Source organism: Eleginops maclovinus, chromosome 10 (assembly GCF_036324505.1).
Source record: "Eleginops maclovinus isolate JMC-PN-2008 ecotype Puerto Natales chromosome 10, JC_Emac_rtc_rv5, whole genome shotgun sequence".
In the NCBI taxonomy this organism is placed as follows: domain Eukaryota; kingdom Metazoa; phylum Chordata; class Actinopteri; order Perciformes; family Eleginopidae; genus Eleginops; species Eleginops maclovinus.
In genome coordinates this window covers 1,401,719-1,543,793 of record NC_086358.1, presented here as the reverse complement: position 1 = coordinate 1,543,793, position 142,075 = coordinate 1,401,719, and the positions used below count along the sequence as shown (strand labels likewise).

Genomic DNA, 142,075 nt, shown 5'->3' with positions numbered 1-142,075 from the left:
CAGCTGACTCCCTGAACATACTGAAGGACCAGGTTATTCCATCCATGGATCTCTTCTTCCCTGATGGAGCGGGCATGTTCCAAGAGGACAATGCCAGGATCCATCTGGGCTCAGATTGTGAGAGAGTGGTTCAGGGAGCATGAGACCTCATTTCACACAGGGATCGGCCCCCACAGAGTCCAGACCTGAACCCATTGAGAGTCTTTGGGATGTGCTGGAGGAGACTTTGATCAGTGGTCTGAATCTCCCGTCATCAATACAAGATCAAAAAATAATGCAAGACAGAAATAAATGTGGAGACGTTTCAGAAGCTCGGGGAAACGATGCCACAGAGAATGCGTGCCGTGATCAAAGCTATTTTTTTTGGGTGGGGCAGTGTATTTCAAAACGTTGATATAAAGGCTGTATTTTCCTGGCAATCAATGCCCAAACCATTAGAAGTGAAGCCATTACATGCCTATGTGTTCACAGAACTGGAGTTACTCTACAAATATACTATATACTGTACGGTATACACACACACACACACACACACACACACACACACACACACACACACACACACACACACACACACACACACACACACACACACACACACACACACACACACACACACACACACACACACACACACACACACACACACACACACACACACACACACACACACACACACACACACACACACACACACACACACACACACACACACACACACACACACACACACACACACACACACACACACACACACACACACACACACACACACACACACACACACACACACACACACACACACACACACACACACACACACACACACACACACACACACACTTGACAGTAAAGTATGATTTGAAGCAGTCGATGGAGGGGTCGATCTGATAGGGAGGGGGGGGCGGGGGGAGGCTGGTCCACTTTCTTGGGGCTGCGATAGAAAAGGTACGGTGGCTCCTGGAGCGTGGGGACGAGCAGGAGCCCCAGGTTAGCCGACCTGGGTTTACGTCTGTACTCCCTGTGCATGTATGAGTGTGTGTGTTGAGTCGGGGCTCCTGGAATACATTTTTGGGTAGCTTTTCAAGGTGTTCACATGTCTGTCTGGAGGTGGACGAACTACAACAGTGTAGAAAGCGCACAAGATGCAGATTTTGAAATCTAAAGGCGTGCAGTCGGACATCAGGAAGAAGGAATAGTTTAAAGACCATGCAGAGAGAGGCGAGGAGAGCGAGTAGAGGACTCCGGCCGGGAAGATAGCTGAAGGAAAAGCTGATTGTTAAGCTTCACAAAGTATTACAACATCCTGAACCACAAAGTCACGACCTCGGCATTAATAAAGCATCTGCTAAAATATGTCGGATCTGTCCACGGAGAATCTCAAGTGACTCTGAAGAAGCTATTATGATGAGCAGGCAGTGTATTAATCATAGGCTAGCATTAGCTTGTGGGGACACCAGTGACCTTGTGTAAGGGTGATGGATGTGACATTAAGGCAGTTGTGGGGGAGGCTGAAGCTCTCATTTTGAAGCAGCATTCGTCAAGTGTTGCTGACAGAACAGGAAACTTTGTCTCGAGGTCCAGAAGTCGTGCAGGAAATGCTAAGCTAAGTGATTATGAAACGTTCTTTCAGCTGCTGGCATTGGTAAAAAAGAAAAGCAATTTAGACTTACTCTGTTAAACTTATAATGAGTTACTCTGATTTTTGGCTGAATGCTGACAAATGAAGAGCCTCTATTTTTAACTATTTATATCCCCAAGTGAAGCGAAGTTGCTCTGCGGAGCCCGGCTGTCAGAATATCTCCACATAAAGTACATGGTGATTAGCCGCAGTACAGTATGTTCTCATTCAGAGACAAGTTGTATGTGACAGAAGCACCTCGGGGTTATTCACACATCTGACTTTGAATAACTCAATACTTCATACTGCATCGCCTCAAACGACCTCACAGACCTCAAGGTTTTCCAGATTCAGACCCTGAGTTTATCTAATGTGAGAATGCACTGACACCATGATTGGCAGTCAGATGGACTTTACCCTGCCAGCTCCCTCCTATAAAGCCTGGATTGAGGGGGGGGGGGTAGAGCTGCTCATTGATAAGAGACGTCACAGTTAGCTTGTAGGGATATGGATGATGTTTCTAACAAGACAGAAGTTTGGCTAATGGATTACATACTACTCTTAGACGCTTCTGGATTTTCCTGCTACACAGATCACTCTTTAATAATACTACTTATTCTTCCCCTAACAGCTTCTATTGTTGGCATGTGTCTGAATCTTGGACATGTCTCAGAGTATTTGCACACAGATTTAAAGTCTCTATGGAGAGTTACCTTTGCTAATAATAAACACACCTTTAATTTATGATCAAGACCAAGATTTAGGATCTGTTTATGCTGGATTTGAAGGGATATACTATCCTGCACACCAGCAGGGGGAGAGGAGCATTCGGTGCATCTGGAGTCAACTTCTTCTCCTAAAGTACAGGAATAATTCCTCTGAATTTGTGCCGCATGAGTTCCTGTAAGAACACGGACAGACAGAGTGAAGAATAAGAAGAAGAAGGGCAGCCTGATTTGTCCGACGCCAAACCCTCTCATCTTTGGTGTAATTGATTTCGAGGGGATTGCAGATGTTTTATCGTGCTGTGGAAATGTATCATTTATAAGTGAAGGGTACGAGTCTCTTCAGGCTGCGGTTCTGAAAGCAGAGACACTGACGGACCGCTGCCTTCTTCTCTTCTCGGCTAATTAATCATCTCCAATGCATCCTTCCAACATTTCTACTGTTTGAAACCCCTACGTTGGTTTTTCAGAGGAATAAAGCAGTATAACGCAAACTGCAAAAGAGGTATCGTCCCTTTACAACGGTGTCCAACACCGATAGCACTTCCATTCAGAGAGACGTCCTGCAGCTTCACGCAAATATAGAAACTCTAATGTTCCAAAACTCATGAAGAGACATCTGCAGTGCTCCGGCAGAGCTGTGTGCATCTCTCTTTAGTGTCCCCTGGTCTCCAGATGTGTGCGTCTCTCTTTAGTGTCCCCTGGTCTCCAGCTGTGTGCGTCTCTCTTTAGTGTCCCCTGGTCTCCAGATGTGTGCGTCTCTCTTTAGTGTCCCCTGGTCTCCAGCTATGTGCGTCTCTCTTAAGTGTCCCCTGGTCTCCAGATGTGTGCATCTCTCTTTAGTGTCCCCTGGTCTCCAGCTGTGTGCGTCTCTCTTTAGTGTCCCCTGGTCTCCAGCTGTGTGTGTCTCTCTTTAGTGTCCCCTGGTCTCCAGCTGTGTGCGTCTCTCTTTAGAGTCCCCTGGTCTCCAGCTGTGTGTGTCTCTCTTTAGTGTCCCCTGGTCTCCAGCTGTGTGCGTCTCTCTTTAGAGTCCCCTGGTCTCCGTTGTGTTGGAGCTTCTTGCAGCGTTTGGTTTCTGCAGCTTTCAGTAAACTGCTCATGTTTCCTCTGCTGAATGTCCTCTAGATGCTGCAGGTGTTGAAGAGCTGCTGCAGATGTTGCTTCATGAGTTCTGGAACATTTCTCCTGATGCTTTGGGTCGTTGTAGCACATCTCAGTCTCTGTACTTTGCAGCATGGATCACTCGGGGACAAAGCCTTCATTCTTCCATATCATTATTTATTTTCTTCCAGAACAATAGACCGCATTTTTGTATTGAGAGCAGCAGATTTCTGATGAAAAGCATCTATTTCTGAGAATCTCGGAGTGGAAATGTTCTGCTGGCTCTCCAACACCATTATTCACGGTCTCTATTGACTGCAGGGTACCTCACGTTTCAACATTGCCAGTGTTATGAATTATAGCTAAATGAATGAAGGGCTCATTATCTGTTTCTCTCTTGTCTGAAAGCATACCTCATATTCTCTGAAATCCAATAACACACACACACACACACACACACACACACACACACACACACACACACACACACACACACACACACACACACACACACACACACACACACACACACACACACACACACACACACACACACACACACACACACACACACACACACACACACACACACACACACACACACACACACACACACACACACACACACACACACACACACACACACACACACACACACACACACACACACACACACACACACACACACACACACACGCACACACAGGCAAAACTCCAGTTCTGAAGCTCTATCTACTGACCGGGAGATAAAAACTCTTTCTGAAAAATGCAGGAAAGACGTTCATTCATCATGACTCCTTTGGAGGAGGATGGCCACACTTTCTGTTGGATAAGAGGAAATCAGAAAGAGTCTCCCTAACTAACAACAGCAACACTTAAACCCCAGCAGATCTCCTTTCTAGCTTTCTTCTCTGTTTTAGTGACACATACGGATGCCTAATTCAGAAACTCCAGTACATTCCGTGTTACACTGAGCAGGTCTACTGTTGAATATCTTTGTATGATATCTGAGTACTCCATTAACACCGTTACTTGTGGTTATATCATCATCCAGAAGACTTCAAGAGGTGCAGCTGGTGTGAAAACAGGCGTGAATTTCTGACCCGTGGAGGTGAAGACCTTTTCCACTGCCGTTCATTTTAACAGGAGTGACTCATCTCTTCCTCAAGAGAATAAAAAGTGAAGTTCAAAAAGTCGAGGCACCTGGAAGTCATTCTGTGAAAAGTGTGAATCAAAACTGGCATCACTAGAAGTATAACATCAGTCATTTGTTCCAATGCTAAATCATAAGGTCATGGTTCTGTTATTTATTAAGTCTGAATGAGCGAAACAGGGCAAGCAGCCGTAGTATAAGCAGGTTATTTAGGGACAAAAAGGCTTTAAAGGAGTAGTTTGACATTTTGTAAAATATCAATATCCACTTTCTGGCAGAGATTTGGTTTGAAACCTTTCCTATTTGTAGTACTTTAAGCTAGGCATAGCTAAAACACTGGAAACAGCAGAACATCTCAACATCTTTAAGGTGTAAAACGAAACTAAAAAACGAAACATGAAATAAAAAGGAACGTTCGTCTGTCTGTAAATAAGAAACGGTTTGCTCACATTTGTTTTACCGACTTAAGGTAACGACGTTTAGGATCAATGCAGGTTTAACAGAGTCGTTTAAGGTCGTTGTTAATGTCATTTTTACAGCTTCAGAAAAAACAAATGCTACTTTTTAAGGCAAAGTCAATGGTCCTGTGCCTAAAATATGACAAAATGAACTTTAAAGATACCTGATTCTTATGTTTAGAGAAGGAAGAGGACATAACGGTGACACAGTTTAAGTCCCTGGCGGTCTCTGGCTGTACTATCCCCGTCATCAGTCATTCCTCACAATGACTTGTAATTTAAATGAACCTTAAATCCACTTATTCTTCAGTTCATCTTCATTTAGAGGATGTCTAACTTGAGCTGTTTTCTCTGCCTGTCCCGAGTAACTGCTTAATTTATGTCTCCGTAAATGTTTGTTGGTGTCTGTAATTTCTGCATCTGCTCGTACCAATTAACGTAATGAGATTTTCCAGCGAGCGCTGCGACGTCTCTTTAAAGCATCTTCTCCAAACAGATCCGTCTCAGAGCTGCCAGCTGAAGACGGGACCTTCAAACTGTAGTGACAGTGATTGCATTAAAAAAACAGATCTGGTTTTATGGGTTTTTAACAGCCGGGGCTACAACTTCTACACAGCCTCGCACGTACAGATCCATCATTGACACAAGGAACAACCTTCACCTGATTCTTGTCAATCAGAAATTTGAAAAAAAGTTTGATGTTTTAGTAAAAAAGAGATCATTTAAAGTCAGAGTTGTAAATTCAAAGAAGTCGAAATTTGGAAAAAAGTCAGAATTTCAAGGAAAAAGTGATTTTTTTTCCAGTGGGATAGTGCGGTGATCTTAGGGTCAGGGGAGCACTGGTTCGACCCCCACTGCAATCAGCATGTCGTTGTGTCCCCGGGCAAGACACTTCACCCCACATTGCTGCTGTAGCGTTATGTGTAAGTCACTTTGGGTAAAAGCATCTAACAGCATATCACTCCCATCCTCCAACAGCTCCACTGGTTGCCAGTCAAGTCACGCATCCCCTACACGATCCTCCTGCTCACCTACAAATCTCTCCATGGACTCTCACCACAACACCTCACAGATCTCCTCCACCCTTACACTCAGTCACGTTCCCTGCGGTCCTCTGACAAGGACCTGCTGACCACTCCCCGCACCAGATTGCAAACTTTTGGGGACAGGGCCTTCTCTGCCAACGCTCCCACACTCTGGAACAGTCTACCACTCCACGTCCGCTCTGCCCAATCCCTGCCCATGTTCAAAAAGCCCCTCAAAACATTTCTCTACACCAGAGGTCTTCAACAGGGGGGTCGCGACCCCCAGGGGGTCCGCGGAGGTACTGCAGGGGGGTCGCGAAATCTTTGGTTGATTAGACAATTTTTTATATATATATATATTTTTTTTTTTTACAAACCGTTTTTTCCCACAAATTGCAATGTCTTTAAATGCACAACACAAATCCAAAATATTATAGCGAACGGAAAAAATGGAGGCAGATGTGCCAATCACGAGGCCGTGTGACACACGCTGGGTCATAGACATAATATTATGTCTATGCGCTGGCTCTGTTAGGTTCCCCGTGATTGGACGAGAGCCTATTCAGGCCCCAGTTTACTGAAGACCCAGACACAGGGATGCACGCAGCGACATTATTGAGAAGACCATACATATAAAATGGATCGTTTTGTAACTCGAGCGAAAAAATCAACAAGCACAAGCGAGATACCATCCACCAGTGAACATGCAAGTGACGAGGCAGAACCTGCTGCGCCTGCAGATGTTGCAGCTAATAAGGGTAAGCGCAAAAGGGAGAAGACACGAAAATATTCAGATCATTATCTGAAGTTCGGGTTTACCTTTAAGGAGACAGATGGCATTGAGTTTCCAATGTGTGTCATTTGCTCTACTGTTCTTTCAAATGAATCTATGAAGCCATCAAAGCTGCAGCGTCACTTGGAGACAACACACAGCCACTTAAAAGACAAACCTGTTGAATACTTCCAAGCTAGCCTCAAATCCCTCCAAGGTCAACAGACATTGATCAGAAAATCAGCCAAAGTTGGGGAGCTAGCTTTGAAATGCTCTTATCAAATTGCTCTTCGGATTGCCCAGAAGAAACAGCCATACACACTTGCAGAGGATTTAATATTGCCTTCAGCAACCGATATGTGTAAAACCATGTATGGAAATGATATTGACATTAATAAACTGAAAACCATTCCAGTGTCGGACACAACCATAGCTCGCCGTATAGACGAGATGGCATCTGATGTGAGGATGCAACTGATAGAGAAGCTGAGGTTGGCAGATGCATTTGCGTTACAATTAGACGAGTCAACAGATGTGTCGAAGGACGCCCAGCTTCTTGCGTTTGTGCGCTTTGTCGATGATAAGGAAATGCAGGAGGAATTTTTGTTTTGTAAGTGCCTCCCTCAACTTACAACTAGTTCTGAAATCTTCAAAGTGATCGATGTTTTTTTCAGAGAGAATGACATTCCGTGGACAAAATGTATTGCGCTGTGCACTGACGGTGCAAGAGCCATGGCTGGTTTAAAAAGTGGACTAATCGCGCTTGTAAGGGATGTGTCTCCGCAAGTGATTTGGACGCACTGCATGCTACACAGGGAGTCACTTGTTGCCAAAGATATGAGCGCTGAATTGGCAGATGTCATGGACTCGGTAGTGAAAGTAGTCAACCTAGTCAAGAAGAGCGCATTGCAAACACGTCTCTTCTCGAATCTCTGTGCTGCTGAGGGAGAAGAACACACTGCGCTACTCTACCATTCCGAGGTTCGGTGGCTTTCACGTGGAACAGTGTTGTCACGTGTGCTGGAATTGCGCAAGTCTATTCGGGAGTTTTTACTTCTCCAAAAGCACACAGAGCTGGCTGCACTTTTCAGTGACAATGTTTGGGTCACCAAACTTGCCTATCTTGCTGATGTTTTCGCTGAGCTGAACAAACTGAACAGTTCAATGCAAGGCCGCAATACCCATGCCATTCAACTGTATGACAAAAATGGAAGGCTTTCTAAAAAAAATCAAAAGGTGGAGGGAGCGCATCGGGGAGGAAATATTTTCCATGTTTCCATCAGTGGATGAGCTGGGAGATTCTGCTGTGCTCTCGCCCCCCATTACACGCGCAATTCTTGCGCATTTGGAGGCGCTCGAGGGACAATTTGGGCACTACTTTTCTGAGGCTGACTCCTGGCGCAGGGACAAGACATGGATACTGTTTCCATTCACAGACAACGCAGCAGACGGCACACACCTGACAGTGACGGAGGAGGATCAGCTAATCGAACTATCCACTGACAGTACGTTCAGACACATATATGACACAAAACCACTCACCCAGTTCTGGATCTCTTGCCAGAAAGACTTTCCGCAATTGGCAGGAAAAGCCATGATGAGCCTTTTGCCCTTTGCCACAACCTATCTTTGCGAAAGTGGATTTTCCTCACTGACTTACTTGAAAAACAAATACAGGTCAAGGCTGCAGCCTGAGGCTGATATGACCCTCTGCCTGACAACCTCCATCCGTCCAAGGCTGGATCAGCTGTGTGCTGCTCATCAGGGTCAGACATCTCACTGATGTGAGAGTACGTGTGCCATCCACAGATGGTTTGAGGATTCATTGTCCCATCTACATGCATGTTTAGTGTTAAAATCTCATAGCTCAGTGTTTGTTTATAAATGACAGTGGCACAGCCACTCTGCACCTTGCACTTGTTTAAAGTTCAAACTTTTATTGTGATTTATTTTAATAGCCCTGTGTTGTGTGCAAGATATATGTTCATAAATGGCAGTGGTACGGCCACACTGTACCTTGCACTTGTTTAAAATAAAAACATGAATATATTAACCTGTGTATTATTTGAATAGCTTAGTATTGAATGTACAATAACAGTATCTATGTTTACACACTGCACTAGGCCCCGTTTAATATAAAACACAATTGTATGCCATATTAATAGTAGGGGGTCCCTGCTCCAACTCTCCATCAGTTTGGGGGTCCCTGGCCTGAAAAACGTTGAAGACCCCTGCTCTACACCAAGTCCTTTGATCCCTCACCCCCACTCCCCTTTTCTCCTCCCTATCTGTAAAGCCACCTTGGGTACCATGAAAGGAGCTGTATGAGTTTAAGGTATTATTATTATTAACATGTAAAATCAAAATCATGTCAAAGCAGACTTTCTGACTTCAGCAAATGTTGTATGATTGTCCGAAATATCCAAACGTTGATCCTCTGCTCGACTCTACACTTCCTGAGGGTTCAAAACCAAGTTCATTTGGAGGTAGAGAATAACTCTGCAGCACTTCATGCTCACACATGCTGCAGGACTTCTTGTGCATATTGACCCTCTTAAAATATCTGATACTGTACAAATAAATAAAACATAAACAACTTTAGGGAGAGGATTTTTAAGCAGCTGCTGCATGCAGAGTAGACCTGAGTGGAATTTTGAAATAGAGGAGGAGCGCTTAAAGGGATTCTCTCATCACCTTCACACATGCATTTTGTAGTATCTTCCCCAGTGGGAGTTTCACCTTGGGAGCAAAATGGAGCTTTAATACTATCTCTAAAGTAGACAATATGTTCATAAAGTGATTTGTGTCACATTCATGGCCACTGTCTGTGTTTCATATAACACGCTTCCCTCCCCGAGGACCCGCATTTCACCCTGACAGGTTCTTTCTCATTTGCAGCTCGGCGAGGCGTTGCCGGAGCCCGGGGCAGACAATGGAGTGTTTCCAGGAGTGATTCAGGTGGACAACACACGGGATGAGTGACAGACACTCGGCATGTGTGCCTCCGGTCATGCAGGTCCTCGCTGTTTGAAGCAATGAACGCCTGTCAGCTGCAGAAGTGTGTGCTCGTCTCTGGAAAATGTCCTCAACACATCTCAGCAGCAGATTCATGCTTTGTGCAGGAGTGTAGGCACCTGTCCTGAGTGACTGGACCATTCAAATATAAAAAAGGCTGATAACACGTTCTTTATTATTCTATGGAGCAACCCAAAGGTAAATTAAAGTTCCAACGCATCGACGCCTATGGCTCTATGCTTGGACTACACCAATCTTCAAACTCAGCCCTCATTCTGATCTCAACAACACATCGAGGCCGGACGTTAAAGCTGACCCTGCTTTCCCAAAACTAACTCACGAGGAAAATGTTTACTGAGTTAAAGTATTAGTCTGAGAACAGAGCGGCTTACAGAGAAGAGTAACATCTGATCCACTCGGAATTATGAAAAGACTAAAGAGTGAACAACAGTTCGAAATATGAAAAAAGAATCTCACATTTGTAAAAGTTGACATTTAGAAAAAAATCCAGAAATAAAAAAAGATCTTTTAGGACAAAATTGTCTGAAATTCAAAGAAGTCGAAATGTGGAGAAAAAACCTCCGGAGTTCGAAGAGAAAACCAAAAGAAAAAGAATTGGGAAAAAGTGTGAATTTTAAAAGAAGAGGTCAGGGCCCCAGGAAGACGAAGAAGGAGAAGATAGTGGGACATCAGTCAGAAGAAAAGGTGTCCTCAAGATGTGCTCAGTCTTTTCTGGATTTTACAATACATATTTTATAGCACCCCCCCCCCCCATTTCTTTCATGCATTGGGATGTTGCTGGATGCACTAACCTGCAGGTCACTTCTGAATGCAGATCCTGGGTATCGGTCGTGTCTAAACCCTGCAGGACAGTAAAGCATCTTTAAGTTCTACAGAGTTTGGCTCATTTGAAGCTAATGCACCGGTTTGAAGTCGATTTAAATAAAAGCGTCAACTAAATGAGATATAATGTGTGCTTTCATGACATCAAATTTGACCAGGGAGGAAAACTCAGGGGGCCAATGGCTCCTTCCATGAAGTAAACTATGGTAAGCTTCAGGACTGCATCTTGCACGGTTGTGAAGAGATGACAGAATGGTGAATTCTCATCTCTGGATTTCACTATTCATATTTTATGCCTGTATTTTCATGCATGGATTTTTGTGAATGCATTAACCTGCAGGTCACTTCTGAATGCAGATCCTGGGTGTCTGTAGGGTTTGTGGTCTCACCTCGGTGGACTCCATGCACTCGGGGGGTTACTGATCGCTGACCACGTTCCTCCAAGGACAAACACGAGGGATCTGTTTACAGCAGCAGATAGAAACCACAGAGCAGAACACGGCCAGCGCTGCACGATGACTTACAGCGCCATCGCACCGGGGGAAAGAGATGTAGATTTACTGCAGACATGAATAATAGGAAGCGACTGCCAGCAAGATACATCTGGAGAACATGACACGAGATCACAGCTTCTATTAATAATCGGTTACTTTCAATACCGCTGCAGAATGTAAGGAAAGACTGAGGTACACGACTGAGGACGAGCCAGGGTTTTATTACGGATAAATCCAGGTTTAAGGCACTTTGCTGCATTTTGTAGTCATGCATAAGCTGTTACAGTTTCCTGAAGACACAGCAGCTCCGTTGAGAGAAGTGGATTTAGACTTTAATGAAAGAAACTACCTTTGAAATCCTTTCTTTTAACAGGAGTGTGGCAACTGAAGGATTCCACACCGTTCCTGCTGTTCATTTCCATTATTCATATGAAAGGATGTTGTGATTAATGTCCTGGTTACCATTCACAGCAAGCTGGTTTTATTTTCAGTGTGTGTCATCTTAGCTAAATGTGCTCCTTGAGGCACCTACTGAAGGGGAGGAGGTTTAAAGCGCTTTACCAGGAGTAACATTTCTCTCTGTGGACAGACGCTGTCCCCACGCTGCAGTCAGGAAACTTCACAGAGTCAGAAGAAGAGTTCACAGTGAAAATTCAGCTTTAAAGAGTCCTCTCCTGCTGATGTTCAGGTGTATATCAGTATGTAGTGTCTCTACTTTAAAGAGTCCTCTCCTGCTGATGTTCAGGTGTATATCAGTATGTAGTGTCTCTACTTTAAAGAGTCCTCTCCTGCTGATGTTCAGGTGTATATCAGTATGTAGTGTCTCTACTTTAAAGAGTCCTCTCCTGCTGATGTTCAGGTGTATATCAGTATGTAGCTGTCTCTACTTTAAAGAGTCCTCTCCTGCTGATGTTCAGGTGTATATCAGTATGTAGTGTCTCTACTTTAAAGAGTCCTCTCCTGCTGATGTTCAGGTGTATATCAGTATGTAGAGTCTCTACTTTAAAGAGTCCTCTCCTGCTGATGTTCAGGTGTATATCAGTATGTAGTGTCTCTACTTTAAAGAGTCCTCTCCTGCTGATGTTCAGGTGTATATCAGTATGTAGAGTCTCTACTTTAAAGAGTCCTCTCCTGCTGATGTTCAGGTGTATATCAGTATGTAGTGTCTCTACTTTAAAGAGTCCTCTCCTGCTGATGTTCAGGTGTATATCAGTATGTAGTGTCTCTACTTTAAAGAGTCCTCTCCTGCTGATGTTCAGGTGTATATCAGTATGTAGTGTCTCTACTTTAAAGAGTCCTCTCCTGCTGATGTTCAGGTGTACATGCACTAAACCTGTAAAAACGGTTCTGTATTCATACTGAAAATCAAGATTCAAGTCGATCTCTACTTTAAAGCCTTCTCTTGCTGGTGAGGTTTCTAGCCTCCTGAGCTCCCTTAAGGACCCTCGTTTACCATTTACAGGTGTAGCCCATCAAACCCCCCCCATTTAGGGCTTCTTTATTCTACTAATTAAAGAACCTTCCGTGAGTGAATACTTTGATGATTTTAAAGGCCTTGCAATCGTCTGCGCTGTATTTAAGACGGCAGGCTAATTCCCAGGCAGCAGGCGGCTGAATTTAAAGTGTGTGTGTGTGTGGTGTGTGTGTGTGTGTGGTGTGTGTGCTTGGGATGCATGCTGCCTGTTTATTGATCCCTGCATCCACTCCTAATTGACTCTACATTAGGAAATCATGGACACACACTTCAATCACTCTCAGAGATAAGCCAAGGCCTGTTGCTGCTCCACTGCCCAGATTATCAATCCTGTGGAAGGAGTCATTATTTTGGGATGGGAGTGGAGCTGAGCGTTAAAGGAGCTCCACTAACAATCCCTCCACCCTATCCCTCATCCTGGGCCACTGAATGTCAGAATTGTGAGTCCAAGCTCCTTTTTCGGCGCTCTAACTCCCTAACAAGGCTGACATTATAAATGGGGACATTTTAATTGTCCTCTCTGCAAGTGTCTCTCGATGTGCACTTCAGGAACTCGTAAATGTCAGCTTCAATCAGGAGTGTTTATGAACTGCCTGGAGTTTTCTGCTCTAACGTTGGCGCGTCATTTTTCCATGTCTCTCCCACTGTTTCATTTTGCCTCCCATTTCATCTCGCCTCATTTCCACTGTCTCCGCTTTACTCCGACATTACGCCCCATGACAAGGACGTAAAACAGAAACCCAGTAGCATGTGTTTTGATCATTGGATCCAAACAGTGGGTTGGGAAAAGTCATGTTGAGATTTTCCAGTCCCCCCCCACACACTGCCCATTTCAATCACACACTCCTTGTACTGTTTGTGTTTCTCTAGAAGAATCAAAGCGCACATTCCTCCTCAAAAAGACGTCTATTCTCAGAATTCCTCTCTCCGAGCACACCTGCATCCAGTGGAAAAACCCGCTGAGGAATTTGACTCTTGATCCGATTACAGAACGTCTGAATTTATAGACGTGCCCATTACTCTTTTAGGAACGCTAATAAATATCCTTTTATCTCTTCAGCTCGATTTACCGTCCAGAGCGAAGACTTCAAGGATGGATGCTATCGACCTATAAAACCAAGCTGCTAAGAAGGCTGATTAAGGAGATAAAACTATGTGAATTATTTCTTAACGAGGACTTTAATGAGTGTATTTAATACATAATTAGACGGTAAACATCTGTTTGGTGCTGAAAACAGCTGTATGTTGGGTTGGTGAAGGCAGTGAGACCAAAACAAGAGGCTAAGCGGCGCTGCAGTCATGATAATTACACAATATGTGGGATATTCAACTCTTTGTTAGAGGCCAAGAAAACCATGTTTTTCAATAAGCTCCTTCTATGCACCATAGGGTCATCTTTGAACACATTTGCACCAAATTTGAAGCAATTTCCTCGAGGCGTTTGGGAGATTTCGCATTTATAAGAATTGGACAAATGGACTAAAAATGACTATGGCCGTGTATTGAAAATGCAAATACGTCCCGCCCACGTGACACGTCCCAACCTATCGTCCCCCATATACAGTCCAAGCTGAATCCCCTCCGCAGCACCTCTGTGTCTCTGTGCAGGATGTCTGCAGGAGGGACTGAGAGTCGTTATATATAATATAATGTCTCTGTTCTAGAGGTGAACTCTGACAAGGGTTTCAGAAACAATGCTGGATGTGGTTTGGAACATAATGTGGGGTTTAATCACGGCAGCGTTTAGATAAGTTTCTCCGTTAGAAACTTCTCTCTTCAGACAGAGAGGTCATGACGCTCCAAAGGGGCGTGGCCAGCTTCAGCTTCAAAGAGGCGTGGCCAGCTTCAGCTCCAAAGGGGCGTGGCCAGCTTCAGCTCCAAAGGGGCGTGGCCAGCTTCAGCTCAGCTCAGATTTAAAGCGAGAGTCACAGAATCAGCACTTTCCAAAACGGGCCTGAAACAGAGGGATAGCGGACATGCTAAAATCCATGATCTGTTTGGTATTTTGAGTGGACATTTGTGCCAAATTTGAAGACATTTCCTCGAGGTGTTCATGAGATGTTGCATTGATTGGAATTAGACGCATGGACGCACAACTCAACCAAAATGACTGAGCGAGGCTGATAACGGCGTGGAAGAGTTTTACAAAAGTACTTTGGTTGTTGCTTGTAATAAGTAACTGGACCAAACATCTGATAGCAGTGAGAGCTTTCATAATAAACAGAAATGGTGAGTGCAGCTTTCAGTTGTAAACTTTGCCACCTTTATAACTTTTCTCTGCAGACTTTCTCCATTTAAATCACAGCCCTGGCTGAGGAGAGTCACACATGTCTAATGATCTCAGGCTCAGAATATCTCACAGCAGGAGGTTAATTGATATGCAAATGAGATCTGAAGACACCTGCAGCTCGACGCAGGGTTCCTGAACAAACCCTCTGATTCCTGATCAGTTTGCAGTACATATTAGCACCATGAATCAGTCCAGATTCCACTCAACATGGAAATGAAGCCATACATATTTAACGAGCCGTCCTGATTCTGCAGGAAAGTTGAACGTATTCCAGATCTGTCACCAGAGGTCGGGAAGTTTCTCAAAGCTGTGACAACTATTGCAAAGGAGGACAATATATATAAACCACCATGTGCAGTCACTATGTCATCTGACCCAGATAGTAGCTGTGATTCTGAGGCCTGTAAATACATATTTAGCATTAAGTTTGGTTCCTAATTCTATCTTTAGAGCAGCGTTTTACACGTCATAATTAATTACCTGCACCTGACTGTTTTATTTGATTTATTTATTATTATTATTATTATTATTATTATTATTATTTTAATTCATTTATTTTTTATATTTTAATTCATTTATTTTATTTTATTTATTTTATTTTATTTTATTTTATTTATTTATCCCAAATTGAGATTTTTTTTTCTGTCTCTTTGGCTGCATGTAAACAGGCGTTACACAAGTAAAAAAATAATAATAAAAAATGTAATAAATACAATAAAAGATAACCATAAAAGGTATAAACACATAACAGTAGAAAACATATTTAGAAATAGAGTATCTAAAGAATGCACAATAAAAAAAAATACAGAATAAATTTGAATTATTTGAAAACATTTAATGAATAAAATAGAAATACATTAAAACAATTACATATTTGAATATACAATCGACCCACCTATAACAGAAACATGTACACAAAGGATCCTTCATACCCTTCCAAAATGTGCAAAGCAGCTGCACATTGAAACTTAAATCCCATCCTATATTATAGCAGAAACCAGGGGCAGTATTTAGGATTCAGCGACAAGTTGTGTTATGATTTGGTGCAGTTTTAAGCTACTTGTGCTAAATGCTAATTGTCGTACAGCTTTAGAGGCATAAATAATCGTTTGTAAACCACACATGCATTTCCTTTATTATATACTTTATTTCTGTCTCCTTCAACGAGGAAATAATCAAGTGAAGTTGAACTACTAATAAGGGAAAGAACATAACAAAAGGTGCCCATGTCATGCTAACCTTTAGCGAGCTGTAATCAGAAACTATTGTCAGTTCTCTGCAAATCTCCTCAAAAGTCCGGATAAAAGCACCTCTGATAGTTCAGACTCCCTGCGAACAACAGGGCTGTAATTACATGTTCTGTGCATGTTCCTTTTTGTTCCCTTTTGAAGAGGAAGCGAGCGCAGAGCAATGATTCACTTTCATTAACCAAAACACAGAAAGGGGACAAAGGGAGGGATGTAAAGTGCATCTGAACGTTTCTCCAACAGAGTGTTTGAGTGATGGGAGGAAGCTCAGAAAGTGTTCATTTAAACTCCCTCTCCTCTCAGCAGCGGCTCTCTGCTCACACAGCCCGGCCTTTACCCTGCCTGCTCTCCCTGGCTAACAAGGAGGCAATCTCAGACGTGTAAAAAGCCTGCAGAGGAATGAAGAGGAGATATGATAACGGGGTCTCTAAGTAAAAGAGACACTTCTCCGAAAGCAGCCTGAGAGTGTAATTGTGTCCACTTTTCCTCCCATCTCTCCCCCGTGAGAGCACTCCTTCGCCTCCAATTTATTATTTTACACAGTCCATGTTAATGCACCTCTGTCATCTGAAACAGGATGGGTGGTGGGATCAGCAGCTGTCACTCACTCACATGCTCTTGTCTGGCTTGAAATTCTGCCGCCGTTTGATGAAAAACTTGTGTGCTGCGGCTCCGAAGTATAAGGAGCTCAGAAGGTGGAAATTTAAGGAGATAAAGAATGGATTTAAAGGAGGGGAAACTTAAATTAGGATGGCTCCGTCTGCAGAGCCTGGGAAATAGAGGGTCCACAGTTCAAGTGCAAGAAGCGAATATTGAGGTAGTGTTCGTAGTTTTTAGTAGAAGTACTTTTCTTTGCAGCTCAACAACTCCACATGTTCCTCTCCACGCCTCTACCTTCTTTCCCTTCCCCCTCTCTTTCCACCTGATATTCTGCACCAACACCTGGACTCCTGAGGACGCAGTAACCGGCCGCCCTTCAGAGGACCTGATCATCCATCACGCAGGATTTCTGAACACACAGTCTCCATCCATCACAGCGAGCTCCAGCTCTCTGCTCAGGAACACTGAGTTCGGAGCGTCAGGGAGTAATTGTTACACGGCGCCCTTCATTAATCTCTGACCGCGTGAAATATTAACGTATGACTTCATATAAAATGTACTTTCTCTCAGGCTGTTACACCTGAAGGAGGGGAGTCTTCTGAAGGACATTGAATGCTAATTTCACACTTGCAGGAGGACACATTTTACCCTAGTCCTGTAATTAGTGAACGCAATATAAAGCAAGTTGTGTAGTTACTCATCCGCACAGACCTGGAGTAGTCCCTGTAATCACTCTGCTGCTGCTGCTGGTGATGATGTGTCCGCACTGATTGAGTTATCGATGAGACAGGAAGCTGTTGATGAACGTGACGACAGACAGAGGAGCAGAGAGATTACTGACAGGCTGCTGGAGGGAGATAAAGACAGAGGGCTGCTGGGTAATGAGGTTAATGAGAGACGTCCAATCAGTGAAGAGAGTCAGGAGACTTTGTAAAAACAGAAAGACAGGCTGATTATTGGCTTCTTTAAGCATGCATGCAGACACCCAGCGGAGGAAGTGGTAGTCAGATATTTTACTTAAGTTAAAGTATCAATACTACAGAAAAAAAACCTTAAAATTAAAAGTATGGCATTTTTAAAAAAGGTGCATTTGATGACATTTATCCCCCTTCAATTTTAATTGGAAGTTTTTTGGGTTTATTATTATTTGAATTTGTTTTATTATTATTATTATTATTATTATTATTATTATTATTATTATATTTATTATTATTATATTTATTATTATTATTATTATTATATTATTATTATTATTATTATTATTATTATTATATTATATTATATTTATTATTATTATATTTATTATTATTATTATTATTATTATATTTATTATTATTATATTTATTATTATTATTATTATTATTATATTTATTATTATTATATTTATTATTATTATTATTATAATATTTATTATTATTATATTTATTATTATTATTATTATTATTATTATTATATTTTTTGTATTATTATTATATTTTTTTCAGTTTTTACAAAAAAATGTCTCAATATATCCTTCAAGTAAAATATATTTAAACTACTAAAAGTTAGAATAAATACTTATTGTCAGAACTCTGAAGAAAACTTCAGAATCATATATTGTTGATAAAGAAATCCAAATAATGTAAAAATGAAAATACTTTTAAAAAAGCGCAGAAATTCAGAAAAAAACAAAATGAATGGATTTGATATCTAATGATGTGTCTTATATAAAGGTAACAAATATGCAACAAAAACCACCTTTTCCTTTTATACACACTGTGGATTTCCTCCCTGCGTCTCTCTTTGAACTCCTAAACACTGACCTCCTGCTGGTTATGATGCATGTGATCACACAGACACTAATCAGCAGTAGATCAGTCCGGTCTGTCTCTGCATCAAAGCCCTGCAGCTCATTTACCCTCCGCTTCCTCACAGTGAGCCGGCACAGTTACACTTATTAGACTCTAAAAGCCAGGATAGTTACACGGAGCCTCCGGTGCACGCTGCTCTGTTTCATCCACTGATCACATACACTTCAGAGATGTAAAACACACTGTCTGATTTGAAACGCGAGGCCCGGATGCAGACGGATGTGTCGTTATTATCTGGGTTTTTCTGCACAAATTGATGGAAAAAGAGGAGACTTTTGACATTTGAGAGGCTGCAGAGTCTTTCAACATTAATTGGATGTGAATTTTTTCTAAGAGCGTCTCAACGCTGAGAGAAAAACAGCACACAACTTATTATATTCAACATGTTGACATAAGTCAGTAACATGCTGTGCTTCGACTCGTGCAGAAGAAGTGTGAAAGTGTGGTTTAATCTCATGTAAAGTATTTAAATGCTGGGTGCTTCATCACTAGTTGCTTCCTCCACTTATTGTTGAAAAGAAATACATTTAGGAATACACACGGCCATGTTGCAGGACACACACTGAGAGGTCAGGGCATGAAGACGTCTGTTTCAGGGAATGTTTTCATTTATTTTGCTTGAATAAAAAGCCACATGAGCCAGAAATAGCCAGTCAAGTTTAGAGGGAATTTTGTAGATTATTTGTGGAATTCTAAACTTGTTTCACTCTCTACTTAAGCATTCAACCAACCCTCACTGCAGCAGGTCTACAGGATGAACCGTCATGTCCTCAATGACGAGACCTGCCAGAAAACAACTAAATAACATTATTTTTTCTTCGTTTCTGAGAGATAATAGATCTATTTTCTCATACATGTGCATAGATTTACTCCAGTGAGAGGAATTCCTCGCAGCAATATATTGGAATAACTCATCCCTGCTGTTCACCTAAAATAAATCCATTTTTCTGCAGAAATCCACATTTTTCATGTCTTCCATGCAGCTTGTATAACCCCCCCCCCCCCATCTCAGGAAACTGTGTCAATATCACATTCAATAATTCAAAATGTTTATGGGCTGCAGGGAAATGCAAACAGACTCTCAGCAGCTGCTAACACCTCCAGTAATCCTGGATTACCCTCCGTCAGCGAGGCTCTCACCTGATCAACCCTTTGAGTCGGCCCTGAGAAAAGAAAGAAGGGAAATCTTGTTTAATATCTTTAAAGGTTAACGTGTCACTTAATCCGATTTATTCAGGTAAATACACCATAGTATTTGTATCACATTATGAATTATGAATTGGTCCTAACAGAAGATATTCCAATAAATCTGCAGGAAAGGCAGGTTCACTTTCTAAATCTTTAACGGGAGAAAATAAATCTTACTTTCTGTAAGTTGTTGAACTATGACCTCAAAAAAATGCATATTTTCCCCTGGTGTAATAAAGCGAATATGTCTTCTAGTTTTTTCTGTACTCCAAAGATTATCAAGCAGTTAATGCAGATATAGAAGCACAAATGTTCCAAAACACACAAAGAAACATCTGCAGCAGCTCTTCAACACCTGCAGCATCTAGAGAACATTCAGCAGAGGAGACATGAGCAGTTTACTGAAAGCTGCAGAAACCAAACGCTGCAAGAAGCTCCAACACAACGGAGACCAGGGGACACTAAAGAGAGACGCACACAATGGAGACCAGGGGACACTAAAGAGAGACGCACACAGCTGGAGACCAGGGGACACTAAAGAGAGACGCACACAGCTGGAGACCAGGGGACACTAAAGAGAGACACACACAACGGAGACCAGGGGACACTAAAGAGAGACACACACAGCTGGAGACCAGGGGACACTAAAGAGAGACGCACACAACGGAGACCAGGGGACACTAAAGAGAGACGCACACAGCTGGAGACCAGGGGACACTAAAGAGAGACGCACACAACGGAGACCAGGGGACACTAAAGAGAGACGCACACAGCTGGAGACCAGGGGACACTAAAGAGAGACGCACACAGCTGGAGACCAGGGGACACTAAAGAGAGACACACACAGCTGGAGACCAGGGGACACTAAAGAGAGACACACACAGCTGGAGACCAGGGGACACTAAAGAGAGACGCACACAGCTGGAGACCAGGGGACACTAAAGAGAGAAGCACACAGCTGGAGACCAGGGGACACTAAAGAGAGACGCACACAGCTGGAGACCAGGGGACACTAAAGAGAGACGCACACAGCTGGAGACCAGGGGACACTAAAGAGAGACGCACACAGCTGGAGACCAGGGGACACTAAAGAGAGAAGCACACAGCTGGAGACCAGGGGACACTAAAGAGAGACGCACACAGCTGGAGACCAGGGGACACTAAAGAGAGACGCACACAGCTGGAGACACTAAAGAGAGACGCACACAGCTGGAGACCAGGGGACACTAAAGAGAGAAGCACACAGCTGGAGACCAGGGGACACTAAAGAGAGACGCACACAGCTGGAGACACTAAAGAGAGACGCACACAGCTGGAGACCAGGGGACACTAAAGAGAGAAGCACACAGCTGGAGACCAGGGGACACTAAAGAGAGACGCACACAGCTGGGACCGTAGCGCTGGGGGACCTTCAGGATCATAAAGCTGGTCTCTGTCTCTGTTGTCGTTGTTCTCCTGAAATGTTTTCTGGTCTTATTCCAACAACGTGATCACATGACTCCTTCTGATGTCACTGCTGGAAGCTAGCTCGCTAGCGTAGCTAACCTTCAGATAGACTGACAAACTCTTCCAGTTCTGAGACAGACTCCCTCTGCCCACAGAGATATCCAGCTATAGATGACTGGCAGGTAAAAGTAGTGGTATTAAACCGAGAACACAAAGTCAATCTGAGCAGGACAAAGGATGCTCGTTGTCCTGCAGATCTTCCTGTAATTGCTCCGGTGGTTCTTTGTGGAACGCTCTGACAAACTGAGCGGTGATTCATGCAAAGCCACAAGGTCTGATCAGTTAATATGTGGCACAGAGGAGAAGAGTCGTAATAAGAAGGAGAAAGAGCTGATGAAATGAGGTTTGTGGAGAGGAAATGAGAGCAGCACCTGCAGGGACGCAGGAAGGACGGAGGGGGGGTGAGCAGCAAAACTGAGGACAAGCAGAGATAGATCTGATCGTGAAGACGGAGGCACTACAGACATTTCCCACCGAGGCTTTCATTCATCAAACCCCACGATTCAATTAGGATCCAAGTTAAAACTATTCACTACAAACAGACGACTAAGGGATGTAATCAGATGACAAACTCCACTAATCAAAAATCTATGGAAGGATAACAACTTTCTAGAAAAATACAGCACGAGGTGCTAAGGTCACTTCCTGTCTAAATTAAGCCCCGCCCACTTTCCGGTGTAACTCCTGCATCAGAGCGAAGCAGAAAATATTAGTGTCTTCAGGTCTTAAAGCTGCTGAGTCAGATATTGCACCTCCAACAACAAATAGATCCAGAGCTCCGGTTCCTTTACTTCCTCTCCAGAAAAAAGGAGAGTAAAGAAAGGATCAGAAATCTCAGTCTCAGTGTCAGCCTGCTGCCTGCCACTCGTCCCCCGGCAGACCCACCGGACATCCATCCCCTATTTATTCTCCGTAAGCTGTCTCTGCCGTCTGACCAGACATCTGACCCCACCTCCATATCTCTGGACTCAGTAAACCCTTTCTGACCAACAGAGATATCGTTTCCTGGCATCACTTTAACATTTTAAGGGGAGAATCTGCATTTTGGTTTGAGGGCGCACGCTGTTACCCGCTTTAGACAGAACCCTGGTAATCACTTTTTATTTAGCTTTTTAATCCAATTATTCAACTCCTTAGTTTTGGGCTTTTCGTATTTTATTGAACATTTTTACATAAACTTCTTATGTTTATTTAAATATTTCTATTTGATTTATTGCACATTTTACCTTAACTTCCTATTTCAATATTTTATTCTATTTTGTTTAATTTGAGGTTTTTATTTATTCATCAATTAATTAATGGCTTTTATTTTTTCTGGTTTTAATGTTTTCCAAAACGCGCCTGAAACACCTGAAACAAAAGAGCCTATTGTTGCTGGAAGGTTATTTTACTCATCAGATGTAAATGAGTCAAGATGGTAGTGTGTGTAAGGGTTACCTGTGTGTGCGTGTGTGTGTGTACTGACTGGTTCTTCTGTGCAATGTCAATAAAGTTGAATGTAATCTAACGTAAAGTAAAAAGCCTCTGAGAGAAAGCTGTCAGAGATGATGAGTCCATCTTTACTGAGCAGCACTCCTCCCTTTCCTTTCATACTGCCTCTTCAGCTTCACCTGCACTAACGCCTGCACTCGCACCTGTAATCACACCTGTAATCACACCTGCACTCGCACCTGTAATCACACCTGTAATCACACCTGTAATCACACCTGCACTCGCACCTGCACTCGCACCTGTAATCACACCTGTAATCACACCTGTAATCACACCTGTAATCACACCTGCACTCGCACCTGCACTCGCACCTGTAATCACACCTGCACTCGCACCTGCACTCGCACCTGTAATCACACCTGTAATCACATGTGAGGAGGAGACGTTATTTCCTCTGGAGATTGGAGGAACGCTTTGTTGGCTGAATGGCGGCTGCTTGTTGGATTCTGACTGACGGCTGGATTATAAAACACTTGCACGCTTAAAGAGACCACACACACACACACACACACACACACACACACGCACACACACACAGGCTGTGATCAGCAGGTGTACTGATGAGGAGAAAATGCACCCCTGACATACGTGGCGTTAAACACTCGGAGGCTTTCTACCTTGTTTGGATCCTGAGTGGACGGATCATATTCTTCTTTTATCAAATCAAAAGTTTCAAAGTGAACTGAAGTTTAAAAAGTCTCTAGTTTTTTTGTTCCTTTGTTCAATTAGGAGTGTCTCTGCATCACTTGTTAGGCTCATTTATCAAATACAAGAGACTAGAAGTGAGAAATACTGAAGCTGTCCTCCGTAAAACGAGCCTGAGTTTGAAGAAGCGTGTTAAGATAAGAGAGCGTGAGGAACATCGTGTCTGTAGGTGTTGAACTATAACGTATTTACGTGACTTTCCTTTAAATACAAAGCTGGTAGTGTGCAGACTGTGAAGAGGATTACCCGTTCCATGACCTCTGTAATGCTGCAGAGATGCATATAGATGAGTCTGCATGAACGGGAGGAGGCCATATGTACGGTCTCTCTTATAGTGAGTATAGGATGCTGTAGGAACGGAGGTCAGGGAGAGGACACACTTCATACCTTCAAAACATCTGACAGAGAGGGAGAAGATATGTCAGAGAAAGAAAAGGAGAGAGGAATACATTTTTAATGAATGGGAAGACACACACTGAGAAGACGCGTCAATGCAGGTGCAAGCATCTCCTGATGAGAGACAGCGGGGACAAACCTGGCAGCTCCTGCATGAGAGGAGAGGAAACACAGCCCCGTCCAGAGAGAGAGTTTCTGCCTCTACTGCACGACCACAGCTTGAATTAATGGATGTAAAGAGGCTCTATGAGGCGTTTTCACCCTCTCCTGAAGTGTGTTATAGAGGTTTTAGTGCAAGTAAATGGTCTGCAAAGGCTAGAATCCATGCGTTTCCTCCAGAGTTTCAAACATGAGTGCCAGATATTTATGGATGTCCTCTCTCTCAGATATGTAGGTGTACCCAAGACAAGTTAGTAGTGGAGAAAGTGGAGGGATACTGTATATTTGAAAATGCAAAAGAGCTCATTTAGTCATTCATTAATCAAACCCCTGAACGATTCATTTAAAACACTCTCGAAATGATAGCTACTACATTATAATCCTGTCAATTTAATAATGACACATTGAACAGGAGCCATATTTAAGTCACTTGAACATCTTAAATTCACAAAAATGTAAATCAGATCAGCTTCACGGGAGCACTTTATCCAAGCATCCATTAGAATACAGACAGAGGAGTCAAAATACCATCCAAAGAAATGTGTGATCTGGCAGCACGTCAACCTCTTGATATGTACGTCAGGGTGCACACACACTTACACACACACGGTAATTATGCTCAAATTTAGTCAATTAATCCATCCTCTTGAAGTGATCCGCTATTACTTGGAGAGGTCAGAGAGGTCTTGTTTTGTTGTAATATTCATATAACTGCATGTTCGTTCATCCCCAGCTGGGATTATGCTATTTATTCTTTGATGTGTTAAGAGCGTCCGGCCTTTTATCGACCTCTCACAGCTTCAGCGTCACGGATGGACGATGAAACGAGCTGCTTTCTCTTGTGAGGAGGAAATGAATCGGCAGAGACCAGAGAGACCCGGGTTCAAGAGCCCAATTTCCCCCCACTGAGAGGCCAAGCTGAAGGCAAGTGAAGTCTGCTTTCTACTGCAGAAAACTGGAAATAAATGAGCAGAGATGACTAAGAAGGAGATATAAACCCAATTATTTCAAAGTAATACTTACAGAGATGGTTTTGGCTAGGAGAGAACAGTATTTAAAGAACCAAAAAGCACAAGTAAATCCTCTCATACAGCAAAAACATACAGAACTGCAGGTAATGCAAATCACACAGGCCTTAATTTAAAGATCCTACGTTGCAAAATTCCTCGTACAGCTGCAAAAGGAAAGGGTGCCAAAAGAAGACATTTTTCAAGCTGAAAGAAGTCCTTTTACAACTCATTTCTGCACATTCTTATGACTACAAAAGTCTGGAAAGGTTAAAAAGTGTATGTTTACAAAAACACAGGCCCAACGTTTGCAGAAAAACAACTTTTAGGGCTTTGAATTCAAGAATCGCACTCCGTTTCCCTTTTTTGGGAATGGAAAATGTCTGCAGCTGCAGCACAACAAAAAAAGATGTGGTCACATTTTTTTTGTAAACTATTTTTATATTTTTATTTTATCTCGGTAAAAAAAGTCTCAAAGCTGCCGGGTGTTAAAGTCTGATGCCACCAGGTGTAGGTGGCAGAGTTAAGTCAAGTGTTAAATGGGATAAATCTGGAGTTATGTTCCTGAAACTGTTCGGGCTGCACCACAAGGTGTGTGTCAGAGTTTAATTTCCACCTACCTACCTATCAGAATGTGAAATAGTAAAAGTAAAGTCTGACTCATGATGTAATGATGTCCACAGGTGCAAATATAAAAACACATGCAGGGGAAGAAACATCTGCAGCAGCTCTTCAACACCTGCAGCATCTAGAGGACATTCAGCAGAGGAAACATGAGCAGTTTACTGAAAGCTGCAGAAACCAAACGCTGCAAGAAGCTCCAACACAACGGAGACCAGGGGACACTAAAGAGAGACGCACACAGCTGGAGACCAGGGGACACTAAAGAGAGACGCACACAGCTGGAGACCAGGGGACACTAAAGAGAGACGCACACAGCTGGAGACCAGGGGACACTAAAGAGAGACGCACACAGCTGGAGACCAGGGGACACTAAAGAGAGACGCACACAGCTGGAGACCAGGGGACACTAAAGAGAGAAGCACACAGCTGGAGACCAGGGGACACTAAAGAGAGACGCACACAGCTGGAGACCAGGGGACACTAAAGAGAGACGCACACAGCTGGAGACCAGGGGACACTAAAGAGAGACGCACACAGCTGGAGACCAGGGGACACTAAAGAGAGACGCACACAGCTGGAGACCAGGGGACACTAAAGAGAGACGCACACAGCTGGAGACCAGGGGACACTAAAGAGAGAAGCACACAGCTGGAGACCAGGGGACACTAAAGAGAGACGCACACAGCTGGAGACCAGGGGACACTAAAGAGAGACGCACACAGCTGGAGACCAGGGGACACTAAAGAGAGACGCACACAGCTGGAGACCAGGGGACACTAAAGAGAGACGCACACAGCTGGAGACCAGAGGACACTAAAGAGAGACGCACACAGCTGGAGACCAGGGGACACTAAAGAGAGACGCACACAGCTGGAGACCAGGGGACACTAAAGAGAGACGCACACAGCTGGAGACCAGGGGACACTAAAGAGAGACACACACAGCTGGAGACCAGGGGACACTAAAGAGAGACGCACACAGCTGGAGACCAGGGGACACTAAAGAGAGACGCACACAGCTGGAGACCAGGGGACACTAAAGAGAGACGCACACAGCTGGAGACCAGGGGACACTAAAGGGAGACACACACAGCTGGAGACCAGGGGACACTAAAGAGAGACGCACACAGCTGGAGACCAGGGGACACTAAAGAGAGACGCACACAGCTGGAGACCAGGGGACACTAAAGAGAGACGCACACAGCTGGAGACCAGGGGACACTAAAGAGAGACGCACACAGCTGGAGACCAGGGGACACTAAAGAGAGACGCACACAGCTGGAGACCAGGGGACACTAAAGAGAGAAGCACACAGCTGGAGACCAGGGGACACTAAAGAGAGACGCACACAGCTGGAGACCAGGGGACACTAAAGAGAGACGCACACAGCTGGAGACCAGGGGACACTAAAGAGAGACGCACACAGCTGGAGACCAGGGGAGACTAAAGAGAGACGCACACAGCTGGAGACCAGGGGACACTAAAGAGAGACGCACACAGCTGAAGACCAGGGGACACTAAAGAGAGACGCACACAGCTGGAGACCAGGGGACACTAAAGAGAGACACACACAGCTGGAGACCAGGGGACACTAAAGAGAGACGCACACAGCTGGAGACCAGGGGACACTAAAGAGAGACGCACACAGCTGGAGACCAGGGGACACTAAAGAGAGACGCACACAGCTGGAGACCAGGGGACACTAAAGAGAGACGCACACAGCTGGAGACCAGGGGACACTAAAGAGAGACGCACACAGCTGGAGACCAGGGGACACTAAAGAGAGACGCACACAGCTGGAGACCAGGGGACACTAAAGAGAGACGCACACAGCTGGAGACCAGGGGACACTAAAGAGAGACGCACACAGCTGGAGACCAGGGGACACTAAAGAGAGACGCACACAGCTGGAGACCAGGGGACACTAAAGAGAGACGCACACAGCTGGAGACCAGGGGACACTAAAGAGAGACGCACACAGCTGGAGACCAGGGGACACTAAAGAGAGACGCACACAGCTGGAGACCAGGGGACACTAAAGAGAGACGCACACAGCTGGAGACCAGGGGACACTAAAGAGAGACGCACACAGCTGGAGACCAGGGGACACTAAAGAGAGACGCACACAGCTGGAGACCAGGGTACACTAAAGACAGACAGCAGATTTGTGGGCAGATTGTTCCTGTGAATATTGCATCAAAGAAGAATTGTCCCTTTTATTTTTAGGCAACTTTTAATGATTCATTTTTTATCACTCATACTTTAGAGGCTCTTTTGTTTTCGTTCCCTGACGCCCTGCCGTTCATCTTCACGCTGGTTTCCTCAGCGTAGTTTTTAATGCACTGTTCAGCAGAGAGGAAAGCCGCCGTTAATACAGAGCTTGTGTTCAACTTCACAGGCCATTTTAAGCAATCCAGTTTAGCTTTATCCACAGAAACAAACACAATCCTGAGATAAAGAGTATTTAAGGTACTGAGAAAGATACACAGGTTAGGAAACACTTCAGAGGATCAACGACAGGAAAAAGACGAACATGCTAACACAACACTGAGGCTCCTCAGGAGAGAAATGACCAAGGAAAGGAGCTTCAGTGCTTCCTTTAAAGTAGAAGTACTCAGAGTGTAGGAATACTCTGTCACAGTCAAAGTAGAAGTACTCAGGTCTTGTACTTGAGTAAAGTAGAAGTACTCAGGTCTTGTACTTGAGTAAAGTAGAAGTACTCAGGTCTTGTACTTGAGTAAAGTAGAAGTACTCAGGTCTTGTACTTGAGTAAAGTAGAAGTACTCAGGTCTTGTACTTGAGTAAAGTAGAAGTACTCAGGTCTTGTACTTGAGTAAAGTAGAAGTACTCAGGTCTTGTACTTGAGTAAAGTAGAAGTACTCAGGTCTTGTACTTGAGTAAAGTAGAAGTACCAGAGTGTAGGAATACTCTGTCTGTCTCTTCTGCTCTGCAATCATTTCGGCCCATACTGTCAACCTAAATGCATCATTTTAAACTGCATCAACATGATCCTATTTCTGACAGCAGGAACTTTAAAAAGGAAATCAAGGTAAACTCTTCCGGCAATTCAAGTCAGACAGACTAAATTCAGATCTGATCAATCTTCCTGCAAAACCTCAAATAGCTCACAGCGAGAACGTCACTCACCTTCACTTCCTACGCCACGTCTTCTTCTTGCATCCATTTGATTTTCATTACTGCCACCTTTCAGAGTTCTTCAAACTCCAGCTTGCATATCATCTCATTCGTATGTTTTTTTGGAGAAAGCTAAGCAAACATTTCCTGCCTGGCTCACTTTCCCCATAGTCCAGAACATCCATTGCTTCCCTGATGGGTATTTCCAAAATCCAGTCGGATATTTCCCAAGCATTTAGGCATAGATATTTCACCTTTTTCCTCCATTTCTTCTCTGTTTTTACTGAATTCAGCTCTATCTCCTTCAAGCACATGTGTTCTAAATCTATGATGGCCACCATGGTCTTTGACCCGAGTCACATGTTTGCACAGACCAATGGAAAAAAACCCGGGACAGGTAGATTCAATTAAAGCTGCAGAAGAAATATCCAGCATGGGTGCTAGACCTCAGACAAAGTGAATTATATTTAAAATAAATCACACTTCATGACACCGCCAAACATAGTGCAACCATAGTGTTCACACTTTTGGGAAAAATTGAAACCCACTTTGAGGTAGAATGACTGCGGAGACTAAAACAAACTGAAGACGCTGTGAAATGAACACAATTAAAACAGGACTTTATTCAAACGCATTTCAACGTCCATTAAACACACTTTATGTTCCATTAAAACGTCCCCACTCTGCTGCATAGTGAACTCCGTCTGCAGCTTTGGATCAAACTCCCCATCACGCACCGTTGTGAGCACTCGTTTCCTGCACTTTGGGAGCAGGTTTGCCAACAATGTGCAGAACTCGCTCCCCTTTATTCTGAGTGGGCACATTTTCAAAACAAAGTTTACAGAACATCCTGAGGCAGCAGAAAGTTTGTGCAAAAAGTGATTAAAGCAAAATGCAAACCTCTGCAATAAGAAGAACACCTCACACGGTGGGAGGCTCTGGGACCAGTATCAAAGTTGCCAACAGGGACAGAAAATGTTTGTCCCTTTACACTTCCTCAATGATGCCCCTCAAAGAACACAAATTCATCCAAAAATGTTTAATAAAAGTGTCAAATCTGACTGACAAATATAGACATATAAAGAACACACTCACAGGCACACGTCATGTTTGTTTGATCATGAAAGAGAGGCTAACCTGGGGCAATTTATCTTTCCTGCCACGGTGCGAGGGACTGAATCTGACTCGATGTGGGAAGATCACATCCCTCTGAGGCAGATCGGGCTGTGTTTCAAGGTTTCAAGGTTTTATTGGTCATATGCACAGCAGATACAACGTATATGTTGGCAATGAAAATCTTATATCCCATGCTCCTCCAACAACTCAACATACATGGTGCAAATAAGATAAATAAAATAGTGCAAAAAGAGAGAAGAATATTTACAATAACAACAATAAAGATTTGAGGAGGTGAAATATATACATATTGGTACAGATTGGTCTTTGATCGATGAACTTGCCATGAGTGGAGGCCCGAGGATCACCTTCATAAACCCAACAGCAGGCAGAGAGCTGAATCTGTGCAGAAAAAAGATCTCCAAACCACCACTGCATCACTGGGGGAGAAAGCAAGGGCCTCGAGATAAAAGGCGGAGCTAAAGGAGGCTAATGTTGGGCTATAAAGGAACTACAGCACGGTCACATGACTTCACGTCTCCACCGCTAAGCTAAAGGAGGCTAATGTTGGGCTATAAAGGAACTACAGCACGGTCACATGACTTCACGTCTCCACCGCTAAGCTAAAGGTGGCTAATGTTGCGCATGAGGACGTTGACTAGTCTCATTTAGGTCTCTTGTTAGCAACCAAAAACACATTCAGAAAACCATTGACTTTCAAACCAGGTGAAAAGTGCTGAAATGCTGTCAAATTCAAGGGTTTTATGACTCATTCCTGCTTCAGAATGAACTGCTTGAGTTTTGGGTTGTTTATAAACTCTGTATGCATTTTTGCAATTTGTCTTCGTTTTCCAGGGTAGAAGCAAATTGCCTCAGCTACAAAATCAAATATTTTATACGACCGGCAGCTTAAATGCTTTCCATGCAGGAGAGGAAACTATCATTTAACCTCCTGCTGATGTAGAGCAAATCATCACCTCGACTCCCGTTAAATAAAGCCTTTGTGTAGCAGCAGGCTGTGAGCTCAATGATCCTCCAGAGAGCTCTCTGACAGCGAGGTCAGTCAGGGTGAGTCTTTAGATCGATAGAGGAGCACCAGAGCAGCTCTGTTTAAACCCTCCCTGAAAGTAAAGACTGCAGAGAGGACACAAAAACAAAAGACTCCACACCCAATACAACAGATTACAGCACATTCACACACTCACAAAGTGTCATTGTACTGGAGTTTCAGTGCTGATGGTAAATCTAGTTGATTGAAGCAATAAATTCCTCAGTGAGTTTTCATAGTGATGTGACAGTGATGCAGTTGGTGGGAATAAAGTAAAAAAAGGACTTCGCTTTGATTTGTATTCTCCAATTTTGGATAAGGGGGTACTTGAGGTAAATGGTAACAGAGTCCTGCAGTGATGACGCATTGTTGTAGGATGACCTTGAAGGCAGCATCTCCCTCATCCAATGGGGTTTTTTCTATAAAGGAACTACGGCACGGTCACATGACTTCACCTCACCACCGCTAAGCTAAAGGCGGCTAATGTTGGGCTATAAAGGAACTACAGCACGGTCACATGACTTCACGTCACCACCGCTAAGCTAAAGGAGGCTAATGTTGGGCTATAAAGGAACTACAGCACGGTCACATGACCTCCCCTCACCACCGGTAAGCTAAAGGCATAGAGAGCCTAAATCTTTTGTAAACCTCAACACATTTTTGAAGGTTGAGTCTGATATTAAGCAGTGTTTAATTAAACCACAGTGTTGTGCAGGGTTTGATACCCTCAGCACATCTTTACTTCATCAATGACAGAAAATATAATTGTTTAAAGGTTCTGTCTGTTGAAGTTGAAAGGGAATCTGGCAGTCGCTTCCTCTGAGCATTCAGGGAAACTGGCAGAAGACAAGACTCGCTGCCTCTTTATGTCGTATAATTTCGTCATTATGATGCATTTGTTGCACGATAAACACTCTGGTTTATGACTTGCTGCAGCTGGCACAGTAAATAATTACTTGTAAAACTCTTCATCATTGTGTGAGTGGATGAAAGTCCTCTCTTAATGTCTGACTTTGGAAAATGTACCTTTAGTGCTAAAAGAAGGACGAATTATTTTATAAAATATGGTCAAATTCAGAGTTTGGGAAAAATAACTAGATGTTGAGTACGTGTAAAGTTCCTGCTTAGCAGCTTTATAACAAACTGTTAATACCAATGAACAATTTCACATTTTATTTATGTATTATTGATATTACAAATATGATTTGTTTTCTATTGTATCTATTATATTACTTATATCTATTTATTTATCTTTCCTTTATTTGCTTTTTTCTTATTTTTGTTTCATTGATTTATATTTATTTAACTATAAAAATGTTTGTTTACTGCATTACGGTGAATAATTATTTTATTCTATTGTTAATAATAATAATAATAATAATAATAATAATAATAATAATAATAATAATAATAATAATAATAGAATAAAATAATAATAGAATAATTATTTTATTATATTATTAATATTATTATTAATATTAATATTAATAATAAAATAAAATAATTATTCTATTATTATATTAATAATAATAGAATAATTATTTTATTTTATTATTATTATTATTATTATTATTATTATTATTATTATTATTATTAATAATAAAATAGAATAAAAATAATTATTCTATTTTATTATTAATAATAATAATATTAATAATAATATTAATATTATTATTAATATTATTATTAATAATAATAATAATAATAAAATAAAATAATTATTCTATTATTATTAATATAATAATAGAATAATTATTTTATTTTATTATTTTAGTCCATTTTCTCTACAGTTGGATTTTCAAAATAAAATACATGTTTTTTCGGTTACATGAAAGACATTTAATAGATAAAGAAATCCCACTGAGTAATAATCATTGCAGGGTTTTTCGGACAATGAACACTCATTTGATGCATGAAATCAAGACACATAATTATGTCAAACACGTAAAGCATGGAGGCTTTACCATAACCCTTAGAGGTTATTTTCCCAATGCAACGGTCATCCCCGCTGCGGATAAATTACATATCAGGCTGAATAATTAGCACATCATCCTCCGTCGTCTCCCTGCAGAACACTGTGCGTGATTATTACAGCTGCAGTCATTTGGAATAGTAATCACTGACACCCATCCAGGTGAGCTGAGTGTATTAAAGGTGACAGTTAATTGACGTTTAAGGACGAGTTGTTCGAGACACGTCTGTCAATCATCTTCCTGTTTATTGTAATGAGAGAAACACTGACAGAGTTCATGTTCTGTCAGGTGGAGCTTCATTAACGGACTCAGTGAGGATGCAAAATGCCGATAGTTTTCCCTTTATGAAAATGCTTGTGTAGTAATAGAAAAGCTGTTGCTCCTTTTTCCTATATTCTATTGCTTTTAAACTGTGTGTTTGATATCATATCATACGGTATTTTTTCTCACCCAACCTATTATTACTTTATGATTCATTTTAATCACATATTATTATTATTATTATTATTATTATTATTATTATTATATTATTATTTGTATTTTTATTATTTGTATTATTAATAATAATATTAATAATAATATTAATAATAATAATAATAATAATAATAATAATAATAATAATAATAATAATAATAATAATAGTAACATTTGATTTATATCAGTATTATTTGATGTATTTATTTTAATGACATATTATTATTATTTGTTTTATTTTTATTATTTTTATTATTATTATTATTATTATTATTATCTGTATTAATAAAAATAACATTTGATTTATATCGGTATTATTTGATGTATTTATTTTAATGACATATTATTATTATTATTATTATTATTATTATTATTTGTATTAATATTAATAATAATAACATTTGATTTATATCGGTATTACTTGATGTATTTATTTTAATTATAAATATTCACACAACAAATGGTGGGCTGCTTTACTATCAGTTTCATGGAGTTAAAAATCCCTTTTAAAATGAAATATTTCAAACCCAATCAAGCTTCAAAAACTTGGTTTAATTTCTCAGTTTTAACACTTTTTGTGTGCAAATCTAACATGGTTTGAAAGCAGGTGGATGGAAAAGCTTTATTCTGCGAAAAATAATTCATGTGTTTGAAGATGCACCAAGGCAGCTAGACATAAGAAGGAAGCACCAGCAGACACATCTTTATATAATGTGCACACCAGCTCTGTAAACAGTGCTGTATAATGTCCCCTCCCCATGCATGGGTGCAGCACTATGCATGACCTGCACATCTCGCCCTGCACAGCCTGCTCTCCTCCAGCGGCTCGGCGTCTGAACATCTGTACGTTATTCTCTGCAGACCGTTTATCTCCGACATCCATCTGTCTTCATTATCTCGTAGAAAAACACCTGCCTGATACCTGCAGCGATTATCACCTGTTCACACATTTCACACTAAACACATCACGCTAAACCATCCGTGTTACCGTCTGAAAGCTGTCTGCAGAGAGGAAGACATTACTCTGAAGTGATGACAGCTGAAAAATATTTTCAGTTCAGCTCTATATGAGCATACTCCCACCAACAATATTCCCCAAGGTCTTTTTAATCTAATTATTCATATATTTAATATATTATTTATTGAATTATTATTATTATTATTATTATTATTATTATTATTATTTTATATTTATTTTATTATTAATATTATTTTTGTTGTTTTATATTTATTTTATTATTAATTATTATTATTATTATTTTATATTTATTTTATTATTAATTATTATTATTATTATTATTATTATTATTTTATATTTATTTTATTATTAATTATTATTATTATTATTATTATTGTATTTTATTATTATTATTATTAGGGGTAGGAAAATAAATACAAATAAGTATAAGAAGGATAAAAACTATTCATCCAAATGAAGTGTTTGAGACCTGGGATTTTTGTGCACTTTTCTCTACCATCTTAATTATTTACAAGGTAGAAAATCTGAGGTCAGGTTTTAGTTTGTATTTTAGTTTTGGGATTTGGTAAACGTGATGATAGATCTCTGATACAGAACGCCCTGTCAGCTGAATGATAGATGACAGACTCTCGAGGTTTTACCGTCCAAACTTTCCTGTTGATTTGCAGTTATTCTCTCTGAGTTCTTTCTGAAGTCCTGCAGACACAGCCACAAAGTTTAAATGAGAAATATTCTGGGTCATGTAGCGGCTTCTGAGAAGTATCTAAAGGAGGACGAGTTAGTATTACATATTTCCAAATCCACTATTTACTGATGTATTCATGTTGTGGAGTTAAAATCTCTTCAGCTTGTGTTAACCACAGACCTTATCTCAGCCTCACAACCAAAGACACATTCAGAAAACCATTGACTTCCAAACCTAGGGACAGAAAGGGATCAAATGCTGATTTAGTTCCTGGTTTTTGACTGATTCCTGCACAGCTCTTTATGAGGAAAACCTTATTGAGGTGAGGAGGACCATATTTAAAACTAACACAAAAACACATTCAGAACACCATTGACCTCCAAACCAGGGGACAGGAAGTGAAACAATGCAGACTCATTACTGGTTTTCATTCCTACACGATCAACGTTCAAGTCTGACACTTATGAGCATAGATGCTAAGCTTAGCCTAGCCTAATTTAGGCTGTCTTAGCTTAGCATAAAGCCTGTTAGCAGGGGGAACATGTAGCCCACAGTTATAAATACCTGTCTGTGTTTTAAACTGTAACTGGCTCTTTAAATAAAGGACGCTTGAGAGCTCAGTGTGCGTTTATTAAACACAGTCTACTGTGAGAGTTTGTAAGAACAAAAAGGGGCTCCTGTGGATTCAAGAGATTACATCTCCTGCAGGAAAATGTGTCAGAAGAAGCAAAGCCACACACAGAAAGCAAATAAACTCAGGGAATAAAACCTGAAGTTTGACAGAAGTGAAAAAATGATTGACATCACGCTGACATTTCAGACGATTGCCGTCACACAGAGGCACAAAAAAAGCAAGAGGGCGATAATCAGAGCATCAGGGTTCATATCGGTGACGTACAGGGAGAACTGGAGCTAAATATAGTGAATGAGAGGCTGATTAGCTGCAGAGCGATGGTATTTTGAAATGACTATCAAGAGGACAAACCATCAAGATCCATGAGTTGTTTGCTTGTTTGACCTCATTAAAATCACATTAAATCCTTCCAAATACACTCCCACGTTTCTGCAGCTTGCAATGATTTAAAGTTTGAGCAATGCTTCGTAGCTTTAATGTGCATTGGCCTTTAACTGTATAATTAACTGATTGCAAGTGGTTACAATCAAAGTATGCAAGGTGATAAACGGTGAGTTTTCATTCAGCGCAAAGACGATAAAGTGAGGAAGCAAACCAAAACGAGAAAGCCTCAAACCATACAGATCTGCATTCTTTCTACATCATTTTCACATGCTTTAAAGTCCATTACACATTTGAATTGGCCAATACTGTCCGTCTAAACATTACTTGAGTCACTTCCCAAAAGTAAGTTAGTTAAAGAATTTAAATTACTCCAAATATTCCATCGTTTGTTTGGTTTATAAAAATAGTAATATAGAGTGTAATGCCATCGCTTTGACCCATGATCGCTTTCTTTAATTGGACATGACTCACACAAACATAAAAGGTGCTCTTATTGTGAAAATCTTTCCTTGTTTTCTGTGCAAAACATTACAATATTTCCCTCTGAGATGTAGTGGAGCAGAAAGTAGCGTACAGTACAGATACCACAAATTAAGCGTAGGTACTTAAGTAAATGGACTTAATTACCTTCCACCTGTAGATGAGCTTAATTGCTTAAACAATCAGGGTGAAACTTTGCAGAAAAATAACAATTGAGTGAGTTTTCGAACCATAAAACTGAAGCAGTACAAAAACCCTTCCTGTTCCTGATGGATCTGAGGGGCCTCCTTCACCCTGAACTAGGTTTGTTGAGTCAAATTCTTCATATGTTTTCTGTGCAAAGATCTTAACTTTAGTGTAAAATATCCCCACAAGATGTAGTTGGGCAAAAAGTGCCGTGAAAATAAGTGAAATACCTCAAATTAAAAACCACACTTGAGCAAAATGACTGTGTTTACATCCAACCTCTTGATGAAACATTCAGGGTCAGACGTTGCAGAAAAATAACAATTCAGTGACTTTTTAAACCATCACACTGCATCAGAACAGCTGAAGGTTCGTCGCCACGCTGAACGACTTTCAATCCCAGCGAGCTTCGAGCTGTAGACTCAGAAAAGAAATCAGTTGTAATGTATTCCTGTCTCTCCGTCTGAACCACAGCGCCTGAAGAGGAACGATAAAACTCAACTCCTCAGCTCAACCTGAATCCTTTTTTTGGGGGGTATTCTGAGCCCCAGTGTGTGTGTGTGTGTGTGTGTGTGTGGAGCTGAAGGCTGTCGTGTTCATGGCATTGATTTTATGGCCAGGGCATGAATACTGGAGGGGAGGAGGGGGGGCTTTGGAAATGCTTCACTTGTTCTCAGAAGTGGAGAGAAAACCAGCAGAATTTCTGCCTCACAATGTGTGATAAAAAGTGGAGAAAGAGACACAGATTGACTCAGAGAGTTGCATGACTCTAAGCATCAAATGTAATGTGTTATCTTTATTAATGCAGACTTTAAGTGGCTGGTAATGCACCGAAAATAGCTTTTGTGAGGCAGCCACTGCTAGCAGTTGAGCGTGCATGCACCATAGCAGAGTTTCAAACACAAAATGACTCCAAATGGTGCTAGAATAGTGCACATTTCCAAATGCAAGGATGGCAAAATGCATTATGAGTTCCTGGATGGTGATCTCATAACTGTCAAAAAAAAGTTAAGAGTGCATTGATGGAGACTAACATCAAAGACGGCCATCTTGGCTACGTAGCGGAAGTTGCTTCGGTGAACACAGCTCTATAATAGAATACGTTAAAGCAGGGCTGATTAAGATGTGTAAAGAATGCTAGCAATACAACTGATATTTGATCTCTCTTGTGCAAACTTATACTGCATGACTGGTAATGCACTGAAGAGAAGTGTTATGATGCAGGCATCGCTAGCATGCTAATGTAGAAAATAGATCCAAAGTTTGCAAAAACTGTCAAAACCCATGGTGCATAAGTGCAAAGTATGGCAGCTTTTTCTCCCGTCTAAACGCTGTGAGGTTCCTCTGCTGTTCAATTATCACCTGAGGCATATAAACAATACTGCTCAAAGCGCCTCAGACTTTAGATGCTCTATAAATAAAGATTTTTATCCAAAAGAATAAAGAAATTGTCGGATTTGAGGTGAACGAATCGGAGGAAAGGTTGAGATTGATTTACAATAAAGTCAGGAAACAGAATGAGTGTTTACAGAGCGGAGCATCGATCTCATCGGTCATGCAATCAGATAGAGAAAAGTGTTCACAAATAACCTCCTGATTTTACTTACACACACACACACACACACACACACACTTTTCTGAATGTTGGAGGATAGTCTGTTTACGTGCACGCTTAGAATAAATATCTCTATGGAAACTGAGCAAAAGCCAGAAAGAAAGAGGCACACGTGCATTTTCTGACACTGAGATTCTGTAAATCTGAAGTTATGCAACATTCATTTTCACACAGTGATTTAAAAATACACAGAAGAGAAGAGAGTTCATTTTTGCTGCAGCTTTTTCATGAATACAATAATAACCCTTTCTCTCTCTGCACGGGGACTTTTATTCTTGTCTTATTCCAATTGTATTTGTAAAGTCTCCTGGCTTTTTAAATGTGTTCTTTTACTGTATTTTTTTTATTGCTTAGTTTGGTAACTAATAATAATAATAGTTTTTATAATAAAATATAAAATAATACAAATAATAATAAATATAATAATAATAATAAATATAATAACAACAATAATAATAATAACAATAATAATAAATGTAATAATAAATATAATAATAATAACAATAATAAATAATAATAATTATAATTATAATAACAATTATAATAATAATAATGAAGCTGAATTTTAAAGCACTTTTCACACACAGGGTGCAGCTCAAATTGTTTTAACTTTCTAGCACAGAACCCAAATTAAAACTATTTTTTTTTATTCAGGTCAAATGTAAAACCTTTTTTGCACAAATGATAATTAAGATACCTTTTTGTTTAAAGAGTAAAAAAAGGCAAGATAACAGAACGTCGTCGTCCCTCGCTCTGTAGGTTACTTGCTGGATGTTCCACCTCTTGCGTCAGACGTCTCGAGCTTTAGTCAGAGTTTTTAACCTTGTCTTTACAACAAAGCCACCGCTGCTGTGAGAAGAAACCCTTTGCCTCCTCGCTTCGTATTCACAAAGACACAAAGGATTGTCGAACCTCAGATTGAAGAGGAACAATGCGGTTTTTGTCCTGGTCGTGGAACGACGGACCAGCTTTTCACTCTCGCAAGGATCCTGGAGGGGGCCTGGGAGTACGCTCATCCGGTCTACATGTGCTTTGTGGATTTGGAGAAGGCGTATGACCGGGTTCCCAGGGAGATACTGTGGGAGGTGCTGCGGGAGTATGGGGTGAGGGGGTCTCTACTCAGGGCCATCCAATCTCTGTACTCTCAAAGCGAGAGCTGTGTCCGGGTCCTCTGTAGCACGTCGGACCGATTTCCGGTGAGGGTTGGCCTCCGCCAGGGCTGCGCTTTGTCACCAATCCTGTTTGTGATATTCAGGGGCAGGATTTCGAGGCGTAGTCGTGGGGGAGGGGGTCTGCAGTTCGGCGGGCTAAGGATTGCACCACTGCTTTTTGCAGATGATGTGGTCCTAATGGCTTCATCGGTCTGTGACCTTCAGCACTCACTGGATCAGTTCACGGCCGAGTGTGAAGCGGCTGGGATGAGGATCAGCACCTCCAAATCTGAGGCCATGGTTCTCAGCAGGAAACCGATGGATTGTCCACTCCAGGTAGGGAATGAGGCCTTACCCCAAGTGAAGGAGTTCAAGTATCGGGGTCTTGTTCTCGAGTGAGGGAACAATGGAGCGTGAGATGGGCCGGAGAATCGGAGCAGCGGGAAGCGGTACTGCAGTCGCTTTACCGCACCGTTGTGAGGAAAAGAGAGCTGAGCCAGAAGGCAAAGCTCTCTGTCTACCGGGCCATCTTCGTTCCTACCCTCACCTATGGTCATGAAGGATGGGTCAGGACCGAAAGAACGAGATCGCGGATACAAGCGGCCGAAATGGGATTTCTCCGCAGGGTGGCTGGCATCTCCCTTAGGGATAAGGTGAGAAGTTCAGTCATCCGGGAGGGACTCGGAGTAGAACCGCTGCTCCTTCGCGTTGAAAGGAGCCAGTTGAGGTGGTTCTGGCACCTAGTGAGGATGCCACCTGGGCGCCTCCCTAGGGAGGTGTTCCAGGCACGTCCAGCTGGGAAGAGACCGAGGGGTAGACCTAGGACCAGGTGGAGGGGTTATATCTCTTCGCTGGCCTGGGAGCGCCTTGGAATCCCCCAGTCAGAGCTGGTTGATGTGGCCAGGGAAAGAGAAGTTTGGGGCTCTCTGCTGGAGCTGTTACCTCCGAGACCCTGACGGATAAGTGGGAGAAGATGGACGGACGGACGGACGGACAAAGTATTTTATTCTAATTTAACAGGAAAGTATTTATCTTCTTTCTGGCCAAACTTTTCTGCTGCTAAAAGTTATATATGGTTCCCCCGGCCCCTGATTCCCATGCTTAGTGGTGTGAAGTACTACGGTGGACGCAGGGTGCGATTTGTAGGGGGGGATGGTGAGGATTTCCCCCCCTCTGGTTTTCCTATCCCTACCTCTGCTAAATTATTTTTATCTCCGGTGGGGACAAGGATTTCCCCCCCTTGATAGCGATGAATGCAACTTAACTGCTAGCCTACTTAAACTCTTGAAATCTAACGATCTTCAGTGTCTTTACATCAGAGTAGGCTATTCAGCAGCCTTCTGGCAGACGGTGCATATTTCTGAACGTCATCGAACATTTTTGTGCGGGAACTTCGCAGGAAAAACAGCGCTGAACCAAACATGAAACGCGTTCAGAGCAGCATATCATCTTACTTTACAGGACCCATTTGCAGAATTGTGGATAGAAGAGGGCCGAAATGCTGCAGACAATGCCCCGATAGGAAAAACGAAAAAGCCACCACAAATTTGTCACCAGAGCCGACTGTTTACTTTGTCTAGTTTTCCAGACCTGTCCCTGAGTGTTGACAGCACGTTGTGCTATTTAGTGAATTATTTTGAGTGTTTGATTTAAGTTAATTGGAGGGTCTTTTCATGGAGAGCATTGATGCTGTTCTATGGTGCTTTCTGCCTGTTAGTGCGTACGCATGTTTTTGTGACGTTGAATAGAAATCCATGTATGGGTTATTAAAAGTTTTGCCATGTTGTGATGGGGACTAATCCACGGACCCGAAAAAAGGGCCTGTCTACTTTTTGCGTTTTTTTCTCCCTAGTTATGCAAGTTAAAAGTCCAATGTTCTTGTCTATGAATAAATTAAAAAAAACATCCCCCCCCTCTGTTTTTTTGTCAAATCGCACCCTGGGTGGACGTACATTCAAACCTCTCTCTCTACATGTGTAAAACAAACACAGATATTCTCTCCCCTTTAGCTGCAGTGACACTAACTCTCTTTTTGTCCCATATTGTCTTTATATTTATATTAAGACCTCGGGATAAGCAGTATTTTTATCCCGCCCACTTCCTGTTCTGCAGGGTTTGCATGCGTCTCGCTTTTATCCTGAAATAATCTCTTCAGCATTAAAGGCACGGCCTGCAGCAGCTTCACAACCACACGGGGGAACGGGGGTTGAAATGTGGCACCCTCACCAAAAAAGTTAGTGAAGGAAGTGAAACTGAAATACTTTTACACACAGGCTGGAGACTGTCAGAGAGTGAAGACAGGAGTTTGGAGCTCAGGGTTACCATATTATCCATCACTAGGGAAATCATTTGTCTTGTAGAAAGGGAAACTGCTGCATCAAGACCAGACGTCCCAATAAAATATGCACACAAATGATCAAAGGAAAAAGGAAAGCAGCAGGAACTCACCTCAGAGCAAACCAGGAAGGCAGAAGGAATACGGGAGGGATGTCCATGAGGGGACGTCAGGATTAAAGTCAGAAACCAGTGGCGACAAACTGAGAATGAACACATGGAAAACACCAGTTTAAATACATACACTAAACACGACAAAGCTAGAGTATTCAAGGAGAGTCAAGTTTATTTATAAAGCTCCTTTCAACACAAGGCAATTCAAAGTGCTTTACAAAAATAAAAGACATTAAGAAACACATTATAAAATGGCATTTCAAACAGTCATTAAAAAGCAAAGAAATAAAATACATGAGTAAAAGTTTCAGTGCAATGTAAGATAAGAATAGTTTAATTAAAAAGCAGCGGCAAAAAGAAATGTTTTCAGCCTGGATTTAAAAGTAGTGAGTAGCAGCGGACCTGCAGGATTCTGGGGGTTTCTTCCAGATATTTGGAGCATAATAACTGAACAATTCAGTCAAAAACACCTGATGGATTTGACACAGGTGGATCAAATCAGGGCAGGGCAAACACTCACAAAAAGGCACAAGACAGGAAGTGACATCAGACATCACACAAGGTGAGTGTTCTTTCAAAATAAAGCAGGAAACAGAGTTATTGAAAGGTCATGTTTTTTCCACAATAAAAGCTTAGGCTCATCAACACTGTTGTTCTATCACTGATGTCTTTTATTTTGAAATGGAATAACATAACTCTGTCTTATCTGATTTAGTATATTATTTTAAAAATCCTGATTGTTTTTATTTTATTTATTTTTTTAGATCTTGTTTTTGGACAAATGTTTTCTCGTCTTGAAGTGTAAAATAAAGTCAAATTAAATGATATTAAACAGGATGAAATTAAATTAAATCAAACAGAAATAAATAATAGAAAACAAGACATTAAAAGTGAAACACAAAACAAAGGGGGAGAGAGGTGACGACCTGTAGCAAATGGTTGCAGGTTGGCTGTCAACCCAAGCCTCTGCAGCAAGGCCTGTAAGACACATATGATGTTTAAGCATAAACTACAGTATGTATCCCATAATAATCCCAACGTCAGATGCTCGTGTCTTCATACATCCACTTTTATTCTGTGCAAGGAATATTACTCAGACTGCATCCATCCCCCACACTGTACCATCCATCCTTAGAAGTGTGTGTGTGTGTGTGTGTGTGTGTGTGTGTGTGTGTGTGTGTGTGTGTGTGTGTGTGTGTGTGTATCACTCCCAGTTTGACTCCCACCTAACGGGCTGCAGCCATAAATAAACGATCATTTAATTGGGCTGAAATTGCGGGGGAAAGGCGAAGGGGGACCGTTAACACTGTGACACCCACTGTCATCTGTTTCTGTTATGTCAGTTACCCCCCCCCCCCCCACACACGCACGCACGCACACACACACACACACACACACACACACACACACACACACACACACACACACACACACACACACACACACACACACACACACACACACACACACACACACACACACACACACACACACACACACACACACACACACACACAGATCTGAATCCTCAGAGCAAAGAAACGAGACGCTGTCAGGCTGCAAAGGCACTGTGACAAACACAATACAGTATTCACACAACTGTCAGTATTATGGGATGTGCAGAGGCCAGTTCTTGTACTTGAGTAAAAGTAGAAGTACTCAGGTCTTGTACTTGAGTAAAAGTAGAAGTACTCAGATCTTGTACTTGAGTAAAGTACAAGTACTCAGATCTTGTTCTTGAGTAAAGTAGAAGTACTCAGATCTTGTACTTGAGTAAAGTAGAAGTACTCAGGTCTTGTACTTGAGTAAAAGTAGAAGTACTCAGATCTTGTACTTGAGTAAAAGTAGAAGTACTCAGATCTTGTACTTGAGTAAAGTAGAAGTACTCAGGTCTTGTACTTGAGTAAAGTAGAAGTACTCAGGTCTTGTACTTGAGTAAAGTAGAAGTACTCAGGTCTTGTTCTTGAGTAAAGTAGAAGTACTCAGGTCTTGTACTTGAGTAAAGTAGAAGTACTCAGATCTTGTACTTGAGTAAAGTATAAGTACTCAGGTCTTGTACTTGAGTAAAGTAGAAGTACTCAGATCTTGAACTTGAGTAAAGTAGAAGTACTCAGATCTTGTTCTTGAGTAAAGTAGAAGTACTCAGGTCTTGTACTTGAGTAAAGTAGAAGTACTCAGATCTTGTACTTGAGTAAAGTAGAAGTACTCAGGTCTTGTACTTGAGTAAAGTATAAGTACTCAGGTCTTGTACTTGAGTAAAGTAGAAGTACTCAGATCTTGTACTTGAGTAAAGTAGAAGTACTCAGGTCTTGTACTTGAGTAAAGTAGAAGTACCAGAGTGTAGGAATACTCTGTCACAGTGAAAGTATTCTAAATGTTCCTCCAGTGAAAGTAGAAAGTACTCTCCTCTAAATGTACTTAAAGTAGCGACAGTAAAAGTACTCATTGTTTGATTGGTCCATTTCAGAATAATATCTCTGAAGTGGAGTAGAAGTACACAGTTGCATAAAATGGAAATACTGGAGTAAATATTATATACAAATGTTTTCTCCTTCCTCTGGTTTCCTGAGCCGCAGCATGTTTTCTACATCTGACACAGAGAGAGGTGTCAGTGATGTTTTGTTATCGCTGGCATTTGAAACTCATCTCTGCATCAAATGATTATCATCTTTAATCATTTCAGGTGATTCTCCTGCAGAGCAGTCATGATAGCGTTGAGCTGCCGACACAAAGAGAGGCCATTAACTGCAGAACCAGGAGCCCTCTCCGTCTATAGGGGGTGTGTAGAGATCCATTATGCATGTTCAATGCATCCTTATCAGTCTCATTTGCAGCGAGTAAATGTTGAATAAGATGAGACAAGGCTTAAAAATGTTGCGATTTTTGGGTATTTTTCTTCCATAGCATTTCTTCTTATGGATTAATGGGAAAAAAACATCAAAATACACATTCAGGAGTTCATTTGAATAATTTGTGTGTAGATTACTCCTAAATTGACCAAATTAGGCGTTACATGATGCCTCATTTGCATATTTTAACACAACATTAAGTGTTCTTGCGGCTTCGCCATGTTTACAGTTGCACACAGATTTCTGTCCTGGAGAATATGCAAATTAGCACACATTTAATAATAATGCCTCATTTGCTTACTTAGACATATTATTTTTGAAAACTTGCAACACAAAACATTATTGTTTTAATGTCAGTAATTAACTTGGGAAGTTTGATGATGATAGCTATTATTTTAAATGTTCACCCCATTCACCTGTAGTGTGACTAATGAACACCTGTGCGTTAAAGGGACCTGGTATTGCTGTTCCTGCATCACTGACATCTCTCAGTTTCTCACAAAGCCATCACTCCTACATTTCTTGTAGCTTCACCATTGTGTACAGTTGAAGCACGATTTCTGTTTTGGAAACATATGCAAATTAGCACAAAAATAAATTAGATAAAGCCTCATTTGCATATTTAAATACACCATTTTAGAAAACTTGCAATTCAAAAAACATTTGTCGCAATATAAGTGATTCACTGGGGAAGTTTCATAGTGATACCCACTGGTTAAAATTCGTGTCCATCCTTAATTAATGCAGATCTGCGCGTAAAAGTGAATTCTGCTCCTGCTGTGCCATCAGGTGCAGCCTCAATGCTCACCGAACATTTTCTTTATTTCATTATCACATCTCTCCAACCTCCCTGCTCACATATTTCTTGCACCTTTACCGTATTTACACAGCATTTTTGTCGCGGGAAATATGCAAATTAGCACACATTTAATGAGAACATGCCTCATTTGCATAATTAGACATTAGAAAGATTGGAGAGAAATATTTGAGAAAACTTCCAATATAAAATATAATTATTTAAATGTCAGTAATGAAGTAGGGAGGTTTCATGGGGATATCTGTTAGTTTAAATGTAGTGTGATTTATGCAAATATGTGCGTAAAAGTGACCGGACGTTTCCCGTTATTTTGCTCCTGCTGTGCCACAAGGTGCACCAACCTTTCTCTTCTTCAATGTTCATCTCTCTCCTTTTATATTTCTTGCAGCTTCACTTGGAGAGACAGCTGAATATATATAAATATGTGTTTAGATATATAACACCCTCAGTGTGAGAGTTACAGCAGTGACGTCAGGAGCAAAGCGCAGCAGAGAGCAGCAGCGAGACGCAACCTGTGCCCGCGCGCATCTTTTACCCAAAACTTCCCGTGCACAGAGCGCGGGAGCGATAAGGAGAGACGGGGGAGAGACTGTGAGAGAGACTGGGGGGAGACTCTGCAGCCATGAACAACAGCACATCCGGGACCCACGCGGATCCGGATCTGCTGATCACCTCCACCTTTGGGACACTGCTCTCCATCGTGTACATCATCGGGGTGTCCGGGAACGTGTACACGCTGGTGGTGATGTGCCACTCGATCCGCTTCGCCACCTCCATGTACATCTCCATCATCAACCTGGCTCTCGCGGACCTGCTTTACCTCTCCACCATCCCCTTCGTGGTGGTCACATACTTCCTGAAGGACTGGTACTTCGGGGACGTGGGCTGTCGCATGCTGCTGAGCCTGGACCTGCTCACCATGCACGCGAGCATCTTTACGCTCACGGTGATGTGCACGGAGCGCTACCTGTCCGTCACCAAGCCCCTGGACACAGTGAGGCGGTCCAAGAGCTACAGGAAGGCTCTGGCGTGGGGGGTTTGGCTGCTGTCCCTGTTCCTGTCCGTGCCCATGATGGTGATGGTGTCGCAGACCGAGCAGCGCGTGCCCGGTGGGGGGGTGAAGCGGATCTGCGCGCCGGCTCTGGCCCCCCTGGCTTACAAAGTGTACGTCACGGTGCTGTTTGGCACCAGCATCATGGCCCCGGGACTCATCATCGGATACCTGTACGTAAAGTTGGCGCGCACTTATCTGGAGTCCACGCGCAACCCGGTGATCCACAGAGGCCAGAGGTGGGAAGTTACTCTTTTATAAGTACTGCTTCTATTGTTGTGGTACTTGTACACTACTTTAATATTTCACTTTAATGCTGCACTACATTTATTGATTATATTAAACTATCTCTATAAATCATAAAAGAGTCAAATTATTTAAACATTTTTTAAAAAGTCATCAGAGCTCTGTTTGTCTACAGCAGTAAAAGGCTAACAGTAATTTTACATATTTAAATAGAAATAAATACACACATTAAGGCCAGTTTTCTGCACAATTAGTACGTTGATTGAGACGTGATGTGTACTCGAGTAAAGCCTGTGAACACTTCTTCCCTGACAGAGGCACGAAGAGGTCTCCGAAACAGAAGGTCCTGATCATGATCTTCACCATCGTGCTGGTCTTCTGGGCCTGCTTCCTGCCCTTCTGGATCTGGCAGCTGCTGGCCCTGTACGTCACGGAGCCCCTGAACATGGCCTCTCAGACCCGGAAGTGCATCAACTACCTGGTGGCGAGCCTGACGTACTCCAACAGCTGCATCAACCCTTTCCTCTACACGCTGCTCACCAAGAACTACCGGGAGTACCTGAAGAACCGGCACCGGAGCTTCTACCGGTACACCAGCTCCTTCAAGCAGCGGCCGCCCAGCCTCTACTCCTGGGGGAAGTCCTCCAGTAACCAGTTTGAGTTCAACTCCGAGACCTTGGTGATGGGAACCCTGAGGTGACCTGGGGGGGCGAGGAAGAAGAAGCTTTTGGAACCGCGATAGGTGCGTAACATTTAATTTAAACACACGTTTGTGTTGAATAAACCTCATCACGCCCAACGTAAGCCGCTATCAGTCGTGTGTCATGTGACCGTGCTGTAGTTCCTCTATAGCGCAACATTAGCCTCCTTTAGCTTAGCGGTGGTGACGTGAAGTCATGTGACCGTGCTGTAGTTCCTCTATAGCCCAACATTAGCCTCCTTTAGCTTAGCGGTGGTGACGTGAAGTCATGTGACCGTGCTGTAGTTCCTTTATAGCCCAACATTAGCCTCCTTTAGCTTAGCGGTGGTGAGGTGAAGTCATGTGACCGTGCTGTAGTTCCTTTATAGCCCAACATTAGCCTCCTTTAGCTTAGCGGTGGAGACGTGAAGTCATGTGACCGTGCTGTAGTTCCTTTATAGCCCAACGTTAGCCTCCTTTAGCTTAGCGGTGGAGACGTGAAGTCATGTGACCGTGCTGTAGTTCCTTTATAGCCCAACATTAGCCTCCTTTAGCTTAGCGGTGGAGACGTGAAGTCATGTGACCGTGCTGTAGTTCCTTTATAGCCCAACGTTAGCTTTTTACTTCAGAAATCACAAAGTGGTGTTGATATGTGGAGATTATCCTGCTGAACAAAGCGTGTAGGTATAAACGTTGAGATTATGTTCTGCAATAATCCAAAATGGCCTGGAGAACACCCATATGCTGTTGGTGGAGTAAAGCAGAGAGACGCTGAAATATGTGCACCACTCACTCTATAGCTGGCAGCTTTTACCACCATGTGCAGATTCTTTCTTAAGTTTCATTTTGGATGTACAAACTCTACTTTCCACAGTCACCTCGCTCATCAGAACAAACTACTTCCATCGTCGTCACATGCTCAGAAAAGCCAGTCAACTGTAGTGAATTTATCTCAGAGGAACTGATTCGAGCCCTCTGGCAGGAGACGGGATAAAAACCCTGCACCTGCACGGCCAATCCCTTTCACTGATTCTGCATGCATCCTCCCACAGACCTCCACTCTACTGAGGGGAACTCACTGCTCTGTCAGCTCCGTCTGTGGCCTACTTTACCTCCATGAGGATGATGACACCTCTGCAATGCTGGACCTTTATCACAGAACCTTTTTGGCTTTTATATCCCAGTTTTTCCATCAATCAAACCACGTCAATGCTCATTACCTCCGTCTTGTGACTTGAATTTAAATCAGGTGTGATATTAAACACACGATTAAACATTCAGGTCTTGGTGGAGGGAGTTATTCCTCCGTTGTTTGGCAAAATGACTCTCTGTAGGTAAGCGAACTAGCCTTAAATACATTTGACTGTTAGTGATAAGATGATGACACCTCTGCAATGCTGGAACCTCATCACACTGTGCACATTTAGCTTTAATCAAACAGCTAATCAGGTGATCTGTGCTGAGACTTTCCACAGTCACCTCGCTCATCACAACAAACTAATCGTTGTCACACGCTAAGAAAAGCCAGTGGACTGTAGTGAATCAGAGAGGAGAAGGTGTGCAGGATGTTCCCAATGAGCGATGCATAAAAACATACCTCATGTTTTATGGAGAGATCTTGAGTGTTTCATTAGCATGTAGCTGAAGAGAAGCTCTTCTACTTTAATCTGATTTATTAACGTCCTATCAGCCGCTGCAAAACGTCCTCTTCTGATCCAGCAGACTGGAAAACAAGTTTGTTAGTATTCAGGTATGGACAGAAAAAACCTCCCATACTTGTATAAAATGAATAATATCTGCATGATAATTTACTTCTACTTTACTCAAGTACAAGACCTGAGTACTTCTACTTTACTCAAGTACAAGATCTGAGTATTTCTACTTTACTCAAGTACAAGATCTGAGTACTTCTACTTTACTCAAGAACAAGACCTGAGTACTTCTACTTTACTCAAGTACAAGATCTGAGTACTTCTACTTTTACTCAAGTACAAGATCTGAGTACTTCTACTTTACTCAAGTACAAGATCTGAGTACTTCTACTTTTACTCAAGTACAAGATCTGAGTACTTCTACTTTACTCAAGTACAAGATCTGAGTACTTCTACTTTACTCAAGTACAAGATCTGAGTACTTCTACTTTACTCAAGTACAAGATCTGAGTACTTCTACTTTACTCAAGTACAAGATCTGAGTACTTCTACTTTACTCAAGTACAAGATCTGAGTACTTCTACTTTACTCAAGTACAAGATCTGAGTACTTCTACTTTACTCAAGTACAAGATCTGAGTACTTCTACTTTACTCAAGTACAAGATCTGAGTACTTCTACTTTACTCAAGTACAAGATCTGAGTACTTCTACTTTACTCAAGTACAAGATCTGAGTACTTCTACTTTACTCAAGTACAAGATCTGAGTACTTCTACTTTACTCAAGTACAAGATCTGAGTACTTCTACTTTACTCAAGTACAAGATCTGAGTACTTCTACTTTACTCAAGTACAAGATCTGAGTACTTCCATCATTGCTTTTGTACTTTTACTACAGTTAGACTTTAAATGCAGGACTTTAACTGAAGTATTTTGATCAGTACTTTTACTGCAGTAAAGCACCTGAACCCCCCCTCTGATCCGGGGTGGGTTGCACGCTTTTTTTCACTTTGACTGTTTCTGTGTATTTGCACATCAAATATCACAGACTCATGATTCAGCAGCCGGTCGCTCACTGCTTCTTAAACATCGTCCCAGCAGAGCCGTGCAGAAACGGCTCTCTCCATTTCTCACGCTGCAGACGCTCAGACGCTCAGACGCTGCGGACGCTCAGACGCTGCAGACGCTCAGACGCTGCAGACGCTCAGACGCAGCAGACGCTGCAGACGCTCAGACGCTGCAGACGCTCAGACGCTGCAGACGCTCAGATGCTGCAGACGCTCAGACGCTGCAGACGCTCAGACGCTGCAGACGCTCAGACGCTGCAGACGCTGCAGACGCTGCAGACGCTCGGACACTGCAGACGCTCAGACGCTGCAGACGCTCAGACGCTGCAGACGCTCAGATGCTGCAGACGCTCAGATGCTGCAGACGCTCAGACGCTGCAGACGCTGGGCTCTGTGGGACTTTCAGCTTATGGCGCTGAAGAGTCATGAGAAATCTTGGAGGGATTTGTTGATTTGTAGTATTTGTAAGCTGCAGAATCTATTCACCCCTCAGGCAGACTTGAGTTTTGCTGCGGGTTGATTTGTTCTCCCTAAGGAGGGACATTAGACACAGTTAATAATCCGTAATAGAGAGGAAGAGTCAGCTCTTCATCATCCTAACAAACACAGGTGAGTTTGTAGACCCAACAGTTAATGTTAGGAGCTAATGGAGACAGGTAGGTGAAGACATGATGTTTGTCAGGTAGACAGACAGGGAGGTAGTTAGACAAACAGGTAAACAGGTAGGAAGACAGACAGGTAGGCAAACTGGTGGGTAGTTTCACAGATTGACAAGTAGGTAGCTTGATTGACAGGTAGTTTGCCAGGTGGTCAGGTAGATAGACAGGAAAAAGTCAATTTAATTTATCGTTTATTTTTTGTGTTTTTGTTGAATAAATCAAATTGTCAGTTTTTGTTTGGTTAAATATATATTTTTTAAATGCATTCGATAGGAGGATTAGGGCAACATGTACATTTTTAAAACTACATAATGCAAACAATACCGTGACAACATTTAATGCAGACTTCATAATCATCGTTTACAATGCGCGATAGGTTCGATATGGTCAGTGTTTTAACCTGAACAGTAAAAAGGTAAATACGTTTGTGCATAAAAGGTAAAGACTGGCATATATAACATATATTGGTGGATCTACAGCTCAAAGTGCACGATATGTAACGCAGAAATACAAATGTGGCAATGTTTAAAGATAAGTTGTGCGGAAAATAAGAAAAGCCGAGCACGAACAGAGAGATTATTTCAGAAGCGTCTGTCTAGCTCAGGAAGAGCAGATAACGCTCAATCAGAAGAGAAACACAAAGGAACCATTTCATTATTGTAATGAGTATTCATCAGGTTACCGAAGCGTGCCCGGAGACTTCACTTAGGACGATAAGAAGAGAGGGACACAACGTTCGTTCTGATTGGACGAAAAGTCCAGAAATCGGGAGCTTTTTGGGAGATGATATGTAGGAAATGTTAATAAGTACCTCCTCCTCAAAGTAATCAAGTCTGTCCAAAAAAGTGTGTGGGAGAGAGACTGACTCTGGAGGGAACTTAACCTCTGCTGACCATTTACATGCATTAATAGATAAAGGTACATCTCATTCTATATTTGGTCATAATACGACTGTTTATTCCCTAAAATATGAGCCATGAGCTCAAAGCCTAAATATAGAAAAACATGCTTTCACTTAAATATTTGAGGTCAAGAAATTCAAAATGGTTCAGAAATGAAGTTTTCAGAGGGAGAAAAATGAAAGTCAGAAAAGCTTTCATAATACAAACGAGTCAAAGAGACAAGGCCTTTCTTTTTTACTCTCAGTATTTTATTTCAAACCGCCCCCGCCCCCCCGAACACTTTGAAGTAAACGGTAACAAACTAAAAAGAGAAATCCCTCCTGGACCAGGAGCGGGTTCTTCTCAGAAGACAACACCTCCTGGGTCAGAGAGAGGGTTTAGTGATCAAGAATCCCCAGAGTTATCTGTTTTATTCGAGGCGTTGACAGCTCGCCTTTAAAGAGAAACACACACACACAGAAAACACACAACCCATCTGCAGCCTCTTTGAAACAGAGAGGCGCCAGAGACTGAAGAGACACACAGAGTGGAAATGTGTTTCAGGAATCTTTTCAAAAAGATTAGAGCTGGACAATTAATCAGAAACGTAACGAAGAGGCAATCTGGACGAGTGCGGTATTTAGATCGCAGGAAGCACAGTATTTGTTAAAGGCTAAAAATGTGTTTAAGATTTTGAAGGGTGGGGCTGCAGATATCACAGCTCAGAAACTGCATGGAGGTCGGACCCAAAGTTATGACTTCGCAGAATTGTGAGAAATAAAGTCCGAAAGTCGGTGACAGAATTCAGACTTTTTTGTCAGATCTTTATGGAGTGTTTGTTCAATAACATTGAGACTAATGATGCAAAAAGTGATCGTTCCCAATATCAGTGACAAAAATCGCTACGAGTGAATTCCTCCAAATCGTGCAACCCTAAAACTTCATTCCAGCCTTCCTAATGGTGCGAGAAACATTGGGAACAGCTGTAGAAAAACTGGATAAAAACCAAAGTAGTGAGTAAGAAATAACAACAAAGCGATCAGAGCTGCACTGTTATTGAAATGATACAAAGATGATCAGTCCCTCCTATAACACTCCGAAACATCTGTCAAAAATAATCACACATAGTTATCGTTTCTAAATTGTGCAAAATCAGACCAAAGGAGGAGGAATGGTGAAGCCTGTGTTTTCGAAATCTGAAGATGGAAGGAAGTGACGGATATTGACCGTGCAGCCGAGTAAAGTGTCTCTTCTTCCTCCTCTCTGCAGGGTTTGTTGGAGCCACTGAGCAGTGATGTCCTGTCCCCCCCGCCCTCACCTCCTTTAGGGCATGGCGGGGTCCAGGATGGCGTGCGCGGGGTCGCAGGTGAAGGACACGGTGATGGCGTATCTCGTTCCCCACGACACCTTCTCCACTCGATGGAGGTTCTCCGTGCCCGAAGAGAAGAAGGAGACTCGTCCTGAGGAGGCAGGGAAAGAGATGGACTTTTTAGGAGAGGGGGGAGGAGAGATATGCTGGACTGTGCTGAAAAAGACTGACATAATATATATAATATCCTGTCTGACACACAGGATGTGGTAAGAGGACGGAGAAATAAATAGAAAGTATCAAAACTTGTTATTTATCTTGATTTTTGTATTAAATATTTGGGGGAATATTTGCTTTCTTTCCAATATACGATTTCAGTATTATATTTGCCCTGAACTGGAGAACAGGCAACAGTATGGTAATAGTACTGGTAGCAGGAGAAGCAAAACTATTGTAAAACCATACGGCCAAAAATACTTTGAATCATTTACTAAACATGTCACGTCATTTTGGCAAGAGGAGGAGAAATGGCTGAATATTTTGAAACTCCCACGAATATACAGAACGTATCGTGTCGAGATAAAAATGCCATCCATTACGTAAACACCGGGAGACAGGAACACCCAAAGTTGTAGTTCTTTATTGTAGCATCGTTACGGAAAAAGTATGACGTTTTTTTCTGAAAGTGACAAAAAATAACGCTAAGGTGCTACGCTAGGCTTTTCCCTTCCCCTCCAGCCTTGATGCTAAGCTAGGCTAAACATGTCTTGACTTAGAATAACTTATTATAAGCTCCCTAAAATCATAGTTGTACTTTTCGTTTCTTTGTAAGGAAAGCAAGGACAGTACGTTTTAGCTTCCTTTGTTAAAACTTCTCTCCTGTTTCCAGTCTATATGCTAAGCTAGGCTAAACAAAACCTAGCTTAATTGTTAGCTTCAAAACCATTCTCCCTAAGATCACTGGTGTCCTTTACGTTTCTTTAATAGGTACGTCAGATAGTAATAATACGTTTGAGCTTAATTTGTCTCGTGTTTCCAGTCGTTATGCTAAGCTAACCATCCTTACTCTGTATTTATTCCAGAGAGGGAGCAGCACGAATGTTCTCATCTCCTTGTTGGAAAGACAGTAAATAAACCTATTCCCCGAAATGTTAAAGAGCTCACTCAAAGTAAACTATGCAGTCTGGCTCACAGGGAATGTGATGAAGGGGAGAGGAAACAAAGAGAACCCCAGAGGAGATAGAGGAGGCATGAGGACACAGCCCCTCCTGGCTCGTTATGCTTTCTGTCTTGGACCGAAATCCAGCGTGAGCTCGAGGACGAAGCCTCCGGGTGAACCGCCTTACGAGAGGGTTTTCTTTACCAGATCTAATGAGATATTTGCAATCAACCAGCAGGACATTGAATGCAACCAGCTCTCAAATGTGACGTAGATAGTCCATGATAACTAGATTTATACAAAACTCTCTCAGACGGCTTCCAGTTTCTCCTCCTTTTGGAAGGGGATTTCTCATTCTGTGAAAATGAATAAAAAACTGGAATCATCGAGCCCTAAATTGTTTTTCCTCCAAGAAATACTTGGCAACTGCTGTGTGTGTGTGTGTGTGTGTGTGTGTGTACATAAATCCCTGTGGCGGTGCATAGGCAGAGGACGTCGGGGGAAATCAGTGCTCTCCGTTAACAATGATACACTGGAAACCCAAACACTGAGAATTAATGCACACAGAAAGAGTGTGTGAGTGTGTGTGTGCACAGAGACAATAAGTGTGGCTCTGTTTTGTTTCACGTCATTGAAAAAGAGGCCATTTCTTTATAATTAGCCACACAGCTTCAGATAAATGCACAGTGGAATAATCCTTGGGAGTAATCCTTGTCAGTGTGAGCGTTTGAGCAGTCGGCGGATTAGTGGAAACACAACGAAGGTTCAAACTGCTCCAGAAATAACTTCCAGGGACATTACTTAAAGAAATGGAGATATCTTTTAGTGTGAAAGTCTCCAAGAGAAAGGTTTATATCGCTGGTGTCAAACATTTCTCCACTTTTCTATCACTTAATGAACTCACAACCCCAGACTATGTTCACTTTTCCCGACAGTGAATAAAATACGTGCCGGAAACTTGTGTAAAACCAGAGATTTATGTGAATTAATCACAGATAGTTTCCTGTGAATATAGCATCTGAGACACACTGCATGGTTTTTAAAAGGCTTCCATCATGCTCATATTAGTATTTTGTGACCGTTCAGGCAGTGAGAGTCAGAGTAAGCAGAATGGGCGCTCTCATACAGCAGCAGCTGCCATTTCTCAAATATACATATTATGGATAAATTGATCACATGTTGGTTGTCAAACTAGTTAGTGACTCGCCTGAAAAACTGCTATAACCTGATAAAAATTCATTCAAAAGCTTAAAAGAAGTATTGAGATCTGACTCAAACTCAGAAATTATAGCAAAAAGTCATAAAGTTGTTGAGAGAATTCTGACTTTTGAAAAGAAATTCGATCAGATCTCAAAATAGATGTCCCATGTGACTCTAATCCCCTTCCTTACAGATCTTTAGACAGTAGTTTTCAATAATAGTGAGAATGCTGATGCAAAAACTGATCGCTCCCTCTTAAATGCCAACATCAGTGACAATGATCGCCATCAGTGAATTCCTCTTAATGGTGTAAGTAAAAATGGAAACAGCTGTAGAAAAACTGGATAAAAAACAAAGAGTTAGAAAGTCAGAAACACAGAGCGAGTAGAGCTGCACTACTGACTGAAATGATACACAGATACATCAAAAACACTTCACAAAAAAGGGTTTTTTTGCAGCACAATTCATGATTAGCAGTCGCAGCTAGCTTGTGGATTCCCTGCCTGTAGCTCGTTGGTATCATTGAGCAACGTCTTACTGAACAACGTCTCCTCTCCAGGTCACGCATCTCTTCCTGCTTTAAATCACAGCCCCATGACGCTGATTGGCTCGAGGTCTTTAACTTCAGAGCCGGGAACGCGTGTACAATGCTAACAAGATGCTAATGGTTGCGTGACTCATGCGATGCCAATACTGAGATCTGCTGCTACAGGACCAACTGTCCAATCGATGGCATTGATTACTCCCACAGGCTTTTATAATGACTTACTGCAGGATGAATCACCCAGGGAGGGGGAGGTAAAGGTAGGTGACGTTAGGGGACGCTGAATTAACAAAAGAAGCTTTAAAATGCTGTGTTTCTCTCAGGTGGAGCCCAAATGCAATTAACTGGCCCAAAGCTACAGTTTAAAACTCTGGCGAGGATAAGACCGCCTTTTCCATTTGATTTTATTCCCACAGCACCGTGCTTCAGCCTATAGCGTCGAGGCTGTCAGCACTGATGTGACTCCTTTATGGGTTTTAAACGGTACTGTAGGTGAGCCAGAAACAAAAACAGCAACCCCCCATACATCCTGACAAACAAATACTACAGGACTGATGAAATGTTGACACCAGAGACACAGAAAACCGGCTTCAGGTGATTTTGACTTTAGACAAACTCCTGAGGATAACATATGTTGGGATTCACCAGGCCGGGAGGCTGGTACTAAAAGAGGATACTGGTTGCATCATGGGAAGTGTGGGATCCAGCTTTTGGAAACTTCTAAAGTTCTTCTGTAATCGAAATCAAAATCCCGTGGAGTGATTTACACTCAGGCTTTTTACCCAGGGAAGTCTACCATAGCCCTCCTGTTCCCTGGAAATGTTGTTGCTACTAACGAGCTGTGTGTTCGCATGCCCTCGTCCATTGTGTTGCGACACTGCTGAAGTCCAGGATGTCAAGAATAACGAACTGCTTCACGTAAATCAGCAGCTTAGCAATTGTTCCCCTTCCCCATAAATGTTGTACCCTACCAACACATCAGAAAACTATATTTGGAGGAGGGAGACCGAAAGAAGACTCTGAGAACAGTTTGGGAACTTCAACAGAGTCGGTCTCTTGTCGCACGTACGTTCTGGAAGCATTTGGGCAGCTGCGGTCCAATACTTCAACTTAAAATCTATTGTGCGTCTCCATCGCTTCGTCTTTACCAACAGGGATGTCATGGTGCATTCAGGTGCACCTCCATAACTAGGAGAAACTCAAGCTGCTGTTGTACCCTTGTGGCAGCGCTCTTTTTATTTGACTTTCCAACACAACTCACTCTTTAAATGTGCCATTTGACTGAGCCGAGTTCTTCTCCATGTTCTCAAAAGGGAACCACCAAGGTCAGACTGGGGGTTTGAAAGCAGGAGTTCAGCTGAGGCTATCTTTTCTAATGGCAGGTTCACCCCCCCATCGGCTTCCTGTCCTTCCTTTGCTCTGCTGGTATCTGCCTTTCCCAGCCAAACACCCTATCTCTGTATCACATATCTACTCTTATCTACCCCCAAGCAATTTCCTCTCCGTGCATCTCCCCCCCCACCTCCAAACTGTCTATCTTCCTGCAATAAAGAGTAGTGCAGGAATAAGTCCTAAAACCCAGAAAGTTAGCAAGACTGTTAATTTCCAGTTCCCATGTCTGGAAGTTAATCGTTTCTGAATTTCTTTAGTCATGTGACCGTGCTGTAGTTCCTTTATAGCCCAACATTAGCCGCCTTTAGCTAAGCGGTGGTGACGTGAAGTCATGTGACCGTGCTGTAGTTCCTTTATAACCCAACATTATCCTCCTTTAGCTTAGCGGTGGAGACGTGAAGTCATGTGACCGTGCTGTAGTTCCTTTATAACCCAACATTAGCCTCCTTTAGCTTAGCGGTGGAGACGTGAAGTCATGTGACCGTGCTGTAGTTCCTTTATAGCCCAACATTAGCCTCCTTTAGCTTAGCGGTGGAGACGAGAAGTCATGTGACCGTGCTGTAGTTCCTTTATAACCCAACATTAGCCTCCTTTAGCTTAGCGGTGGAGACGTGAAGTCATGTGACCGTGCTGTAGTTCCTTTATAACCCAACATTATCCTCCTTTAGCTTAGCGGTGGAGATGTGAAGTCATGTGACCGTGCTGTAGTTCCTTTATAACCCAACATTAGCCTCCTTTAGCTTAGCGGTGGAGACGTGAAGTCATGTGACCGTGCTGTAGTTCCTTTATAGCCCAACATTAGCCTCCTTTAGCTTAGCGGTGGAGACGAGAAGTCATGTGACCGTGCTGTAGTTCCTTTATAGCCCAACATTAGCCTCCTTTAGCTTAGCGGTGGAGACGTGAAGTCATGTGACCGTGCTGTAGTTCCTTTATAGCCCAACATTAGCCTCCTTTAGCTTAGCGGTGGAGAGGTGAAGTCATGTGACCGTGCTGTAGTTCCTTTATAGCCTAGCGTTAGCTGCAGAAATCAGTGGTGTTATATGTGGAGATATGCTGCTGAACAGGCCTCATAAAAGCCTTATTTTCTGCTATAATCCAAAATACAATGGAATATTGTAATTGGCTTTTGGTAGAGGGATCCAGGGAATCACATCCTCCCTGCAGCACTTTGTAGAGGACACGTTCACATCTCTCTTTTTAAATTCCTCCTCATCTTTAACCACACCTCCTCCTCCTCTTCACCCCCCGGCGCTCCCTGTCATGTCCCTCCTCTCTTCCCGTCTCTCTGATTGTCGTCCTGGTGTTATAATTACACCGTGTGCTCCGCTGTCACCTCATAATTATCCCAGCGAACTAATCATCCGTCCAAATATGAGCATAGCAGTCAGAACCTGTCAGTCAAACTGTCCTGCACGACTCCTGAAGAGCCTCTGCAGTGAGCAGTGTTTCATCCAAACAATTACCTGCACCGCTGACGAGATCTTTGAAATCTCTTGGATCTTTTTTCTTTTCTTTTCTAACTTTTCTTTAATCCTGTCGTTTTTCGTCTTTTCTCTCTCTCTCCTTCCATCTGTTATCTGTCGTTTTAAATCAGTTGTTTTCCTTCCTCCGTCTTTTCTCTTCTTTTACAGTCTTCCGTCTTTTCTTCCTCCTCATTAATCTTCTGCATTTCTTCTGTTTCCTTCTTCTCTGCTTCCACTTTCAGTCTTTTCCCGTCTCTTCTTCCATTTTCTTTTTCTGTGTTCTTCCAACTTTGGCCTTCTTCGGTCTTCCATCGCGTTCTGTCCTTTTCTGACTTCTTTTCCTTTTAATTTACTTCTGTCTTTTGCTTGAACTGTACTTGGTCTTCTTCTGTCTTCTTTTGCCCTCGTCTTCTTTCATCTTCTTCCACTTTCAGCCTTTTCTGTTTTCTTCCTTCTTCTTTTTTTTTTCCACTTTCTTTCTGCTTCCATTTTCTTTTTACAGCTTTTTGTTTCTACAATTTTGCCTCTTCTTCCATCTTCTTTCACTTTCTGTCACCTTCAGCTCTGCTTACTCCTCTCACTCCTCGTCCTCACCCAGCAGTCATTGGGTTTGAGATCTCGCTGTCTCTTCTCTCCCTGTTTTGTGGAAGTTTTCCCTCCTGTCACTAAGCAGGATGTCTGTCAGATCAGACGAGGCGGCTGTCGCTCTTTATCACCAGACGTCCTTGGTGTCAGGGATGTCGCTCTCTGCCGGGGTACGAGGCTTCGGTCTGACTGGCACATGGGGAGTTTGATGGAAGCGGGGGGGACAGTGAAATATTGTAGACGAGATGAAGTGAACGATTGCTGTTTTTTGAAAAGCCGGCCAGATTAAAAGTGGCAGAGGAGTCAGATCAGAGGGTGGGAGATGATGGACAATGGGTGAGATAAGGTAAGGTGGGACAAGGTGAACAGAGACGGAGGTCGGGATTTGATAAAGTGGAAATAACGCTGTCAGGGAGACGAGAAGTTTTCCATATCGAACGGATTCACTAAAGCCGGGCTCAGGAGTTAGGGCTGACTCAGGCAGTCTCTGACAGCTGGAGGATTGGTATACAATATTGGATTGGTTACAGATGTTCCTGCAGATTGTCTGGTAATGTGAGAGGTTTTACAAATAGATTCAGACTGACGGTTCAAATCCCGACACCAGACGGTCCTCGCTGACAGAAAGACGACTCAAACGTGTCTGCATACAGATTAGTTTGTTTGCGAGCAAGCTGTTCTACTTCTGTCTCCATTTTCTTAACATCTGTATCCCCACTATTTCCTCCGGCCTCACAACGCAACATATTTGTGGTAGAAACAACCAAGAATTGAAACAGATAAACAATGGAAATCTAGCTAATGCAACCACATTTTAAAAGAGCGTAAACTGAAGGATAAAAGAGGCATCATTGGTTTACCAGAGGAATCAAACTGATTCTGTCCTACGAGGATTTTAAATGGTGTTCAATACTGGTTTTTTTACATACTCTTCCCAACTTCTGAGGTAGTTACCAAAAATATAAATCAGTCAGACTCACGTTAAAGTGTCTGAAACATGCATTCTCTCAAACCTCCACCAGGGGGCGATTCCAACAACAAATTGCATCGAAGTCTATGAAAAAATAACCTTACTTCTAACTTGATTTATTCCCTCATTTAACATTTTCCTGATGACTTCTTGGTCTCAATCTGTAGGTTTGAGTCTTCTTCAACACAGCATGATGTTTATTAAGTAAATTAGGGAGGAAAATACAAGATAAAGGAGGCTCCAAAAAGGGTCACTTCTGGCTCCAAGAGACCAAAATTGTGAAAAATGGCGAACTTAAGGATTCAAAACACCAACAAAATGACTACATCACTACACAGTATTTGGGTTGTTCTGTTAGCTTACCAGCAAAAGTAATTTGCCAACAACTCCCGGTCTACTCCCTGCCTTTGCTTTGATTTGGCCCCTCAGGACAGAGGGTTTTGTATGATGAACAGACAGTAAAGCCCCTTAAGACACATTTATGATGTCGGGGCTACAGCAGATAAATAACGTGGACTTGAAAGACATAAAAAGCTGTTGGCCCTCGTTTAAATTCCACTCTACTTCTCTTTGACTTCCTGCAATGGAACAGGATGACCTTTCAATGTTGATCAGAAACATTGTTAGGGTGATGGATTTAGCGTTGGGGGAAAAATGAAGGAGAAATCGGTCAAAAAGGGGCGGAAAATGGATCCAATTCCTTGCCTCTAAATCCAATCGTACTCCAGGGAAATAGGGTTATTTTAGCATGTGGGATTTGCAAAGAAAGCCTTAAAATATCCATTAACTTACCTACATTTTCTTTAAATAATGTACATACGCAGACTGCTGTATTTCCTGTGAGATCACAATGCTTTTAACTCTAACCCCACAGGAACTAAAAGCCTAATCCTCCTCAGTAAAACCCCCTCCAGATCATTAAAGCAGCTGAGTATAACTTTAAGTAGAATAAAACCCTTTATCTCTCTGACTTAACTAAGTGTGGCTTCAGAGGATTAGCAGACAAAGCCCGGGGTTACCAGGTGTTACTACTGATTACTTCTTACTGGATTAACTATAAGCCCCCCTCCTCATCTGGTCTTTAATGGTTACCTGCTCGTGGTTCCACCGTCCGGTTGCCGTTCGGGTCCATGAAGATGAATCTCCCTCCGGTGAAGTCTGAGCCGTAGTCGGACAGATAGAGGAGAGAGGTGTAGTCGAAAGAGCCGTACGTCACCTGACGGACGGAGAGAGGAAGGCATTACTATCTTCTAGCACGTTAGCATGAGTGTGTAATCTTTAGGCCGAACCAGAAGGAGTTACCGTTGTGTTGACAGAGCCAATGGGATTCTTCCATTGGTGTTGGATTCTAAATAAAACAGTAAACGCTTACGATACTGCACGTCTTTTCAGCAGGATCATCTTCCCAATTGACAGAAGTAACTAAAGAGGCTCCATTATGGGTTCTGGAGTTTTCCCTCTCCTGTAGTCTGTTTTAGTGCATGTAAATGGTCTGCAAAGGCTAAAATCCCTGTGTTCCCCCTAGAGTTTCTCTCCCACTACCACCTGCAAACCCTTGTTGCATATTTCCTCTCCTCTCAATATTTGTGTAAAGTTTGTATGTTTTAAACTTCTCTTACTCTGGTCTTTGTTGCATGTTGAAATATGGAAAAAACGGTTGTTTGTCGTCATAATTACCGTCGATTATCACCACAGCGACAATCTGTTTCCCAAAATATATTCTGTGAAACGAAACACCTGAAAGGCTTCTGCAGAGCGATCACTTCCCACAGCAGCTCCCTGAAGCTGTCTTTATCCTGTATGTGACGCAGCAGCTGTGAAACAACAGTCTGCAACGCTTGGTTTATTTTCTCGCTCTGCAGCCGCTCAGACACGTCAGGGTTTGTTGTTGGAAAGAGAATTGCTAACAGGCTCTGCTGACTCCTCACCTGAACTCAACCTCACAACACCGGAGGGACGGATTAAATATAGCTCGAGAAGAGCTGATATACAGACCTGTGAACTCTACATTACTGAGGAGAAAAGGAACTCAGGGTTCCCTGGAAGACGGTTTCACTACTTAGAGTCCACATTGACTCTGCTTACCACGGAGTTTTCCTCGCCCTGATTAGTATTTGTCACCTCATCCCGTCCCGCTGGCCCTCGACAGCTGGGAGAATGTAATCTGGAAGGACCCTCCTCTCCTCCTCTCCTCCTCCATCCGTCTGCAATGCCATCTTTAGGGCTAATTGGCAAAACCCAACCCTCATTTAAATGTAAATGTCCTCTGACGGCTCCACTGCAGCGTCCCCTCCTCATCGATCATATCGCTGATACGATGTCACAGTGTTTTCATCTCGTTCCCGGCAGGGGAAATGAAACTGAAATAGATGTGCTGATGTCAAATGTAGTTTCTGTTTCTCCTGCTGGGGAGGGACATATGTACAGCAGCTTGTTGATAAAGAAATCATGCATTAAAGAGTAGGGGGGCGGACAGGTGCAAAAGACCCAAAGCATATCCATCAGGGGACACTAAAGAGTGACGCACACAGCTGGGACCGGAATGCTTGCTGACGTTCAGGATCATAAAGCTGGACATCTTTTAACTGCAACTGTCTCCGTTGAATATATTCCCAGTCTCTGTCGATTGAGGATTTATCCAGCATAACATGTCTCCATTTTAACTGAATAAGTACTGAAACTCTCTCCCTAACTTCCCATGTGTTTGAAACTCGCCTCGAGGTCTTCTCTCAATCCCAGAGAAACTATAACGTCCCGACACAAACTAAGAGTGAAGCAGAGAGCATGAATATTCATATTGTATTAACTATGTATGCATGAACACATCAGAGGGGCTGCAGGAAATTAAGGGTCTGCTTCAAAGCGGAATACAACTGACTTAAAAAGTGATTGAATTGTTTGAGCTAAACTTCTGAAGTGGCACTTTATTCAGCAAAAACCCGTTTCAGAATGAGTCCAGTCCAATTCAATGGATAATTAGAGGATTTACATCATGACGAATAAAATCAGCGGCGCTAATTGGAACCTCTAGAGTCTAAGCTTTCATATTATACCCAATGTATGCAATCCAACACTTTTAAAGGGACCCTAACAAGCCATTTATTTATACCTTGTCGATGTGGGGGTGCCAGTACTCGTCGTGTTGGGTCTTGGCGATGGTGCTGTTGATCCTTGAGAAGAAGGTCGGCTTGGTGAGGAACATCAGAGCCGGGTCCAAACCGAACGTCTCCGCAATCACAGCCTGGATCCGCCCACGTACGTCCCTGAAAGAAAATAACAGACAGATTTAATTACTGAAGGAGTGTGTTGTAGAGAAACCACCTCTGGAGGGAACACGGCCTTTGCAGACCATTCACATGCACTGAAACCTATAGAGCACACTACAGGAGAGGGACAAAGCCTAATAAGGACACTTTAAGAGTCCGTACTCACTTGTAGAGCTGGAAATCCTCGTGCGTGAACACCTCCCCGATCTGTTCCCCAAAATACCTGAAGCAGTGTGCAAAGAAATTAAAAGAGAAGATATAAAAACTAAAATTAAAATAAATACAATAAATTAAATTAAATAGAATTACTATTTTAATTAATAAAATACAAATTTTAAACCCAATCTTTTTTAAAGTATATAAATAAATAAAATACAAAATTAATTAATTAAATAAATACAAATATTTCTGCCAATACTTTTAAATGAACATTTCAAATGCAAGACTTTGACTCGTAACAGAGTATTTTTACAATTTAGTATTTCTAATTTTACCTCAATATATACCTGTATATCTACTCCAGCTCTGTTACGTTAAATATCTGTTTCTTTGTCTCTTATTTTATGTATTTCTCTGCGTTGATGCTGCAAAAGGAGCTGCTGTGATTTGAGAAACACTCAGAATTGATCTTAAAACAAAGTATTATCTTATTATGCTGTGTGACAAGAGAGAAAAGGGGAGGGAGATGTATGAAGAGGGAGGAATCAAGCTGCTAGCAGTGATGAATGAGGGTGGCGTGGGTCACTGGACTCGGGGAAGAACAGCAGAGGAAGATTGATGATGATATTTCACTGAATATATTTTTGTAAATGTCACGTATCATGCCGGCTGTCATTCCAGCAGCAGCGTGAACAACAGCGGAGACAAGCAGAGGAGAAAAGTGAGTTTAAGATGCGCTCCCCACTTGTAGATGTTGACAAACTGTTTCCCCATCGACAGAGCTCCAGAGTGCAGGTCAAGTATGGAGGCCTGTGAGGGACAAAAAGAGAGAAACAGGAATCAGTGCAAATGATGAATTAATTGGATATATTTTAATTAGTAATGTATTAATGACTACAATTAATTATATAGATTTTTGATTAACTGCTTGATGGGAAAAAGTACATAGACATGGCTCCAGCCTCACCTTTTTATTGATCTCAATATTCATTTCAGATATTTTATTTTGCCTTTTTAATTGTAAAAAAATGTTTTCTTTTCAAAGTATTTACACAATTTAAATAATTAGCAAATCAATAAATACATTTTAATTAAAGTATTTGTTTTGATTATCCAAAAAATATCAAAACATTCAAAAGAAGAAAAAAAAGGAATTATTTTAAAACTACAAAATCAGTCGAAAAAAAAGAATAAAATTGATTTTAAAAAAAGTGTTTATTTATGAATTATTAATAACATGTTTTAGTTCATGCATTTTTTGTTGTTTTGCAAATGTGGGTTCAAGTCTACACTGGTGGCAATATTATCTTAAATAAAGGTGCTTTTGTCGTGCAGTAATATATATTCTGTATCTCACAGCACTTGTTGATACAGGGGATAAATACAGAAGTGTTATGAGGTGTGTTATACCGCTCTCTAGTGGACCCTGCCTCACACTGTTAAAGAGATGACGTTATTTAACTAAAGGTGACTTTCTTTGTGTTGTTTTAAATTATAATACACATTCACTGATGATGGAGTAAAAGAGAAGTGTTTGCAACCATTTATTGTTTGTGTGACTTTATTAAGGCTGCACAATATGTTGTTTCAGTGATGTGTGCATACATATAGGGCCAGTTAACTGAAACACACAGCTTTTGAGAAAACTGAGGCTGATACATGTGATTTCATCAGTAATCTTGTATGTTTTAGTCTTATAAAAAGGAAAACCCTGTATTATTTATAGTATGCTTTGTAAAATAGTTCAATGCAAAACCACCTTTTTGTGTCCCTATAAATGTACAGAGAACGGCAAAAGACTAGAGATGATGACTAGGAACAAACAAATACAGATTATTTTGAGAATTTAATTTGGGGTTATACTCACTCCTCCGTCTGATCCAGCCAGGGCCAGCCCTCTCTCAGCCAGCCTGTGTGTGAGAGACAGGAGGCAACTCAAAAAGATCAGTTGCTGCACAGAGACAGAAGCTTTATTTGTTGTATAAAACGTGTTGTTTCACCTCCTGAGCGTCTGAGCCTCCTCCCGGGTCACTACGCTGTCTATGACGGCACGGCCACACTTCTGAGGGGTGCACCCTGCAGGAGAGCGGACAGTTAATACCAGAAAGTGTTTGTGCAGTATCCTCTCTTTTGCAGAAGAACAAGTGGCATTTTGCTAATCAATGCCTAAAAAAATGACAGGCCCTGCTGTCTTTAGGCATGGAAATTCTCTCTTGGATGACATTTGTAGTTCTAACCCGGGCGCCATTTGTAGTTCTAACACAGATATATTTTCTAGTTCTCACATCGATATATTTTGTAGTTCTTACCTGGATATCTTTGGTGGTTGTCGTAGTCCTCAGAGCAGGGCACGCTGTAGATTCGGGGGTGAGGAGAGACGACCTCCCCCCGGCTGACCAGTGTTTCTGTGACCTCGCTGTCCAGAGAGATGTACAGCCACATCGCCCCCCCGCTCATCATCACCACGACCAGCACCAGGACCAGAAACCAGCGAGTGCCAAGAAACCCCCGCCATGCTGAGCCCTGCCGCAGAGCATTACCCCTGAACAAGAGAGGAAACAGGATGAGGAACTCAGATTCAGAAACAGATCAGAACACTTTTGCTCTATTTTAGGATCAAATCAATAAAATATTTTAATAAAATAAAAGTGTGCAATTAGATTTACCATTTGAAGGCAGGTCTTTTAAAAAAACATTAAAATTAAATTAAATAAATAGAATTACAATTTAAATGAATAAAATAAAAAGATTTAAACCAAAAAAATTAAGTTACATTAGATTTGGTCTTTTAAAAAATATAAAGAAATAAAACAAAACAAATATTTATCCCAAAACTTTGAAATTAACATTTCAAATGCAGGACTTTCACTTGGAACAGAGTATTTCTACAATTTAGTATTGCTAATTTTAACTCAATAAATACTTGTGTATATTCCACCTCTGTTATGTCCAGAGAGTTCTTTTCAATAAAAAGAAGACATCAAATAAACTTAATAGGCATATTAAAGTAAATGCATAGAAATGTAGAATATAAATTAAAACATGCATGTATTTATGTCTTATGAGTTACCAACACGTATTATTTTAGTTATGGATTAACCAATGAACTAGTTTTATTTCAGCATGCATTGAAAGGTCTATTCTTTCATTTGTTTACAATGAGATTATAAGTCTGCTCATTTCATTCAGCAAAAATATAAATTATATACATTTAAATTATTACAACAGGTATGTTTTCCATTTATTGTGCAATACTTTTTCGTCCTGCACTCACAGGAAATTGTGACGTGTTAGAAGCACTGATTCATTTGCAAATAAAAGCCATTAGCTCCAAATTAAAGCACAAATGAACCATCAGAATGCATGCATTGTCCTTCCTTCTGAAGACTGCATTCACATCTCTGAACACAGTATAATTCAGAGTCTACTCTCAGTATTTCTGATGTCTTTTCAGGACATGTTGACAGCAGCTGGCACTCCCTCTGATATCACCGTTTAATTACTCACCTTTTGATTTTCTTCTCTATCTCTGTGGCATTGGGCCCCTGGGGATTCCTCATCCGCAGTAGAGCCATGTTGACTGAAGACGTTCACACAAACACCGTCATGCACGATAAGAGTTGTTTTTAAGTCAACAAAACGTGCACAAACGCTAACAGCATGTAGCTCCACAAACATGAATCTCCCTCCTTCGCTACTTCCGGGTTGACGCGTAACCGCCAGGTGACTGGCTCTCTGGAAAGGAAAGGAACGTTTTTATTGGTCCACGTCATCCGGATGGGGATTTCGGCTCTTTTGAGGGATGCGGTTGTTATGGCTCCTTTGTTGTTAATTAAGTATATTATTAAGTCCACAAGAGGTTAAAAGTAATAACTCATTATTATTTTCTTTGTTTTGTCAAGTAGAAAAGGTACATTTTGTATAATATTAATCGCTGGTCAACAAACGATTGAAATATAATTGCCTTTAAGTGCTTTTATAATTGTATTTGTATAATATTCAGTGTTTTGTCAGAAAGCAATTCAAAAGAAGCACCTCGTCTTTTTTAGAACCATGAAAATAGTTAAATAAAATGGCTCATCAAACTCTATGCCTTTTTTTGGTAAGGCAAAAAATAAGGTTAACATGGCATTTCAACAAACAGTTTATGACGGCTTGTCATTATTGTAAAACATATGTTCAGTCGTGTAAAAAAGTAATTTAATTTTAAGGTTTTAAGGGATTTTTAAAAAGCCTTGTTTTTGTATCTACTCACGTAAGAAATTAAATTAAGAATAATATTTTTGCACCTCAAAATAAATGGTGTTGTTATTATTTCATTTAGTCACTTCCAAATTCCTGAGTGTCTGTTGCTCTAGCGTTAACAAATATATGGAATAGTAATTGGCAGTGAAATGAGGGTTTAACGATACAAAGACAGCTCTCACACAGAGCAACTCTGCATACAAAAAAGAGCCGTTCAAAAGAACCGGATCGTCCATGAACGCAACATTACAAACGTCGGACTGGCTTCAACTGCGGCGCACATCTGCAGAGACAGACGACTATGCTTCAATAGATCTAAACATTAACAGTGTTTATAATATTCTGAGCTAAGACACACAGACCTTTAACTCTTTACTGCATGCAGCGTGCGTTCTGCCATCCATTGCTCTGCACAGGGAGACCAAACTAATCGATTACCGAGGCGTTTCTGCCGAAAAGTGCCTCAAAACAACAACAACAACATCCTCCTTACTTGTCCTCTGTTATCCAGGTGAGTCAAACTAGTACATGCACACACATAAACACACCTGTAGTGTTCTTCATGTGCTTTATTCTGGCAGGAGGAATGAATAATCCACCATGGCCGAAAGGGAAGAAACTAGTTCACCTGGATCTGAAAGGAGCCCCTCCAAGAGTAGGATACCTGCACAAGGTGAGCACACAGCTAGATTCCCTATTGAACACGTATTTGCAGCTTTTATACATTTTAATTTCCTTTTTTCCCAGCTGATAGAGCTGTTCTCCCAGCTGGGGGCGGACGGTCTGCTGGTGGAGTATGAAGACATGTTTCCCTATGAGGGGGAGCTGCAGCTGCTGCAGTCCAAACAGCACCCAGCTTACAGGTAAAGGTGGAGTTTTTTTATCAGCTTTATCATGCAACTAGATCCTGTAATAACATAATAATCGCTCCTGCGTTTTACTAACACCATTATGCCTTTTTATATGTTCAAAGCATACATCTGTACTGTTTGCTCTGTTCTGTTTCAGCCGAGAGGAGGTTTTATCCATGCAGGAGTTTGCTAAATCAAAAGGCTTGGAGGTCATCCCGCTTGTGCAGACGTTTGGTCACATGGAAGTGAGGGAACTGTTTTAATTGCTTAAAAATGCACACACTTCATATCCTGATAAATCAAATAATAGGAGGACTGTCGGTATAAAGAGCACTCCACCATTCACACCTCCGTCGTATCTGAGTTTAAATTTGACTCTGTTAATCAATAGAGTCAGTATCCTATCTCTATTGCCGTTTCCTCTGTATTACAGTTTGTGTTGAAGCACGGGCCCCTGAGCAGCCTGAGGGAAACGGCCCCCTGCATCGGGACCCTGAACCCCCACAGAGAGGAGGGTCTGCAGCTGCTGATGGAGATGCTGAAGCAAGTGGTGGAGCTGCACCCGGGAGTAAAGACTCTGCACATCGGGGCGGACGAGGTCAGGATGCAAAATAGGAAATTCACCAAAATGTAAACTGTCTCTGGTTAAGGCTCATGAGTATCCCATAATGTCCTGTCCTTGTCTAAATCTCCTGCAGGTGTACTTACTGGGGGAAGGTGAGGAATCCAAGCTGTGGCTCTCCACCCCTGAACGCACCGTGGAGCAGCTGTTCCTGAGTCATGTGACCAAAGTGGCCGGGGCAGTGAAGGCAGCATGGCCGAACATCAGCATTATCATGTGGGACGACATGCTGAGAGGCATGTGCCCGGACACACTGAAGGGTGACGAGACACCTTAATTAAACGCTGAACCAGGTGAGCAGTGGTATCAGTCTCTTGGTTTTATGTTAATATTTCTTTATCTTTATCCATGCTACAGCGAGCGGCCTGGTGGGACTGGTCCAGCCCATGCTGTGGGACTACACCCCGAATCTGGACGTGGACAAGACTGGTAAGGACTGATTCCTGTGGAAATAAGTAATAACACATAAGGCTGTTTAATCTATTACACGGTACTTAATAATACACTTATTCTATTTGAATTATCATATTATTTTAGTTTTCTCACATGCAACATTATTTATTGTGCATTATTTTATTTCAACCTTCCTTTTTCTTTATTTCCTTAAATGTTATAGTATTTTTGCATTATTGGACGAGCCTGGGATGTATTTGTATTTCTTTTGAATCCTTGAAAGAACCTGCAACATGCACAGGAGGTAATGTGTGTGCTTTGGGTTGTGCAGTGTCCCTGCTGGAGAAGTACTGCAGTGCAGGTCTGTGTGATGTGTGGGCGGCGAGCTCCTTTAAAGGCTCCACCTGCGTCCACACCTGTGTGCCGAACACCCAGAGACATCTGGACAACAATGAGAGGTGGCTGCAGGTCGCTGCCTCCGTCTCTGCTGCTGTTCACCTGCAGGGCATCGCTCTTACAGGCTGGCAGCGGTAACTATCCGACACATTTCTCTCTTTCATTAGTTTCCCGAACATTATGTCAATGTGCAATTAAGAAAAAAGCTTTTTATATGATCCATTTTCAGGTATGACCACCTGTCCGTGCTGTGTGAGCTGATGCATGTCGCTCTTCCTTCGCTCGCAGCCTGTCTGCAGACGCTCATCCTCGGTCAGTTCAGTGCCGAGGCTCAGAGAAACGTGACGGAGAGACTGGGTATCCCTTCAGTGGAGGTGGAGGACATCGGGAGGTGAGGTCCACCATTTCTTTATGGACTACAGACTGGTGGAGGGATGAGGTTTTATTGTAGGCCGAAAACACGTTCAGAAAACCATTGACCTCGACGAGGGACCAGGAAGTGCTGAAACACTAACTCATTTCCGGGTTTTAGGACTCATTCCTGGACCACTCCCTCAGAATTATCTGTTGGTTTTTACTAGATGTTGTCCCTTGTGTCTTTAGGACTTCTGCAGACGACTCTCTGTTCCCAGGAAGGAGGCTGGCTGAGTTAACCGTGGAGCTCAATGCACTCCTGAACTCTGAGGACATACGATTTTTTGACAACAACATGTGAGTCGTCACTCGTATGAGCATACTTCCAATTATTCCAAAACCCAATCAGTCCCAAAGGTGTCCCATTGGAACAAAAGCCCATTAGTCACACAGCTGCTACCCGCGAAAGACAAAAGCCCATTTGACACCACCCGGGCCTATTTGCTTAGTGATGATACAGCCAGCAGCTAGTTAGCTTAGCTTAGCTTAGCTTAGAATACGGTCTGAAAACAGAAAAACAATTAGTTTTTTTTGTATTTAGGTAGTTCTCGTCAAACTAATGTATGTTGAAGTACTAACTTCTCTGATATATTTGGAATAATTTAGTTATTTGATGCTATAAAAAGAGACTACCTGATTGACAGCTGTGATTCTCGTTTGCTTACTTATCTTGAGCTAACGTATTTCAAGCTAACCTTTAGAAGACTAAAGTATCTCACCCTAATGTCACGCAAATGTATCTCCCACTTACATGTATCCAGGTTACGTACAGTATCTTGAGCTAACCAGTGTCCTACTACCTTTTCAAGGAATGTCAACTTTAGATCTGTGGATTAGAGGGAAGAACCCACATCACCCATCTTTATACATTTATTAATCCATGCTAAAGACATGAGAGGGGTATCAAAATCCTCTTAGCGAATAAGCAAATCTCCATCTATTCCTTTAACCTTTGCAGTTAATAAACTAAGTGTTATTCTAAACCTACTTCTGTATAAATAACAGCTTGGTAACTGTGCTCCTGTAGGTACGTCAGAGGATGGTTCAGCCCTTACCACCGACAGAGGAAAATGGTCACCTCCCTCATCAGCAGGCAGATCCACAGCCAAGCATCAACGTGAGAATCATTTGTTCTTCCTCAACCTGTTGTCCTTGGGTCATATTTGGGCAAAAGTTGCACAGCTGACCGGTTAATAAATGTGTGTAGCATTTAACAGAAACCCCTTCTGCTCTCAGGTATTTGGGCCCGATGCAAGAGAAGGTGGAGGCACTGAAGGAGGAGATGGTGCGTCTTTACCCGGATTCAACCGCAGAGGAGTGGATAGAGGAGCACGTCAGCCCTGTGATGGCTCCTCTGCAGAGGATAACGGAGGACTTCACTTCCTGTCTGAATGAAACGCAGCCTTAGACTATTTTGCCGGCTCAAAATCATTCAATTCAATGTTGGTGTGTTGATTTTTTTGCAAGCAGCACTTTAAATGGCAAAAGATATGTCTTAAAAATTCTCCCAAATGCTATAATTGTTAGTGTCATAACAGCAGAGGCAACTGGGTCGCTTTTCCTTTTCCTGGCATTTAAAATGTGAATATAAGCGCCAACTGCTGAATGTATATTGCACAAACTGTTAAGGAAAACATAGAAAAGGGGACTTCAAAAACATCGGAATAAACGGAGACTATTAAATCAAACAAACAAACACAATCACCATTGTCTTTTTGAGAGAACAGAAGACACTGACATTACTCAGACATCTAAAGGTAAAGTCTGGGGGAAAAGGTTGACATTTAAAACATGTTTCTGACATTGAGGAGTCATTTGCTGAATTTGACAAAAAAGTGTAATGGATAAGAATAACAGCCACTAGTTCAGAGAAACAAAGGTGAACGTTTGCCTGAGATTCAGTCCTTGGTTCACAGAATTCAACGCATTTAACCTATAATTAACTCTTAATTGAGCCATGAAAATCATTCCTGCTTGATTACAATTTGCACATCTCATCATGCTGAAGGTGGTCATTACCTGGGTAGTCCCACAACAGTCTGGGAAACTTTCCTTTTCATTCACACCCATAAACATTCATTAGAGTTCAGTAGGAAGGCACAGGATATCTGGAGTGTATTCCCAAACAGTAATTAGATCAAAAAGCTAAGGCATCTTCCTTTACAGAGGAAGAACGTTTTCCATGTTTCTTCCCATGACAAAACATTCATAAAAGGGTGTAATATGTGACGTTTCCACATTACATTAATCAAAACAGCAAGACCTATGTATGCCAGAAGCTGTCATAAATGGGCTTTTTATCCAGCCAGTTTCAGCATACACTTTTTATATAGCGTGCATATGAGCCCCTCCTGATTTGCATAGACACTAAGTTCAAAGTTTCTGTAACCAATCAGTGAAGAGTAATTGTTATATTTATATTTATTTGTTTTTGGATGAAAACTTAGCGTTAGAAAAGGCATGTGTGGCGTAAGTGCGTGAGATGTGTTAATTGCGTGCACAATGCGTGAGAGTTGGCAGCCCCGCTAACGTTAGCTTTAAGCTAGCAGCCAAATAGCATTGGAGAAACCCTGATTTTTAAAGTTCAACTGCTTTATTCAGTGTTTCTATCGGTGAAAATTAATGTATGTTTGTTTCAAAGAGGAAGAGACCTCTGTAGATTATTCTGTTTCTGGTAAAACACTCCTTCAAATCTGTATTTTAAGTTTTCAGAGAAACAAGCTGAACAGACATTAGCAGATAGCTTTCAAGTGTCAACGAGGGAAACATATTTTTAATGAGAAACTTGATTTATTCAGGAGTTTAGAACAGTTTTACTTCAAAGGATTGACACGTTTGTGAAGGAGGAGACCTTTGTGGATAATTTGGCTTCTGCTAAAAACCTCCTGAATGAATGAAAACAAAGTAATCCTAACCGGGAGAAGCTGACTGAAATGATGAACTTCCATGATCCACTACCACCAAAGAAAAACACAGTGTACTTAAATGTGATGCCTTCGCCTTCACAGTTCACAAGAAAAATGTAATTTAAATATTTTACTCTAGCCTCCTAAAGCTGCCATAACCCCAACCCCCATCGAGGCTTGATGTTTCATGCACATGCTAACAGTATCTGTAAACCTGGAGCCTCGATAAAGTGTTCCCAGATGGATCATCGTTTTTCTGCTTCCTTCTCTGAATCACTGCTGTTATCCAAAGAATCCTCCTCCTCCTCTTCCCCTCCATACTGAGCCTCCTCCTCCTTCAGCCTGCGCTGCTGCAGCTCCTCCAGACCCAGGAAACGTTTCAACAAGGCAGCCAGCGCCTCCACATCACTGACAGGAAACGGGAGGATAACAGGGATATAATGTGTTGTGTTGTTGGCTTAAATAATCATTTTAGAAACAAACAATAAGAAGACTTTGAATCCAAGTTTTTCAACATGCGTCAACAAGCTGTAGTGTTTATCATGAGAGAGACATTTGGGAGGATGCTACATTACACTTCATTTTCTATTCACTTAAAAGTATATAGTTAGGAAAATATCAACCAATGCATAATTTCAAGCAAAATGTTATACATATTGTGTAGCAGGCTGGCGATCCTTACTCCATATCCCTCAGCTCTGATTATTGGCATTACAAGGAAGGAGGAAAAGTATTTTGAATTTAGGATGAACAGTACTGGATTATAACATACCTGCGTCCCCCCAGCATGGCGCTCTGGGTGAGGGGGTAGGAGAATCCTGCAGCCAGCCTCAGCATCAGCAGGTATCCCTTCCCCAGATATCTAACTTTCTCCTCCTGAACGCAGACGTCACACAGCTGTGTCAGATCCAACACAGCTGAGAGAGAAAGAGAAGAACAAATACATTGAAATCTGCAAACCGATTTTTGGGACTATTTGAGCAGCTCCAGGGTTACTGACTTTTCTCGTGGCCTTTCTTCCATAGCGTCAACACTAGAGCGTACAAACTGAAAGTCTTGAGCTCGATCAGGTTTTTGGTTTTGTCGAACACGGCCTCCTCCCACTCCTCCATGTTCTGCATGGCCACAAACACGCAGCCCGTCACGTAGAACAGCTTCCACAACAAGCTGTCTGTGGGATAAAGAACACAGGGACTATAATGTAGATGCAGCAAGTCAAACTACATAAAACGATCAGGAGTATTTAGTTTATGTACCTGAGCTGTAGTATGCAGCCGCAAACCCAACAGATGCTATACCTGCAATCAAAATGAGAGGAGTGTTGTTTCATATATTGGAAGTACAGTCCATAGCGTGCATGCAGTGATGGCAGGACATCGCCAAGCTACTAAAACCCCATTAATACAACAAATAAGAACAATAAATAATCAATACTATAAAAACATATGAATATTTTTCCCCATAGTTTTGTTCTGATCATCCATTTTTCTGCTGTTTGACTAAATGGACCATGAGGATATTTTATTGTGAAATGGATTTGATTTCACACCTCTCTGCTTATGTACATGAATGTGCTACTGCGCACTTTACTAGATGTATTAGTGAGCAGAGCAGTGGTTCGAATTGGCATTAGATGTAAAGGTTGAAAATGTGTTCACAAACACATTTTCAGTCATTAAAATACATAAAAATCAAGATAAATTCATATCAAAGCAGGTATTTCAAACCCACAATATGTAATAAAAGCAACATAAATCAGAGAAAAGCAGCACATTTCTATATTTCAGAAGCAAAAAATACAGTTTTGTGGCATTTCTGCAAAAAAATGACCAAATGATTGGATTATTCTCGACATATCGTTGTAGTTTTATTAGTTTTGGATGTAAGGATTGTGTGAACATCTGCAGACACTTACCAACGAGCAGAGACCAGGAGCGGATGCCTGGAGATCTCTTCAGGTGGAGCAGCGTGCCGCTGTGCTCTTCTACCATCATGTATCCCATCTGAACAGAGACAAACATATTCATACTGTAGCTGAAACATATTTTACATTATACTAATACTTTAAAGGGGCAGCTAACACAAACCACTGAAATGAACCCTGAAGTTGAATGGCAGAAAGTTCGTTATCCTCTCTTTGGTAACCATGATAGTTAAGGTTAGGACCTGAGGCATTTAAATATGAGACACAATAGATAAAGGTCTTTCATTCAGTATTCATATCTTAATTTAACATAGGGAAAGTGCATGTCATAAGCATCCTAACTCTCCAAAATCTGGAATAAATTCTCCTAACTTTAACCATTCAAATGTCCCAGCGTTCACTAAAACCTTCACTAAAGAGAATGTGGATTTCTCTGGAGATGTTAATAATTGAGAGTTGATCCAGCCAGTCTGATAATCAAATATGTCAAAGTGATTTAGGATAATCCAGGTTTGTTGCCCTTTTACACATACAGAAATACTCTCCCAACTTGAATCGGTCAACAGCATTTCCAAAGGATTATCCACAGAGGATTTATCAGCAAAGTCCATCCTCCTCTATTGTTTTAAGGTGTGGACAGAGGTGGATAAACAAATATATACAGGTTATAAGCCTGTGTACATAGATCAAAAGGTAGGAGAATTGTATGTATGAAATGTATGCTTTGTGATTTGTTTTAAACTCCTTTAATAAATCTAAAAACAGACAAACCACAAAGATGCTCCTGCAGAGGATGCTTTGGAAGTACACTTAGGACACTTCCCTGTCTCAAAACAGCTTTATAAATATACAAACTTTAAGATATGTTGCATTACTTACCTTAAAGTCGTCTTCCTCTGTGTAAATATTCGCGTTACAGATTTAGAAAACGGTTATTTGTGGAGGGAACACATGTAGAGAATTATAAGGAAGTTCTGTTCATGTTATTGCAACAACATGCACAGTGATACTTCCTTCCTGGATCCCTTGCCTCTGATTGGACGAGCGCACTTTCTCGCCGCCTTCAAAATAAAGGCTTTGAACGCAAACATGTAAATTTACTGCTCATTTCTTCGTTTTTCATGCAACAAGAATACATTTCTAAAACATGTTTTCTTCCTTGTTATCACACTAGCTTTTACTTTAACATTATCTTGCGACATTTCATGTTTTTTATGAGTTTGGGAAATACTTTGAAATGCCATAGCACGGTGAGGGATACACTTCCTGTCTGATTTAAAAGTCGTTATATCATAATTATTTAATAAATGTTCTGCAACGACAAAAAATCAACATAATATTTTCTATTCTTCCATTAGGCAGTTCTGCAAATGAATCCTTTAAAACATTAACCTAAAACAGTCGGTATAGGGAATTAAAAAATTAATCAGGAGTTATTGATGAAAATGAAAGTATGATAGATTGGGTAATTCATATTTTCCAACAGTGTTTCTTATTTCATTCACTTAATTTATTCATCTCATTTAATTTAATTAATCATTTTTTAAATATTATTTCATATTATAATTTTTTTCATTTTATTTATCAATTTCTTTTCTTCATTTGTTTGTACTACCGTTGTCCAGCAGTTGGCAGTAAAGTCTCCAAACCGACAACAAGAAATCGAAGATGAAGAACCCCTCGTCTGCGCATGCGTACTTTGGCATACCGGTTAGAAAACAATGGAGTCGGACGTACACACCGGACTGCCGTAAATAACGGAATTAAAAAGCACTTTTATTTACCAGTATTATAAAACAACAGCGGACATTAAACCCATGAAACTGTGAAACCGTCTACAAATGATTAAACTTTCAAATATACCTCTTTATATTGAAATAGTGCTGAGTAACCGAGTTCACCTGCTGTGTCTGATTGTCCTCTGAAGTGATTCTGCGTCTTTGTCTGTAAAATAGAAATAAAAGGTGAGTAGAAATCTAAAAATATTGCCTTTTAAAACGTTCTGATTATCTATTAAAAATGTATGTTGTAACGGTAAGAGGTCATATAAGGTCCTTTAGGGGCGCTGGCTGATGTAGTGGTGAGATGTATTATTGCATTTACTGTGTTAAATTACAATACACACTTCTAATTCACCTGGGTTAGCTATCCACTTTAAGGTCATTCTTTATTACGAGTTATTTAAATAGATCTGCGGAAGAGGGTTAGGGCCACATGAGAAACACGTGTTTTGGATGTGAGAACAAGGGGAAATAAAAACGGGGTTCTGACTTTAATCTCTGAATTCGGAGACTTTCAGGAATAAAATGTTCAGAAAGAAATACACATTCTTTCCCTCCAAATTCTCAGATTAAAGTCAGCATTCTGAGAAAAAACATCTGAGCTGTTATTTATTATTATTATTATTATTATTATTATTTATTATTTTTTAATATATTTATTGTTTATGTATTAGATATTTATTTATTATATGTTTTATTTCCTATTAATATTATTCACCATGTCTTTTTTATCTTTAGTATTCCTTATTAAGTTGTTAGCTGTTTTTATTTTCTTTCTTCTTATTATTTTATTTCGGTTTGAATCTATTATTTTTCTAAAAAGATGTATTAAATGTATGTCTTATATATTTAATACATTTATATTTTTTATTATGTATATTTTATTATTATTTATTATATATCTGTATTTATTCATTATATTGTATTACATGTATTTTTTATTTGTATTTTATTTATTATTATATATTTTATCTAAATTCAAATTCAAAACTCCCCAAAAAAAGTGAAAATACTCACCACACTTTGACATTTTCCTGCGTGTCACACGATGGGACTGTTGTCATATTTGATTCATAATTACATCCCCATCTATAATTGCTTATGTGGCTGTTGGTGTTTCCACTGTGTTTATAATTATCCTGAGCCGTTCAAATGTTAATGACAGGTTATGCTGAGTGTTCATTTCCCACCATTTATATGTTGTTTCCATGATTACTGTTCCGCCTGTGATTGGATAACAGTGAGAGGAGGGCGGGGCTTAGAGGCAAACGCATCTCCCAGCAGCAGCAGGACAGTCCTCCAGCTTCAGAGGACATGTCCAGCAATGGGAAGCTAGAAGAGCTTTAATCTTTAGATATCTTTACACATGTAACGTCCTCTATTCACAGATAACTGCAGAGGAAAATGTCAGAGGTCAGCGTACCAAAGCGCAAGGAGAAGTGCGAGAACTGCACCAACCAGGTGAGTTCCTGCAGCAGTATTTGTTCTGTTAACTGTGTGAATTCATTCATATTTAAAGCACATTTTCATGCAGTGTTTGGACATATTCTAGCACTAAACACCGCCTTTTCCAGGCATTTTCGTACTGTTACTGCTGTGTTTGCGACCCTTTAGTGACTTTATATTTAGATCTACATTGTATTTGTGCTTCTCGGAAGTAAAGCTGCATAATTGTGTCGAATTGCAGTAAGAAAGCTGCAGAATTAGCCTCTCAAATATGGAGATTGGCTGCTTTTATCTGTTTGATATCTTATTTACGTGCATATCTTTGGCTTTGGACTGATAAAACCAGACACTTCATACATCACCCGGTGGACTTTGAGGATATTTGACAAATAATGTAAACAATCACTAGTTGCAGAACTACTTTGGTTTATATATACCCGTCAACTCTCTTATGCATGCTAAATGTGAGAAATAATTGTGTGTTTAATATTAATTGACAGTGCAACAAGAAGCAGAGTGAAGATGGTGCACATTCACACCTGGAGAAAGAGGAGGTCAATGGACAGGTAATGCAAAATAAACCCTCCTGAGATATTCCTACATGTGTCAAAGCCAGTGTGCATTTATTCAGAATGGCTCAATACCACTTTTTGAAGTCTGATATCCGACACTGTGTTCTCTCTTCACCTGAACCCCGAAGCTTTTTTAGTCACACCTTTGTAGGGCTGCTTGTTAGCTCCGCCCCTCTTAGTCTCTGTTAGCTCAGAAATATGAGTCCCTGTTTGGTAAACACGCACTCAAGCTTCTGCAGGATTCACGGCACAGGAACTCTCACAGCTCTGTCAGATTCCTAGCGTCCACCAAGCATTGGAGGAGGGACGGCATCAACGGCATTATGGGAAGTGTAGGATCCAATGAGCAATGGTCAAGAAATGATAATACTGATATACACCTGAACATCAGCAGGAGAGGACTCTTTAAAGTAGAGACTCTACATACTGATATACACCTGAACATCAGCAGGAGAGGACTCTTTAAAGTAGAGACACTACATACTGATATACACCTGAACATCAGCAGGAGAGGACTCTTTAAAGTAGAGACACTACATACTGATATACACCTGAACATCAGCAGGAGAGGACTCTTTAAAGTAGAGACACTACATACTGATATACACCTGAACATCAGCAGGAGAGGACTCTTTAAAGTAGAGACTCTACATACTGATGTACACCTGAACATCAGCAGGAGAGGACTCTTTAAAGTAGAGACTCTACATACTGATATACACCTGAACATCAGCAGGAGAGGACTCTTTAAAGTAGAGACACTACATACTGATATACACCTGAACATCAGCAGGAGAGGACTCTTTAAAGTAGAGACACTACATACTGATATACACCTGAACATCATCAGGAGAGGACTCTTTAAAGTAGAGACACTACATACTGATATACACCTGAACATCAGCAGGAGAGGACTCTTTAAAGTAGAGACACTACATACTGATATACACCTGAACATCAGCAGGAGAGGACTCTTTAAAGTAGAGACACTACATACTGATATACACCTGAACATCAGCAGGAGAGGACTCTTTAAAGTAGAGACACTACATACTGATATACACCTGAACATCAGCAGGAGAGGACTCTTTAAAGTAGAGACACTACATACTGATATACACCTGAACATCAGCAGGAGAGGACTCTTTAAAGTAGAGACTCTACATACTGATGTACACCTGAACATCAGCAGGAGAGGACTCTTTAAAGTAGAGACTCTACATACTGATATACACCTGAACATCAGCAGGAGAGGACTCTTTAAAGTAGAGACACTACATACTGATATACACCTGAACATCAGCAGGAGAGGACTCTTTAAAGTAGAGACACTACATACTGATATACACCTGAACATCAGCAGGAGAGGACTCTTTAAAGTAGAGACTCTACATACTGATATACACCTGAACATCAGCAGGAGAGGACTCTTTAAAGTAGAGACTCTACATACTGATGTACACCTGAACATCAGCAGGAGAGGACTCTTTAAAGTAGAGACTCTACATACTGATGTACACCTGAACATCAGCAGGAGAGGACTCTTTAAAGTAGAGACTCTACATACTGATATACACCTGAACATCAACAGGAGAGGACTCTTTAAAGTAGAGATGCTACATACTGATGTACACCTGAACATCAGCAGGAGAGGACTCTTTAAAGTAGAGACGCTACATACTGATGTACACCTGAACATCAGCAGGAGAGGACTCTTTAAAGTAGAGATGCTACATACTGATGTACACCTGAACATCAGCAGGAGAGGACTCTTTAAAGTAGAGACGCTACATACTGATATACACCTGAACATCAGCAGGAGAGGACTCTTTAAAGTAGAGACGCTACATACTGATATACACCTGAACATCAGCAGGATAATGCACCTCTGAAATATACCTCCTGTGAGTAATGGACTCAGGATTTCTACCACTTCAAAATGTAAACAGTGTCCCACTGTGAAACCTGCAGGTCCCTGAAGGCTCCTCCCTGCTGCTGAGCTCCTGTCTGTCCTGTGACGGCTGTCTGTCAGAGGAGGAGAGTCTGAAGATCTCTCAGCAGAACCTGGAGGAGCTGGAGCGAGTGCTGGCGCTCAACAAGGTACTGTACTCAGCCCGGGTCATTAGGCTGTGGTTGTTCCGGTGCCTGCTTGCAGATAGGCTGCCTGGGAAGTCCTGATTGGTCCACCAACAAGCAGCCTCTGAACCCTGAGACTGTGGGGGAGTTTTCCACTCTGAATATCTCCCTCCGTTGTCTCTTCTCTCCATCAGAAGTGTGATGTGTCGAAGCACCGGGTCCTGGTGGCGTCGGTGTGTCCGCAGTCCCTGCCGTTCTTCGCTGTCAAGTTCGGAGTGGACATCACAGAGGCGGCGCACAAACTCTGCGGCTTCCTCAAGAGTCTGGGTGAGCGTTTAGATTTATATATATTATTGATATATTTTTCTTCTTTCATTCATTTTGATTTGATTTGATTTTTCATTTATTCAATTTAATTTGTTTTTATTTAATTAAAATAGTTTTATTTCATTTATTACCTTTTGTCTATTTTTATTTATTTATTATTATTTATTTTTATTATTTTATTTTTATTTATTTATTTTTATTTATTTATTTTTATTTATTTATTTTTATTATTTTATTTTTATTTATTTATTTATTTTTATTTATTTATTTATTTTTATTTATTATTTATTTATTTATTATTTTATTCTCTCCTGTGTTTCCTGACTTCTGTTGACCCACTACGGAACCACAGATGCACCAGCTCCCCTTTTCATATATCTGATCTTCCGCTCACCTCTCTGTCTTTGTTGTTGTTGTTGTTGTTATTGTTGTTGTTGTTTGTGTCTCCCTGCAGGAGTGCACTTTGTGTTGGACAGCACTGTGGCTGCAGGCTTCAGTATCTTGGAGAGTCAGAAGGAGTTTGTTCAGAGGTTTCGCCGGAGGAACCACGACTCCACCGCTCTGCCCATGTTCACCTCCTCCTGCCCGGGTAACGCTCCCTCTCTCGTCCCCCGTTTACTCCCCACGGTCTCCCTGTTTTCAGAGCCAATGAATCACTGCCCTAATGGACAGGAAGGAGAGGAAGAGGGTCTGAATTTAGATTTGTGGGTGTAATAATGGTGTTAATTTATCACAGAATCTCACGTAGCAACGCACAAACTAAAGTGTGAACAACTGGCTCTTTGCTGACGAGGGGAATGTGCTGGACTTCAGGTCGATGCAAATGTTGTGCTGTTTCTTGATTTTGCCATATCTAAACTTGTGTAAATGTGTAAGGGCAGTGAGTGAATGGTCAACAGAAAGGGGCAGAGCAGATTCCCCCTCTCTCCTCTGTCATCCATGAAACCGGCATCAAACCGGTGACCTAAATACCATCAAACCACACTAATATTGTAATAACAAGCATTTTGGCTCCTACGCTGAGTAAGGGGTGAAATAGGGGTTCATTTGTGCTCCTCTTCATCTTAGCAGAGCACCAAGAACAGTGTGGGGAAGTGCTCTCATTAGGGCTGTAATACTGACCTATATTCATACCAAAAGGGCCTTTCCTGCTGCACAGAGATGAGCCCTCGTGTTCTTCTGTATGTTCTGATGGGCTCACAGTTCTACAGACCCCCGTCATCAGGAGGAGTGAATGAGTGAATGAGTCTGGAGCCACAGCTGGTTCTATAGCAGAGATATCAGCGGTCCTGCGGGGGCCAGATAGAAGCTTCCACCACTCCCTTCATCAGAGGTGTGTGTGTGTGTGTGTGTGTGTGTGTGTGTAGATAGATAGATAGAAGATAGAATGGGAGGATGAAACCCTCTTTATTGTCACATGCACACAGCAGAGCACACACAGTGAAATGTGTCCTCTGCATTTAACCCATCCTAGTACTAGGAGCAGTGGGCAGCTATTGTGCAGCACCCGGGGAGCAATGGGGAGGGGGGATTGGAGGTGTCCGGTGCCTTGCTCAAGGGCACCACAGCAGGGCCTAGGAGGTGAACTGGGACCTCTCCAAGTAGCAGTCCACTTTCCATATTTCAAGTCTGTTCGGGGACTTGAACCGGCGACCCTACGATTCCCAGTCCAAGCCCCTACTTACTGAGCCTGTGTGTGTGTGTGTGTGTGTGTGTGTGTGTGTGTGTGTGTGTGTGTGTGTGTGTGTGTGTGTGTGTGTGTGTGTGTGTGTGTGTGTGTGTGTGTGTGTGTGTGTGTGTGTGTGTGTGTGTGTGTGTGTGTGTGTGTGTGTGTGTGTGTGTGTGTGTGTGTGTGTGTGTGTGTGTTCAGGGTGGATCCGGTACTCGGAGCGTGTTCTGGGCAGTTTGGTGACGCCTCACATCTGCACAGCCAGGTCTCCTCAGCAGATTATGGGATGTCTGGTCAAAGACTTCTTCTCCAAACAGCAGGTGAGCTGAGAGTCAGGGCTGTGTTTAAAAAGGGGGCGGGACATCTACGAGCGGTTGACCAATCACAGCAGAGCCAGTCAATCGTACAGCAATTAGAAAAATGCCCCACAGTCTCAAGATCTTGAAGTGTATAACACCTCCTCCTCTTCCTCCTCCTCCTCTTTCTCCTCCTCCTCCTCCCGTGTCTCTGAGCAGAAGCTGAGTCCAGAGAAGGTGTTCCATGTGTTGGTGGCTCCATGTTTCGATAAGAAGCTGGAGGCGGTCAGAGAGGAGTTTTACAACAGCCTGCTGGAGAGCCGGGACGTGGACTGTGTCCTCACCTCAGGTTCTCCTCCGTCTCTAAAATAATAACAACAACAACAACAATAACAATAATACAGCTGTTTTATATCGAGGCTCGGTGTGTCTCTGAGACCCCAGGAGTGTGTATGCATTGATTGGATTTGTTGGTGTTTCAGGGGAGATCTATTACCTGATGGAGCAGAGGAGGGTCTCAGTGGAGGAGCTGGACTCGGTTCCACTGGACCACGTGTGAGTAGATTTAGTCTTCATTGAAGAAAAACCTCAAATATTCTCTGCTGTTTAAAAGTTATCCATATGCAAACATATCTGAATAGATTAATTGAAATTGGGGTCAAAGCTTGTGGTTCCTTACTTAAAATAAGCAATACTTGTTTCCAATATCTAAATGAACCACTTTAGATCTCTGGGAACATTACATCTTTCTCTGCAAATGTACCTTTTTCATTTCAGTCATTCAGAGTATGTTAACACTTACCAGAGGTAGCACAAAGGAGGAGTCTGCAGTAGATAGTATAAATATAATACTGTGTGTGCAGGCTGGGGGAGGCCGGAGACGCGGCGCTGCTGAGGCACGAGGGCCGAGGATCCGAAGGCTTCCTGGAGCACGTGTTCAAACACGCTGCTAAAGAGCTGTTCGGTCTGGAGGTTCAGGAGGTCACCTACAAGACTCTGAGGTGAGAGGCAGGATGCTCAGATCAGTTTCTGTTAGTCTGTTCATCTCAACCCTGCGTGCTAATCCTCAACGTTTACGGTTTCTTTGTGATTTAAATTGCTTCTCAAAGCCAGAAAATCAATGGTCTGATGAGAACAGAAGAGGGATATTGTGTGGAGCAAGGGCTGCTTCTGTACTGTGTGTACAGGTGTATTCAGGAATCCAAATCTCAGGATGTCAGGGACTACTTTCACCCGCAGCTGTCAGCATTCAAAGACAAATATGAGCCCCTGAGTGACATGAACGCTGCATGAACACCGACATAAGTGATGTGGGTAAAGGTTAAAAACGCCGGATGTTTTTCTTTTGGTTGTTAGTTTAACATGTTGTACTTTCAAACATGTAAACTAACGTGCTTTATTTATGCAAATGGTGTGTATAACTACACAGGTTTAACCGTGGTTAAATGAAACTAAATAATATGTGTAAAAGCGCATCCTTCTCTTCCTTCTCCTCCTCCTCCTCCTCCTCTTCCTCGTTGGTTTTCCAGGAACAGGGACTTCCAGGAGGTGACTCTGGAGCGGGACGGGGAGACGCTGCTGCAGTTCGCTGCGGTGTACGGCTTCAGGAACATCCAGACCCTGGTTCACCGCATGAGGAAGGGCCGGGTCCCCTACCAGCTGGTGGAGGTGCTGTCCTGCCCCGGAGGTAACCAACATGATGCGAAACCCTATTTTATTTTTAAGAACCACTGACGTGTTTTATGTCGTATCATACAGATCCCTTCAGCTCGTGTTAACCGCTGACCTTATTTCAGAAAAACAACCAAACCCATATTTAAAAAGTAGAAAAGGGGAAGAAGTCATAAAAGGAGGACTCATTCCTGCACCACTCAGCCTTCAAATCTTCCCCCCCTCTTCTGCTGCAGGGTGTCTGAGCGGCCGGGGTCAGGCGGAGAGTGATGGGGGGGGCCGTGTGGATAAAGCTCTGGTGCAGCAGATGGAGGACGCCTACAGCAGCCTGCCGGTCCGCCTCCCCGAGCTGAACCCCGCCCTGCAGACTCTGTACCAGGACTGGCTGCAGGGCCACGACTCCACACACACACACACACTGCTGCATACACACTACAGCAGCCAGACACACACACAGCCCCCACACATGCAGTGGTGAGGAGGAGGAGGAGGAGGAGGAGGAGGAGGAGGGAATTGGACCATGTAGTTCTTCCTTTAGGACACTAGGGGAGACATCTGTATCTAAGACATGGAAGATCTACCTGTGCCAAAACCTGAGGAGAAACGAGGGTCCGGAGACAAGACAATACTCCCTGAGGAAGAGGAGGGAAGGAGGAGGAGCAATAAGCCACTGTGGAATAAAAACAAGCTTTTAGAGCCGGGCAATATGGATTAAAGCTGCACCATTAATGGGAATTTAATTGAAAATGCAATCTGGACTAATTCAAAATCCAAATAGCAGGATGCACAATATTTGTTTTAAGGATGTGATGTGGAAAAATAGCATATTGAAGTATTGATGAGCTGCAGAGACACCTGATAGACTCAGGGGGCGGGACAGCTCTAAGCCGTTGACCAATCACAACAGAGCTGAAAGAGGCGCTGCAGCACAGGAAGTATGAGGAACATAAAGAGCTTTCTGAACATTAAAGCATGGAGACATGTCCCAGGAGAGGAGCTCCATACAACGTACACAGTCAGATTGCAGCAGAAACATCAGTAATGTGCTCATAGTGACAGAGAAGGACTGTAATGCAGCCTGTGAACAAGTCAAATGTTATTTTAAAGGACCACATATGGAGGTCTATGGCCCGGCCCGACCTGGAAACTACATGTTTGGGTATTTCACATCGAAGTATCCTGATATAAATCACGTTGTTGCTCCTGAAAGATAATAACTATGCAACAGAGTGATCCTCATCTCAAACGTCCGTCCAATAGGAGCATTATGTTGTAAAAGGTACCAGACGTTTCCGTTCCACAAAGTAGAGTTTTATAAGTTGTTTGTTTGGGTGTTTTTGTCCTTTTTAGTTTTACAGAGCTCAAACATGTGAAGTATTCTGACAACAAGACTCTGTGGCCCCTTTCTGCTTCTGGTTACTCATCAAACTCCCTGTTCTGAATGTTAACGTCTGGAGATTATCCGATGGGTGAGGAATGAATGCCACAAAAGAAATTCCAATTATTGTGAATTTAAAGTGTATTCATATGTCCCAAAACTTTCTACAAGGCTCAAAACAGCTGCAATGTGTGTGTAAAATAAACCTTCAATGGTGCTTCATGGGTAAAGTGTGTATATGCTGAATCCATCAATGAATGAATGAATTAAAAATAAATTCAATCAGTTTTGAAAATAAAATAGTTGAAAAATTGCAAATCTTCTCCAGCTTCTCTGATTTTCTGACAGTCTGATTATGTGTGGGTGTTTAGTATCTAGCCGGTGACAGGACGCTATTAGCCCAAAGTAAAAAGCCCAAATTAAAGCACTTTATTGTCAGTATTCAAGCAGAACAAAGCCTCCAAAGTTGCATTGTATTTAAATTGAACTCACATTGCAAATATTAACGGAACGTGATGCTTTCCTGCAGAAGGCAATCACTTTAGCATGAACCTCTCAGTGATTTGTTGTCATTATGCGTGACAAAATTGACATTTCATGGTGCAATGTTTTACCATTTCACATCTTAGAGCATCTCAGAAGAAGCGTGAACAAGTGTGCAGACATATGAGGTATCAGGCAGAGCGAGATATTAGCAGCAGAAGCAAAAAGAAGGAGTGCTCTCCACACGGTAAGTAAACACATGAATGAAGTGTTTACTTTAACGCTGGCAGCTGACCAACACACACACTAGTTTCAAGTCTCAACATGAGAAGTTTTTCCGTCAAACTGAAACTGTTGAAATGCCAATCAGATAAATGGAATCAGACACAGACACAAAAGGATCAACATTTTCCACAGCAGGCTGAAACATTCAGCAGTTACACATCCCAGGAACACGGGTCTGATACACACACACAGTTCACACTCATTTATGCACTTTTTATACTAAACATGCAGAAAATGGAAACCTAGGAAAGGAAAGCACACATTATTCAAAATATATAAATATAAACTAACATGTTCACCGGTAGGAAAAGAATTGGACTGTATTAGGAAGCTCTTCATGGGGTCTTCTGCACCCCTCAGAGCTTCACATACTACCAGTCCTTCACCCATTCACACCTCATTCATTATAATGATCATTAACCCGTTGAGGTGGACTCACAGGGACTGTTGCACACATTTGGGGACTTTTGTTTGTGTTGTTATTTATAATTTGTTGTCCAAGAGATGCTGATTTGAAACCTTTAGGAAAAGTTAGGGGTCTGCCGGAGAGAGGGGGTTCATCCCAAAGCTTGCTGCTGTACCCCCTTCACCTCCACCTGCAAGAAGGGAGCCTTGGAGTGTGAGTCCAGAGTTCACTCTCTGGCTGAAGTGGGTAGGTTGTGATTTGGAGTCGTGCCAAATTCTCCATTGTAAAAGCCTTTGTCTCTAATTTTGATCCAACGGTCACATTCCTCTTAAGAGCACACCGTGAACAAGATGGCGCTTCATATACACTAAATAACATTTCAGACAAAATAAATTATATATATGTGTCTTGATGTCAGAGGTGACGGTGTAATATCCCATACCGGTGCTTCCTGCTCTGCAATCTATTCATCTCCCTCTGGCATTTCATGGGTTCCTTAACTCCCACGGATTCATGTCACCGAGCAGCATGGACTGACAGCTCCTCACCTTTCCTTTTCCATTCAGTGCTTTGATCCTTCCCTGAAGCGGCTCTTCAACAGGTGAGTTCAGCTCTTCATATGGGTTTGCTTTTCTAGCAGGATATAACATTATATAAATAACATTCTATATTTACTGCTTTCTATCAATACTCCTTCACACGTATTCTACAAATAATACCCTGCTTTATATTTTGAATGTTTATGTTTGACTTTCTTTTGAAACGCTATTTGATTTGATTTGATTGTAATTCCATTGCCTTGTTTTTATGCGGCTGCAACAGACACAGTTCCCAAATTGGGAATATATATAAAGTACTGCTATGTCTCTATATGGAGCACAGGGGGTCATTATATATTGTGATCAGATTAAAATAAGTTGATTAATTACGTTTCAATTGAACCTGATAATTAAAATCACAAACAAATTAAAATAGCTCAAATAAATATGTTTCTTGAGAGGATGCAATGGAAGAGATATTTGAAATGTGTTGTGTCTATTAAATAATAGTGTTCAAGGTTTGTTGTTTACTGAATATATTATATAATTAAAAGCTTACAGTTTTTTGTGAAGCTTTTTACAGTGTTTCATTATTTAAACACATGTGACAAAAACATGCAGGAAAGGATAATTGTTTGGCAGTTCTTATTTCTGAAGTTGTACAAAGAGATATCCCGTCTGTAGGAAACGTGGGGCACAGCTTTCAGGCTTCCAGGGATGATATCGCTGACGAGACATGTGGTGTGCACGGAGGGGAGGGGCTGTGTGTGTGCAGGCTATGTGAGAGAGACGCGTGACTGACAGAGAGACGGAGGGAGAGCAGGGAAAGGAAATGCAGCTTAACGAATACGATGCGTTTTTTTTAAATAGCGTTAAAAGAAATAATAATAACGAAACGCAGTGTGTGGAGGCCGGTGATGAATGTGTGGAGGCCGGTGATGAATGTGTGGAGGCCGGTGATGAATGTGTGGCGGCCGGTGATGAATGTGTGGCGGCCGGTGATGAATGTGTGGAGGCCGGTGATGAATGTGTGGAGGCCGGTGATGAATGTGTGGCGGCCGGTGATGAATCTGTGGCGGCCGGTGATGAATGTGTGGCGGCCGGTGATGAATCTGTGGCGGCCGGTGATGAATCTGTGGCGGCCGGTGATGAATGTGTGGCGGCCGGTGATGAAAGTGTGGAGGCCGGTGATGAATGTGTGGAGGCCGGTGATGAATCTGTGGAGGCCGGTGATGAATGTGTGGCGGCCGGTGATGAATCTGTGGCGGCCGGTGATGAATGTGTGGCGGCCGGTGATGAATCTGTGGAGGCCGGTGATGAATGTGTGGAGGCCGGTGATGAATGTGTGGCGGCCGGTGATGAAAGTGTGGAGGCCGGTGATGAATGTGTGGAGGCCGGTGATGAATCTGTGGAGGCCGGTGATGAATGTGTGGCGGCCGGTGATGAATGTGTGGCGGCCGGTGATGAATCTGTGGCGGCCGGTGATGAATCTGTGGCGGCCGGTGATGAATCTGTGGCGCACCGCCACGAATTAGTCTATGTGTGGGAAACACTGTCTATTAGAAGTGGATGTTCAATGATCAATTAACCATTTATTAAGGTAATGACATAGATAATAACAATGAAATAATGAAATGCTTATTCATGTTTATTTATTATGAGTAAGCTAAAGCTATCATTCAAATAAACAACAACAGCATTATATATAAAAATGCTGCTCTGATTGGTTGTCTGGCCAGCTCTGTTGTGATTGGCCCACCGCTTAGAGATGTCCCGCCCCTTAGCTTATCATGTACCATGTGTCGTAGCGCTAGCCAATAGAGGCGTGAGTGTTCCACAGTGATGTCACCATGTTCCTGGAGTAAACAAAGGGGTCCAATGGAGTATTTCAGACCCTTTACCTGCACAGAAACCTTTAGAGCAGAGTATAAAAGGGCCTCTTTAATATCTGGATTCTCTTTCTTCAGGTTTCTGCAGGCCGTAAAGCCTCCAGGATGACCGTCATGTGGCTGTGTTTGCTCTTTGCTGCTGCTCTGCTTCAAAGCACTGCCTCTTCAGATGGAGGTATTTTAAAACGCGATGAATAAACTGTAAACTAAATTAAAATAATTTAACTTACCCGCCTCTTTCCCTCTCGTCCTGAAGTGTCAGTGGAGTGCACCGCCCCAGAGGCAGAGTATGGAAAACCTGTGACGATAAACTGCACGATAAGCAACACCCTGAAGGAGGAGAATTGTACTTGTCTTAGTTATGCCTGGAATAACATGCATGGAAACATAAAGTGTGACTCCGGGAACTACACCTGTGACTGGGATAAAAAGAACTACCTGTCCTTGACCATCTCCAATTTCACAAAAGAGGAGATTTACACCGTTAACCTCTGGACGGACTGCGGGATGGCCAAATCATCTCACATCGAAGTAAAAGCTAGGATGGTCTCACCAATCAAAGATGTGTCTCCTGGTAAGTGTGTTGCATTCTGGCGCACGGCGGCCATCTTTGGAGGATAGCTTCTACAGCAACAGCTTTCATTTAAAAATGATGTGGCTGTTAAATCTTCACAACCAACCATGTTCAAAAAGGTAAAATTGAAAGGGTTTAGTGCCTCTTAGCTCGAAGTACAGGTTAGTCAACAGCAGAGGTGGGACCAAGTCACTGTTTGGCAAGTCCCAAGTAAGTCCCAAGTCTCAGCAGTCAAGTCCAAGTCAAGTCCCAAGTAAAGACAGAGAAGGGCAAGTCGAGTCCAAGTCCAAGTAACACCAAAGCCAAGTCGAGTCCAAGTCCAAGTCCCAAGCTTCTTCGAGTCCTGAACAAGTCATCATGTACTCTTCACTTAATAATGCCATTATCAGACTAACGATCACACAATTTCAACATATCAACCTAATCTTCAGTATTTTTTTATACATACAGATTAAACTATGCATATATTTTATATATCTGTATATACGCATGCGCCCAAAGACCTTCAAAGTATTGTGTGGGAATGGTGGGTTAGAAATGTATGAGCACGGAAGGCACCACTGTCATCCTAAAGTTGGTAAAGCGCCTTGACTAGTGAGGCATGGACTGTGTGGATGCATGTAACTGGCATTGATGCTTCAGTGGATGCCAGTTACAGTAGGTCAACATTTTGCTTAAATCACAAAGAAACCTAATATTTCAATAAAACAATGTTTAATCTGCATAACAATTAAGCAGCATGACTACACACAATGAAAGGTGCTGGGGGTAGGCGCTTGAGAGACAGACAGACAGAGAGAGAGACAGAGTACACCTCCCTAATCTTAGTTATTTGTGTACATACCTGCAAACTCAGAAGGGCTGAAAAAGGTGACAAACTAAACCGTTGTAGGGGGGTCTGGGGGCATCCCCCCCCACCCCCCCAGCCTTTGTACACGTTGCCTAGCAACGTCGCACATGCGCATTATATCATGCTCCGCTCCGAGTTATAGTAGTAGGCTATTCATGGGAAACGCATGAACAGCACGTTAAGATCTCGGCCAAGTCGTAATTAAAAGCAGTTCTTCATTATTTAAGTTAAGCGGCGGTAACGCCAGTGTTAAACACAGTGTTAAACAAGGTGTTAAACACGCAAATGCCGGTTGGTGTGCGTACGGTACTGAGTGTTTATCGGTCCACGGCCGTAATGAACGTGTCGCATTGGTCCATATGTAATGCGCACGTTCTGTTGTTCCCATTGGCATAGAGCTATTGAACATTAATTTTAACAAAGGATACGGATAACATATCGCCCACGGCAGTTTTGTCATTGTATGTATAGCCTATATTTGTATTACGCTATCATCATTCAACATGTAGAATGAACGTGTTATCTATAGAGTCGATTTACATAGATAATTCACAACCATGAACCTAATCTGGATCTTAAACCTGCCAATTGCAACTGAGAGAGACGCAGACCAGACGGACAGCTCTCGACTAGGCTTCCCTTCCGTGGCACAATTGCATCTTTTCCGTAGATGAAATCCGGGGAAATCGTGAATATTAATGAGGGGAAACCCGGGGATTATCCAATCACGCTGGTTAGGTCCCTGATCCAATCCAAAAAGGCCAAAATCCACCACATGATTGCATTGCTCGCACTTGCCTGCCGGCTCTCTCACTTTGCGGTCTTTGGGGCTTCGCAGGTTCGCATTGCAGGGAAGGATGTCCATGATCAGGAAATTTAGCTTTTGACTCGAGGCATGTCAAGTCATTACAAGTAAAAGAGGCAAAGTCCGAGTCAAGTCTCGAGTTAATAGTATTCAAGTCCAAGTCGAGTCGCAAGTCATGCCGAATTTGATCAAGTCAAGTCTGAAGTCATTAAAATCATGACTCGAGTCTGACTCGAGTCCAAGTCATGTGACTCGAGTCCACATGTCTGGTCAACAGGTTGGGTACGCTGGTGTCCTTCAAAGATGGCCGACATCGCATTCCCAGATGTGTGTAAAGTGTGCTTCATTATTACCCATCCAAAGTGTCGTTCAGACGTACAGAATACCCTGGACTGCTCCACAGGTTAAGATCATCTCTTTGTTTATATGACAGGTCCAACAGAGGTGCCCCCGGAGGCAACCAACCCTGTTCCAGTCATGTTGGGGATCCTCGCAGTGATTGCATTGGCCATTGTTTGTGCCCTGTTTGGAAAGAAAATTATGAAACGTATCAAAAACAGAAAGCCTCAGGAACACTGGACGGATCCTGCACACCAGATGGTATGACAAATAAAGAGCTGCAGGAATGAGTCCAGAAAGCCGGAAATGAGTCAGCTTTTCATCACTTCCTGTTCCCAAGTCTAAAACTCAATGCTTTTAAGTGTTTTGTTTTTGTTAGCCTGAAATAAGCTCTGTGGTTAACACAAACTGAAGAGATTTTTATTCTACGACATAAAATATGTGAGGAAATACCGCACTGGTGACTTTAAATACAGCGGTTTCTAACAAGTGTCTAAAGGAGACGACTAAACGCCATCACGCCCAACGTTAGCCTCCTTTAGCTTAGCGGTGGTGACGTGAGGTCATGTGACCGTGCTGTAGTTCCTCTATAGCCCAACGTTAGCCTCCTTTAGCTTAGCGGTGGTGACGTGAGGTCATGTGACCGTGTTGTAGTTCCTTTATAGCCCAACGTTAGCCTCCTTTAGCTTAGCGGTGGAGACGTGAAGTCATGTGACCGTGCTGTAGTTCCTTTATAGCCCAACATTAGCCTCCTTTAGCTTAGCGGTGGTGACGTGAGGTCATGTGACCGTGCTGTAGTTCCTTTATAGCCCAACGTTAGCCTCCTTTAGCTTAGCGGTGGTGACGTGAGGTCATGTGACCGTGTTGTAGTTCCTTTATAGCCCAACGTTAGCCACCTTTAGCTTAGCGGTGGAGACGTGAAGTCATGTGACCGTGCTGTAGTTCCTTTATAGCCCAACATTAGCCGCCTTTAGCTTAGCGGTGGTGACGTGAGGTCATGTGACCGTGCTGTAGTTCCTTTATAGCCCAACATTAGCCGCCTTTAGCTTAGCGGTGGAGACGTGAGGTCATGTGACCGTGCTGTAGTTCCTTTATAGCCCAACGTTAGCCTCCTTTAGCTTAGCGGTGGTGACGTGAGGTCATGTGACCGTGTTGTAGTTCCTTTATAGCCCAACGTTAGCCACCTTTAGCTTAGCAGTGGAGACGTGAAGTCATGTGACCGTGCTGTAGTTCCTTTATAGCCCAACATTAGCCTCCTTTAGCTTAGCGGTGGAGACGTGAAGTCATGTGACCGTGCTGTAGTTCCTTTATAGCCCAACATTAGCCTCCTTTAGCTTAGCGGTGGAGACGTGAAGTCATGTGACCGTGCTGTAGTTCTTTTATAGCCCAACATTAGCCGCCTTTAGCTTAGTGGTGGTGACGTGAGGTCATGTGACCATGCTGTAGTTCCTTTATAGCCCAACATTAGCCGCCTTTAGCTTAGCGGTGGAGACGTGAGGTCATGTGACCGTGCTGTAGTTCCTTTATAGCCCAACGTTAGCCTCCTTTAGCTTAGCGGTGGTGACGTGAATGTGTAAATATGTGTTAATAAAAAACTTCTGTGGGTTATATCTGTATATATTATATACAAGGGTTTGAAATAAAGGCCCCTTTAGTATTTCTGTAGCTTGAACCAATTTTATAAAATAGCATCATGAAGCCACTTAATGAATCCTGCACTAAAAAACAAACCATGTGAAAATGTTTTGTTGAACACTGTGAAACCGAGGTTTGCTTTGGCGAAATTATCCTTTTGTACGTGTAACATTTGGGGGTGTCAATAAAGTTTTGTCAATAAGCACTTTCAGTTCTTTGATTTAATGCACACACACACACACACACACACACACACACACACACACACACACACACACACACACACACACACACACACACACACACACACACACACACACACACACACACACACACAAATGATAAAGACACACCTTCACACTTCCTCTGTCAGTGTGTGTGCAACCTGCAGTGAGGGATGGAGACCCGCGGCTGGAGCTGTGTGTTGGGGTTCCTCTGCCTGCCTGCTGAGGTCCTGCTGCACACCTGGACAGGTAAGCGTGTGTGTGTGTGTGTGTGTGTGTGTGTGTGTGTGTGTTTGTGTGTGTGTGTGTGTGTGTGTGTGTGTGTGTGTGTGTGTGTGTGGGATACACAAGGAATACTGTTATTTGTGTTTAAGATCCAAAATGATGAAGATGTTTTGAAAGGTGAGGCTGAGTCACGTCTTCCTGTTTGTTTCCTGTTTTCAACCCTCTGAGCAGAACTGCATCTTTTTATTCTCTAAAACAATCATTCAAATAAAAAATCCTGCTTATTCATTCCTTTTTTAAAGTCAAATGTACTTCCATTTGACTTTAAAAAGCTGTGTTTCTGCAGAAAAATATCCTGTGTGTTCGACATGTATCAGTTTGAGCCTGAGACCTTATAAAGAAATATAGACTATATTTTATTTAACCGGAATACAACTGCATTTCACTATGTTGTACAAGGATTTACTACAGAAACATAATATATATAATAATCAGTCAAATAAATTAAATAAATCATCAAATCCAGTATTAAATGTTATTCCTAATATTAAATAAATATGTATAATTTTTGAGATATATTATCTTTTTTATTGCCTCTTTGTTTATAGATATACATTTTTAGTTGCTGTCCTCGAAATTCAAATAAACACATATTTTGTTTAACTCAGCAATGCAATATTTACATTTAACTGTGATTTCTACAAATACTGTGAATACATATTTAAGGAATCTCAGACGGACAACTACGAGAATAAACTGGGGTGGACGGAGTAACAGCAGCAGCAAAAGTACAGCATGTTGTTAAATCTGTTTAAAGTAGTGCATCCAAAGAGCATCTGTTAACCACATGTTGTCCAATTAAACCAAATCTGCTCCTTCAAAGCAATCAAAATAAATGTAAAGCAGCAAAAGCTCAGGGAGCACTTTTGTGCAGCAGTGAAGTAGAGCTCAGCAGGAAGTGAAAACACCCACAGAACCAGACGTCATGCACTTCTTAAAACACATCTATGTCTTAAAGACAACACTGACTGTTTTAAGCTCACGGTTAACTTCTATAACTGTGCATCACCACCTCGCATAGTGCAGGAAGTGTAGACCAGTCGTAGGTCTCAGCACTGGGGGGTTGTGAGAAGAGTCATGAGTCAAAAATATAAACTCATTTCTGCCTCTTGAACTTTCCTTCCTTTAAAAAATAAATGTGTTTTAGTGCATCCTGCAGCTGCCTTTACTAAAACAGATGGGAGTCTGGGGAGAGACCCACCAAATTCAAATGTATTAAACCTGCATCTGATAATTATACATATTATTTCAAGATAATCAGACATGACATATTATATATTTGAAAGGAATACAATTAGATGTTGCAACATGTTTGATTTCACCAACTAACTTTCAATTTAAGCCTGAATTTGCAACGTATTTTTAAAATATTTATTGTTGGTTTTTTAATATTTATTCATACAGTAACATTTATTTCAACATTGATTTATTATTATTATTATTATTATTATTATTATTATTATTATTATTATTATTATTATTATTATTATTATTGTTGTTGTTGTTGTTGTTGTTGTTATTATTTATTATTATGTTTTTTTACTGCACTAACACATTTTTACAATTGTATTTATTCATACAATAATATTGAAGTACTTATTATGATTTTATTATTTTAATTGATATATTTTTACCTATTATTATTATTTATTTATTTGTATTTCTGTATTTTTTAATACATTAAAAAAAGGGTGTCATCCTCTCAGCGTGTTTCTGATTAGAGGAATCAGACGATCCTCTTCTCCCCAACTGTTGCTCTTACTTGTTGTGCATACAGGCGGTAAATATAACTTGAACTTTGACCCATTTGTTTCATGCTGGTGGTTGAGAGGATTGCAGAACGGCCAGAAAATCCTGCTGCAAACTTTAATTGACAGCAGCACATCCTAGTGTTTGTGCCAGATCGCATCTCAGTTTCACAATCCCTGCCGATCGGTTTGGCTCAGAATAAAAACCTGGGTGTGTTTTGGTTCATAAATCACCAGCCAGAGCTGAAAGATGGGAGATGTGTCTCATTAGAGTACTAGTTATTGGACTAGTTTAAACTGTGGGCCCCTTTAAAGAGGGACTCTTTAAAGTAGAGACGCTACACACTGATATACACCTGAACATCAGCAGGAGAGGACTCTTTAAAGTAGAGACTCTACATACTGATATACACCTGAACATCAGCAGGAGAGGACTCTTTAAAGTAGAGACACTACATACTGATATACACCTGAACATCAGCAGGAGAGGACTCTTTAAAGTAGAGACTCTACATACTGATATACACCTGAACATCAGCAGGAGAGGACTCTTTAAAGTAGAGACTCTACATACTGATATACACCTGAACATCAGCAAGAGAGGACTCTTTAAAGTAGAGACACTACATACTGATATACACCTGAACATCAGCAGGAGAGGACTCTTTAAAGTAGAGACACTACATACTGATATACACCTGAACATCAGCAGGAGAGGACTCTTTAAAGTAGAGACACTACATACTGATATACACCTGAACATCAGCAGGAGAGGACTCTTTAAAGTAGAGACACTACATACTGATATACACCTGAACATCAGCAGGAGAGGACTCTTTAAAGTAGAGACTCTACATACTGATATACACCTGAACATCAGCAGGAGAGGACTCTTTAAAGTAGAGACTCTACATACTGATATACACCTGAACATCAGCAGGAGAGGACTCTTTAAAGTAGAGACTCTACATACTGATATACACCTGAACATCAGCAGGAGAGGACTCTTTAAAGTAGAGACTCTACATACTGATATACACCTGAACATCAGCAGGAGAGGACTCTTTAAAGTAGAGACTCTACATACTGATATACACCTGAACATCAGCAGGAGAGGACTCTTTAAAGTAGAGACTCTACATACTGATATACACCTGAACATCAGCAGGAGAGGACTCTTTAAAGTAGAGACTCTACATACTGATATACACCTGAACATCAGCAGGAGAGGACTCTTTAAAGTAGATACACTACATACTGATATACACCTGAACATCAGCAGGAGAGGACTCTTTAAAGTAGAGACTCTACATACTGATATACACCTGAACATCAGCAGGAGAGGACTCTTTAAAGTAGAGACTCTACATACTGATATACACCTGAACATCAGCAGGAGAGGACTCTTTAAAGTAGAGACTCTACATACTGATATACACCTGAACATCAGCAGGAGAGGACTCTTTAAAGTAGATACACTACATACTGATATACACCTGAACATCAGCAGGAGAGGACTCTTTAAAGTAGAGACACTACATACTGATATACACCTGAACATCAGCAGGAGAGGACTCTTTAAAGTAGAATCAGTTGAAGAATGTCAGAAAATGGTTGTCAGTACTCTTTTTTTTCTCCTGTCAGAAACCTTTATTTTGATTTCCCTCCTGATGTTATGGAGGCTTCTGTAACAGTTCCTCTCTTCTGTCAGTTTCTCAGGAGCCCTCCTCCATCTCCATAAAGAAGGTAAACTCCTCCGCTGAGATCACCTGCTCCTCCTCTCTGTCCGACCCCGTGAACCTGATCCTGGAGAGGAGGTTTCACAGCGGAGAAGAGGTCATGTTCCTGTATTTAAAAAATGGAAAAATAGCAAAGAAAACCCCGAATGCAGAGTTTAAACCCCGGGTTCATGTATCAGAACGAAAGCAGCTGGATGGAGGCCTTGGTATCACCTTTAAGATCTCTCTGCTGCAGCTTCACGACACCAACCTGTACTACTGCATCTGGACCTACATGTACGAGGACGTAAGCCCTATGAAACTGCAAACCAATGGCACCATCATCATAGTCAGAGGTAAAAACAACCAGTCCTAACTGTTTGAATATGCACAGGCTGCGCATTTAAAGAGTCCTCTCCTGCTGATGTTCAGGTTTATATCAGTATGTAGAGTCTCTACTTTAAAGAGTCCTCTCCTGCTGATGTTCAGGTGTATATCAGTATGTAGAGTCTCTACTTTAAAGAGTCCTCTCCTACTGATGTTCAGGTGTATATCAGTATGTAGAGTCTCTACTTTAAAGAGTCCTCTCCTGCTGATGTTCAGGTGTATATCAGTATGTAGCGTCTCTACTTTAAAGAGTCCTCTCCTGCTGATGTTCAGGTGTATATCAGTATGTAGAGTCTCTACTTTAAAGAGTCCTCTCCTGCTGATGTTCAGGTGTATATCAGTATGTAGTGTCTCTACTTTAAAGAGTCCTCTCCTGCTGATGTTCAGGTGTATATCAGTATGTAGTGTCTCTACTTTAAAGAGTCCTCTCCTGCTGATGTTCAGGTGTATATCAGTATGTAGAGTCTCTACTTTAAAGAGTCCTCTCCTGCTGATGTTCAGGTGTATATCAGTATGTAGAGTCTCTACTTTAAAGAGTCCTCTCCTGCTGATGTTCAGGTGTATATCAGTATGTAGAGTCTCTACTTTAAAGAGTCCTCTCCTGCTGATGTTCAGGTGTATATCAGTATGTAGTGTCTCTACTTTAAAGAGTCCTCTCCTGCTGATGTTCAGGTGTATATCAGTATGTAGTGTCTCTACTTTAAAGAGTCCTCTCCTGCTGATGTTCAGGTGTATATCAGTATGTAGTGTCTCTTTATGTTTCTCATACTGCCTGTGCTGCAGCTCCTCTTTTCACCCTCTGTCTGAAACCAGAGGCCAGTCTGCTCTGATTGGTAAGCTGGCCGGCTCTGTTGTGATTGGTCAACCTGCTTAGAGATGTCCCGCCCCTTATCCTATCACGTGCAATGTGCTGGAGTGCTAGCCAGTAGGGGCATGAGTGGGTACATAGTGATGTCACTATGTTCCTGAAGTAAACAAACTACTTTAACCACATTTTACCGCACACTCAATAAGTGTTGTTCTACTAGTGAACTGTGGTGATAGTACTTGATAAAAAAACACCATTTGTAAATTAGCGCTGTATAACATTTATTTGTTATTTACTCGTAATTTACTTCCAGAGAGAGAGCTGCAGGAGAACTGCGGAAGTCACACGATGAATCTCGTCCTGATCGGATTCAGTGTGACAGCGTTCATCATCATCCTGTTCCTCTGCACTGGAGCCATGATTCTGAGACGCAAACGAGTGAGTAAAACTATTAAAATATATATAGATATAGACAACTTTAAGAATACATTTAAGACAATAGAAAGTATTTAACACAAGATGGACCTGCTGTCGATATCCTGCAGAGAAGATGCTGCTGAGGACATTTTCAGACCAATTTTTCCTTTTGTTATTATTGTTATTTATTTTGATCCTTCATTTAGAAAAGACGCTTTCAGGCCAAAGGCTTTCAGTTTCACATTTATGGGCAAAATAGGTAAAAATAAATAATCAATGTATTTTTCTTTTCTAATTAACAAAAATAAATCTGGTTTTATTGATTTTGTCTTTTGTTTCTTATTTAAATTTTCTTTTCAATGTTTTAGTTCCATATGTTTCGACTCTCACTTAAATTATTATTGTATTTATTACTTATTTTGTTTGTCCTTACTTCAACATTTAAGGAGTTTCAATAAAGCAGGCTTTTTCTTTGTTTTTCTGCAGTTTAAGAAACGCTTCATCCCGGGTCGACCTGTTGAAGCCCCCCGACCCCCCAGGCCTCAGCACCTCTGTCCTCAACATCAGCCGTACTTAATGACGTCCGTCAGCACTCTGGACTTCAGGGGGATCCTGTAGAGATGTCATGGAAATGGGAAAGCTTTAAAAGATATGATAATATTTGAAAAAATGAATACAAGTTAAATTAAATTGGAGAATTGGAGAATTTGAAACATTAAAAATTCACAACATTTTAAATTAAAAAAATTCTAAATTTACCAAATTTACCAAATCCTTAACTGAATATGTACATGTGTGTAAATCAGGAATGAGGTTTAATATTTTTGAAGTCTCAAATGTGATCCTGAAATATGTGATGTGTGGGATGGAGTGTTGTGCAGCGAGAGGCTGAATATAAACACACGTGGTTTTTCTGTTTTGCGTTGGTTGTTTCTGTTGCTGATTTTGAGTTTCTCACAGTACATCTTTCCTTTGATTTATTTTGAGTCATCAGCAGCTGAGACGTGTCTCAACCTTTGCTATGTTTTCCGTTTCCTTTAAAATACGACAGTTTGTGTTGTTTATCTTTACAGAAAGCCAGTAGAGACCACATCCTGTAGCCTTTCAGATGCTGGTGAATAAAAAACTGCAGAGCAAGCACTCTGGGTTTTCAGTGGCATTAAAGGTTTTTAGGTATTTTCTTTGTGACTCAAAAATGTTGAGTTTGAACTTCGTTTCGTTTGATTTGACTTTTTGTTTTTACTTTCAGGAGCCATTTATAAAATTGGCAAAGCAGAACTTTAATCACCATTAGAGTGTGGGACAATGATTGTTTGTATTGTATATTTGTGCCTGTTCATTATGACTTGAGATGTTTCTGATTGGGCTACAGACTGCTCATGTAATTTCAGAGGTTCATGCAAACTTTTTACATGTTGTTTTTTCTACACATGTTCCTTCAGTTACTCTGTCCATAACAAATAATCAAATAAATGTATATCTGTCGTATTACAGATGTTTCTTTGACCTTGTGTTTGAATATCAAGAAATGCATGTCAGGGACAAATAATTCCTAAGAGGTTTTATTAATAATGATAATAACAATAATAATATTATTAATAATACTAATAATAATATTATTATCATTATTAATAATATTATTATTATTAATAATATATTATTATTAATAATAATATATCATTATTAATAATATTATTATTATTATCATTATTATTAATAATAATGATAATAATAATAATAATATTATTATCATTATTAATAATATTATTATTATTAATAATATTATTATTATTAATAATATCATTATTATTAATAATAATGATAATAATAATAATATTATTAATAATAATATATCATTATTAATAATATTATTAATAATAATGATATATTATTATTAATAATAATATTATTAATAATAATATATCATTATTAATAATATTATTATTATTATCATTATTATTAATAATAATGATAATAATAATAATAACTTATATAGCGCCTTTCATGGTACCCAAGGTCCCTTTACAAATAGGGAGGGGAAAAGGGGAAAAGGGGAGTGGGGGTTAGGGAGTATTTATATTACTATTATTGTTATTATTTATTTTTCTGAACTTTGATAGAAAATACAAACTTGTTTTTCATACTGAATTAATAACAACAATTAGGTAGGTAAGGAAAAATTGGGTTTGATTAAAAAAAAAAAAAGGGAGGGAAACAATCAAATAAAAAAACAAATACTGAAAAAGAACATTTACATTATAAACAGAAAATAAATACTATAGACGCGGATGAAATTGTTGGTACCCTTCCGTTAAAGAAAGAAAAACCCACTCTGAACGTCAAACTGACAAAAGTCAGAATAAATACAAATGTGTTGAAAAATAGCGAATGAAAATCAGACATGGCTTTTAAATTGGGGTTCAACAGAATCATTAAAAAAAACAAGATAATGAAACTGACCTGGACAAAAATGATGGTACCCCTAGAAAACACTGAAAATAGTTTGACCACAGGGTCATGTTTAACTAAGGTGTGTCCTGTAATTAACATCACATGTGTCTTCAGACTTCAGTCTGCTTATTTAAAGGTTGAACAGCAGTCACTGTGCTGTTTAGTATCATGGTGTGTACCACAATGAACATGGAGCACAGAAAGCTAAGGACAGAGTGCTCCTGGGACTACAGCTGCACATACTATTCAGAAGTTTAAGGTCCATGGGACTGTAGCCAACCTGCCTGGACGTGGCCGCAAGAGGACAAATGAGGACAAATTGAAGAGACGGATGATACGAATGCTAACCAAAGAACCCCAAACAACTTCCAAAGAGATTAGAAGTGAACTCCAAGGTCAAAGTACGGCAGTGTCAGATCATCCGCCGCTGTTTGAGCCAAAGTGGACTTAAAGGAAGACGACCGAGGAGGACAGCACTGTTGAAGCAAATCATAAAAAAACCAGACTGGAATCTGCCACAATGCATGTTGACAAGCTTCTGGGAGAATGTCCTTTGGACAGATGAGACAAAACTGGAAACTTTTGGCAAGTCACATCAGCTCTATGTTTACAGATGCAGAAATGAAGCACACAAAGAAAAGAACACTATTGTGAAACATGGAGGAGGCTCGGCTATGTTCTGGGGCTGCTTTGCTGCATCTGGCACAGGGTGTGTTGAATCTGTGCAGGGTATCATGAAATCTCCAGACTATCAAGGCACTCTGGAGCGAAATGTGCTGCCCAGTGTCAAAAACCTTGGTCTTATTTGCAGGTCATGGGTCCTCCCACAGGATAATGACCCAAAACACACAGATAAAAACACCCAAGAATGGCTCAGAACAAAACGGTGGACCATTCTGAAGTGGCCTTCCTTGAGCCCTGATCTAAAACCTATTGAACATCTGTGGAAGAGGCTGAAACATGCCGTCTGGAGAAGGCACCCTTCAAACCTGAGACAGCTGGAGCAGTTTGTTAACTAGGAGTGGGTCAAAATACTTGTCGACAGGTGCAGGACTCTCATTGAGAGTTACAGAAATCACTTGATTGCAGTGATTGACTCAAAAGGTTGTGCAGCAAAATATTAACTTAAGGGTACCATCATTCAGTATTTTGTTTTTTAAAATGATTCTGTTGAACCACAATTCAAAAGCAATGTCTGATTTTCATTTGTTCATTCATTCAACACATTTTTATTTATTATTACTTTTGTCAGTTTCAAGTTATTTCAGTGACCATCGTGGGTTTTTCTTTCTTTAACGGAAGGGTACCAAGAATTTCGTCCGTGTCTGAATATTATTATTGTACGTACAGTGCAGTAATATAAAATAATTAAAAAACCTTATCGCATGCCTTTAATCTCTGCATGTTTGATGATTTGATAAAAAAAAAAGAAAAACAGGGCAAAAAAAGAAAGAAAGAAAAAACAAAATATTGACCTAAAAAATAGAAAAATTTAATTAAAAATAATAAAATAAAATTATTTTTATTTTTATTTTTAAGGTATTAATAAAATGGATTTTATTAATTTTAAAGTAAATCAATCATTAAATATCAATAAAAAAATACAATAAAATCTATTTGTAAAAAATCCAATCCATTATTATTATTATTATTATTATTATTATTATTATTATTATTATTATTATTATTATTATTATTATTATTATTATTATTATTATTATTATTATTTCTGCCTAAATGCGGAACCTACGTAATGAAGGTCAATCTTCCACACGGACATTTCTGGGTGTGACACACGAGGTGCAGCCTTGAAAACGGTTTGTTATGATTGTAAAACTGAAGTCCAAAAGGTAGTAATGAAGTTAATATTACAGAACATTAAATAAAACGCTTGAATGTAGTTATTTTGTATATTTAGTTAACTAATTAGAAACACAAAGCCCGGGAAAAAATCAGCGTTTTTTCTTCTTCTCACCTTTCCTCTATTTTCTGTCCAAAGATCAGAGGAATGTTGAGCTGATTATCAGAAACAGGAGAAAAACTCACAGATTTGACCTGTTTCTGTGTCCAAAGAAATCCGTAAAATGCTGTTTTCCGGGTTAAAATGGTGGACTTCGAGGAGTTTATGGATACATCGACTTCATTATGGTGAGACACCTTTTAATATTTAGCCGTTTAGTGACCATTTATAGCCGTTAGGTGACCGTTTGTAACCGTTAGGTGACCGTTTGTAACCGTTAAGTGACCGTTTACTTTGTGTCATTTATTATAAATTGTAAAAGCTGCAATCGGATAAATATACATACTTGATTAATAGTAGTTTACATATTTAATGAAGTGGGTTCACTCAGTAATTCGGCTTATATAGCCAGTGGATCAAGCATAAGCAACACTGACTTTTGTACAAAAACGTTCAACACATTTTTAAATATTACTCCTTTCAAAATGTAGTGAATTATAATGGGTAAACGCTGCCATTTGATCAAACTACTAACTTGATTAATAATATTTTACACCTTTCATTAAGTGTTTTGTTACTTGGCTTAAATATCAAACGGTCCAATCATAATTCTAGTGGTTAAATTGGATATGTTACAAAAAAACCGGATCGTTAATTCATTCCTTTTTTACATTCTCAGCCTTTTGCATTTAACTATTTAGTCTGGCTTCTATATGTGAGCTGTTTACCTGTTTGTGTTATTGTTAACATCGTTGACTTCATGATGGTGGGACACAATTACACAACATGTACAATAATAGAGTAGAGAATAAACAACCATAAAATATAAACTTCTCACAATAGAAATAAATCAGTCAAAATGAAACACAAGCTGACAGTGAAAGATACATATCTGTAGACTGACAAATAAATACCATGAAAGGCCAGATTACAGATTTACAATGTAAAGGTAGGATATTCTAACTCCTATAGACTGCCATTTGCCAAATGTAATGAAGTGGTGTCACTCAGTAATCTGGTTTATATAGCCAGCGGATGAGGCATCCTTTCATCAGGGAAATTGACTTCTTCATTTATTCATGTACAATTACAATATTCTGTGCCTATCAGTAATCTTTGCAATATTACATATTGAGTGCAGCTTTGCAGTCTTCCTATTTATGTTTAGTTGTTGAATATATTTGAATGTGTTTTCTTATGTCCTATATATTGCATTTCTTTGCATTGCTCTTATTTCTGACTCTTCCCTCGCTGCTGCACATTTCAGTGGGATCCATAAAGGACTGTCTCTCTATGCTTTCATTGGTTCTGAAATAACCCATGCTGGACACGGGTAGCGATGGTTCTCTTTATGAAATAGCCTCAGGAATTATATTAATTAGATGCTGCATTGCCAGTTTACTGTCGTCCTAATGTTGATTTTAATGTTGTATTGCTTTAAGTGCAATGACCTGCATTCTGTTTTCACTTAAGTACTTTTTCTTAATTGATATGATATCCATATCTGAAAGTTGTGTTAAGTCCAAAGGTATACCTCAACATTTTTAGTAACTCAGAAACAGATTCAACCTTATTATGTTTTGTAAGCTCTTTATAAAGTATTTCTGTAAATGTGCTTTTCTGCTTTTCAGGTATTAATGGAGGTGGAAAAGCTAGGTATTCCTCTTGCAGCCCGAAGGTGTGTATTGTTGGAGGCGGCCCGGCGGGTTTCTACACAGCACAACACCTGATAAAGGTATTTCCTGTTTGGTAGTGTTTGTGAATAAAGGCATGAGTAGTATTGTTCAAAGTGGTGGAGAAATTATTCCTTTAATTCCAGTTAATTTGGAAACCTTTGAGCCTGAAGAATAAAGGTGGTCATTAAAAATAATTGAATTGAATGTTTCTCATAACTGAGTTATTATGCTGCTGTTATTCTTATTCTTTATTAGGATCCCCATTAGCACTAGCATAAGCGTTGGCTATTCTTCCTGGGGTCCTCACACACACACACACACACACACAGAACAAACATTAAACAAAACTAAAAGCAAAATAGAACAACTCATTTCATCATATGAACAATGGTATATGAAGTGAAACAAAAATGGTCATCACATTTTAGCCATCATCACAAGGCCAAACCACAGGCACAGTTACATGTTACTCTGTAATGCTCATATAATGTTTTAGCAACCTTTTAAAATGTACTTGAGAATTTTCCTGAATTATGTGGACTGGTAACGAGTTCCAGCTGACCATGGCTCTGTACATGACTGTTTTCTGTCTGATATTTGATTTAGATGTGGGTAATACGAATCTTCTTTCTATTGCATGTCTTGTTTGATAGTTATGTTGAGTGTACTGCGATATAAACCTTTGTGATAATATATGCTGATATCTGCTGTGGAGTCGTTACTCATTACTGTACGATACAACTCACCTCTGTGGAAACACCGCTTTTGTAATTTATATTGAGTGTTGTATGTCTTTTAAAGAATGGACCTTGAGTCTCTTCAATAAAGCTGATTGATTGATTATAATACAAAATATAATATCAAAAAGATCTATTCGTGAAAATACAGAAATATCAATACTTTAAAAAAAATGTAATTACTTAAAATATATATAAAACAGGACTATAAAATGTATTTGTACAAAATAAAGGAACATTTTGAGGAAAACTCTCATTTCTTTGTGTCCAAAAGACCAATATGCCCCTTTAATTAAGTTAGATTTGAGACCTTTTTTCCTGGTGTACAGAGGTGGTGCAGATTCTCCCTGCAGCCCTTTCTATCTTCTTTATCAATTCCAACACTAAAAATGAAACAGAAACCTCTGAAAGAGTCATTCAGAATAAACCGAACGAATCCCCGAAACAGATCAAGACAGCCAGACAGAGAAGCTCAGGTGCTTTTGTGTTTTAATGTCTGTTATTTCCGTGTTGTTCAACGTTTTGGCACCAGAACCTGCATGCTTTTCGTCTCAGTCTACTGTTCAACCTTGAACCACATTTTCCTCATCCACATTCCTGCCACTCTATAACAAATCACTTTCTGGTTTGTTTAGAAGCAGGAGCTTATTTTTTCCAGACGTGTTTATGGTAAATGTGGCTCTGATGTGATTTGTATTAACTGTTCAAATACAAACAAACACAACATTTAAAACAGGAAACAGAACCATCCTGTGCCTCAGAAAAAGGAGTAAAGCACCTCCGTTTCTCTAACTGCACAGGTCCACTTGTTTATCTCGTACATACTAATTCCTCTTGTGTGTCCTTTTGGTAGCTTTTGAATTAGCCTCCATTGTTTTTCTGATATCTTCTCTTGCAACCATAATACATTTAAATAAGTTCAGCTTCATTTTGACTGAGTTTTGTCTCTTTAACCTGGTTTATTTGATAACAGTAACTCAGCTTAAAGGGTCCCAGTTTTATGATTATTTCCACGCATTATTTACATGTTTTAACCCTTATGTGTTTGTCCTCTCAGGCCCGTCCGGACGTTGCGGTGGATGTCTATGAGCGTCTTCCCGTCCCCTTCGGTCTGGTCCGGTTCGGAGTGGCTCCCGATCATCCAGAAGTCAAGGTGTGTGATCTTAATAAATATGTATCAGGAGGTTTCAACTTGTGTTAAATAATACCAGTAAATGTGCCAAATGTCTTTTGAATAAGCACTTTGCTTTATCCCTGGTGTCCTTCACTAAATGAAAATATCTTTTCAGATCTTATTTAAAACGTTCTGAAAAAATCAAAATGGGTTTTAAATTAACAAATGTACCAAAAAAACTACCAAAATATATATAACAAAAACTAAAATACCATTACAAGTATTACAAATGAAACACAAATCCCATCATTTCATTTGTAAACAAAAATAAAACAAAACTTACTAAATATTTTTAAAAAACAATTACCAGTAAATATCGGGGACCACTTTCAATACGCAGCACTTTCATACATAGAGAAAAAGGGAGCAGCATATTTACCCCCAAAGATTCTAATAGATGTAGTAAGATTAGATTAAATGAAGTGTTTCCTTTCAAAACTTGCAGGCGCCTAGTTCTCGAAAACAGAAAGTCCTGAGACAAAGTGTGAGTCAGCACGCCGATGTGATGCAGTATTTTCCACTCAAGATCCCCGAAACCACTCCAGGTGTCTTTTAACAACCTGTTATAAGATAATTACATTCCTCAGAAACAATAATCCTGAGCGAGGCTGATGATGGAGGAGTGACACTCTGATAAGTCGTGTGTGTGTGTGCGTGCGCGTGCGTGTGCGTGTGGGTGGGTGTGTATATGGTGCAATCACAGAGGTGTTGTCAGTTTGTTTCAGAAACTCCCAGATAAACTAAATCTGTCCGGCGATGAAGTGGAAGTCATTACATGTAGCAACAAATCAGTGCCTCCTGCTGTCAGTACACACATAAAATATATAACATCTCTGCAGTTCATTGTCTTGAACTAGACTTATTATTATATATTAAGTAAAGATCCGGGACTTCTTCCACCAGTGTGTATCAAACAGAGATTACTGGACTAAAAGTTACAGAAATGATGCTTTTCTGACAGTAAATCTGCTAAAAGTTCATCCAAATAGCTTATTTGACATAACCGTCCTGCAGTTGTGTTCACTGTCCTGTTTATACTGGTGATAGGACAAAGCTATACTTGTGGCAGAGTACTTTTCTAGTACTACTTTAGGTAAAACACCAGAATACCTCTTCCACCTCTGGTCACAGGTCGCTGTAACCTCAGACGTGGATGTAAACGTGCAGTAATTGTACTTTTAATACCTGTGATCCCTTTCTCCCTGTCCTCAGAACGTCATCAACACGTTCACTCAGACGGCCCGACACGAGCGCTGCAGCTTTTACGGGAACGTGAACGTGGGGAAGGATGTGAGCGTGGAGGAGCTGCGGGAAGCGTACCACGCCGTCGTTCTGGTGAGGACATCAGAAACAATCACGTCTGCACTTCACTTAACAGCTGTTCTCCTGATGGTGCATCGGTCTGTTGCTGTGTCAGAGTTACGGTGCGGAGGGGAACAGGAGGATGGGGGTGCCAGGAGAGGATCTGTCCGGTGTTTACTCTGCCAAAGATTTCGTAGGATGGTACAACGGGCTGCCCAGCTGCAGAGAGGTATGCTTTAGGCTTTTATCCTTTTCTTTAAACTGTTTTAATCAAGCCGCTGATATTTCAAATTATAATTTTATGTTGGATTCTTTTTAAACTCTGCAACATTTCAGCAGAACCTGCTTTATGTCAATAAAACATGAATTTCTTCAGGAATCCCAAATGATCAGCGGTTTCCAAAATACTCAAACAAATAAAAGAATATTAAGGAATGAATTAAACAAGGCTTTAATTGGTATGAAAATGTCTACGAATAAAATCAGATTACACAGGAAAATGTATAGTAATTCATCATTTTGGGTTTGTTTATTTAACTAAATGCAAATTGTATTAAATTCAAGTTTTAACGGCATTAAAAAGTCTTAAAAAACGTATGCTGTAGTAACCCAGTATTTTTAAGCATTTAAAAACTCCTTTTAAATCATATTAATATTGAGTCTAACCCATTATTTTACCTCCTTTATTATCAGAAGGCATGTTTCGGCAGACGGGTCTTGAAAAAGGATCTAGTAACGAAAATCCGAGGTGCTCGGGCTGTTTGATGAAGTCCCTTTTGGCTTTAAAATTTCAGGGACTTTTATTTCTTCTCCTTTTGTCACGGTTCTGTCAGTGTTTGTTAAGAGGGCTCAAGTGCAGCAGTGAAAGCAGGACAGGCAAGAGCGGGTTTCCAACAAAAAGCGAGCTTTATTAAAAGCTGTACATAAAAAAGAAGGAACTCTGCAAGGGCAGGCCAGAGAACACAAGCAACAAATAAACGAACAAACCGGATCAAGGGAGGCAGACTGGGGATGAAGGGAGGCAGACTGGGGATCAAGGGAGGCAGACTGGGGATCAAGGGAGGCAGACGGGATCAAGGGAGGCAGACTGGGGATCAAGGGAGGCAGACTGGGGATCAAGGGAGGCAGACTGGGGATCAAGGGAGGCAGACTGGGGATCAAGGGAGGCAGACTTCGGGATCAAGGGAGGCAGACTGGGGATCAAGGGAGGCAGACTTCTGGATCAAGGGAGGCAGACTGGGAATCAAGGGAGGCAGACTGGATCAAGGGAGGCAGACTGGGGATCAAGGGAGGCAGACTGGGGATGAAGGGAGGCAGACTGGGGATCAAGGGAGGCAGACGGGATCAAGGGAGGCAGACTGGGGATCAAGGGAGGCAGACTGGGGATCAAGGGAGGCAGACTGGGGATCAAGGGAGGCAGACTTCGGGATCAAGGGAGGCAGACTGGGAATCAAGGGAGGCAGACTGGGGATCAAGGGAGGCAGACTGGGGATCAAGGGAGGCAGACTTCTGGATCAAGGGAGGCAGACTGGGAATCAAGGGAGGCAGACTGGGGATCAAGGGAGGCAGACTTCGGGATCAAGGGAGGCAGACTTCGGGATCAAGGGAGGCAGACTGGGAATCAAGGGAGGCAGACGGGATCAAGGGAGGCAGACTTCTGGATCAAGGGAGGCAGACTGGGGATCAAGGGAGGCAGACGGGATCAAAGGACTGCACCATACAGGAATGAAGACCATACCACAAGGAACACAAAGGGAAGACAGGACTAAATACACCAGGGTAACCACAGGACAAGACACAGCTGGGAAGGGGGAGGTGAAACACAGGGGCAACAGGTGAGCACGATCAGACAGACAGGAGGGAAACTAAAGACAGGAATCAACTACAGCAGATACATTTCAAAATAAAACTGGAAACTATAAATACAACCACTGAAATCCTAACACCGTTAACATTGAATCTGAGTTTCTCTCTTTCTACTATTCCCCCGTCCAGCTGGGTCCGGACCTGAGCTGTGAGACAGCGGTGATTCTAGGTCAGGGTAACGTGGCTCTGGACGTAGCGAGGGTCCTGCTGTCGCCCATCGACTTCTTAAAGGTGAGAGACACACAGCCCTATAATGGCTGAATAGCTAGGAAAACAGGAGGATATTTTAGGGGGGATTTTAACCCCGTCTCTGTTGATATCACTGGAAATGTTCTCCTAATTTGGTGGAGCACTTCTGGGGAATAAACATGCACTTTATAACTGCTTTATGAATCCATAATTCCGGGGGGGGGGGGATGGTATAGCAGAGACTAAAATGGGAGATGTGTGCCTCTGTGTTTCTGCAGAAGACCGACATCACTCAGCCAGCGCTCGAGGCTCTGGAGGCGAGTCGGGTCCGCAGGGTGCTGATCGTGGGGAGGAGAGGACCCACACAGATCGCAGGAACAATCAAGGTGTGTGTCGGAGGAGGAAAATGGAAACTGTTACTGGCGTTCAGAGAAGAAACATGATTTCTCTCTGTGATGGTCTCTCTGTCTGCAGGAAATCAGAGAGATGGTGAATCTGCCAAACACCAGACCGGACATGTTGGCAGCTGATTTTGAGGGGGTGAAAGAATCTCTTCAAGGTACAGAACAACATGAAATATGCAGATGAGGGCCCTTCATCTTTACTGCCTCATCAGTCGGTGAAGTGGTTCTGTTTATGTTTCATTAGACACCAGGGACTAATAATGAAAATATTTCACATTTTTAGACAATAGGCTACTCCCCTCCCCTGCCTGAAACACCTCTATTGGACTCTTTTGTTTACTTCCAGAACATAGTGACATCACCACGTAACACTTGCACCAACACAACTTTTATTTGAAGTGCTTTAACTAGATTTTACCGCGCTTATAATACCTTACTTTGAATATTTGTTTCTGATAAAAGGACAACACACCTTTACTTCAATACGGCTTTGAATGCACGACTTCTGCTGAAGGAAATGATCTGAAAAACCTGTTTCACCTCAAAATTAACACCCTGGCTGGTGAGCGTGTCAGAAGGAAGCGAGTGATGCACGCTGTGGTTAACGTTATGAGACCTGGAGCCCTTAAACAGCGTGGCGCATGGAAACTGAACACAGCTGGCAGTAAACACTCTGAGGGTGGTTGTTCCGCTCCTTCACACGGATGGCCGTGGTGTGGCCTTGCAGTGACAGAAATGACCTTGGGCTGATAATGATAACAGTCTCCTTGTTTCTGTTCAGGGCTCGAGACAAACAAACCTCAATGTCAGATCTGTAAATCCTGATAAGCTGGAACTGTTGTCAGTGCAGGAAGTGGATGAAGACCATGGGTTCATGACACCTACACACTTTCCATATTCACTCACATGCCGTTAACCGCTTCATGCTGCTGACACGTGATTTATGTGCATAAAGCAATCACCTTCATCTTGTGTCTGTTAATCGTGAGAAGCCACACACACATGCACCTTTCATATTCACTAGCAAGGCGCAATGTGTGTATTACTTTTCCCTTTTTGGAAGCCGTTTTTTTGTGCTCTCTTAAGGCTCCTCCACACAGGAGTTGCTGATCTGCTTCTGCTTCAATATCTTAGTTTGTTTGTGTGATATAGAAAGATCCTTGATCTTATCTCTGTTAATCATGATGGGTGAAGGAGGTGTCAAAAACATGTGGTTTGTTCTCGAGGCTAGTCCTGTCAAGCATGTGCACTTACAGCAAAACCATGAAGACCTGTGGGTTGAACATTCTTTCAAAACCAATCTCTCACACGCAATCTCTAGACTGGTTATGATCAGCAAGACATTCAGAAGCATTTCAGTCTTATTCATGCAAACAAAATGATAGAAATGGACTTTTCTCTCCATCTTCAGCTAAATAAAATGCAAAAAATCATCTTTTAAGAGGAAGAAATAGTGAAAAATCTGAATGAATTAAAAACCTTAGTGGATTTCTGACTTTAGGGATGTGAAAACTACCTAACTGCAGAAAGGAACAAAATGACACAACAAATGACATTTTCTGTAGACTAAATGCAACAGGGACTTTTTGTTTTTGTTCATTCGCTGTTTGGAATATCTCAAGAATAAAAAACAACCTTTATTTTGATGCATCTTTATGGAAACCGTGTATGCCTGGAACAATAAAAACAACTGGTCTCTACATCTGATTGACCTATGACAGATGCACGTCAGGGGAAATGACTTAATATGTGTATATATTTAGTTTAAGTACAGCTTCAAGTCATACTTAATTAAGGGCACAGGTGCTTTGATTGACAGGATATATTTTATTATATTGAATCATACACCGTTTTTAACACCCCTCTGCTCCCGAATAGATGTGGTTATATTTAAATGCAAAACAAAAACAAAGCTGACTAATTATGGCCTGTATATACCATATATTTGAATAATAATAGGGAAATAAATCTGCTTCAGATTTGCCGAGGCCCAGGAAGCGTCTGACGGAGCTCATGCTGAAGGCGGCCCTGGAGACCCCGGGAGAGAAGGAGCAAGAGAGGCGGGAAAAGGCCACCAAAGTCTGGGGCCTGCGCTTCTACCGGAGCCCCGTGGAGATCCTGGCCGACCCTGAGCGCAGCGGCAGGACGGCGGGCATCCGGCTGGCGGTCAACAAGCTGGAGGTAAATACGGACGCCATACTGAAATACGACCCCCCCGCAGCTCTCTCTTGTCCTGGTTGAAGTTGGTAAAGGTGGTCTCTGTGAGCAGGGCTCAGGCGAGGGGGCCCGGGCGGTGCTGACCGGAGAGGTGGAGGATGTGACCTGTGGACTCGTCATCAGCAGCATCGGCTACAAGAGCCTCCCCATCGACGCCTCGGTGCCGTTTGACTCCCGCAGAGCCATCGTGCCCAACCACATGGGGCGGATTCAAGAAGCTCCAGGTCCTCACGCCTCGTTCACACAATTCCTGATCGTTTCTCTGAGTTCATGCAGCAGGAAAAACACATTACCTGCAGATTTTGCAAATAGAAGAAGGTTTAAAATGCAATTCCTATAAACTTCTTTATAAATCGTCTTTTAACTCTCACACAGACTAGAGTTTGGTGTTTGGATGGATATATTTAAGCACGATTAATGGAGAGCACAGCGCTGCACACACACATACACACACCTGCATGAATACAGAAACAGTCACAGGTTGGAACATTTTAACGGATTGTCCAAACCTAACACACACAGTACAAAATTATAGATGGAATAATTGATTTAGCTTTCACAATCTTCTGAATCCATTGGGCCTATACTCTGCTCCTGAGGGCTCAATCTGATGAATAGAGGAAGGAACATCTCTCAGGATTCAGCTGTTAGCATCCTTTACAACATTAAGGCCTTAATGACGTAATAAGGGGTAACTTAAGTGCATCTTAACCTTTCTTTTAGGTCTCTACTGCAGTGGCTGGCTGAAGACGGGCCCCACTGGTGTGATAGCAACCACGCTGAACAATAGCTTCGACACGGCTCGCTCCGTGATGGAGGACATGGAGTCGGGAACGTTGAACACAACCGGTGTGAAGCTGGGATCACAAAGCATCAACGCTCTGCTGGAAAACAGAGGTCTGCTGCTGTCCCTTTAATGCTTTACACTGTGCGTACCTATGGTCTCCACTGGGACCTCTCTCCATGCTCTAATGTTCAGAAAGCTCTTTATGTTTCTCATACTGCCTGTGCTGCAGCTCCTCTTTGCACCCTCTGCATGGAAATTCAAGTGTTTATGCAGCAACAGAGAAGAGGAAAAACAGTACAGGTTCACACAGGGATATGAAACACAGTTAAATTCAAAACTCTAAATTCAAAATAAGAATATATACAGATAAGTAACGAAGTATTGTTAAAGATATCCACATGTGTGTGTGCAGAAAGAGAGAGCAGCTTGGTGTGCAGCCCGGTTACTGTCAGGGGGTCTCATGGTGAACCCCTTGGTGTGCAGTCTGATGGCTACAGGCACAAAAGAGTTTCCCAGCTGTTAGTGCTGTGCCGAGATGGAATGAGTCTGTGGCTGAACGTACTCCTCATCTTCACTAGCTCTGCATGGAGGGGGGGAGTGGGGGGTTATCCAGGATACTGTCCAGTTTCCTCCTCGTCCTCCCCTCAGCCACCTCCTCCAGATTGTCCAGTTTAACTCCAACTACAGAGCTAGCCTTCCTCACCAGCGTGTTCAGCCTGTCAGCACCAAGAAGAGCACACTGGCCCCCACAGACCAGTAGAGCGTCTCCAGCAGCATCGTGCACACGATGAAGGACCTGAGCCCCCTCAGGAGGAACAGCTTGCTCTGTCCCTTCCTGTAGAGAGCATCAGTGCTGTCTCTCCAGTCCAGTTTATTGTTCAGGTGCACTCCCAGGAACTTGTAGGTGTTCCCCACCTCCACCTCCTCCCCCCTGAGGGTGATGGGGGTTAGAGACCTCTGCGTGCTCCGCCTGAAGTCCACCACCAGCTCCTTAGTCTTACTGATGTTGAGCTGGAGGTGTTTGTTGTCACAGCAGCCTACGGAGTTCTCCCCCAGGGCCCTGTACTCCTCCTTGTTGTCATCTGTGATGCAGCTGACGATGGAGGACTCATCGGAGAACTTCTGTAGGTGGCATGAACCGGAGTGGAAGCGGAGGTCAGAGGTGCAGAGGGTGAACAGGAATGGTGACAGCACAGTTCCTTGGGGGGCTCCAGTGTTGCTCACCAGCACATCAGACACGCTGCTCTGCAGTCTGACAGACTGAGGTCTGCTGGTGAGGTAGTCAGAGATCCAGGAGGGGTTTAATTCAGTTAATACATGTGACTGACTCTGATCTTATGTCCTGCAGGAGTGAAACCAGTGACTTTCTCAGAGTGGGAGAAGATTGACAGTGAGGAGGTGAGGAGGGGGGAGGCGATCGGGAAACCCAGAGAAAAGCTGCTGACTGTGGAGGAAATGCTGCAGGTGGCTGGAAAATAACCTGAGTCCAGAAACCGGTTAACACTGACGACAACATTTCGGGATCAATGGCATTATAAAGCACTCAATACTTAATGAAAGGTACTGCAGATTACCCGCTTTGAGTTCAGCATCCAATCAATCCAAAGCACTGAGACTTTCCTGATGAGCATTAAAGACAGTGCTTAGATATTCAACTCCACCAATATACTGTATGCATGTTAGAGGGAAACTTCATTATTTTTCAGTCCATGTTTTTAATTGGCTCGGTATCGAGCGAGAATTACCGTTCATGTCTATTGGGGAAACGTTTCTGAAATTGATGTTCAGGAAGAGTACTGAAGTGTCCCTTTAGAGTAATGGCTGCTTGGGGAGCGAATGATATTTTGCAAATGTTTGCACTGAAACTTCTTTTATAAATAAATCATGATTTCGATCCTTCTCTTCCCGGAGCATTTCTTTCTGCTGCATTGTAAATATTTAGGTCTGCTTTTGAAGCCCATCATGCTCAGTGTTCGGGTCACAATAGTGGCACACACATTTTAAACCGTTTAACTTCATATCCCAATGACCAGAGTGTCTGAAGATCAGCGGTGTTCATTTGCAAACTTATTGAATTTCAGTTTAGGAGATTTGTGGATATGCTGGAAATGCATTTAACTACCACCTTGAAACGTCCCTAAATCTAAACGTTTGAGAGTTAGTCTGAAATGTTATTTTAAATATTAGGCACTATCTACAGCTAACTTTAGGAGAAGTCTGTAGACGCATTTTAATTATAAACCCCTAAACACAGATTCTTAGAAGTGTTCTGTCCAAAGATGAGATGCTATGGAAGACCAAAAGCTCTAAATATGAGCAGTGCTTTAAAACACCTGATGTTTAACCTGCAGTCTCACTGAGCAGGATACTAACAGAAGACACAAGAGACAGATTTATCCGGCAAGGGTTTTAATTACGGCACAGACAAAAGCAGGTTGGTCTCTCTGGCCTCTCTGACCAGGTTCGGCTGGACCCCCTCAGCTGTGCCGTTGTCCAGGCGGACCAGGTTCACGCCCCCCGTCGTGCCGTTGTCCAGGCGGACCAGGTTCGGCTGGACTCCCTCAGTCGTGCCGTTGTCCAGGCGGACCAGGTTCACGCCCCCCGTCGTGCCGTTGTCCAGGCGGACCAGGTTCTGCTGAACCCCCTCCGTCGTGCCGTTGTCCAGGCGGACCAGGTTCTGCTGGACCCCCTCCATCGTGCCGTTGTCCAGGCGGACCAGGTTCACGCCCCCCGTCGTGCCGTTGTCCAGGCGGACCAGGTTCGGCTGGACTCCCTCAGTCGTGCCGTTGTCCAGGCGGACCAGGTTCACGCCCCCCGTCGTGCCGTTGTCCAGGCGGACCAGGTTCTGCTGAACCCCCTCCGTCGTGCCGTTGTCCAGGCGGACCAGGTTCTGCTGGACCCCCTCCATCGTGCCGTTGTCCAGGCGGACCAGGTTCACGCCCCCCGTCGTGCCGTTGTCCAGGCGGACCAGGTTCGGCTGGACCCCCTCAGCTGTGCCGTTGTCCAGGCGGACCAGGTTCACGCCCCCCGTCGTGCCGTTGTCCAGGCGGACCAGGTTCTGCTGAACCCCCTCCGTCGTGCCGTTGTCCAGGCGGACCAGGTTCTGCTGGACCCCCTCCATCGTGCCGTTGTCCAGGCGGACCAGGTTCACGCCCCCCGTCGTGCCGTTGTCCAGGCGGACCAGGTTCGGCTGGACCCCCTCAGCTGTGCCGTTGTCCAGGCGGACCAGGTTCACGCCCCCCGTCGTGCCGTTGTCCAGGCGGACCAGGTTCGGCTGGACCCCCTCAGCTGTGCCGTTGTCCAGGCGGACCAGGTTCTGCTGGACCCCCTCAGTCGTGCCGTTGTCCAGGCGGACCAGATTCACGCCCCCCGTCGTGCCGTTGTCCAGGCGGACCAGGTTCGGCTGGACCCCCTCAGTTGTGCCGTTGTCCAGGCGGACCAGGTTCGGCTGGACCCCCTCAGTCGTGCTGTTGTCAAGGCGGACCAGGTTCACGCCCTCCGTTGTGCCATTGTCCAGGCGGACCAGGTTTGGCTGGACCCCCTCCGTAGTGCTGTTGTCAAGGCGGACCAGGTTTGGCTGGACCCCCACATTTGTGCCGTTGTCCAGGCGGACCAGGTTCGGCTGGACCCCCTCCGTCGTGCTGTTGTCAAGGCGGACCAGGTTCACGCCCTCCGTTGTGCCGTTGTCCAGGCGGACCAGGTTTGGCTGGACCCCAACATTTGTGCCATTGTCCAGGCGGACCAGGTTCGGCTGGACCCCCTCCGTCGTGCTGTTGTCAAGGCGGACCAGGTTCGGCTGGACCCCCTCCGTCGTGCTGTTGTCAAGGCGGACCAGGTTCACGCCCTCCGTTGTGCTGTTGTCCAGGCGGACCTGGTTCGGCTGGACCCCCTCCGTCGTGCTGTTGTCAAGGCGGACCAGGTTCACGCCCTCCGTTGTGCTGTTGTCCAGGCGGACCTGGTTCGGCTGGACCCCCTCCGTCGTGCTGTTGTCAAGGCGGACCAGGTTTGGCTGGACCCCCACATTTGTGCCGTTGTCCAGGCGGACCAGGTTCGGCTGGACCCCCTCCGTCGTGCTGTTGTCAAGGCGGACCAGGTTCACGCCCTCCGTTGTGCTGTTGTCCAGGCGGACCTGGTTCGGCTGGACCCCCTCCGTCGTGCTGTTGTCAAGGCGGACCAGGTTCACGCCCTCCGTTGTGCTGTTGTCCAGGCGGACCTGGTTCGGCTGGACCCCCTCCGTCGTGCTGTTGTCAAGGCGGACCAGGTTCACGCCCTCCGTTGTGCTGTTGTCCAGGCGGACCAGGTTTGGCTGGACCCCAACATTTGTGCCATTGTCCAGGCGGACCAGGTTCACGCCCTCCGTTGTGCTGTTGTCCAGGCAGACCAGGTTCTGCTGGTCCCCCTCAGTCGTGCCGTTGTCCAGGCGGATAAGGTTCTGCTGGACCCCCACATTTGTGCCGTTGTCCAGGCGGACCAGGTTCTGCTGGACCCCCTCCGTCGTGCCGTTGTCCAGGCGGACCAGGTTCTGCTGGACCCCCTCAGTCGTGCCGTTGTCCAGGCGGATCAGGTTCTGCTGGACCCCCTCCGTCGTGCCGTTGTCCAGGCGGACCCGGTCCTGGACGCCCCCCTCCATGGCGGTGTCCATGATGCCGGCCCGGTTCTGGACGCTGTCCGTCTTGTTGGCGCTCTGGGGCTGGTGTTCAGGGTGCTGGAGCTTAGACGCCTCAGCTTCCACTTCATTGGTTTCCAGTTGAACTGAAAGAGACGGTTCATGAATAAATTAACCAAACGAGCTCAGGTGATGTTCCCCGCCTCTGGACTCAGAATCACAGTTTCTCTTGAAGGTTCGTTAACGTGGCGTTGGCTGGATTGATGATCGTTTGAAAGATCAATTCTCATCGTGGTTCAATTTGGCGCCACATTTCCGATCGCATGGCATCAACATAAAAATGACTGCAACAACTTAAAGATGTACTGTATCGTGGGATGGCCAGTGAATACAAACAGCTTGCTTCAAGACATCAGATCAGAATGTTTTAAACCCTTTCATCCGGTAACGTGAAATCTTGAGTCGAGCTTAACTTCCCCAGCTTTCAGATCCTTTACACCACTTTAATGCAGCACATACTGTTGACTGTCTGGCCTTTAGAGCTCACCTTCTCTAGCGCTGTGGTCCAAAATGGAATCCATCGACTGGAGGAGTGCAAAGGCTTTCTGTAAGGAGATCTCATTGGGAGACAGATCTGTAGGACACAACATTAAAGTCAGTGTCAGGCCGAGAGAAGAAACACTGCATACAATCTAATGTCTCTACCTCTCAAGCTCCTCTGCAGCTTATTTTCTCCAGCTGGAAAACAACAGACTGTGGACAGAAAACATGCTGTTAAATTAAACTTTGTCCCTTCATCTTAAACACATTTATCCAACAGGTAAATACCTCTGGCCAGACAAACAGTCAGCACACAGATCAGCATCCAAACAGCTGCCATCGCTGCAGTTTTCCAATAGAGAGTACTGCCTGTGCAGCGAGCCGGCTTTAAAGGAGGGAAACCTCCAGCAGCTGCTGCTGATCACACTGATTGCCTCTGCAGAGAGAAACACCCCGTCTGATCGAACCTCTGAGGAGCTGCTGCTCATGGAGCTCCCTGTGGATCTATGTTGAGGAGGGACTTAAGGCCCAAAAACACACAAAAAATACAACTAAGGTTGCATTATGGAGGGCAGCAACTACAGAACATTATCAATGAATTTACAGTAGTTCTGATATTGTGTCTCTGCTTTACAGACACCCCCCCCTTTATGTCAATCCCACGCATTAAAAGTGTTGTATGTTCATCAATTGTATTTGAATATGTTTGCCTGATAAGGGCCACAGATCTGTGATATACAGTTTATTCACATTGCTGTATTTAATAAAATAATATATATTTGTATGAATACGATACTACGTAAAAGCTCTGAAAAAGCCCCACAGAAATGATAGAAAATATCCCAAATCTACCTCCTCTTCAGAAAACTAAAAAGCTATGACAAATTAAATAAAAGTAACAACCCCCTCCTAAAATACTCGATTCTGATTGGTCAATTTGAACATTTCAGAGGTTGTTTACACACTGCTGTTAAACATCACAGGCCTGTTGCTTATTCCTTAGAAAATATCAAATTAAACTGGGCAGAAATGAAACTTATACTGCATAGGATTAGCATTTAAAGTACTGTCAAGCAGAATAAACTTCTACAGAATAAGTGTTTTGGGAAGGGGGGGTTGTCAATTTATTCACATTATTCACATTTTCTGGAGGAGGGATATTTGGGATATTTGACATAATTTTTATGAGGCTTTTTCAGAATGTTTACCTAGTGTTACATTGTTTTTAACCAACATAAACCAATAATATATATCAGTGGTGGGCCGTCAGGGCCAGCAAGGCCTTCTCTGCTGGCCTAAACATCATCAGAATATAAATTAAATTTTGATATATTTTTTCCACAAATACGTATTAAATTATTCCCCATAGTCTATTCTCTTCATTTTATAGCGTTCGTCTTGGCTGCGCTGCTTCCAGCCTCAGAACGAGATTTGGAGGGCTGGCCTTTATGTTAGAGCTTTTATCCAATCATATTTCAGCCATAATGTGTTGCTAGGGTCAAAGAAATCTGCCCTTAGGCCTTCAGAATCAACAGTGCGGGCGGCTGTAAGCTTAAAGTGAACGCAAACAAAACTGTGGCGTTAACCAATCAGATTTCGAGGTGGCGACAACGGGCCAGCTAGCAGGCGTATGCTAACGTTAGCACGTGCACATCTTCTGATTGGATACGCACTATTGAGAGGCAGAGCTAGGCAGTAGGCAGAGCCATACAGTCTATGGGCAAAGCTAGCAAACAGAATTAGAACTTGAGCGAGCTAATTTGTGTAGATTTCTACAAGCTATTTTTTTCAACCCACAATGGCTGAAGGAGGACAAGAGATCAATTTGGTAGAAGATATAATTACAACGCCATTTTCAAAACGAACTTTTCAAGTAAAGCTACACATCTTGAAAAGGGAACGACCAACTCCAACGCTAGCGAGCCTAGCACAGCAGGGAAACTACGAGCGGTACCCCTGGCTCACAGCCTCCGAGAGGCACTGCAAATTGTACTGCCGGGAATGCCTGGTATTTGCAACTGATCGATTTGGTGTTTGGAGCCACACTAAATTTGCAAACTTGAGTTGTCTAACCAAGGCAGCAGCGAGACACCAAAGCACAGCTGGGCACTTGGAAGCACTGGTGCTTTTGTAAAGCTTTGGGGACACCCGAGTGGATCTACAGCTCAACGAACAAGTGCCCAGGGAAACGGAGCTCCACAACGAAAGGGTGAACAAAAATAGGGAAATATTGAAAGACTGATTGATTGTGTCCTGTTTTTGGGTAAACAGGAACTTTCATTTAGGGGACACGATGAAAGCGCCGAGTCCAGAAACAGAGGAAACTACGTGGAGCTTCTTTCTTTTCGTGCTGAGAACAACACAGATTTGCATTACCACCTGTACACAAACAACATGTTTACTGGGACTTCAGGCAAAATACAAAACGACCTGATTTATGCTATTGCTGAAGTGATGGGAGAAGAGATCAAAATGAAGATTAAAAAAGCACCCTTTGTCGCTGTTATGGTGGACGAGACGTCAGATGTGGGTAATGTAGCACAGCTGGCACTTGTCCTGCGTTATGTGACGGACACAGGTGTCAAGGAGCGGTTTGTCAGATAATCTGATTAATTAAGTTAACTGTAAATATGCTGATGTATTCATTATAAATGCTTCAGAAATATTAATATAACTCTGTTGTACTTGACTATGTTAAGGTGATGCAACGCCCGGTTATACTGCGTTTCTGTCTAAATGTATAGTTTGTAGAGCCATGGCGTCATAATGATGGTATTAAGAGGTGGAATAATTCAGGTAGGACTGTGTAGGACATCACTGAAGGCAGTGCCGCTGCTAGCCATTTTGGTGCCCTAAGCATAATTCCTTCATGATGCCCCCCCCCCCCAATAAAAAAACATTCGCGGAAAAGTTTAACTTTTTTATTACCAAACATATAAAACAATAGCAGCAGCAAACACACAGCAAAACAACAAACTTTTGACATTTGAAAGTGCAAACTTTCCTTCAGTAACTTTGAATAAATTACACTAAATAACATCAATAAGTACAATCAATAAAATCTTAAATAAAACAAAGATTTAGAGGACGAAAAGTCACAACTTTACTTACTTTGTAAACAGTAAGGCTTTGTAGAACAGCTAAAACACATTCAAGTAAAGTGCAAAAAAAGTGTTATCAAAATAAATCAAGGACATCCTTTTTGAGAGAGCATAATGCTATTCTTTAACAATCAAGCATTTCTCTATAAAGACTCTATAGAGGAACACGTCTGCATTTCCTCGCTGCAAAGTCATTAATTAGGTCATCATAGGACAGCCTCTGAGCCACTTCACCATTAATGCTGATGACAGCAAGACCACTTAGACGTTCCTGCCCCATTGTTGAACGTAAGTAAGTTTTGATGAGCTTCAGTTTCGAAAAACTTCGCTCAGCAGAGGCAACTGTAACAGGGAGAGTCAATGCGATTCGAAGAGCAACCCAGAGATTTGGATACACCTCTTGAAGGCGATTCTCATGGAGAAATGAGAGCAACTCCAAGGCAGTTGTTTGTGGTGGCAGTTGAGGAAGGTTGATGATTTCCTGAACCATCTCAAGTCCATCAATATCCGAATTTCCTTTCTCAGTCAGTGTCTTCTGCACTTCGATGCAGTTTTTTTGCAGGTTCTCCTTGGACATTCCGTGCACTCTGCTGAAATCAAGCAGCACTCCAAATTTGTCTCTGACCTGGGTCATGGTCTCAAAACGCTCCTGCAGTGACATCAAAGCGGAGTCCACAACACTGTTGAAAAAGGATACCTCAAGCCTTTTGAGGGCATCACTGAAGGGCTCGTCTGCAGCCTCATATGCAAACTGCTTTCTTGTGTTCCTGAGCCTTTTCTCCTTGAGCTCTGGCTCTATGTTCATTGCCTCGCAAAGGTCCTTGGCAGTTGACACTGCCTGAGCAAACCCAGAGTGCCTGTATCTGGAGAGGGAGGTTTTGGCATTGTCAATGAGCCGGACGGCAATGTCAAGCTGCATTGAACTTGTCTGCAGGAGCTTGCTTACCTGGTTAGTGGTTGTAAGAATTTCACACCAGACAACAGAACAGATCAGAAATCTGAAAGAGGCCACTTCTTCTGCCAGGGCTTGAGCCTCTATTTTTGCAACAGAGTCATTGACAGTTTCCCTAGCCTCGATGAGCGCATTTTGGATTTCTTTGATTTGACTTCTGACAGCTGTGACACTCCTAAGCCTGCTCTCCCACCTCACATCACTCCATGATTTCACAGTTAGGTTGATGTGTTTTGTCAAGATGCTCCACCGCTTTGTAGCTCCTGAGAAGAAACAAAATAGCTTCTGCAAATAGCCAAAAAAGCCAGTGGCATCCCTGGATGACTTCGCAGCATCAGCTATGACAAGGTTCATAGAATGAGCTGCGCAAGGAACAAACAACGCCCTCGAATTCAACTGTAGCAGTCGGGCCTGAACTCCTTGCTTTTTCCCCTTCATGTTCGCACCATTGTCGTAGGCCTGTCCGCGGCAATCATCAAATGGAATGTCGAGTTCCTTTAATTTGTCTAAAAGGACAGTAGACAGGTTCAGGCCAGTTGGTTCAACCACCTCCATATACCCAAGGAAATACTCCTTGATATTTGGCTTTGGCTCCAATTCAACAATGCGCACGATGAGGGACATTTGCTCCTTGTGGCTTATATCAGGTGTACAGTCAAGAATTATGGAGAAATATTTCGCTTCCTGAATCTGTGTGTGGATTGTTTGCAATGTTTTGGTTGGAGACGATCTGGATCAGCTCATTTGTGTCTGCTGACCAAGATAATGTGTTCGGGAGCTTTCATCGGTTATCTTGGTCAGGTGGTTCTCCTCTTCTAGTCAACTCTTTTCTTCATCCAGCATCTATTCTGTTCTCTTCTACCTACAACTTCCAAACTCTCTCTCTCTTCTCCTTCCTTTCTTTCTTCCTACCCTCCAACTTCTCTTCCTCTTCTTCTTTCTATCTTACTTCCCTCTCCTCTTCACGTTCTTCTTCTACTGCTTTTTCTTGTTTCTTCTTTCTCTTCTCTTCTTCCTCTCTTTCTTCTTCTTGTTTCTCTCCTTCTTCTTCTCTTCTCTTCCTTTCTACTTTCTTCACTCTATCTCTCTTCTTCTCCTTTCTTCTTTTCTTCCTTTCTCTTCTTTCTTTCTTCTTCTCTCTATCTTTCTGTCTCTGTCTCTCTCTGTGTTCTCTTGTCTCTTCTTTCTCTCTGTTCTCTTCTTCTCTCTACTGTTCATCTGCTTCTCCTCTGTCTCTTACTCTTCTTTCTTTTCTGTTCTTGCTTCGCATCTACCCTTTCTTCTCTCTTCTTTCTTCCTCTTTCTTTCCTTTCTTCTCTTCCTCTTTCTCTCTTTCACTCTTTCTCTCTTTCCTTCTCGATCCACCTATCGTCTGTCTCTATCTTCTTCTTCTTCTGTCTCTCTTTCCGTCTTCTCTGCTGGTTCTTCTCCTTCTTCTATTCTTCTCTTCTGGTTTCTGTCTCTTCTTCTCCTTCTTCTTTCTTCTCTTCTCCTTTCTCTTCTTTTCTTCTCTCTTCTTTCTTTCTAGCTCCTACTCTCATTCTCCTAGTTCTCTTCTCACCTTCTTCTTTCTCCTCCTATTCTCCTCTTCTTCTTTCTGGTTCCGTATCTTTCTCTTCTTTCTTCTCTCGTCTCTCTTCTTCTCTTTCTGTTCTTCTCTTCTTTCCTACTTCTTCTTTCTTCCTTTCATGTCCCTTTCTTGTTCTCTCTGTTCTGTTCTCTTTCTTCTCCTCTGATGGTCTCTCTTCTTCTTCTTCTTTTCTTCTCTTTTCTTCTTTCTGTTCTATTTCTCTCTCGCTCTATTCTATGTTCACAGGATCAAACTGCCTAAAAGTTCCACTTCTTTTAAGAAGTTGCCATTGTCTGGTTCATACAGACACTGTGAAGAGCCTCTAAATGACAAATTCCTTGAGGCAAGAGATAGGGTTATTTTCAGTAAGCGTTTGAGAACATCACGCCACCTTCTTTTTTCTGCCTCCAGCAATGTCTGTTCCTGGTAGTCTATTGTCGTATTTGTCTGTAAACGTGTGTCCAGTTCTCTCCATTTAAACATGCACTGGGCATGGTCTGAGCTACATTCATGACTTATCAAATTATTGTTAATGTTGGACCAGTCACCGTTGCCCTCTGCAGTGAGCTTTATAGCTTTCAAACTGAAAAGCTTACACGCAAAACAGAATGCAGCATTGTTCTGTTTCGAGTAAACAAGCCAACTTCTCTTGACTTTCTCTCCATTTGAGAGCGTTTTGAAATGCAGGCTACTATGAAACGCCCTGCCATCTAGTCCCTTTGGAAAATTAAAATCTGATGGGACTCTAAATGGACCTCTTCGTACGATCTCAACACGATCCGCATCTAAAATCCGTAATGGCCAGAGAGCAGGATCAGTTGGAGAGGGCAAACCCGTTTCTACCTTGTCACCTTCAGACGGACTCTCAGTGACAGGACTTTCAGAGGTGGTGGTTATCTGCTGTGTATCTGTGGTGGTTGAGGGTGGTTGATCAGGGCTTAGTACTGTTGCGGGGTGTACAGACCTGCTTGCTGGCTGGGGTTGATTGGGTGAACTTGTCGATGGTTCTTCCTCATCTGTGTCCTCTTCTTGGCCTCGTGCTCCCGCTTGAACGTATTTCAGCATTGACCCTGCATTAATTTAGAAATACGAAGAAAAAAGATCAGTATAGAAAGAGACAAAATATTCAAATAAAGAATCTTATACCAAAAAAGAAATAAAGATTTAAAACTGAAAGCATGCAACCAAGGAGCTCTCCCCCTTTATTACTTATATATCAACTATTTGATCAATCTTATCTAATCTAATATAAAAACATTATAGAATGAGTTGCAATATTGTACACGTTTTTCTATTTCACCGACAGATGTCGTCCATGCCTTTGCATGATATAAATGCAATCAAAACGCCAGTTAATTTAGTCATGTATCTTCTGTCACTCTCAGATATAGCTAAGCTAGCTGTAGCAGTAGCTACAGGCTTCACATTATCACGAACCCTTTTCTGTCCCATTGCACATAGAACACCTAACCTTATTTATGTGAGACTGTAGCCTATTTTGCTGAATTCTACCGAATGACAATCCTAAAGATGGCCGTGGGTTTATTATGCATTGGCATTGCAAACTCCAAAATAAAATATACTTTCTCAAATGCTATGTAAACTTTTCTAAATGCCTGGCTAAACACTATTAATTTCACGCCACACAGTGATAAATGGTCTGAAGCCAGAATTGTTAGCCTACCTAGTGCAATGACTGCTAACTGTTACTGAGAAAGTATTGGCCACCGTCACGTCAAATAAACCATAAACTGTCTACTATTCAATATCTAAAGTAAAGTAACGGCTAACTGGCATCAGTTACTTGCAAATGCAGTTATCATTTTTACAGCAAAATCTCAATTTAGCTTGCGCCTAAGTTATAACACATATTTGAGTTTGCTGATGTAAGGTAGTGACCTGTTTGCGCCACAGGGTGGCACTGTGGCGCTGTTGACGCAAGTTTCTGAGGTTTGCTCCGGGAGGGACGCCATGTTTTTTTTAGTGTATCTGCCTGTGTTCTGGAAGGTGTCCATGGAGTCTGGTGGAACAAAGAATAAAAAAAGGTCTCAGCCACAATCCGAACTCCTGTGTCCGGTGTCTCCTTCCCTCCGCTCGCTCCTCGACAAATAAACAACAATTAATAAACACAACGCAGAGTCCAGGGGAGGTGAAGAGGGTCTGGCAGCGGACGCGCCAGAGGCAGCGGGTTACATCTTTGGTGCCGTGACCCGGATTGTGACGCTCCGAGACCAAAGACTGAGAGCAACTGAAACGGACAGCGCCCTACATCCCAAACAACGCTGGATGCCCGGGCTGCATCTTCATCAGTGAGCGGACGGTGTGCCCAGTTTCAGCTCTTCCTGATAAACTGTGTGAAGAATACGGCTGGGCATAAGGGACAGTTGCTTACTGTTGCATGCCTGCTTCTGGAGAGTGCAGTGGAAGAACGTCCACCTTCACCAGCGTATCCTTCCAAACATTGAGTGGGACATTAAAGTGTGTGATTTTTGTGTAAAAAAAAAAAAAAAAAAAATGCTTTGAAAGAAATTTCATTTAGTAACAATATTATGAAGTGGTAGTGCTAGTGGTTAATTGCTATTCTTGACATTTTAGAAGTTTGTGTACAAGGTTGTGTTAAAATTTGATAATAGTGTTGCACATACTTCATGACACGTTATCATACAAGACATAATAATCTCACGTACAACATTTACATTCTGAGGTAGCCTTGCAGTATACAGATTCAGCCCCAGCTAGTGAGACAAAATGTGGAGTGACTATGCAGATTCCCCATTAAGGCTGGAGGCAACCTCTGCTGTGGCCTCAGACATTAATCCTCCCATGGTCCTGCAACAAGCCCCCACCATGGAACCCAAATCCACCCTTTGAGTGATGGGGCCATGGCGGACCCTGGCATGGTGAGCCCACAGCACCACGTAAGAGACCCTCACACCCACGGGCACCCGCCAAGGCCTGAAGTAAGCACACAGCTGACCCCACTACCCCCAGTGCTGTCCCCTTACTGGATTAATCCTGCCAAAGCACCCACCTGGCGAGGCTTTGAACCTACAATGCAGGCTCCCTTGCCCAGGTTTGACGTCACACCAGCTGCAGGACTAAGACATCAGACCAATCGGTCAGATTACAATTTGCCAAGTGTCATGTCTTCAGTGGATGCTCCTGTGCCCCAGCCAGCAGTGCAGACGGTTACTGGCCCTGCTAACCCACCTCTAGCTGATCCCTATGGGTCCCAAGCCTCCTTACCTCTTCACAGCCCCCCACATCCCACCCAACCAGAAATGCAAATGGTGCCACAGCCCTCCGTGAAACACCCAGCTGCCGTTCAGCACCTCACCCAGCCCTTTAAAACCTGGTTCTCAAGGTTACACTGGCTATGCACACTCTACTCCTGCCCCCCAGGTGCATACAGCACCAGGCCCTGTGCACTACCCTCAAGATCCTGTATCCCCCATTCCGGCGCCTGCCACCGGTGCATGGGATCCAAACACAACAATGCCCAGCCCTCTGAATATGGTAAATGCAGCTTCTAGCCACACAGCTCCTCTTCAGGCCCCCGCCTCAGTGCAACTACAGACACCGACAGTCAACCCGCATGCCATCATGTATCCTGGCGCTTTCTCACATGCCATGCCCCAGCCTCAACCCACGAACCCACTCATGCACTCATACCCGTCTGGCCCACCTCCAAGGACTCCTGCCATAACCACAGCTAACCCTGGCGTCTCACAGATGACCTATGGCGGGTTCATGCAGACTCATCAGGTAAAGAATGTCCAAGTATTCACAGGTAACGCGGATAGCAAGATACTTGTCGATGATTGGACACGTGATATGCAGTATCTTCTGGAGGCAATAGAGTTGCCCACACATCTCCGCTTCTCTACTGTGGTGCGACACTTGAGTGGTGAGGCCAGGAAACTGGTCCTGAACCTTCCCCCCATGACAGACCCCAGAGAAGGCATTCGAGGAATTAAGAGCAGAGTATGGTGACACGCAGGGCTCCTTGGATCCACTGGCCGACTTCTATGAGTGCAGCCAGCGGCCAGGGGAGTCTGCCTGCTCTTATGCTATTGTGCTGGAGTCTACATTGCGGGCTGTGGAGGAGAACCAAAGAAGAGGCAGGCCCTTTCCTGATCGTGATAGTAAACTCACCCGGCAGTTTCTGAGAGGGCTTAATGATGAAGAGGTATATGCAAGGATTGTACCAATGAAACCCAGGCTCTTCAGCTTCAGAGAGCTGCAGGTTGAACTGCGAAATCTAGCAAGAGAAACTAAAAAGTTCCAGTCACAACACAAATCAAAGAAAACATATGCACAAGTGCATGTTGCATCTGAGAGTAGTGCACTCGTGAAGACGGAGAGAACAAAACATGCCTCAGAGTTATCAGAGCTGACGGAGATGGTCCGAAAGTTAACCCTGAGTCAACAGGAACACATGGCTAAGTTGTCTCACCTTGAAGCAAGAATCACTGCTCCAGTCCCCATCCCTCCCCCAAGACCCAGCCACCTCCAGTGAATCCCATCCCCAGTGCAAGTGTCACATGCTACCGGTGTGGGAAGCAGGGACATATAGCCCGTGTCTGCAGAGAAGTCTTTCCCAATCCCAACCCAGCAAGGGCTCAACAACCTCAACCAGTGAGCCCTGCAGAGGTGAACACACCTGGGTCATCTCGGCCTTTAAAACGCCTAGAGCCATGGTAGCCGGGGAAACCATGGGCGGGCAGCAAGGTCCCCTATTGCAGAAAGAAGAGACCAGTGATGGAGTAAAGGGCCCTCCCTTGGTGGGTCCCAGGAACGAGGGAGAGGTGGAAGTCAATGGAATAAAGTGCAGGGCCCTCATCGACTCTGGCTCCCAAGTAACAACTGTTACTGACACATACTGGCGTAACCACCCCATCCTTCGAGAGCAAAAGCTGCAGTCCTCTAAAGTACCCATAGAAGGCGCTGGAGGCCAGAAAGTGCTTCATCGAGGTGTCCTGTGCATCGAATTGAAGGTAATGGGAAAAGAGTACAAGACTGTACCAGCTTTTGTCGTTCCAGATTCTGAATATCGCTCCACAGTCCCTCTGCTTGTAGGGACCAATGTCACTCGTGCTGTCAAAAGCCATCTCCAAGCAACCTATGGCCAGCAGTTTCTCCACCAAGTCAAAGAAAGCCATCCAGAGTGGTACACAGCTCTACTGGAGGTTGGAGACACCAAACAGAGTGAAGGCGATGACACAGTGGGCCCTGTTGTGTACACCGGCCGGAAGATCTGCATTCCTGGAGGGAAAGAGATGGACTTAATGTGCAAGATTAAAGCAGGCCCACAGAGGAAGACTTACACAGCCCTGATTGAAGGCCACCCATCCCTGCAGCTCCCTCAAGATCTTTTGGTTGCAAAAGTGCTTGCTGATGTGAAAAGAGGCTGTGCCCCAGTCAGAGTAATGAACCTGTCCCAGCGTGCTATTATAATCAAACCGCATACACAACTAGCCAATGCTTTCCTGGTGGACAATGTTGTGGAGTTTCCTGATAAAAAGCAGGGGGACGGGGAAAGTGAAGGGGACAATGGAGCCTGTCTGAGCTTCGATCAGGTGGTGGCGGGCTGTGCGGTGGATCTTAGTGAAGCGGCGGTGGAGAACGAACACCAGCGCTCCCTCCTTAGGGAGCTGGTGGAGAAGAATGCAGGTGTGTTCTCACAGAATCCCACAGACTATGGCCACACAAAGACTGTGCAGCATGAAATCCCTCTGGTTGACTCTAAGCCCTTTCGGCTTCCATATCGCAAGATCCCCCCCTCCCAGTGGCAGGATGTCAGACGATTGTTGAGTGAGATGGTGGATGCAGGAGTCATCCGGCCTAGTAAGAGCCCATATGCATCACCCGTAGTGATCGTAACTAAGAAAGATGGGTCACTGAGGCTGTGCATCGATTATAGGAAGCTCAACTCCTGCGGCACAAGAGACGCTTTCCCTCTGCCACGGATAGAGGAGGCCCTGGAGGCTCTGGGTCAAGCAAAGTACTTCTCCACTCTCGACCTCACATCTGGTTATTGGCAGGTGGAAGTAGCGGAGCAGGACAGGCACAAGACGGCGTTCAGTACTCCCATGGGGCTGTTTGAGGCTAACAGAATGCCGTTTGGGCTACAGAACGCTCGGTCCACCTTCCAGAGACTCATGACCTGCTGCTTTGGTGATCTCAACTTCACTCATCTCCTGATTTATCTCGATGACCTCATTATATTCTCCAAAACCTTTGATGAGCATCTGGAGAGATTGCAGCTGGTGTTTGATCGGCTTCGAGAGCATGGCTTGAAGTTAAAGCCCTCCAAGTGCTGGCTGGTGAGGGAAGAGGTGCAGTATTTGGGTCACTTGGTGTCTGCAGAGGGCGTCAGGACAGACCCGGAGAAGATCAGCAGGGTCAAGGAGTGGGCGCGGCCTACCAACCGGAGAGAAGTGTTGCAGTTTTTTGGGATTTGCTGGATACTACAGACGGTATGTGCAGGGCTACTCCGCCTTAGCTGCTCCCTTGTACCGTCTCACCTCTGGTGACCCCAGGAAGAAAAAGAGAGGTGGAAAGAGAAGTGTGGATCCTGACCCACCCTTCCTGTGGACTAATGAGTGTGAGGAGGCATTTCAGTCCCTAAAAAGAAAGCTGATGACTGCTCCCGTACTGGGCTACCCAGACTACAGCCTGCCGTTTCTCCTTCAGACTGACGCCTCTGGGGGTGGGCTTGGCGCTGTTTTGGCACAGGTGCAGGATGGAGCTGAGAGGGTCATAGCCTACGCCAGCAGAGGTTTGAGCCGGCAGAGACGAGGTATCCTGCACACAAACTCGAGTTCCTCGCTCTAAAGTGGGCGGTGACAGATAAGTTCTATGACCATCTCTACGGACGCAAGTTCTCTGTTCAGACAGACAACAACCCCCTTAAGTATGTGATGACCTCAGCGAAGCTGGATGCTACGGGCCAGCGGTGGGTGTCGCGGCTGTCTGCATTCGACTTCGACATCCAATACAGACGGGGGCAGAGTAACTCAAATGCCGATGCTCTCTCTCGTTTGTCCACTCAGGAAGTAACCCAGGTCCTACAAACTTGCCCCCAGCGGGTGACCAGCGAGCAGTGGGAGACACAAACCATGCCAGAACCAGAAAGCCCTCCAGGTGAGGGTGCTGCTGCCTCCACAGAGCCTGTACCCAGCCAACTCCCAGAAGCAAGTGAGCCCTATGGGGACGTGGGGACAGAGTCACTCCCTGCCATGACAAGGCAGGAGATCCGCACAGCGCAGAAGGGAGACCCTGTGATTGGCCCAGTCTTGCACTTCAGGAGTCGGAACCAAAAACCATGCCGCAGCGAGAGGGTCGGAGGGGGTGAGCAAGTGTGCCTTCTCTTAAAGGAGTGGAGGAGGCTAACGGTAAAGGATGGAATCATGTACCGCTGCATTCAAGACTGTCAGAGAGGGGCAGTGGAGCAGCTTCTGCTCCCAGAGAATCTCCGCACAGCAGTCAAGACTGCTCTTCATGATGACTCAGGGCACTTGGGATTTGAGAGGACATTGCAGATGATAAGAGAAAGATTTTACTGGCCAAGAATGTTCCAGGAAATCAAGGCGTGGTGTGAACAGTGTGAGAGATGCTGTCTCAGAAAGACTCCTACTGCAAATCTCAGAGCTCCCCTGGTCAGCATCCACAGTAGCACACCGATGGAGCTTGTTTGTGTGGACTTTTTGACCCTGGAGAAATCCAAAGGTGGTATTGAAAATGTGCTAATTGTGACAGACCACTTCTCCCGCTATGCACAAGCCTACCCCACCAAAGATCAAAAAGCACGCACAGTTGCTAAGGTGCTATGGAGAAACTATTTCTGCAGGTTTGGCTTCCCAGCAAAATTGCATGCAGACCAAGGGCGCAATTTTGAAAGTGCTGTTGTGAAAGAGCTGTGCAAGTGTACTGGCATCACTAAGACACACACCACACCATACCACCCCCAGGGTAACGGGACCACGGAAAGGTTCAATAGGACCCTGTTAAACATGCTGGGGACGTTAGAGCCTCACTTGAAGCCCCGCTGGCATGAGCATTTGGATGCTATGACACATGCATACAACTGCACACGGCATGACTCGACTGGGTTTACACCACATTACCTGATGTTCGGTAGACATCCCAGACTCCCAGTTGACCTGATTTTTGGGCTCCCCACCAAGAATGAGCCAGGTGGGTACAGTGATTATGTCCAAACTCTCCACGACTGTCTGTCACAGGCTTACGCTCAGGCCAACCAGATGTCGCGGCAGGCTAAGGAGCAGCAGAAGAAGTACTATGACAGAAAAGCAAAGAGTCAAGTCTTCAGTCCAGGGGATAGAGTTTTGGTCAAAGTATGTCATGTGGAGGGGCGGCAGAAACTGGGAGACAGGTGGGAGTCTCGTCCATACATTGTGGTGAAAAAGCAACCTGGCATCCCTGTGTATGTGGTGCAACCAGAGAATGGAGGGACAGAAAGAGTGATTCACCAGAACCTCCTGACACAATGTATGTTTCTCCCAGTTGAGCAGGGCGGAGGAGCAGTGGGAGAGGAGGCTTTGGATGTGAGAGAGGCCGGCACTGAGTCGGATACAGCTGAGGACTGGATGACGAAGGATGCAGAGGAAAATGTGGGGAGAACACGAGCTGGGAGAACAAACAGACAGGATGAGCACACAAGCACAGAGAACATGGACATGGATGCAGGACAAATGAGTGGAGGGGAGACAAGTGGAGCTGTAGTTGGTGACAACACCCCTCAGGGTCCCAGTTTCCCTAGGAGAAACCCACCAAGGAATCGACGTCTCCCACAGAAACTAAGCTGTGAGGCCCAAGTCATAAAGTCAGAGGGTGACCAGGAGAAGATCAGAAGAGGATGGAAGTTGTGGCAGAGGGTTAAAGCAAGACGAGCAGCAGGCCACGTGTAACACAGCAGTTGTAGTACTGAGTATCTGAGTGGTAGTTACATACGCAGTCATGACACAACCCAATCATTTATTCACCGCACATGTATTACCTCTAATGAATTTTTCATTGTTTGAGCGCCACACGTTAAGTGGGTGGTCTTTGTTCTGTTTATATTTACATGTTTGGTTTCATCTGATGGCTGGGACGCCATCAATTAAAGAAGGGGCGGATGTAAGGTAGTGACCTGTTTGCGCCACAGGGTGGCACTGTGGCGCTGTTGACGCAAGTTTCTGAGGTTTGCTCCGGGAGGGACGCCATGTTTTTTTTAGTGTATCTGCCTGTGTTCTGGAAGGTGTCCATGGAGTCTGGTGGAACAAAGAATAAAAAAAGGTCTCAGCCACAATCCGAACTCCTGTGTCCGGTGTCTCCTTCCCTCCGCTCGCTCCTCGACAAATAAACAACAATTAATAAACACAACGCAGAGTCCAGGGGAGGTGAAGAGGGTCTGGCAGCGGACGCGCCAGAGGCAGCGGGTTACACTAACATTAGCAATAACGTCAGCTAGTTCAAGGTGTATGCATAGGCTAAGCTTTACACTAGCTGCACATATTTCCCGTATTTAAGAAAGATTAAACGTGGACACTTACCTGCAAGTGATGCACGGGCATCATCTCGCTGTTTCCTCTTTTTTCTTTTTTCTGCTCCTGACTCCTGTTGCCTTTTCATTCCAAAAATGTCGAGTAATCCAAAAGACCACTGACAGCAAGGGCACCCACAGGGCGCTTGGGACGCAGATTGTGCAGATTGTGTTTTCGTTTGTGTTTGTGTGAGTGGGGAGGGGAGGGGGGGAGGGGAGAGGGGGGCACCATCGGTACCTTTGAGTAGTATGCCTAAAAAGTGCCTCATATTTCTATAGTCTACTGAAATAATTTCGGCCTTATAATTATTATGACGATTTTTCATTAGGCTATTTTTGGTGGTGCCCCCTCGACACTTGGTGCCCTACGCACAGCGCGTAATGCGCGTTATGGGAGCGGCGGCACTGACTGAAGGCCTAGGTGTGAAATGCACGGCCCGCCACTGATATATATATATATATATATCTAAAGGCCAGACAGTCAGCAGTATGGCTGCATTAAAGTGGTGTTAGGATCTGAAAGCTGGGGAAGTTAAGACTCATTTGAAATGCAGCAATGCCAAGCCCGTGAGGAAATGCTACAGAAAACATCCTGCTGGGGTTTCAGTGTAGAGGACAGCGCTTAATGACTTGGCGTTCACAATGGATGACTGCAATGTATTTCCAGCCCTCCTGGACAGCCATCAAGTAGACCGGCAGTTGTTCAACGGCCCGGTGAGCGACGAGGCGATACACAACGGGACGTTGAGCAGCGAGGAGCGGTTCAATTCTGCATATATGACTTTCTCCTCGTATTTTATGAGTCTGTTTGAAAATGTTTTCTCTTGGCAACAATCTAATAAAACAAGTCTGCAGTGCCGGCCCTGAAGACTTCAGCGTGCTTCCTTTACTCGGTTCGTCCTCTAGCGCTCCAAGTAACGCTCATCTGAACCAGAAGAGTCTTTAAACACCTTGCATTGCAGGGTTAGCGTACATTGGGCATGTCAGTGAAAGGGAGAAGAGTAAACCTGCACTATATTAAGAACTGGTCGTTGGAAAAGCTTGTACAAAAAAGCACAGCCTTTAGTTCAGTCTAAATGCACTTCAATGTGCAAGACCATAACAAGGTGGAGACGGGGTGGTCTGCAATACAAAAGAAACTCAGTCCACCCACTCAGGGTTTCTAAATGCTAAGTTATCTTCTGCTTTTCTCTGGATTTCCCAGATTGATAAAAACACACATTTCTAAAATAACCAAATCCTGCTCACGAATAAAACTGAAGTCTGTATGGTTGGAAACATGCCAGAAGTGAATCCTGTATCAGCCCAGGTAGCATTTTAAACGTTTATTATAAAGTTGTGTTTGATGTGTGATGATCCCTATTGAAAAATGTTCAAATGTATTATAAAAACAAACTGTTTCAGCAATAGTGATTAATAATAGGATGCATGTTGAGTGTGTTCCTACACTGGGTTGTCGAAAGTCTCAGAATCACGTAGCTGTGCTCCTTCCTGTTCCTCTCCAGGTAGCATTTTTAAACAAAATGTCTTAATTAGACTTGTATCTGTTTTAAGTCAAAAGGTCATTTACAAAAAAATGTATTCAAAGTTTCATATTTTGAGAAACTCATTTATAAAACGATTCTGAGCATGTAATAAAAAGGGTAAAATACTTGTGAGAAGTTACATTCTCTTCTGCATTATTTATCTCTATTTGAAATAAATCTTACTCTCAAAATAACCAGCTCCTGCTGCAGGTTTTCTACTTGATAACAGATCCAATAAGTGGAAATATAACCTCCTCTGAAATCAGCACGGCTGAAAAAGTTCTTTATTTATGACATTTATTTCGCCAGACATGACGACACATTTACACGGACATTTTGAAAGGGTTCCGAAGTCTCATTAGTAAATCCCGTACGTGTGCTCCTTCCCGTTCCTGTACCGGTCCAGGTAACGCAGCGGCTGTCGGTGGGGGTGTTTGACCTGGGGGGGGTGGTACACCGGGGGTCGGATGAACTCGAACACCGGCTCCCTCATGTCTGCAGAGACAGGAAATACAGCTTCATTCAGACGGACAGTGACAGGAGAGGAGGCTTCAGTGAGCGGGGACGTACTGAGCGTGTGGTGGAAGGTGTCGCTGACGGAATCGTCCCATTGGCTCTGGAAGAAGGCGAGGCCTGCAGGCGTCATGGCTTCCTGATGCTTCCTGTAGAAATCCAGCGTCTTGAAGGAGCGCTCGGCCAGAGAGAGGCTGCAGGAGGAGAGGAGATATCATATGAAACTCCTCATAATAACATTTAATAATGAGTATAAAATCCTTATAATGATATTTAATTATGATAATTAAACAATGTAAACTAAACCACCAACAATAACAAGATGAATGTTGAGTGTGCTCCTCACCACGGTGTCGTCCGGACGTCTTCCTGGAAGTCGATGCGTGCTTCCTGTTTGAACAGGACGTAGACATATCGGTGGAAGCCGGTTCCTTTGGCGGGGAAGGGGGGGAGGTAGTGACACAGCTCCTCCCCTGCCTGCACCGACCCACCTGGTATGTTCCCTCTGCACACACACACACACACACACACACCCACACACTTATTTACATGCATTTATACACACACACTTTACTCCTTCCATGTCCTTAAAACAAACCCTGAATATGTAAATGAAACATAAAATAAAAAGGTGACTTTTTTTTTTACTCACACGAGCCAGTGGACGTACTCTGCCTCGTTATCCAGGAGATGCTCATCTGAAAAAAAATCAAAAGTGGAAAACAAATGAATATCCTGTTATAAATGAATAACATTATCATAGTTTCTAATACTTACTTTTTATTTTGGAATATGTAGTCATTGTTCTCATCAGTTTTCTGATTATTCAAATTGTTTTCCTATATTTAAAAAAGGTTCGAGTTTCTTTTTTTCGTTGTAGTTTCTCTTATTTTGCGACAGTTTTTAAAATGATTTCCACAAAGTTTCTCACTATTCAGAGGAAGTTTCTCGTTATCTTTTGTGTTATTTTTGAATCACATTGATAGAAATAATATCTAAGACTTACCTGGACAGGTGAGCATCAGCGTCCACAGGGAGCCCTCCTCTGCTTCAAAACTGATCTGAGGGACGGACGCTGCCTGGAGACAAAATACAGACAACATATTCATTTAAAAAAGGACAAAGTAGAATGTGCGAGCAGAAAATTAAATATAATTAAATGCAGGGATGGAGCAGTATGGTGCGTTCAAAGACCAGACGGAAAACTTAAGTCGCAGCTATGATTCTATGATACATTATTTAAAGTGTGGATCGGCATCCTTTACGTACTTCTGTTGGTGTCAGCCGGTTCCCATAATGCACCTGTGTGCCGTTGTCCTGGCTGTAGCTGATCTGCATCAGAACCTGGGGTAGAAAGTGGGCCATGGGGAAGAGGTCTCTGAAGACGCCGTAGTGCTCGGCCAGCCTCTTTATGTGGAACGGACCGCTGCTCTTCCCCCACTCCTCCTGCACCCGCTCCAGAGACACCTTCACTGGGGGGACGGAGAGACAGAGTAAAGCAGCTTAAAGAGACAATAAAAAAAGTCCTTCACAGAAACATCTTCGTGTTTCTCAACAAAGACGACAACGGGGAGACATTTCCTCCTCATTAATAAAAATGGTCTTATGTGAGAGAGCTTACGAGTCCGCAGACGAGACGCCCTCTCCAGCTCGGCGTCCTTCTTCTTGTCCTTCATCAGCTGCGTCCTCTCCTTCACTTCCTTCAGTCGGCTCTGGCGTAGATACGGCAGCCCGATGTCCACTTTCTCTGCAGCTGTAACACAGGAGACTGGTTGAAGAAAGGCAGAGAGCTCAGGGTATGGGAAGGGAAGTCATGCAATCTAGCTACCATCCAGCAGGGGGCGACGCTAGAGCCGCATTGAGGAGTTTCCAACTCTAGAATAAAAAAGGAGTCTCATTGGTAAAATAAATAAAAGCTGTAAATTTAATTTGTATATATATATATTTTAACATCCCATTATTTAAAAAAAAGGAAAAAAACATTTCATAATTTTCTTAATATTCTAGGAAAGTTTCTCATTAATGAAAACACGTTTTATTATCACATTGTTTCTCAATGATAAAAATCACTTCATTATTATTATTTGTTATTTAAGTTTCTCATTGTTTAAAGTTTAATTGTTGAATATTTAAAGTTATTTTAATTCTCGCATTATTTTATTGTATTTATGGACATGTTCACCCCATAGTTTCTCACCATGCTCTGGATCCTGTTTCTCCACGTAGCTCCTGTAGGTTTTCCACCAGGCCGGTTTGTTCCTGGCCTCCTCGGCTTTCCTCAGGTACCGGGTGTAGCTCCGGTATTTCTCTAGAGACTCCAGGTCTGTGGAGTCCAGCTCCTCGTTCGGCATCGGACCCAGAGGAGGAACCAGCCGGCGGAGGAATGCTGTGGAGACATCCAGCAGTCATAAAGCACTTTATTCACCATCCACAGGGTGCCATTTTATTGTCAATAGCAGAGGTGGGAAGTACATTTACTCAAGTACACATTTGAGGTACTAAACATGAGTATTTTCACTAAATACTACTTTATACTTCTAATCTATGACCTTTTGGAACCTAATTTAGTATTTTTAACTCCATTACATTTGTACAGATTTGGTTCCTAGTTATGGACACACACCACTAAGGAAACACCTCTAAAATATCATTATGTTGTATAGATTAAACTTAAGTCCAAAAATATTTCACAGCTCCAGCTTCTTAAATGTGTGCTTTCACTTTAAAATATTTATTAAATAGTTAAATATTTGTAGTGTTGTTCCTGTAATGAGCACTTTCAAGGTTTCACTCTGAATACTTTAAGCACATTCTCCTAATCGTACATAAATACTCAAGTATCGTTCCCAAAGCTGTACTTTGTGCTCTAAACAGATTTAACCAGATGCATGAAATAGGAAAACATCTTCCTGAGAATTGTAATGGAGTAAAGGAAATAGTAAAAGAGCCTCTAATGTTTATAATAACGTGAGTGGTCGTATTTAGTTAAGTTCCAACCATGCATATTCTCAAAAGCAGCTGATATATGACATGGATGACCCTTTCAGTGCTGCCACTATAACATTACAATATGACCTGTTTTTAACCAATGCACAACTCATTTTAAATGTAATTTGTCACTTTTGTGTATGCAGCTTGGTTACATGTGTTTCCCCACAGACAGAGCACGAAACGGAGATCTGCTTTAACCTGATGTAACCACACACACACACAATACCGTCCAAAAACACTTCAATGTAAACATTATATAATTAGGAAATTGGAGTTAAAATACCTGTAGTGATGAAAGTCCTGGCATTATTGACCCCTAAATCTGCTCCAGTTCGCAGGGCTGTGCGCAGCGCCATGTTGGAATGAAGACTTCGCTTTTTTTCAGAAGTACGGTGGCCGAGAGGAGCTAAACGACAAATAAATAAAAACAAATAAATAAATAACGTTTTAAAGAGTTTGGTAACAAGACAAATCTTATTAAAAAGCGTGTTTAATCAATATTTTAAAATACTTCTCACCAAAACAGCTTGGCAACAGAAGTAGTACTTTCCCGTCAGTACGTCATGGCGTCATGTTTACGTACCGCGTCACCAGGAACGTGACGCTCCGTCAGATTCTCACAGATGCTGAGGCCCAATGTAAAGAAGTGGTAAGAAATAACCTTTTATTTTGTGTTATTTATAAACGAATGAGTGTAAAATGTATGTCAATATACAGTATAATCCCCATACTGTTGTGAATGGTGTCTCTCAACGTCCTTCCTGACGTCAAAGGACGTGAATTCAGGCTAATGCTAAACGAGCTAACGTTAGCTTCTGGAGTTGTTTTGTTTTCTACCGGTGGTTTCCATCTACAAAGCATAAAATGGTGCTATTGTGTTTGTTTTGTATGCCTTTTTGTTCCATGTTAAAGGCTACATATGGGATTGTATTAACCCCTTAATTACAGATATGTTAAGCAGTTACTGTCATGGTGTGCTACAGATGTAAACACTGATATTAGTGCTCGATATCTGGATATTGATACACTATCGTCTTTGGTTTTGGATGAAAAAAGGCATAAATGATCCTGGTTAAATGCTTGTATTATAGTAATGCATGTGTCGTCAACAATAAGGCCAAATTAATATTTGATCATGTTTTGGAAGTTGTTGTTTTCTTGCCAACATTATAAAAAGTCTACAGTGATACACTGATTCCAACATGACCAGTGGCTTAACTAAATGCATGTCTAGTTTAATTAAATTAGTGGACTAACTCTTTATTGAAATATTTAACAAGAAGTCAATCAGAACTTAGAGAAATATATCTTTTACTTTTTATACTTTCAGTACATTTTGCTGATACCTTTGTGCTTTTACTTAGGTTAGATTTTGAATACATATACAGGACAATACAGGATTTTTACCGAAGTATTACAAATGTATTGGTACTCCTACTCAAGTAAAGCCTCTAAATAATTATTTCACCTCTGGCAAAATATACTACTTCTACATCCATGAAAACATATTTTCTTTCTCCACTAATCATTACCAACGTCTCCCTCTTTTCTTCTTGTCGTCACAGAGATGTCTGCTCTCTCAGAGATGGATTCTCAGAACCTGACA

General features: G+C 42.4%; 10 protein-coding genes and 1 long non-coding RNA gene across 17 annotated transcripts in view; 6 read left to right on the top strand and 5 right to left on the bottom strand.

Moving 5' to 3' along the window:
* Positions 1–15,952: 15,952 nt before the first annotated feature.
* Positions 15,953–29,187, bottom strand: LOC134871283 (uncharacterized). Its single transcript, XR_010166658.1, has 3 exons — positions 28,891–29,187; positions 19,809–19,831; positions 15,953–17,612 (listed from the first exon to the last, which is right to left on the bottom strand). It is a non-coding gene; the product is annotated as an uncharacterized LOC134871283 (long non-coding RNA).
* Positions 29,188–46,339: 17,152 nt separating this feature from the next.
* On the top strand, positions 46,340–47,745 carry LOC134871087 (urotensin-2 receptor). The gene is made up of 2 exons (XM_063893682.1): positions 46,340–47,007; positions 47,330–47,745. Exons 1-2 carry the CDS (start codon positions 46,340–46,342, stop codon positions 47,712–47,714), a joined length of 1,053 nt encoding a protein of 350 aa, XP_063749752.1. The 3' UTR covers positions 47,715–47,745.
* Positions 47,746–51,282: 3,537 nt separating this feature from the next.
* uts2r2 (urotensin-2 receptor 2) lies at positions 51,283–68,732 on the bottom strand. The gene is made up of 10 exons (XM_063892702.1): positions 68,606–68,732; positions 67,506–67,733; positions 66,308–66,540; positions 65,999–66,074; positions 65,866–65,908; positions 64,744–64,808; positions 64,006–64,062; positions 63,683–63,836; positions 61,666–61,789; positions 51,283–53,411 (listed from the first exon to the last, which is right to left on the bottom strand). The coding sequence occupies exons 2-10, from the start codon at positions 67,571–67,573 to the stop codon at positions 53,275–53,277; spliced, it is 957 nt and encodes a 318-aa protein (XP_063748772.1). The 5' UTR covers positions 67,574–67,733; positions 68,606–68,732; the 3' UTR covers positions 51,283–53,274.
* Positions 68,434–72,620, top strand: hexd (hexosaminidase d). Its single transcript, XM_063892700.1, has 12 exons — positions 68,434–68,754; positions 68,825–68,916; positions 68,991–69,106; positions 69,252–69,339; positions 69,528–69,692; positions 69,793–69,976; positions 70,074–70,145; positions 70,441–70,639; positions 70,735–70,896; positions 71,109–71,216; positions 71,947–72,036; positions 72,156–72,620. Exons 2-12 carry the CDS (start codon positions 68,830–68,832, stop codon positions 72,325–72,327), a joined length of 1,443 nt encoding a protein of 480 aa, XP_063748770.1. The 5' UTR covers positions 68,434–68,754; positions 68,825–68,829; the 3' UTR covers positions 72,328–72,620.
* A 1,069-nt stretch (positions 72,621–73,689) lies between these two features.
* LOC134870515 (cytochrome b-245 chaperone 1 homolog) lies at positions 73,690–77,278 on the bottom strand. Its single transcript, XM_063892703.1, has 6 exons — positions 76,629–77,278; positions 75,741–75,828; positions 75,082–75,123; positions 74,826–74,996; positions 74,598–74,742; positions 73,690–74,233 (listed from the first exon to the last, which is right to left on the bottom strand). The coding sequence occupies exons 2-6, from the start codon at positions 75,826–75,828 to the stop codon at positions 74,071–74,073; spliced, it is 609 nt and encodes a 202-aa protein (XP_063748773.1). The 5' UTR covers positions 76,629–77,278; the 3' UTR covers positions 73,690–74,070.
* A 161-nt stretch (positions 77,279–77,439) lies between these two features.
* narf (nuclear prelamin A recognition factor) lies at positions 77,440–87,283 on the top strand. The gene is made up of 12 exons (XM_063892701.1): positions 77,440–77,713; positions 78,919–78,991; positions 79,477–79,542; positions 81,520–81,648; positions 81,819–81,951; positions 82,406–82,540; positions 83,822–83,940; positions 84,136–84,265; positions 84,399–84,471; positions 84,780–84,917; positions 85,446–85,603; positions 85,824–87,283. Exons 2-12 carry the CDS (start codon positions 78,935–78,937, stop codon positions 86,063–86,065), a joined length of 1,380 nt encoding a protein of 459 aa, XP_063748771.1. The 5' UTR covers positions 77,440–77,713; positions 78,919–78,934; the 3' UTR covers positions 86,066–87,283.
* Positions 87,284–95,069: 7,786 nt separating this feature from the next.
* Positions 95,070–101,848, top strand: LOC134870835 (uncharacterized). Its single transcript, XM_063893276.1, has 4 exons — positions 95,070–95,243; positions 98,739–99,101; positions 100,254–100,378; positions 100,844–101,848. Exons 1-4 carry the CDS (start codon positions 95,168–95,170, stop codon positions 100,973–100,975), a joined length of 696 nt encoding a protein of 231 aa, XP_063749346.1. The 5' UTR covers positions 95,070–95,167; the 3' UTR covers positions 100,976–101,848.
* Positions 101,849–104,590: 2,742 nt separating this feature from the next.
* On the top strand, positions 104,591–117,020 carry fdxr (ferredoxin reductase). 6 transcript variants are annotated; one of them, XM_063893274.1, is made up of 13 exons: positions 104,591–104,625; positions 104,882–104,956; positions 106,400–106,503; positions 108,239–108,334; positions 109,568–109,690; positions 109,773–109,886; positions 111,653–111,754; positions 111,991–112,098; positions 112,187–112,271; positions 114,095–114,297; positions 114,386–114,557; positions 115,057–115,230; positions 116,469–117,020. In XM_063893274.1, the coding sequence occupies exons 2-13, from the start codon at positions 104,893–104,895 to the stop codon at positions 116,597–116,599; spliced, it is 1,476 nt and encodes a 491-aa protein (XP_063749344.1). In that variant the 5' UTR covers positions 104,591–104,625; positions 104,882–104,892; the 3' UTR covers positions 116,600–117,020. The 6 variants fall into 6 exon arrangements, with proteins under 6 accessions (XP_063749344.1, XP_063749340.1, XP_063749345.1 ...); XM_063893273.1 differs by having other exon boundaries at positions 104,601–104,658; XM_063893272.1 differs by having other exon boundaries at positions 104,605–104,625; positions 104,808–104,956.
* Positions 117,021–117,533: 513 nt separating this feature from the next.
* LOC134871083 (uncharacterized) lies at positions 117,534–120,606 on the bottom strand. The gene is made up of 4 exons (XM_063893676.1): positions 120,555–120,606; positions 120,432–120,479; positions 120,274–120,360; positions 117,534–119,872 (listed from the first exon to the last, which is right to left on the bottom strand). Exons 1-4 carry the CDS (start codon positions 120,604–120,606, stop codon positions 117,534–117,536), a joined length of 2,526 nt encoding a protein of 841 aa, XP_063749746.1.
* A 16,611-nt stretch (positions 120,607–137,217) lies between these two features.
* mrpl38 (mitochondrial ribosomal protein L38) lies at positions 137,218–141,070 on the bottom strand. Of its 2 annotated transcripts, none has more exons than XM_063893211.1 (10): positions 140,988–141,070; positions 140,753–140,875; positions 139,676–139,864; positions 139,100–139,246; positions 138,748–138,950; positions 138,485–138,557; positions 138,131–138,176; positions 137,825–137,983; positions 137,536–137,672; positions 137,218–137,460 (listed from the first exon to the last, which is right to left on the bottom strand). In XM_063893211.1, the coding sequence occupies exons 2-10, from the start codon at positions 140,823–140,825 to the stop codon at positions 137,324–137,326; spliced, it is 1,164 nt and encodes a 387-aa protein (XP_063749281.1). In that variant the 5' UTR covers positions 140,826–140,875; positions 140,988–141,070; the 3' UTR covers positions 137,218–137,323. The 2 variants fall into 2 exon arrangements, with proteins under 2 accessions (XP_063749281.1, XP_063749282.1); XM_063893212.1 differs by having other exon boundaries at positions 139,100–139,231.
* trim65 (tripartite motif containing 65) overlaps positions 141,042–142,075 on the top strand; it is a 7,021-nt gene continuing 5,987 nt past the window's right edge. The window contains exons 1-2 of the mRNA XM_063893209.1: positions 141,042–141,118; positions 142,035–142,075. The exon at positions 142,035–142,075 is cut by the window's right edge and continues 396 nt beyond it. Coding sequence (XP_063749279.1) covers positions 142,037–142,075 — 39 coding nt within the window. The 5' untranslated portion in view covers positions 141,042–141,118; positions 142,035–142,036. The remainder of the gene's footprint in view (positions 141,119–142,034) is intronic.

What these genes read in the sequence shown, in the direction of transcription:
- hexd (XM_063892700.1), top strand. Translation starts at nt 68,830, where the DNA reads ATGAATAATCCACCATGGCCGAAAGGGAAGAAACTAGTTCACCTGGAT. An exon ending in AAACAGCACCCAGCTTACAG is followed by an intron (nt 69,107 to 69,251) that starts GTAAAGGTGGAG and finishes GTTCTGTTTCAG; the next exon opens with CCGAGAGGAGGTTTTATCCA. An exon ending in GAGGTGGAGGACATCGGGAG is followed by an intron (nt 70,897 to 71,108) that starts GTGAGGTCCACC and finishes TTGTGTCTTTAG; the next exon opens with GACTTCTGCAGACGACTCTC.
- LOC134871087 (XM_063893682.1), top strand. Translation starts at nt 46,340, where the DNA reads ATGAACAACAGCACATCCGGGACCCACGCGGATCCGGATCTGCTGATC. An exon ending in GTGATCCACAGAGGCCAGAG is followed by an intron (nt 47,008 to 47,329) that starts GTGGGAAGTTAC and finishes CTTCCCTGACAG; the next exon opens with AGGCACGAAGAGGTCTCCGA.
- mrpl38 (XM_063893211.1), bottom strand. Translation starts at nt 140,825, where the DNA reads ATGGCGCTGCGCACAGCCCTGCGAACTGGAGCAGATTTAGGGGTCAAT. An exon ending in GAAACAGGATCCAGAGCATG is followed by an intron (nt 139,247 to 139,675) that starts GTGAGAAACTAT and finishes TTCTTCAACCAG; the next exon opens with TCTCCTGTGTTACAGCTGCA. An exon ending in ACCGGCTGACACCAACAGAA is followed by an intron (nt 138,558 to 138,747) that starts GTACGTAAAGGA and finishes TTTTGTCTCCAG; the next exon opens with GCAGCGTCCGTCCCTCAGAT.
- LOC134871083 (XM_063893676.1), bottom strand. Translation starts at nt 120,606, where the DNA reads ATGGCAGCTGTTTGGATGCTGATCTGTGTGCTGACTGTTTGTCTGGCC. An exon ending in GACTGTTTGTCTGGCCAGAG is followed by an intron (nt 120,480 to 120,554) that starts GTATTTACCTGT and finishes TTCTGTCCACAG; the next exon opens with TCTGTTGTTTTCCAGCTGGA. An exon ending in GCTGCAGAGGAGCTTGAGAG is followed by an intron (nt 120,361 to 120,431) that starts GTAGAGACATTA and finishes TGTGTCCTACAG; the next exon opens with ATCTGTCTCCCAATGAGATC.
- uts2r2 (XM_063892702.1), bottom strand. Translation starts at nt 67,573, where the DNA reads ATGGCTCTACTGCGGATGAGGAATCCCCAGGGGCCCAATGCCACAGAG. An exon ending in CAACCACCAAAGATATCCAG is followed by an intron (nt 66,075 to 66,307) that starts GTAAGAACTACA and finishes GCTCTCCTGCAG; the next exon opens with GGTGCACCCCTCAGAAGTGT. An exon ending in GAGGATTTCCAGCTCTACAA is followed by an intron (nt 63,837 to 64,005) that starts GTGAGTACGGAC and finishes ATTTTCTTTCAG; the next exon opens with GGACGTACGTGGGCGGATCC.
- LOC134870515 (XM_063892703.1), bottom strand. Translation starts at nt 75,828, where the DNA reads ATGGGATACATGATGGTAGAAGAGCACAGCGGCACGCTGCTCCACCTG. An exon ending in GAAGAAAGGCCACGAGAAAA is followed by an intron (nt 74,743 to 74,825) that starts GTCAGTAACCCT and finishes TTTCTCTCTCAG; the next exon opens with CTGTGTTGGATCTGACACAG. An exon ending in GCCATGCTGGGGGGACGCAG is followed by an intron (nt 74,234 to 74,597) that starts GTATGTTATAAT and finishes GTTTCCTGTCAG; the next exon opens with TGATGTGGAGGCGCTGGCTG.
- narf (XM_063892701.1), top strand. Translation starts at nt 78,935, where the DNA reads ATGTCAGAGGTCAGCGTACCAAAGCGCAAGGAGAAGTGCGAGAACTGC. An exon ending in GTTCACCTCCTCCTGCCCGG is followed by an intron (nt 82,541 to 83,821) that starts GTAACGCTCCCT and finishes GTGTGTGTTCAG; the next exon opens with GGTGGATCCGGTACTCGGAG. An exon ending in TCGGTTCCACTGGACCACGT is followed by an intron (nt 84,472 to 84,779) that starts GTGAGTAGATTT and finishes CTGTGTGTGCAG; the next exon opens with GCTGGGGGAGGCCGGAGACG.
- LOC134870835 (XM_063893276.1), top strand. Translation starts at nt 95,168, where the DNA reads ATGGAGACCCGCGGCTGGAGCTGTGTGTTGGGGTTCCTCTGCCTGCCT. An exon ending in CCTGCTGCACACCTGGACAG is followed by an intron (nt 95,244 to 98,738) that starts GTAAGCGTGTGT and finishes CTCTTCTGTCAG; the next exon opens with TTTCTCAGGAGCCCTCCTCC. An exon ending in TGATTCTGAGACGCAAACGA is followed by an intron (nt 100,379 to 100,843) that starts GTGAGTAAAACT and finishes GTTTTTCTGCAG; the next exon opens with TTTAAGAAACGCTTCATCCC.
- fdxr (XM_063893274.1), top strand. Translation starts at nt 104,893, where the DNA reads ATGCTGTTTTCCGGGTTAAAATGGTGGACTTCGAGGAGTTTATGGATA. An exon ending in GCGGATTCAAGAAGCTCCAG is followed by an intron (nt 114,558 to 115,056) that starts GTCCTCACGCCT and finishes CCTTTCTTTTAG; the next exon opens with GTCTCTACTGCAGTGGCTGG. An exon ending in CGCTCTGCTGGAAAACAGAG is followed by an intron (nt 115,231 to 116,468) that starts GTCTGCTGCTGT and finishes TATGTCCTGCAG; the next exon opens with GAGTGAAACCAGTGACTTTC.